The following is a 144179-nucleotide window of genomic DNA, read 5'->3' on the forward strand; positions in this document are numbered from 1 at the left end:
GGAATGCTTGCCTTTATTAGCCGTGGCATAGAATACAAGAGCAGGGGGGTTATGCTACAATTGTTTAAAACATTAGTTAGACCTCAGCTCGAGTACTGCGTGCAGTTCTGGTCACCACATTACAGGAAAGATGTGATTGCACTAGAGAGGGTACAGAGGAGATTTACAAGGATGTTGCTGGGAGTAGAGAATCTTAGCTATGAGGAAAGACTGGATAGGCTGGGTCTGTTTTCCTTGGAACAGAGGAGGCTGAGGGGAGACCTTATTGAGGTATATAAAATTATGAGGGGCCTAGATAAAGTGGATAGAAAGGACCTATTTCCCTTAGCAGAGGGGTCAAAAACCAGGGGGCACAGATTTAAAGTAATTGGTGGAAGGTTTAGAGGGGATTTTAAGGGAAATTTCTTCACCCAGAGGGTTGTGGGGGTCTGGAACTCACTGTCTGACAGGGTGTTAGAGGCAGAAATCCTAACCACATTTAAAAAGTACTTGGATGTGCACTTGGGATGCTGTTACCTGCAGGGCTACGGACCAAGAGCTGGGAAGTGGGATTAGGCTGCATAGCTCTTTGTTGGCCGGCGCTGACACAATGGGCCGAAATGGCCTCCTTCTGTGCTGTAACTTTCCATGATTCTATGAGCCATGTCATGAGTGGATAACCCTTGTTGCCCAGTGGCCAGCCTTTGACTTGCTGTGTGGTTCAAACACAGGTGGCACAGAGGACTGCCACAGAATGAAGGAATCGTGACTACTGCCAGGATAACGGGCATTGACCTGCATGATGCGCTTCCTGTGGTCACACACCAGCGGCACAGTAAGGGAATGCAAAGCCTTTCGGTTCATGAAAATGGCCGAATTTTGATAAGGTGCATGCAAGGCAATGAGTGTGCAGTCAATGGCACCCTGCACCATGGGGTGGCCTGCAATCTGTGCAAACCCTTGTGCTCACTCCTCCTGCTTGTTGCTGAAAAGAGGGAAAGAGAAAGCTGCCTCTCTGTGTATGGAGAGTGCACTGCAAACTGTGAGATGCAGCCTGGAAGGAGCCAGTTGCATAAAAGTTAAGAGTTACGGGCCTAGAAATTCAGTGGGCCTTGCGCCCACTTAGCGCCTAAAGAGGTCTTTTGCGCCGGCGGGGTGGTAGCGCTGAAATTGAGTGCAGCGGTATTGGCGGCGGTAGCCGTTAGCGCTGCGCCGGGACCGATGACGTCATCGGTGTGCGCGGTGGCCCGTAACGCCCCGAAACCGCGCCGATCCCCATATTTTTTTGCGCCCGCCTCCTCCGAAGCGGGCGCAAACAGCGAACAGAAAACGGGGCCGTCCTGCTGCCAAAATGGGGCGCTTTAAAGCTGAAGGCGCGGCCGGCCGCTTTTTCAGCGGCCGCCTGCCCGCACCTCCTTCCCCGGCCTCCTCCACCCCCCCCCCGCGGCATTGCCGGCTGGTTTCCGTGGTGCCCGGCACTTCTCCGTTGTGCCGGGCTCTTTTGCCGGCACTCGCGATCGGGGCTCCGGCCGTTGCAGGCACCTCCCCCTTAAGAGAAGGAGGCCTGCAGTACCGCAGCCTGCCGCACCGCATCGGGTGGTGCTGCGGCAACTAGCGCGCCGATATTCAGTTGCAGCGCCCCAAACGGAGGCGGGCACACCCTGGTATAGCGCCCGCTTCCGAATTGGGGCGCAGAAGACGAATATACGGCGTGCGCTAATGCCTCCCCGCCCAGCGCTAACTTTTGGGCGCGAGCGAGCTGCCCGCGCCCAAGTGAATTTCTAGGCCACGGTCTCCTTGACAGCCACAGGTAATGATATCCTTGCCCTGCTTTGAGGTTGCAGCTGTGACTACATCAGTTGACAGATTTCAGTCACAACCTCTTGAGTGAAGTGAAGATGTCTCAAGCATTGGGCCTCACTGAAGTTGTGGTAAGAGAATTGCTCCCTAAAGACCCTCTGTGGATATGGCCTCCTGCTGATAACCTTTCTCATCCTCCCCCTCCTCCCTTTTCTAGCATTGCGTGGGTTTTCTCCGGGTGCTCCGGTTTCCTCCCACAGTCCAAAGATGTGCAGGTTAGGTTGATTGGCTATGATAAATTGACCCTTAGTGTTAGGGGGATTAAAATATGTGGGGTTACGGGGATAGGGTGGGATGTGTGTTGGTGTGGGGGTTGCGGGGATCGGGTGGGATATGTGTCGGTGCAGGCTCGATGGGCCGAAATGGCCTCTATCTGCACTGTGGGGTTTCTGTGATTCTGTGATTGTGATTCTCCCAGTCATGTTCAATTCTAAGACGAAGGCCTACCAGGCCACCCATATCTGGAAGCAACTTGTTTCATTACTTCAGTACCAGCCAGATCACTCCCTGTAGACTATTGAAACATTAGGCAAGGAAAGGAAAGCTCCAAAAATGTGTACAATTGCATCAGCAGCCAGAAGAAATAATCCAGCAACTAACTTGTAAGTAGTTCACGAACCCTTTGGTGGGTGGTCCTTCATGCCATTTAAAGTTGTGTTCAGCTGTGCAAGGGTAAGACAGGGCGTAGACTGGAGCGTGGCGTTGCACACTGATTAATGCATAATCTGCCTGCTCTGCATGCTGCTGCCATTTATTAGTTGCACATGCACAATTCCCTTTACCAAGATGGCGTCCGCCACACTTCTCGCTGGAAGTGTGTGCGAGCAACTTGGACACCTATTTCGAGCATTAGGAGGCTGCATAACGCCTAAAAAGAATGAGCGCTACAGAGCCCAATTTCTGCCCAACTGTATTATAATTTGTAAAAAAATTAGACCAGCTGAATTTAGAATAATCTGCTCCCTCCACTATCAGCAGAGACTGTTGAATTCTATCAAATAACTGAATGGAGTTAAAGACTTCATTGTGACTAACATATTGATGAGTGCAAGTAACTGCCATGAATAGGTTTTCCATTTCATCTATATTCATATAATAATGGTTATAATGACTTGGACTTTACCTTTGTTGCCTGAACTGGATTATTTAGTTTATAATATTTCTGCAATGTGAATTCAGCATTTTGTCTCAATAATAAGCCAAGAGGCTAAAACTGACTGGTTTCCTTAGTGATTTGGAATGTTAATTAGTAAGCAAATGCACGTGCAATTTCATGCAATTGTAAGATGTTGGTACCTTGAGGGCCAGGCATCAATTTATTCAATTCACAGGCAGTGGCTTGGCTGCGGCAGATATTTGGGAGGTTCGTGCGCCCACATCAAAGAGGAGGTGTTTCAATCAGGGCAGTGACTTTGATTGATGGTTTATTGGAACATTAGGAACAGGAGTCGGCTATTCAGCCCCTCGATCCTGTTCCGCTATTCAAGTAGATCACGCCTGATCTGTACCTCAACTCCATTTACCTACCTTTGTTCCAGATCCCTTGATACCTTTACTCAACAAAAATCTAGTTCTGAGTCTTGAAAATTTCAATTGACCCAGCATCCGTAGCTTTTTTGGGAGCAAGGTCCAGATTTCTCCAGTGTGAAAAAGTATTTCCTGATTTTACTCCTAAAGGGCCTAGCTCTAATTTGAAGGTTATGCCCTCTCATACTGGATTCCCCCATTAGAGGAAATCGTTTCTCTGCATCTACCATATTGATTCCCTTTATCATTTTAAACACATCAATTAGATCACCCCTCAGCCTCCTAAACTCAAGGGAATACAAGCCACATTTATGCAAACTGTCCTTGTAATTTAACCCTTTAAGCCCTGGTATTCTGGTGAATCAATGCTGCACCACTTCCAAGGCCAATATCTCTTTCCTGAGGTTCGGTGCCCAAAACTGAACGCAGATGGGGTCTGACCAAGATTCTGTACAACTGAAGCATCACTTCCTCACTTCGGATATCCAACCCCATGAGAGAAAGACCAACATTCCATTATTCTTTTTGATTACATTTTGTACCTGTGAACTAGCTTTATGTTATTTCTGTACATGGACATCTAAATCCCTTTGCTCCTCTGAATTCCTCACCATTAACATATATTCTGTTTGCTTTCTCAGATCTAAAGTGGATAACCTCACACTTCTCTACATTGTTTTGCCCACTCACTTAGTCTGCCTATGTCCCTTTGTAATTTCCCCCTCACATCCACCTAACTTACTGTGCCTCTTAACTTAGCATGCTCAGTTATACAACTCATCCAAGTCATTAAGATATATGGTGAAGAGCTGGGATGTGGGACTAAGCACGACTGCTCTTTCAAGGAGCTAGCACAGGCACAATGGGCCAAATGGCCTCCTTCTATGCTGTAAGTTTCTATGAATCTATGAATCTATTCTATGAATCTATGAATCTATTCTATGAATCTAGCTGAGGCTCCTGTACAGATCCCACTTGTCACATCCCGCCAATCAGAGCATGTTCTCTTTATCCTTACTCTCTGCCTCCCACTTCCCAACCAGTTACCAACCCATGTCACATGGTTACCTCCAATTCCATGCGCTCTCGTTTTTGCTACTAATCCTTTGTGCATCACCTTATCAAATGCATTCAGGAAGTCCATATAGACAACATCCATAGACACTTCCCTCTCCACCTTGTTAGTGACCTCAAAAACCTTAACTAGATTAGTCATATATAACCTACCCTTCATAAATCCATGCTGATTCTCTTTGATCAACTCATACTTGTTCAAATGCTCAGTCTGTCCCTGATGATAGATTCCAGTAACTTCCCCAGAACTGATGAAGCTGTAGTTACCTGGTTTCTCCCCCCTCCCCTCTTAATTAATGGAGTGACATTTGTAATTTTCCAATCTAAGTGCACAATTCCTGAATCTAGAGCCCTTTGGAAAATTATGAGTAACGCATCTGTAATATCCTCACCTATTTTTTGTTGTTGTGAGCTGTGCCTTGGCAAGTAACAATAAGAACTTACGTGTTAAAAGTCTAGGCGAATTAGCTTCACTAGGAGTGGTAAAGCAATATTTAAATAGTTAGTACATTTCTTGTTTTTAGAAATGAGGAGCATAGGAAATTGACAGTTCTCACTGTGAAAACTGCATATGGTTCCTTCATGTATTTTATGAAAAAATAAACCAGTTGATAGATTGAAGCTGTGCCAGATTCAATAGAAAGTTTTTAAGTCTGCCTTCTGTAAACAGAAAAAGCAGATGGATAGTTCAGTAGCCAGTACACAGAGAATGGTTCTCTGTTACAATCTCCAGGACATGCTCTAATTTAATTAGATATTTGGCAGTGAAAGGTGCACTCCAAATTATAGGGAATGCGAGGTCTGCATATGAAAGTGAATGGTGACACTGAAAAGACCTTGTTCAAAAACCAAAAGCTTTGACATGATAAATAAAGGTATATATATAGTGTATTTATTTATTAGAATTATTGACAGATATCTTTTGCACACAGTAAGAGTATTTATTGGCATATCACGCAGGACAATAAATAGAAACGTTCATCTTTTTCAGAATAAAATTGTTTAATTAGAAACTAACTTGAATAAAAGAAAAAAAGCTAACAATAAACAGCAACAGTATAAGCTTTGGAACTGAGAAGCTATTAGATTTTTCAAACAGAATGAATTTGATTTGCTAACATCTTTGATTTATTTTATTTTATATGTGTTTTATAAACTTCTTGGCATTTGCTCGTCTACTGTGCCTTTGCTTTCTTTCCTTAGGTCGGTTTTCTTGAAGGTTATTTTCTAGGTTTCCTTCCACTTTACTTTTGTTGGATTCATTTGCTTTGTTAAAGCTTGTGATGCCTGTCTCTCTTTCTGAACTGATCAAGCTCTGCATGTCTCCAGACTCATTGCTCCTGTCTGGACTGCGTTTTGCTCGAGATGCTTTGTACACTGTGCTGTTAAGGGGTGGGTTGGTTGGTTCCTCGCAGTTATTTTCTATGCAATCACATGTATCCACATAGATGTATGGGTACTGAAAAGTACTTCCATCAGGGCACAACAAAATAGTTTTCCTTTGGTGGGTCTTCATCTCTTGACAACAAATACATGTGTGCTCCATTGAATTTGCTTCTGAAGAATACCTATTATTAGACATAGTATAAGAGAATTAAAACATGAGAAAACATGAGACAAAGCCCTCTTACATAATAAAAAAAGACCATGTGGGGGAGCAGGTACACCAAATAAAAAAATTATTACTTACTTAGAGTAAGTACCACACATTCCTTCACATGCTGCCATTTCCACTTTGTCCAACGACTTGCAGCCATCGTGCGTAATCTGGACCATCACGTTTGTACGCTTACAACTCTGCTTTTCTTGACCTGTGTTATGATTGTAAATATGATCATTTAGAAACTGAGTATAGGACTTCCAATATGAAAAGAGAACAACAGCACTTACTCTGACTAATAACATTGGTTTGGTGGCTAAAAAGGCTTATGAAAATTGGGGTTAATGAAACAGATCCAAATTTTCTATTCCGAAAGCTGGAGGTGAGTGTACCCTACTCACATTTCTGTAGATCTATATTTTCAATGTTGATATTTTTATATAAGTTAATGTTATTTTCACTGAGCAAAAAAGTGAACAAAAATATTAAACTTTTTACACCATCTATAATATCAGGAAGTGGCATCGCAATGAATGTCTTAATCTTTAGCAAGTGGCATCTCAGTACGTGTAACATTAGCAAGTGGCACACATACTCTCTGAGGTAACATAAGCAAGTGGCACACATACTCTGAGGTAACATTAGCAACTGGCACACATACTCTCTGAGGTAACATTAGCAAGTGGCACACATACTCTCTGAGGTAACATTAGCAAGTGGCACACATACTCTCTGAGGTAATATTAGCAAGTGGCACACATACTCTCTGAGGTAATATAAGCAAGTGGCACACATACTCTCTGAGGTAACATTAGCAAGTGGCACACATACTCTCTGAGGTAACATTAGCAAGTGGCACACATACTCTCTGAGGTAACATTAGCAAGTGACACACATACTCTCTGAGGTAACATTAGCAAGTGGCACACATACTCTGAGGTAACATTAGCAAGTGGCACACATACTCTCTGAGGTAACATTAGCAAGTGACACACATACTCTCTGAGGTAACATTAGCAAGTGGCACACATACTCTCTGAGGTAACATTAGCAAGTGGCACACATACTCTCTGAGGTAACATTAGCAAGTGGCACACATACTCTCTGAGGTAACATTAGCAAGTGGCACACATACTCTCTGAGGTAATATAAGCAAGTGGCACACATACTCTCTGAGGTAACATTAGCAAGTGACACACATACTCTCTGAGGTAACATTAGCAAGTGGCACACACACTCTCTGAGGTAACATTAGCAAGTGGCACACATACTCTCTGAGGTAACATTAGCAAGTGGCACACATACTCTCTGAGGTAACATTAGCAAGTGGCACACATACTCTCTGAGGTAACATTAGCAAGTGGCACACATACTCTCTGAGGTAACATTAGCAAGTGGCACACATACTCTCTGAGGTAACATTAGCAAGTGGCACACATACTCTCTGAGGTAATATAAGCAAGTGGCACACATACTCTCTGAGGTAACATTAGCAAGTGACACACACACTCGCTGAGGTAACATTAGCAAGTGGCACACATACTCTCTGAGGTAACATTAGCAAGTGGCACACATACTCTCTGAGGTAACATAAGCAAGTGGCACACATACTCTCTGAGGTAACATTAGCAAGTGGCACACATACTCTCTGAGGTAACATTAGCAAGTGGCACACATACTCTCTGAGGTAACATTAGCAAGTGGCACACATACTCTCTGAGGTAACATTAGCAAGTGGCACACATACTCTCTGAGGTAATATTAGCAAGTGGCACACACTCTCTGAGGTAACATTAGCAAGTGGCACACATACTCTCTGAGGTAACATTAGCAAGTGGCACACATACTCTCTGAGGTAACATCAGCAAGTGGCACACATACTCTCTGAGGTAATATTAGCAAGTGGCACACATACTCTCTGAGGTAACATTAGCAAGTGGCACACATACTCTCTGAGGTAACATTAGCAAGTGGCACACACACTCTCTGAGGTAACATTAGCAAGTGGCACACATACTCTCTGAGGTAACATTAGCAAGTGGCACACATACTCTCTGAGGTAACATTAGCAAGTGGCACACATACTCTCTGAGGTAACATTAGCAAGTGGCACACATACTCTCTGAGGTAACATTAGCAAGTGGCACACATACTCTCTGAGGTAATATAAGCAAGTGGCACACATACTCTCTGAGGTAACATTAGCAAGTGGCACACATACTCTCTGAGGTAACATTAGCAAGTGACACACATACTCTCTGAGGTAATATAAGCAAGTGGCACACATACTCTCTGAGGTAACATTAGCAAGTGGCACACATACTCTCTGAGGTAACATTAGCAAGTGGCACACATACTCTCTGAGGTAATATAAGCAAGTGGCACACATACTCTCTGAGGTAACATTAGCAAGTGACACACATACTCTCTGAGGTAACATTAGCAAGTGGCACACATACTCTCTGAGGTAACATTAGCAAGTGGCACCCATACTCTCTGAGGTAATATTAGCAAGTGGCACACATACTCTCTGAGGTAACATTAGCAAGTGGCACACATACTCTCTGAGGTAACATTAGCAAGTGGCACACATACTCTCTGAGGTAACATAAGCAAGTGGCACACATACTCTCTGGGGTAACATTAGCAAGTGACACACATACTCTCTGGGGTAACATTAGCAAGTGGCACACATACTCTCTGAGGTAACATTAGCAAGTGACACACATACTCTCTGAGGTAATATAAGCAAGTGGCACACATACTCTCTGAGGTAACATTGGCAAGTGGCACACATACTCTCTGAGGTAACATTAGCAAGTGACACACATACTCTCTGAGGTAATATAAGCAAGTGGCACACATACTCTCTGAGGTAACACTAGCAAGTGGCACACATACTCTGAGGTAACATTAGCAAGTGGCACACATACTCTCTGAGGTAATATTAGCAAGTGGCACACATACTCTCTGAGGTAACATAAGCAAGTGGCACACATACTCTCTGAGGTAATATTAGCAAGTGGCACACATACTCTCTGAGGTAACATAAGCAAGTGGCACACATACTCTCTGAGGTAACATTAGCAAGTGGCACACATACTCTGAGGTAACATTAGCAAGTGGCACACATACTCTCTGAGGTAATATAAGCAAGTGGCACACATACTCTCTGAGGTAACTCTAGCAAGTGGCACACATACTCTCTGAGGTAATATAAGCAAGTGGCACACATACTCTCTGAGGTAACACTAGCAAGTGGCACACATACTCTCTGAGGTAACATTAGCAAGTGGCACACATACTCTCTGAGGTAATATAAGCAAGTGGCACACATACTCTCTGAGGTAACATTAGCAAGTGGCACACATACTCTCTGAGGTAACATTAGCAAGTGGCACACATACTCTCTGAGGTAATATAAGCAAGTGGCACACATACTCTCTGAGGTAACATTAGCAAGTGGCACACATACTCTCTGAGGTAACATTAGCAAGTGACACACATACTCTCTGAGGTAACATTAGCAAGTGGCACACATACTCTCTGAGGTAACATTAGCAAGTGACACACATACTCTCTGAGGTAACATTAGCAAGTTGCACTTCAGTGAGTGTGTAATTTTATCAAGTGGCACCTCAGCCAGTGTGTATAATATTAGCAATGACACTTCAGTGTGTGTGTAAAATTAGGAAGTGGCAATTAATTTAATAACGTTGATTTTAACCCCCCACCTGGTGGGAATGGTGCGGGCGGGGTATTAAGCTGGTGTGGGGGGTTGTACGCATTCCCGACCACTGCCATCATAATTTACCTCAGGACAGGCATGGGAGGACCACCAGCCCCAAGTAGGCAGGTGGTACATCACATGGAAAAGTCATGGCCCGATTACATCATCAGCACTGCAATTTCATTTTAATTTACAAATTCAAGAGATCCAACCTCAATAGCGCTACACTGTAGGAAGTCCATGGAGTTGCCAGAAGAGGCAAAGGTAAATTAGCAAATTTTACTTTTATGTGGAATCCTTCTTGGCCAGGAGGAGCAGGACTGCTCCCCCTGGCTCTACAAGGAGTCCTTGGTCCTTCCCTACCTTGGCCTTGCCTCTCCCTCCCACGGTGGGGATCTTCACCCAAACCTCCTTCACAGCACTAATTTCATGCTGGGTCCCATTCCCTTGCATCCCCGGTATCCTTGGACTTCTGACCCCATTTGTGCTCCTGCCTGCCGGCCTTGACATCACTCCCACTGGTTTTGGGTGGGAGTCAGTGGTGTGATATATAAATGAGGCCTGTGATTTAAAATGCCCCAGGTCTCAGGATTACCTGTGGCAAAAATCGGCAACAGCAATTTTCAGGCTGTAACGAACATTTCGGGGGTGAAATTCTTCATTACACACACTGCGGGTAATTTTGACTTTGTACCATAGTGTAAAATGGGTGATTGCGAAATCAATGGAAATAAAAATCAGGAGAGGTGTAAAATGGCCTGCCGATTTGGTATCACTTGTTTTACACTATCACACAAAATCAATATTACCCCCACAGTGTGTTAAATGGGAGTCACATTTTTAACCCTTGTTTATGTACTTAAGGCTGCATAACTTTACTTTCTGCACTACTAGATTTTGGTGCTTTAAAACTAATAAATAATTGAGACTATGAACCAATACAGCTGAGAAATACATAATTCCTCAGCAGCTTGGAGGAAGGAGACAGAAAGGAAAAACTCAATTTCTGTGTTAACTTACGGTTTGATGGCACAGGGAAGTGCTTTACTGTGCTGCAGTGGGACAATCCAGTAATACACAGAAGGTATAGGAAATCATGACGTTTGAAGTCAACATGGGAACACATATATAGAAAAGCTGGAGGTATGTGACTTGAGGTTAAATGCTAGGGTGAGAAATGAGGATGGCTGAGAATAAACATGAGCAGCCATAAATGAAGGCCTGTCATGTTTCAAGATTTTTGACTACTTAGCCTAGAAGAGATTTTTGGTTTAAGGTGTAATATATTTATGATATCAAGTCAAAATGCTGGAGTCATTAGAAAAAGGGTGACTGGGACTGTTGTAAGAACTCTCCCAAAAGGAGATGGGTTAGCCATTAAAACCATCACCCATATCATTTTGAGATAATGGAGGGATTGTTAGCATATTCCAACGCACTCTAGTGAAATTTGCACACATAATGCTAGGAAGGGGTTCAGGTCACATTATCATATGACTAAACACTGGCCAATAAAGGTAAAATCCTCATCATAAGGAACATGGGGTCTCCTTATGGAAGAAACCAATAACTCAAAACCTGAGAAAATACCTAGTGCAGAACTCAAGTTTGTAGTACTGCCATATATGTCGAAAGACATTGAGTACTGTGATTAATTTTTTACCCTTAGGTTTTTTTCACTCATCAAAAAGCCAGATGCTTAAATGGAGGATTTTTTCTATTGAGTGGTTTAAAGAACTAGTAATACATTTTTACACTTTATTCATAATACTGTAATACCATAAATTTTTAACACTCACATGTCTTACAACAGCCATCTCCAGTTGTAATAATTGTGTCCTGTAGCATCAAACAAAGTTGTAAATGTAAAATTTCAAATAATGTTAAAGATCATATTATGGTGAGTTGTACATTTTGTATAAAGATAGTAATTGGAAGGATCAAGAACTAGCAACATGCTGGCACAGGATTTTTATTCATCATTCGAATTAACATTTGGCAACGGTTTGATCTTGAGTCAAGAATAATTAACTTTCCCATATTCTTTTTGAGACCTGCTTGAAATACTTTTACCCAACAAGCCTCCGCCATCCCCAGTGAGTGTGAGGATACAAGTAACAGCAGGGGAGAGCTGCAAATTCTTCCGGTGCGACTTGCACCTGGTCCAGTTTGTACCAGTTGGAATTTTTGAATGCTAACTCAGCAAAGGCTTTTTTTCTATTTTATTCTAAATTGCTATGTACTAACACTGGAAGACAATGTTAGAATAATTTTAATAGAGTTACATTTTTGGCCTAATTTTAAACAATGCAGCTCATTTATAAATTCATACAAAGTTGCAGTCCTATTAAGTATTTTCATGAAACTGGTGCATACTCACTGGTTCACAGTCCTCTGGATGAAAATCAGGACAAACAACCTTGGAACTGGTAGATATTAAGCTGTCATTAATTTGTATGCATCCATAAACTGTACAGTTGTCATAAGGTGAAGGCCACATAGTCCCAGGCTAGAACAGCATGCAAAAAGAAGATAACAGTGAGTTCAAAAAGTATCATTAATTTATTATATGCTAAATTCGGTATGTGGGGCGCGTATTTCATTGAAAACTCATTAAAATACCCGCAGTACCTGTTATACCTTTAGATAATGTTGTAATAGGTGTTTTCAATGTTGAACCTGTCACAGTGTGTGACACAAAACAGCTGTTATTTTACAGTGACTGAATGTCATCCTATTATTGCAAACTGCCGACCAGATTTCCACAAATCACTCAAAATGATTCTGCTTTTTTTTTCATTGCTATTTTTTCTCAGTAACTGAAATTTATAATGTCCAAAACAAGGATTTAACCAAAGTAAAAAAATCATATTCCACAATAACATGATAAAGTGTATACACCAAATTATCTTTTGTATTAATCCCTTCATTTAAGTTTTTAAGGCCTCACCTCCCTCAAAAACCTAAGATTAGACTTGGTATTTTTGCCCAGAGCTCTGACTCTGTGAGATGAATTTGAATTGTGCTGTCTGGGCAGATGCAGTGTACATAATTTCCCAGAATGCATTAGTACCATTCAGTCAGCTGTATCCATGAATTTTGTTTTAGTTTCTAGCAGTTGCTGCACAGTAGCTTTTATTCAACTAATCACTGAGGTAAAATTAATATTGAGTCTTTTTTAAAACCTGGGACATAGAAACAGGTGTGGCCATTCAGCCCCTCGAGCCTGTTCCACCATTCAATTAGATCATGGCTGATCTGTATCTTAACTCCATCTACCTTAAATAAATAAATAAACACAATATACCCTAAATAAACAGAGACGCTGTTTGTGGGTGTTTGTGTGTGGGACAAAGGGAAACAATGTGCTCTGATTAAACACCTGTTACAACTTTTGTTTTATGTTCTATAATGATTAGAAGGTGCATCATGCTGAGGGGAGGGGGGAGAGAAATAATGTTAGTTCATTTTTTTTAAAAAGCAATTGAATTTTGAAGGCAACTCATTTATGCTTTTTGGACAGTCAATGCTAGTCGCTATACCTATGAGGGAAAGAAACTAGGGTAAGAGAGGGATGAGAGAGGAAGTGCATTGAGGAAGATAGATAGACTGGGATCAGAGACAGAGGTTAGAGAGAGTTACAGTGTGTCTTCCTTCATTTAATGTTATTTCAATTTTCAGGAAAACAGCAGTTGAATTTTGAAACCAACTGACTATTTCTCCTGTGTTTTGTTTATTTTTTAATGGTAAGAGACTCGGAGGTGTGGAGAAGCTAAAGGATGTAAGTGTTCATGTACAGAAATCATCAAAAGCTAGTGCATAGGTGAAAAATGTAATCAATAAAGGCAAAATTAATATTGACCTTTATATCAACAAGATTGGATATCAAAAGTGCGGAAATGATGCTTCATTGTATAGAGCCTTGGTTAGACTCCATCTTGATTGCTGTGTTCAGTTTTGGATAATGACCCTCAGGAAAGCTCTATTGACCTTGGAGGGAGTACATCACAGATTCACCAGAATTATACCTGGCTTAAAGAGTTAAATTATGAGGACAGGTTTAATAAACTTGGCTTACCTCCTCTTGAGTTTAGAATGTTGAGGGGTGATCTAATTGAGGTATTTAAATGATTAAGGAATTTGATAGGGTCGATACAAAGAAATTATAATCTCGAGTGGGGCAATCCAGAACAAGAGAGGATAATGTTAAAATTAGAGTTAGGCCATTTAGGAGTGAAATTAGGAAGCACATTTTCACATGAAGGGCAGTGGAAATGTGGACCCCACTCCACCAAAAGACTGGATACTAGATCAATTGAAAGTTTCAAGACTGAGAGCAATAGATTTGTGTTAGGTAAGGGTATCAAGGGATATGGAAGAAAGGCAGATAAATAGAGTTGAAGTAGAGATCAGCTATGGCCTAATTAAATGGCTGATCAGACTCGAGGGGCCGAATGGCTACTCAAGGCTACTATGTTTACAGTGGGAAAAGTTCAAATGCTAATTGCTTACACCTGTAGGACAGAGATTTTAATTTCTAGCACCTTTGAGATAAAGGGAAAGAAAGTGAGAGAGAGAGACAAAGAGGAAGACCCAAATAGAGAGAAAGGCAGACGGACAGTTTATCTCCTCAATCTAATTTGATTTCTTTTTAAAAAGCTGATCTTTGGAAGTAAACAAAGCCTCTTTGAGGGAAACAGACAAGTAGGGAGGGTAGGCTTGTGGGGAGCAAGTGGGACTGGGGGAGAGTGGATGGAGGGTTAACAGTAGGGTGAATAAAAGCAAAGCAAGAAGGAAGAAAAAATATAGGTGTTGAGTAACTAGTTAAAAGGTAGGGTAATGATAGGATGGATGCAATGGTAGGAAGGTGAAGGGGTAGGGTATGTGATGGGAGCAAGGAGTGGGGAGAAGCACGAGAGCCTGGGGCAGGCAATAGGAAAATAGCCACTGAGGGACACCTTTTCCTCACAACTTTCATCTCAGTGCAGCCTGCAGGCTTTGGCGGCTCTTTTCCCTACCACGCCATGCCATACCACCCATCACCTTCCACCCAAATGAAAAGAAGAAAAAGAGAGTAAGAAGCAGAAGATGACACAGGGAGAAGTAAAAGAGTTAATGAGAGAGAAAGAGAAGTGAAGAAAAGAGAAAGATAGAAGCAGAACAGGAAAGAGAGAGAGAGAAAAAGCAACACAAAGGCATGGAGACAGGTAAGAAAGTGACCATATTCTCTAGTTTATCGTGTCCATTATAGGAGATCAACTAGTAATAATTACTGATTTATTGGCACAAAATAAAGTAGCAGAGAATCAATTCTTTATTTTAAAATAATAATTATACAAACCGGCAGCAGATGGACAGATTGGTCTCCCGGATGTATCACACATCTAGTCTGGACACATTTACCACAACATTCTCCAATCACCTCTTGGTACTCAAATCCCTGTTGCAAAATACATTGGTTACTCCCACAAAAAATCTAGATTTAAACTGTTTCTGCAAAATCTTTGTTACACTTCAGAGGTAAAATTATAACTTGTTTTTAATTTCTAAATGTTTAGTTTCAATACTTGATTGTACTTGGCCTCTGAGGGAACAGTAGCATAGTGGTAATGTTACTCATAATCCAGAGACATGAGTTCAAATCCCACTATGGCAGCTGGGGAATTTATATTCAGTTAAATAAATCTGGAATAAAAAGCTAGTATCAGTAATGCTGACCATGCAACTACCGGATTGCTGTAAAAACCCATCTGGTTCACTAATGTCCTTTAGCGAAGGAAATCTGCCGTTCTTACCCGGTCTGGCCTATATGTGATTCCAGACCCACAGCAATGTGGTTGACTCTTAAATGCTCCCAGCAAGCTGCTCAAGGGCAATTAGGGATGGGCAATAAATGCTGCTCTTGCCAGCGATGCCCACATCCCATGAATGAGTTAAAAAATATATATTTTAACGCTGTTTCCTCTCATAGGGCACAGATCAGTCATGGTCAAACTGCTCCCAAGCTGCTACCGCTGTCTCTCTGAACTGCTGGTAGGGATTGCCTGGCAGAGGACTGAGGACAACATGCATGCCATCTATGGTACTTGTAATTTACACAGCCAGTGCCATGTGTTGGTTTCCTTTCTGTAATCACCAACCCTCAATGCATATCCTCCATTTAATTACTCTAACATGATTGACCATTCTCAGATAATCAAACATATATATGGCCTAGAAATTCGGTGGGCTGCGCCACCAGTTAGCGCCTAAAGAGGGCACTCAGTGGCTTTAGCGCCACTGGCCGCGCCTCCCGCGATATTTAGCTGGGGCGCTAATGGCGGCATTAACCTGTTGCGCTGCGCCGCCTCCGATGACATCATCGGTGTGCGCAGCGCCCTGCTACCGCCCCGATCTTGATATTTGGCAGCGACCGCCTCTGTAGCGCCGTTCGCAAATGGCGCCCGGTTCACGGGGCCTTCCTGTGGTGGCAGTGGCGCAAATTAAGGTGGAGGTGTGGGGCGGCCATTTTTTTCGGCGGCCGCCTGCCAGCACCTCTGTCCCCGGCCTCCTGATCACCCCCCGCGGCATTGCCGGCTCTTTTGCCGGCACTCGCAATCTCTGATCGCGCTGGTGCAGGCCCCTCCCCCTTAAGAATGGGAGGAAGGCCTGCAGTACCGCAGCGCGCCATGCCGCAGCGTGTGGCGCTACGGCACGTTGCGCTGCGATATTCAGTTTCAGCGCCCTAAGAGGGACGCGGAGCGCCTCGAGCCTCGCCCCGTGTCCCTCTTGGGGCGCTCAAGCTGAATTTCCGGTGGTCGCTACTGCTCCAAACGCTGCGCTAAATCCGGCGCCCAGGCGAGCTTGGCGCCCCGTTTGCGGCTCCACCCAATTTCTCCCCCATAAATTCTTACTTGTCCACACTTCTTGTTGCATTCAACCTTTTGACATTCAATGATGTTCAGCAGAGTTGCTGCGTTTGTGTCGTTGATGCAAGTACATATTTGACAGGAGGAGAGAGGAACAATTGCTCCAGGCTATATGGGGAGAAGAAAACGAGTGAATTTGTTTTTATCATTACTTAAACTGAACTAATAAATTGAAAGAAAAGACCACTTTCAAAATAACCAACTTACACGGTACTCTGCCCCTTCATTTACACAAACACCCAATGGCTCTATGAAGGAAATATAACAAGCACCATCAAGTTAATGGCAGCAGACAAAAGTTAAACACAATATATTGCTTTAAAATAAATTGTCTAATTAATCCTAATCAGTGGCACAATTATTTTTAGTAGGACAAGTATTAATCACTGATGTGCAAACTAATACCAATGTCAAATACATTACATTTCCAGTGCACTGGGTCCAGGAGTAATTCTTGTCTGTACACTGAGTATGTGCATGACAAATACCAGCAGAATGAGTTACAAAGCAGCTCATAGAGTACATTGGGAGGAATTTTCCAGGGGGTCAGTGGGCGGGATCAGTGGTGGGTCGGATGGGAAAGTGTTTTTTTTTTGACAGCAGATCGGGACCCCGCTGTCAACCCGCCACCACGCACCTTTCCCAATGTCGGGTCTGTCAGCGCTGAGCACACCCGACAGGCAGCGGCGGGGGACCCAATTAAGCTCATGGTTGCCTTGTTAACAGATCATTAACCAGGAATGGCCTCACCATGACCAGATTTACTTCACTTGATGCTGTACACTTTGGCTGCCACATAATGCGCCAGGTTGGCACCACCCCACACTAACACTATAAAGCATCCATACAATGTCCAAGCCATTCCTTTCACGCTCACCACCATTGCGAGAGGTACCGTTATATTTCACCATTCACTGCAGCTCACTAAGCCACTTCCAAAAGTGCACACAAATCTGTCCAAGAACGGAAAGTGTTGAAAATAAAGGTTTCAATGTTTGACAGCACATTAACAGAAACTTTACCTCAACATTGGATAAAATACCCAAGTGCCTACCCTTGTATGTTGTTAGTTGATATGATTGCACTAGGATGAGGATGAGTGTGAGGGGTGGCTAGTGAGATGGGGATGTAATAATGTAGATAGAGAGGGATGGGTGGATGTGCAAGGTAAGTTGTTGTGAGTAAGGATGTGCAGGAGTAGGGTAGGAAAGGCAGAGTGATGGGGTTGTGATGAGAGGCACAACAGGATGAAGGTGAGTGTGGCTTTGTACTAACGTTTCGTGATCTAATGAGATCGTTGAAAGGTTTGCGCCACTGTAGCCTGGTCCTCCTGATGAGAGCCCTGCTTGTGACCTCCTCTGCAATGTGCAACTAGGCTGTGTTGCTCTCCTGGTAAGTCTCTTCCACCCATTGGAAGGGAAGAGGACCTCCCTGCGTGCTCTGACTCCCTCCATAAGCATATTATGGAGGGAGTCATGGGAGAACCTGGGTGCAGCCCTGCTGTGCAGTCATTGTCAGTGTTTGCAGCGCTTCAATGCTGTAGAACACTGACAGCACAAATGTCAAAATAAAGTTGTCCATGGTCCCTTTAAGGAAACCGGCTGACGACGCGTCATGAAATGACGTCACCAGATCCGCTTCCTCTAATTGGACCGGGAAACATGCTGGGCGGGCTTAACAAGCCTGATCAACACAAATTCATTTCAGACAGCGGGATGGAGCCACCAGTGGGGTCGCGATTCGACATCACTCGCCCCAGACCCGCCGAGGTGAGCAAAATCCCGGCCATTGAGTCCGTAAGAAGCGAATCTCTGTACATTGGTCCTGATTTTTACTGGGGGAGGGGCAAGCATTAGGCTTGCGCCACTTCGCCAATGTGAATCCCGGGTCATTTTAACTCCAGGGCCTCATTAAGTAAGTTAGGCTTGACTCCTGCCCAAACCAATTGGCGCCAGCGGGCAGGAATGGACGAGCAGAGGAGGCCTAACTTGCAGAGCCCGGAGGAGCATTCTTGATCCTCCTGGCCTACTAAGAAACCTTTAAAAAAAAAACTTACATTTCTGTCCCTCTTCTGGGCCTGCTCTTTCTTGGTGCCCGTAGTTGCTGGCAAGGCCAAAAAACATGTTAAAATGGCATTGGGGTCTGACTGACATCATCAGACCCGGAGACATGGGTACCAGTGCGTAGGAGCCAGACGTCGCCTATGGTGCCTGTTATGCCTGCCATCTCTATGGTGGTCCTCCTGATTTTACTCTCATATCAGAGGAACAGGGCAAGCCCAAAGGAAATCTCATTATTCACAAGGCTCAGTCTGTAAGATTGATTTTTTTTTAATAAACTTACCTGCAGCTCCTGAAGTTCTGAGGAAGGGGCACAGCAGTCTCCTGCAGATAGCTCCGGGTCCATTGTAACCTTCACACTCCAGCACCCATGGCATGCCACAAGCAGGCCTCAATGCCTCTGTCACTGTGGCAGCATTGTTTTCAGGAGACTGTGCAGAGGTTGTTTGGGAGGGCAATGGATCATTGGGCTAAGATCCGCCTTCCTGCTATCATTTTATAGGCTGTTTTTATTGCATGGGGCTTCAGCCCTAAGCCTCCATCCGCACTTTCCTCCCTTTTTTGCCCTGGGAGCACCCAAGAATGAGCAAAATCTCCAGCCAATCACGTTTATGAGTGATTCATTTGAGTACATTAAAATGATCTTTGTCTCATTTTCACCCACAATTTGAGTGCAATGGATACAAAGATCATTTCAATTTCAAGTGAAAATTTGACAGTAATGTGACAGTAAATCTGTGCCCACTTTCGGTGCTGCCCAATTTTTTGATGGGGTGGGGGTTTGTTGCACAGACCTCTCACACCTGAAACAGGTGAGAGACTGATAAATACATTTAAATTATCCCATCATGGCATCATTATGATGATAAGCCTTGGCTCAGTGGTAGACCTCTCTCCTGAGTCAGACGGTTGTATATTCAAGTACTACTCCAGAAACTTGAGTACAAGATCAAGGCTGACACTCCAGTGCAGTACTGACGGAGTGATGCTCTGTTGAAGGTGCTGTCTTTCAGATCAGACATTAGACCAAGGCCCTGTCCGCCCTCAGGTGGACGTAAAAGAACCCACAGCACTATTCCGAAGAAGAGCAGGCTCACCGGTGTCCTGGCCAATATTTCTCCCTTAACTAACATCTGGTCATTATCACATTGCTTTTTGTGGGAGCTTGCTGTGTATAATTTGGCTGCTGCATTCCCTGTATTACAACAGTGACTACACTGCAGAAGTATTTAATTAGCTGTAAAGCGCTTTGAAACATAGAAACATAGAAGACAGGAGCAGGAGTAGGCCATTCGGCCCCTCTAGCCTGCTCCGCCATTCAATGCGATCATGGCTGATCATCCAAGTTCAGTACCCGGTCCCTGCTTTCTCCCCATACCCCTTGATCACTTTAGCCTTAAGAAATATATCCAACTCCTTCTTGAATATATTTAATGAATTGGCCTCTACTGCCTTCTGTGGTAGACAATTCCACAGGTTCACCACTCTCTGGGTGAAGAAATTCCTCCTCATTTCTGTCCTAAAAGGCCTACCCCTTATCCTTAGACTGTGACCCCTGGTTCTGGACTCCCCGACCATCGGGAACATCCTCCCTGCATCTAGTCTGTCCAGTCCTGCCAGAATTTTATAAGATTCAATGAGATCCCCTCTCATTCTTCTAAACTCCAGCGAGTACAAACCCAATCGACCCAATCTCTCCTCATACGTCATTCCTGCCATCCCAGGTATCAGCCTGGTGAATCTTCGCTGAACTCCTTCCATGGCAAGAATATCCTTCCTCAGATAAGGCGACCAAAACTGCACACAATACTCAAGATGTGGTCTCACCAAGGCCCTGTACAACTGCAGCAAGACATCCTTGTTCTTGTACTCAAACCCTCTCGCTATGAAGGCCAACATACCATTTGCCTTCTTAACCGCTTGCTGCACCTGCATGCTTGCCTTCAGCGACTGGTGCACAAGGACACCCAGGTCTCGTTGCACTTCCCCTTCTCCCAATCTATTGCCATTCAGATAATAATCTGCCTTCCTGTTTTTGCCACCAAAGTGGATAACCTCACATTTATCCACGTTATATTGCATCTGCCATGCTTCTGCCCAATCACCCAACCTGTCCAAATCATCCTGTAGTTTCGCGGCATCCTCCTCACAGCACACACGCCCACCCAGCTTTGTGTCGTCTGCAAATTTGGAGATATTACATCTAGTTCCCTTGTCTAGATCATTAATATATTGTGAATAGCTGGGGTCCAAGGACCGATCCCTGCGATACCCCACTCGTCACTGCCTGCCACTCGGAAAAAGACCTGTTTATTCCAACTCTTTGCTTTCTATCTGCCAACCAGTTCTCTATCCAAGTCAATACCTTGCCCCCAATCCCATGTGCCTTAACTTTACACGCTAATCTCTTATGTGGGACCTTATCGAAAGCCTTCTGAAAGTCCAGATACACCACATCCACTGGTTCTCCCTTATCTATTTTACTAGTTACATCCTCAAAAAATTCCAGTAGATTAGTCAAGCACGATTTACCTTTTGTAAATCTATGTTGACTTTGTCCGATCCTGTCACTGTTTTCCAAGTGCTCTGCTATTACATCTTTTATAATGGACTCTAGCATTTTCCCCACTACCGATGTCAGGCTTACCTGTCTGTAATTCCCCATTTTCTCTCTACCACCTTTTTTGAATAGTGGGGTAACATTAGCTACCCTCCAGTCCATGGGTACTGTTCCAGATTCCATCGAATTTTGGAAGATGACCAGCAATGCATCTACTATTTCTACGGCCACTTCCTTAAGTACCGAGGATGTAGATTATCAGGCCCTGGGGATTTATCGGCCTTCAATCCCATCAATTTCCCTCACACCATTTCCCTACAAATACTGATTTCTTTCAGTTCCTCCCTTTCATCAGACCCTATGTTCCCCGACATTTCCGAGAGGTTATTTGTGTCCTCCTTTGTGAAGACAGAACCAAAATATGTATTTAATTGGTCTGCCATTTCTTTGTTCCCCATTATAAATTCCCCTGATTCTGATTGCAAGGGACCTACGCTTGACTTCACCAATCTTTTTCTCTTCACATATCTATAAAAGCTTTTACAGTCAGTTTTTATGTTCCCTGCAAGCTTACTCTCATATTCTATTTTCCCTTTCTTAATTAATCCCTTTGTCCTCCTTTGTTGAATCCTAAACTGCTCCCAATCTTCAGGTTTACTGCTTTTTCTGGCCAATTTATATGTCCTCTCCTTGGATCTTATGCTATCCCTAATTTCCCTCATTAGCCACGGTTGAGTCACCTTTTTTGTTTTATTTTTATGCCAAACTGGGATGAACAAATTCTGTAGTTCATCCATGCGGTCTTTGAATGTTTGCCATTGCCTATCCACCGTTAACCCTTTGAGTGACATTCCCCAATCAATCCTACCCAATTCGCGCCTCAGGTCATTGTAGTTTCCTTTATTTAAATTCAGGACCCTAGTCTCTGAGTCCACTACTTCATTCTCATCTTAATGAAGAATTCGATCATATTATGATCACTCCGACCCAAGGGGGCCTCGTACAAGAAGATTGCTAATTAATCCTTTCTCGTTACATAATACCCAGTCTAAGATGGCCTGATCTCTGGTTGGTTCCTCGACATATTGGTCCAGGAAACCATCCCGTAAACACTCTAGGAATTCCTCCTCCACAGTATTGTTACTAATTTGTTTAGCCCAATCTATATGTAGATTAAAGTCACCCATGATGACTGCTGTGCCCTTTTTGCATGCTTCTCTAATTTCCCTTTTAAGGCCGTCTCCAACCTCCGCATTACTGTTTGGAGGTCTATATACCACTCCCACTAACGTGTTCTGCCCCTTGGTATTTCTCACTTCTACCCATAGAGATTCCACATCATCAGAGCTAATATCCTTCCTTACAATTGTGTTAATCCCTTCTTTAACCAGTAATGCTACCCCACCTCCCTTTCCTTTTTGCCTATCTTTCCTGAATATTGAATACCCCTGGATGTTGAGTTCCCAGCCTTGGCCACCCTGGAGACATGTTTCCGTAATCCCAATCAAATCATATTCGTTTACCTCTATTTGCGAAGCTAATTCATCCACCTTTTTACGAATGCTCCTCACATTAAGACACAAAGCCTTCAGGCTTGTTCTTTTAATGCTCTTAGACCTATTAGAATTATTATTTACTGTGGCCATGTTTGATTTAAACCGTTGATTTCTCTGACTGCCACTTTTGTTTTTACTCCTTCCTATCTTTTGCTTTTATCCTTGTTTCCCTTTCCTCTGTCCCCCTGCTCAGGTTCCCAACCCCTTGCCATTTTAGTTTAAACCCTCCCCCAGAGCACTAGCAAACACTCCCCCTAGGACATCGGTCCCAGCCCTGCCCAGGTGCAAACCGTCCAGTTTGAACTGGTCCCACCTCCCCCAGAACCGGTTCCAATGTCCCAGGAATTTGAATCCCTCCCCCTGTACCATTCCTCTAGCCATGTATTCATCTGAAATATTCTTCTATTTCTACTCTGACTAGCACGTGGTACTGGTAGCAATCCTGAGATTATTACCTTTGAGGTCCTATTTTTTAATTTACCTCCTAACTCCCTATATTCAGCTTTTACGACCTCATCCCGTTTTTTACCTATATCGTTGGTACCTATATGCACCATGACAACTGGCTGTTCACCCTCCCCTTCCAAGATGTTCTGCAGCCGCTCTGAGACATCCTTGACCCTTGCACCAGGGAGGCAACACACCATCCTGGAGTCTCATTTGCGGCCGCAGAAACGCCTATCTATTCCCCTTACAATAGAATCCCCTATTACTATAGCTCTACCCCTCTTTTTCCTCCCGTCCTGTGCAGCAGAGGCACCCCTGGTGCCAGGAAGTTGGCTGCTGCTGCCTTCCCCTGGTAAGCCATCCCCCCCATCAGTATCCAAAGCGGTATATCTGTTTGAGAGGGGGATGGCCACAGGGGACTCCTGCACTACCTGCCTGTGCCTACTACTCTGCCTGTTGGTCACCCGTTCCCTTTCTGCCTGTGCCACCTTTACCTGTGGTGTGACCAACTGATTAAATGTGCTATTCACGACATCCTCAGCATCGCGAATGGTCCAGTATGTATCCAATCGCTGCTCCAGCACCGCAATGCGGTCTGCCAGTAGCTGCAACTGGACATAATTCCTGCACACATGGTTGTCAGGGACACAGGAAGTATCCCTGAGTTCCCACATAGTGCAGGAGGAGCATACCATGGCACCAGGCTGTCCTGCCATGACTTATCCCTTAGTTATTTGCAATTAAATTAAATCAAATCAATCCCACCAATTACACTACAGTTAAATGGTCTATTTAAGGGCCCTGGTTTACAAAAAGTCCCTGCTACACCACAGAGACTTTAGAAACTATAAACCACAGAGTTTAAGTTTATAAAAGAGAGAAATACTCACCAACCAATCAGGTACCTGCTTTCTGGTGACGTCACACTTCGATTACTTTTTACTTCTCTCCTTCCCTCCGAGTTTGGAGTTCAGAGATTAGTAAACCTACCTGGTCTCTTGGAGCCTCTTTTAGACTCCCTCTGCCGATCCGCGATTCCTGCCGACTCTCGCTCCGCACTGAGGCCTACCTGGTCTCTTGGAGTCTTTTATACAGCCGCCGCTCTGCTCCGCGATTCCCGCCGACTCTCGCTCCACACTGAGGCCTACCTGGTCTCTTGGAGCCTTTTATACAGCAGCCGATCCGCGATTCCCGCCGACTCGCGCTCCGCACTGAGGCCTACCTGGTCTCTTGGAGCCTTTTATACAGCCGCCGATCCGCGATTCCCGCTGACTCTCATGCCGCACTGAGGCCTACCTGGTCTCTTGGAGCCTTTTATACAGCCGCCGATCCGCGATTCCCGCCAACTCTCACTCCTTAGGTCGTGAAAGGTGCTACATCAATGTAAGTCCTTTCATTTTCTTTTTAAGTGAAAAATCTTGGCACCTTGGCCCCGATATTAATGGGAGGGTGGGAAGGGTGCGGTGGAGCCCAGTAGTGGGTAAGTCCGATAGCTGGTGAAGAACCAGCAAGGCCGGGGATGTGAAGGCTTTACCGAACCTAACGACCGGGCCTCATTTAAATAAATCAACACAGACTCCCACCTGACATCTAGCCAGATTGACTTCCTGGCTGGCGGGTGGGAGCACAAAATAGTGGCAGGAGACTACAGCTGGGGACCCATGGCAGCGGACCCTGGCTGTCAATGGGGAGGAAGGCTCGAATGAAGCATAAAAGGCTTGGGGCTGCAATCGGGAGAGGGCAGCATTACAGAGATTGGGGCTTCAATCGGAGCTGGGGAGGCCAAAGGCTTCTAGGTAAGTTTCCCCTCCCCTGATTGGCTGAACAGTGCTCACCTGATCCCAGCCGGCACATCGCACTAACTACGCCGCTGGGTCAGGTTAGCACAGCGCGCCGACATCAGAACCGGGCCACTGACAGGAAATCCACTGCGGGCCAGGTTTCAGATGTCGGCGCGCCGGGTAAGTGCACATCGGGGGGTTGCACGCGCGGCAAGCCCCTGACATCAAGTTCTGGGCCATTGTGAATAGCTGGGGTCCTAGCACCAATCCCTGCGGTACCCAACTAGTCACTGCCTTCCACTCGGAAAAAGACCCGTTTATTGCAACTGTTTGCCAACCAGTTTTCTATCCAAGTCAGTACCTTTCCCCCAATCCCACATGCTTTAACTTTGCACGCTAGTCTCTTAGGCAGGACCTTATCGAAAGCCTTCTGAAAGACCAAATACACCACATCCACTGGTTCTCCCTTATCTATTCTACCAGTTACATCCTCAAAAAATTCCAGTAGATTAGTCAAGCATGATTTACCTTTTGTAAATCCATGTTGACTGTGTCCGATCCTGTCACTGTTTTCCAAGTGCTCTGCTATTATATCTTTTATAATGGACTCTAGCATTTTCCCCACTACCGATGTCAGGCTTACCGGTCTATAATTCCCCGTTTTTTCTCTACCACCTTTTTTCAATAGTGGGGTTACATTAGCTACCCTCCAATCCATGGGTACTGTTCCAGAGTCTATAGAATTTTGGAAGATGACCAGCAATGCATCTACTATTTCTAGGGCCACTTCCTTAAGTACCCTAGGATGTAGATTATCAGGCCCTGGAGATTTATCAGCCTTCAATCCTGTCAATTTCCCTAACACCATTTCCCTACAAATATTGATTTAATTCAGTTCCTCCCTCTCATTAGACCTTATGTTCCCCGACATCTCTGGGAGTTTATTTTTGTCCTCCTTTGTGAAGACAGAACCAAAGTATGTATTTAATTGGTCTGCCATGTCTTTGTTCCCCATTATAAATTCCCCTGATTCTGACTGCAAGGGACCTACGCTTGACTTTACCAATCTTTTTCTCTTCACATATCTATAGAGGCTTTTACAGTCAGTTTTTATGTTCCCCGCAAGCTTACTCTCATACTCTATTTTCCCCCTCTTAATTAATCCCTTTGTCCTCCTTTGCTGAATCCTAAATTGCTCCCAATCCTCAGGTTTGCTGCTTTTTCTGAGATAATTTAAACATTTGCGGCATTGCATCCAGGTCCTCCTGACCACATTCCTTCTTGTGACCTCTACAATGTGCAACCAGGCTGTGTTGGTCTCCTGGGGAGATCTCTTCCATCCACCAGAAGGCAAGTGGACCTCCCTGCATGCTCTGACTCCCTGCATAAGCATATGGAGGGAGTCATGGGAGAACCTGGATGCAGCCCTCTGCCTCTGTGCAGTCATTATCAGTGTTTGCAGCACTCCAATGCCTGTAGTGCACTGACAGCACTATGTTAGATTAAACTTCAAATGTAATGTGGCCACGGTCCCTTTCAAGGTCCCGGCTGAAAACGCGTCATGAGTGACGTCACCAGACCCACTCCATCTAATTGGCCCGTGTAACATGCTGGGCAGGCTTAATAGGCCCCATTAAAGATAAGTTCATTTTGAACAGCGGGCTGGAGCCAGCAGCGGGGTTGCGACCCCCCATAGACACCGCCCACACCGTAACCCCGGAGGTAGGCAAAATTCCGGCCATAGAGTACAAAAGCCAGGAAGTTATGCTGAACCTATATAAAAAACTAGTTCGGTCCCAGTTGGAGTATTGTGTCCAATTCTGGGCACCACACTTTAGGAAGAACATGAAGGCTTTGGAGAGGTTACTGAAGAGATTTACAAGAATGGTTCCAGGGATGAGGGATTACAGTTACGTGGATAGACTGGGGAAGCTGGGATTGTTCTCCTTAGAGCAGAGACAGCTAAGATGAGATTTGATAGAGATGTTTAAAATCATGAAGTGTTTAGATAGAGTAAATAAAGAGAAACTGTTTCGAATGGCTGAAGGGTCGATAACAAAAGGGCACAGATTTAAGGTGCTTGGGAAAAGAACCAGAGGCGACATGAGGAAAAACTTTATTACGCAGCGAGTGGTTAGGATTTGGAGTACACTGCCTTATAGGATGGTAGATACAGATTCAATAGTAGCCTTCAAAAGGGAATTGGATAAATACTTGAAGGAGAAAAAATTGCAGGGATATGGGGAAAGAGCCGGGGAGTGGGATTAACTGGATTGCTCTTCGAAAGAGCTGGCGCAGACTCGATGGGCCGAATGGCCTCCTTCTATGCTGTACTCTTCTATGATTCTATGAGGCCGTGACTTTTGGGAGTATGTGTGTCAATTGGAGATTAATACTAATGTATTGAGTCTCATGACACCTGGTCAAAAAGTTCCCAATATCACTAAAATGGATGTCTGAGTGATTATTATTAGGTGTGTGTGGTTTTTTTACGTTTAGAGTCACAAAATAAAATTCAATTTCAAGGACGAGGTAGTAGAGAAATTGGTTAGGATAAAAATAGATAAAGAGTGGGTACTTGAAAGGTTGGCAGCACTCAGAGTAGAAAAATCATTTTACCCTAGGTTACCGAAGGAAATAAGCGTGGAAATTGCGGAGGCTTTGGCCGCAATCTTCCAATCCTCCTCAGATATGGGAGTGGTGCCCGGAGCCTGAAGGATTGCAAATTTTACATCCCTGTTCAAAAAAAGGAGGGATAAACCTGGAAATTATAGACCAGTGAGCCTAACGTCGGTGGTGGGGCATCTTTTAGAGATAATAATCTGGGACAAAATTAATTGGCCCTTGGAAAACTATGGGTTAACATATGAAAGCCAACATGGATTTGTTGAAGGCAAATCGTGTTTGATTAACTTGATTGAGCTCTTTGATGAAATAATGGAGAGATTAGCGACCAAATAGGAAGCTTGCATGTGGAGGCGGAAGACGTGGGTTTGGTTCTTAATGAATACATTGCGTCAGTCTTCACAAAAGAGAGGGACGATGCAGACATTGTAGTTAAGGAGGAGGATTGTGAAATATTAGATGAAATAAACATAGTGAGAGTGGAAGTATTAAGGGGTTTAGCATCTTTGATAGTAGATAAATCGCAGGGCCTGGATGAAATGTATCCAAGGCTGTTAAGAGAAGCAAGGGAGGAAATAGCAGAGGCTCTGACCATTATTTTTCAATCCCCTCTGGCTACAGGTGTGGTGCCGAAGGACTGGAGGACTGCTAAAGTTGTACTGTTATTCAAAAAAGGAGAAAGGGATATCGAGTAATTACAGGCCAGACAGCCTAATCTCGGTGGTGGGAAAATTGTTGGAAAAATTCTGATGGACAGAATTAATCATCATTTAGAAAGGCACGCATTAATCAAGGACAGTCAGCATGGATTTGTTAAGGGAAGGTCGTGTCTGACTAACTTGACTGAATTTTTTGAAAAGGTAGCAAGGAGGGTTGATGAGGGTAATGCATTTGATGTAGTCTACATGGATTTTAGCAAGGCTTTTGACAAGGTCCCACTTGGCAGATTGGGCAGAAAAGTAAAAGCCCATGGGATCCAAGGGAAAGTGGCAAGTTGGATACAAAATTAGCTCAGTGGCAGGAAGCAAAGGGTAATGGTCGACAGATGTTTTTGTGACTGGAAGGCTGTTTTCAGTGGGGTTCCGCAGAGCTCAGTACTGTACTAGGTCCCTTGCTTTTTGTGGTATACATCAATGATTTAGACTTCAATGTAGGGGGTATGATTAAAAAGTTTGCAGATGATACAAAAATTGGCCATGTGGTTGATAGTGAGGAAGCTGTAGACTGCAGGAAGATATCAATTGACTGGTGAGGCGGGCAAAAAAGTGGCAAATGGAATTCAACCTGGAGAAGTGTAAGATAATGCATTTGGGGAGGGCTAACAAGGCAAGGGAATACACAATTAACAATAAATGGTAGGATACTGAGAAGTGTAGAGGAATAGAGGCACCTTGGAGTACATGTCCACAGATCCCTGAAGGTAGCAGGACAGGTAGATAAGGTGGTTAAGAAGGCATATGGAATACTTTCCTTTATTTGCCAAGGCAAAGAATATAAGAGCAGGTAGGTTATGCTTGAACTGTTCAAAACACTAGTTCGGCCACAGCTAGAGTACTGTGTCCAGTTCTGGTCACCACATTACAGGAAAGATGTGATTGCACTAGAGAGGGTACAGAGGAGACTTACGAGAATGTTGCCAGGACTGGAGAATTTTAGCTACGAGGAATGATTGGATAGGCTGGGGTTGTTTTCTTTGGAACAGAGGAGGCTGAGGGAAGAATTGATTGAGGTGTATAAAATTATGATAGAGTGGATAGGAAGGACCTATTTCCCCAAGCAGAGAGATCAATAACCAGGGGGCAGAGAATTAAAGTAATTTGTAGAAGGATTAGAGGGGAGTTGAGGAGAACTTTTTTTACCTAGAGTTGGGTGGGGATCTGGAACTCACTGCCGCAAAGGGTGGTAGAGGCAGAAACCCTCGTCGCATTTAAAAAGTACTTGGATATGCACTTGAAGTGCCATAACCTACAAGGCTACGGACAAAAGCTGGTAAGTGGGATTAGGCTGGATAGCTCTTTCTCAGTGGGCACAGACATGATGGGTCGAATGGCCTTCTGTGCCATAACTTTCTATGATTCTATAGTGGATGAGGATAGTGCAGTTGATGTTGTATACATGGACTTTCAAAAGGCGTTTGATAAAGTACCACATAATAGATTTGTTAGCAAAATTGAAGCCCATGGGATTAAAGGGACAATGGCTGCATGGAAACAAAATTGGCTAAGGGACAGAAAGCAGAGAGTAGTGGTGAACAGTTGTTTTTCAGACTGGAGGGAAGTATACAGTGATGTTCCACAGGGTTGTTAATAGGACTACTGCTCTTTTTGATATATACTACAGACCTGGATTTGGGAATACAGGGCATCATTTCAAAGTTTGCAGATGACACGAAACTCAGAAATTAAGTAAACAATGAGGAGGATAGTAACAGACTTAGGAGGACACAGACAAACTTAGGAGGACATAGATAGACTGGTGGAATGGGCAGACACATGGCAGATGAAATTTAATGCAGAGAAGTGTGAAGTGATTCATTTTGGTAGGAAGAATAAGGAAAAGCAATATAAACTAAATGGTACAATTTTAAAGGGAGTGCAGGATCAGAGAGACCTGGGGGTGTACGTACACAAGTCTTTGAAGGTGACAGGACAAGTTGAGAAGGCTGTTAAAAAGCATACAGGATCCTTGGTTTTATAAATAGAGACATAGGGCTGGGTTTTACCAGCCCTGAGGAGGCGGATTTGGAGGCGGGACTGCTGGGAAAGTCAAAAAGAATGGGAGCGGGTCCCGAACCCGCTCCCAACCCGCCTCCAACCAACCTTCCTGGGAGTCAGGTCCCTGATTTGTGAAGGGACCTGACTCCTAGCGGTGGGAAAAGGATTATAGCCACTTAACTGCCTGTTAACAGTAGTTAACAGGCAGTTAAGAGGCTTTTTCCAATTTGTAGACTTCTGCTGCGGGCTTCCTGATGTTGTGGAACCCTGCCAGGGTAAGTGAGGCGTGCTGTGGGTCTGTTGGACTGTTGGTGTACAGATGACAGCTGCAGAAGAGGTGCGAAGGATGCAATAAGACACTGGTGAGTATTAGAGGTAAGGAAATGTTGGGAAAGTCATTTTTAACGTGTTTAGATTTTTCTGTAGGTTCCAAGCTTTGAAGTGTTTGTGTGGCCTCACCTCAATGGGAGAAGTGACAGATCGCTTCTGTACCCTCACCTGCAGCTGCCACCTGTTTCATCCTAAGGAGAGAGTCATTGGAGAGTCTGGGTGCAAGGGCTCACCTTTGTACAGTGATTGTCAGTATTTGACAGCACCTCAATGCTGTTAAACACTGTCACATCATCTGTCAAAAATTTATGGTTCATGTGCCTTTAATAAAACCGGCAGATGAAGCATCATCAACTGATGTCATCTGACACCGGCTTTCTCTTAATTGGCCAGCAAGCCCGCAGGGTGGGCTTAACAAGGCCAATCAGGGGAAAATAGCGTCTATGTGTCGGACGTCACTGGGGGTGGGACTAAAACCCAGAAGGCAGCAGTCCCGCCCCCAACTCGTCTTGGTGAGTAAAATCCAGCCCATAGAGTACAAATGCAAGGAAGTTATGCTAAACCTTCATAAAACACTGGATATTGTGGCAAATTTGGGCACCAGACTTTGAGAAGAATGTCAAGGCCTTGGACAGGGTGTAGAGGAGATTTACTAGAATGATACGAGGGATGAAAGACTTCAGTTATGTGGCGAGCCTGGAGAAACTGGAGTTTTTCTCCTTAAAACAGAGAAGGTTAAAGGGAGATTTGATAGAAGTGTTCAAAATCTTGAAGTGTTTTGATAGAGTAAATAAGGAGGAACTGTTCCCAGTGGCAAGAGTGTCAGTAACCAGAGAACACAGATTTAAGGTAACTGACAAAAGAACCAGAGGCGACATGAGAAAATATTTTTTTATGCAGCGAGCTGTTGTGATCTGGAATGCATTGCCTGAAAGGGTGGTGGAAGCAGGTTCAGTAATAACTTTCAAAAGGAAATTGGATAAAAACTTGAAGGAGAAAAAGTTGTAGGGCTATGGGGAAAGAGCAGGGGAGTGGGAATAATTGAATAGTTCTTTCAAAGAGCCGGTACAGGCACAATGAGCCAAATGGCCTCCTTCTGTGTTGCATCATTTTATAATTCTATGAAAACCTTAAAATAAATACCAATGGGTATATTTTTCCTTGTTTGCTGATGTTAGTGAAAAATTCCGTACAAGTTTCTCTGGTTTTTACTCCTCCTGATTTCTTTGCTAACAATGATTTACGAAAAATATACTCCCATTATATTGAGGGTCTAGAGAGCGTGCAGATTAAATTCAAATCCTAGGGGCTAGATTTTCAGTTGCTTGCGCCAGCAGTTAGCGCCTTAAGAGAAGTGATTTTCGGGCGCTATGCGTGTAGCGCCCGGGCGCAGCGCAGTTTGCGCCCCGCCCCAAATTAAGTTGCCCGTTAGCGCCGGTGCAAAGTTTAGCGGCCGCCCGGATGCGCGCGCAGAAAATGACGTCACATCCTCGTGCAACGCCCTTTGGCCGCCCCGAATCCAAACTTCAGTCGGACCGCCCCATTGTGCGGCTGGCGTCCAGAGCGTTTGTAAAATGGAACGCAACACACCCTGGGGAGCGCACATTAAAGGGCACTCCTCCTGCACTATAAAAGGCAGTCGTCGTCGTCGTTGTCCTCCTCCTCCTCCTCCTCCTCTCCCCCCCAGACTCTGCCTTTGAAAAAAACACATGCACCCTTCCCCTTTAAGAGCTCACTGGCACCAGAGTGTCTGCCGTGCGCTGCGCCCGAGCTCGGGTGTTGCGCTCTGCACCGCCGGCTTAACGCCTAAAGATAGTAGTGGAACGCCTCTTTTAGCACTCCACCAACCTCTTAGGGCGAAGCCACTGAATTTCCGGCAACGGGGCGCTACTTTGGGGCGGGCGCTAACTTCGGGCGGGCGCTAAGGTTAGCGCCCCAAAACTGTCTATACTGAAAATCTAGCCCTAGAGCTCTTAGTTGTGAGGATTAAATCCCAGAATCTTTGAAGAAATGTAGGCTTAGAGGGGAAAGGATTTTAGCTTTCATGATGAGGGAATTGGATCAGACCAATGGATATTTAATTGAGATGGATGGATGCTTGGAGGTCATGCTGATAAAATCTGGGGACAAAGAGGTTAGATAACAGGAAGTATTTATATTCACAAAGAGTCATTGCCCTCTGTAACAAATGGCTGAGACATATGGTAAGTGCAGAGTCACTACAGTCCTTGGAATGGAAGTTAAGGAGATCTTGAGAGAAGAGGGCATATCCAGCTATCGTGGATGAGCTGCTAGTTACATGAATCCGAGCTGAATCATGGACAACTCCGATCTCCTGGAGCTTGCTTGATTGGGCTTCGGCAGTCAGAGAGAAATTTCCCAAAGATTATCCTGAATTGGCTGCAGGTTTTTTTTCTGGATTTTTTACCTCTCCCAGGAGGTGGCACTGGTAAGGGGGGCTGGGATGGACAACGTGCAAGATTGCACTGTGGGCTAGAAGGAGTTGGACTGATAGGTGTGATGGTCTTTCTTCGTCCTTCTTGGCTGAATATGATTTACATGTATTAAAAACCATGTAGAGTGCTGTGTTAACTTACCACATGTACAAACTGGACAACAGTGCCCATCTGGAATCTTTGACACCATTTTAAAGCCAAGTTCGCACATAATTTCAGTTGGAGAACAAAGGTTGCTGTTGCACCCTAGAAATCACAAGATATACATGAGTCAAATCAAATCATTGTAAATGACTGTCAAGCTATTTCAGGTTTTAAGCCCCTTAATTTAATGCATAACATATAGTTGTACTTCTTGATTAATTTTATGTTCATCAAAGCGAGTGACCTGAGTGCTGAGGAAGGAATAGTTTACTATTTTTGGAAAGACAGTGTTGGCACCAGAAATTCTGAAGGCAGCTAGAGGATAAGATAGATGCAGAGTAGAACACTCTCCACATTGCCCCATCAGATACTCCAGGTTAGCTGCAAAGTATGATAGCTGCAGAGTGAAGCTCTCTTTGCAGTGCTCCATGAAGCACTCCCATATTCAGTACAGTATGAATTAAATGCTCTCTGGAGTACCCACAACTAAGGTATAATAAAGGTCAGGTGCAGATTAAAGCTCCCTTTAATCTGCCCAACAATGGGCCAAAAATCCATGGCTCTAAGTTTTGCAGGAGTACATCGGATGGGCTACAAATTAGGCTGCAACCTGGATATGCCACATTAAGATTGAATATCCAGGATAGCCTTGTGGGAGCTGAAGCCTCTGCTCATCCCAAACAATGATGTGGAGGGGGAGAGCTGGGATGGGGATTCCTTACGTTGGGAGTTGTGTCTTCAGTGGCATCCAGCATAGGTTGCGATATGCCTGGTCTGACCTCCGTGCCAAATGATGCATGTGGGGTCAAAGAAAAGGCTTCATTGAGGCCCTCTTGGTGGCCTACAGAGGGCAGCTAAGGGATTCTTTTGGGGGTGTAACCTGGCAGCCCACCCCCACCCTGACATTCTTCAGCCAGCAGGCACAGTAGCTGAGCCCCGAGTGGCACAGGTTCCCCCCATTGGTAGGCAAATTAAGGAGCTTCTCCCTGCCTCTTGTTAGTGTCGGAGGTTCCCAGTGGGCGCAACTCAGTAGCTAGTTTGGGTTTGTGCCTGCCAGAGATCTCCAGCACATGACCCCATCATGGGAGGGATACTCATTTGCATAGAGATGGCATTTTGGGAACCCGCCTGCCCCATCCTGCCGGAGACTCCGACACCTGGTCACTATTAGAGAGGGATGGAGCCCAGGCACGCTATATATATCTTAGAGCCCCTATACATTTCTTACCCCAGTTGGTCATTCCATTTTCCAGAACAGCTATTCTTATGTCCTCTCTGAGCAGGAATAGCAATTAATGGAAATCTTTACTGAATTATGGGTAGTTTTCTGTGGAATTGTATGCAATAGGAACTGGATTAAGACTGCCAGTCCTTACAGATGGCAGGGAAAAGAAAATCTCATCCCTATTTTATCTGTGCTAAGTTTACCAAAGAAATTGTGCTAACCTGCAGTAACACCACACCTCACTACTCATTTAAGCTATAATAAAATGGTATAACATAGACAATGTTAAACAAACTTTCAAAAAACACAATGGGGGAAAAATTCAGTTGGTTGCGCCTCCCATTAGCGCCTTAAGTGGGTGCTAACAGGACGCAAACCAACTAGCGCCCGGGCGCGGCACTGTTCACGCCTCCCGCAAAATTCAGCGGGAGGTTAATGGTGGTGCTAACCGGTAGCGCCCTGTGGCGCTGCACCGCTGGCGATGACGTCATTGGTGTGCGCAGCGCCCCGCTCACGCCCCAGCCACGATCTTCGGGAGCACCCCCTGACTTACCGCTGGACGCTATGTCCAACGGGGTCAGGGGGGCGTACCTGCGGCCGGGGAGGCGCAATTTAAAGGCGAGGTGCGGGCCGGCCATTTTTGTTGCTGTCCGCCTGCCAGCACCTGCCTGCGCTCCCGTCCCAGACCTCCTGAAGTGCCCCCCCCACCACCCCCCGCGGAGTGCTGGCTGCGCTCCAAGAGCCCGGCACTTCTCTTGAGTGCCGGGCTCTTTTGCCTGCACTCCCGATCCCCGGGGACCCAGCTGGGCCCCAGGTCGTGCTGCACAAGGCCCCTCCCCTTTAAGAAGGGGAGGAAGGCCTGCAATACCACGGCGCAACGTGGTGCAGCGTGTGGCGCTGCGGCACATAACGCCGCAATATTGACTCACAGCGCCCCAAGAGGGATGCGGGGTGCTTCCAGTAACGCCCCGCTTCCCTCTTGGGGCGCAACCACTCAATTTCCGGCGTGGGGACGCTAATGTTTCTGGGGTGCTACTTTTAGCGCCCCGGCGAAGTTTGGGGCGCTACTCAATTTTTAGCCCAATGTATATTATTTTAACAATTATCAAAAAATGTAACTGCAAGGCTGAAGCATTAAAATCTATATTTATGGAATGGTAGTCTGATTTGAGAATATTGGCATGCACTCACAGGAGTACTCGTACCTGCAGCATTATATTGCAGAAAATGTAAGCAGCTAGTAGTTGAATTGCATGAGGCTGATTTTAACCGGGCCAAATTGATGATACCAGGGCAGTAACAGTCTCAAAATAGTAGACTTAGTGCCCCATTAACGTCAACATTCCGGCCACTGACATTTTTAAAAGGGCCCACCCTATGCAGCTAGAGTGCTCAGCTGTTTCAGGTGGTAGACCTCCTTGCCATGCATATCAGGGTCCTGTGACTTACCTGCAGGCCAGTTCGACATCCGAGCTGCTAACAGAGCCAGCGAGCTGCAGTACGACACCCATTCGGGGCGTGCATCTCACCAGCAAGAAGTAAATGAGGCCCGAGCTCAAAATGGCTCATGACTCTTCACCAACTTGATGGGCGGGTGGCCAATGCGTTCCACCAGTCAGCCACCCAAAAGTGAAGATCAATCCCCTTGAGTTATTGGGATAGATTTTCAATTTGCCGCTTAGGTGTGAAACTGGCATTGTGGATCGGCCCCCTGTTATAGAAACTGCCTGATTGACTTGCAATGTCAGTTTTACGCCCCGGGTGCAAAGTTGAAAATCTATCCCACTGACTTATAATTTATGGGTCTGAATTGGAGAAGTTTCATCCACTTTCAGATTGGCTTTTGGAAAAAATACTCATACAAAAGGATTCAGACGGAGGAGAAAAATAGACAATGAGTTCTCACTTAGATTGTGTCTCATTATGTACATGGTCCAGGTTATCATACAATGATACGTCATGTGACAAAGTAACAATCAACTTACTGCACACAGTTTTTGTGCAACAATCATCATCTTGGATTGTTATATTAATATTGATAAATCCTTCTCCTTCACAGGGCATCGTGGGGAAGTTAGGACAATTGTGTGGCTGACAGATGACACGGTGTGTGATCTTGTCACAGATGCAGTCCTGGCAGTTGAACTTAAATTTTTCATTAAACTATTGAAAAAAAAATAAGAGAATAGTGATTGACCATTAGATCAGATACATTGTGATTTCTGTGCACTTATCAGATAAGATGACCATGCTGGAAAGGGGATATTTTACAATTTGTACAGCAGTAGACCCTATTACATCAACTGTAGAACAAGCCATATGCAATCCAAAGTTTGTGAGCAGTTTTATACTGTGAAAATAAGCAGATAAACATTTTTGAAAAGAGGAAAAGACCATTGCGCCTAATAAATCTGACCCTTTTTGACAGCTCTCAACCCAATCTATTTGCTTTCACACCATACCCCTCTATCCCTTCTATTACATTTTCAGTTTTTGATTATTATTTTCTTCACAGAAAGGATTTTAGAATGACAAAAGTTTACATGTTGTATTTTAAAACAAAGTTATCTCAAACAGCTTTTAAAAAAAAAACATTATAGGCATTGAAGATGCATAGGGAAGCCAGTTTGTGGAATCTTGCAGATCACAGTCTATTTCAAACTAATTCAATGGATCAATTGTCTCATTCCAAGCCTATTAAGCCAAGATGTCCTTTATTAATTTTGAGAAGAGCAGCAGATGCTTTCTATGAACTCACACCCGAAGGAAGGGGAAGAAGCAGCTGGTTTTATCGAGAGACCTACTACTGAATCACTGAACAGAAAGGAAGTCAGATGGACTGCCCTTTGACTTCCTATGAAAATACAGAGGAATAAAGGGCAAACAGACATGGGCAGTGGGCCAGCCAACTAAGTCTGGGGAGGATGCCTGGCATACAGATGGGAAACTTGCTAAGCTCACAGCCAGCTAGAATCAAAAGACTGAGCAGGAAAAGTGAAGTGACTCTACTACTAGAGACAGTGTGGCAAATTGTTTTTCTATTTCTTGTTCTTGAGGAGGGTTCTGTATAGTTGAATCAAGGTGAAATTTGATTACATCTGTCATGTCCGCTTGCTGTCAAAGTAGCTTAATGATTCATATCTGGTCTCATCTCACTCAGTGTTTCAGATGCCTTTGAAAAGACTGGAGGACACATGTGAAAGACACAATATCCAGCTCATTACAAGAAGGTCCTATTGTTATACTCCTGGGTTACACTATTGTATTATTCAATATTTGGCAGTACTGGCACACGCCTGAATGTAAGATGCTCAGAGAATTACAACTTATTTACAGCACAGAAACAGGACCATGCCAGTGTTTATGCTCCACACGAGCCTTCTCCACCATTCTTCATCTAACCCCATCAACATCTAGCTTCCGCTTAAATGCATCTATGCTATTTGCCTCAGCTGCTCCTTGTAGTAGCGAGTTCCACATTCTAACCACCCTCTGGGTAAATAAGTTTTTCCTGAATTCCCCATTGGATTTATTCGTGACTATCTTATATTTATGGCCCCTAATTCTGTTCTCACCTGCAAGTGGAAACATCTTCTCTACGTCTACCCTATTAAACCTTTTCATAATCTTAAAGATTACCCCTCAGTCTTCTCTTTTCTAGAGAAAAGAACCCCAGCCTGTACAACCTCTCAGTTCTGTTATCATTCTAGTAAATCTTTTTGGCACCTTCTCCAGTGCTTCTATATCCTTGTTATGATATGGAGATCAGAGCTGTGCACAGTACTCCAAGTGTGGTCTAACCAAGGTTCTATACAAGTTTAACATAACTTCTCTGCTATTCAATTCTATCCCTCTAGAAATGAACCCCAGTGCTTATTTTTGCTTTTTTTATGGCCTTATTAACCTGCGTCGCTACTTTTATTGATTTGTGTATCTGTAAACCTAAATCCATCTGTTCCTCTACCGCATTTAGACACTTATTTTCTAAGGGGTATGTGTCCTCCTTATTCTTCCTACCAAAATGTTCTACTTCACACCTATGAAGTTCATTTTCCAATTACATGCCTATTCTGCAAAATATTAATGTCTTCCTGTATTTTGTTGCCGTCCTCCTCTGTATTAACTACACCCCGCAATTTGGTGTCATCGGCACATTTTGAAATTGTACTTCCAATTCCCAAGACCAAATTGTTTATGTAAATGGTGAACAACAGTGGTCCCAGAACACCATATCCCACCATTTGCCAATCTGAGTAACTACCTTTAACCCCTACTCTCTGTTTTCTGTTTTGTAACCAGCTTACTATCCTTTCTGCTACTTGACCCCAGACTCCGACCTTAGTCATGAGGCTACTATGCGGTAAATTATCGAAGGCATTTTGGAAATCCAAATATATTGGCTGGGATCTGAGGAGGTGCGTTGGGGGCGGGACTGCTAGTTTCCTGATTCTAGTCCCGCCCCCAGCAACGTCTGACGACCTGACGCTATTTTCCTCTGATTGGCCTTGTTAATCCCGCCCTAAGGCTTGCCGGCTAATTAAGGGAAAGCCAGTGTCAGATGACGTCAGTGCATGACGCTTCAACTGCCGGTTTTGTTAAAGTCACAGGCCCCATAATTTTTTGACAGATGAATTGTCAGTGTTTGACAGCATTGAGGTATTGTCAAACACTGACAATCACTGTCCAAAGGTGAGCCCTTGCATCCAGGCTCACCAATGCTGCATCAGCAGGCTGAAAATGGGGAAAAGCCTCTTAACTGCCTGTTAACTACATATTAACAGGCAGTTAATTGGCTCTAATCCCCTTCCCGCCACTAGGAGACAGGTCCCTGCGCGAGTCGGGGACCCGCCTCCTGGGAAGATGGTTCGGAGGCGGATTGGGAGCGGGGTTGGTACCCGCTTCCCATTTTCCCAGCAGTCCCGCCTCCAAACCCGCCTCCTCAAGGCTGGGAAAATCCAGCCCTTGAAGCTATCAACTCATCAGCTGATTCAATGGCCACTGACCTCCCTCCCGTCTTAGCTTCATAGACGAGGTCTAGGCACAATGGGAAACCAGTGGGCAACCTGTCAAATCCAAAAAGCTGGGGAAGAAACATTTATAAGTGGCTGTAAACAATTCACTAATGATTTTAATTGCCTCCCCCCGCCCCGCACCTCGCCACTGCCTGTCGGGTCTGCTCAGTGCTGGCAAACCCGACATCGGGAAAGTTCAGTGTGTGCATTTTGACAGCAGGTTCCTAACAGCTGACCCGCCACCCACAGGATGCTGCAGATTTTTACACAAGTCTCCATTCGGTCTGACCTCATTAGCTCTTTCACCATTGACAGATCGCTTCTGTCATCTCTACTTCACCTGCCATTTATTCCATCAGCATGGGTGCTCTTGAAACTCTCACCTTGGTCCTCAGAATACCCCAACGATCAGCCCCGACACTAGCATCACCAGGCACACCAGCATCACCAACAACACCACCAACTTTCTCTGCAATCACCTGATGCCGCACAGGACAGAGGGCATCAGTACCTGACCATATTGCTGCTCAGGTGGCCATGGCCACATTTACTTCACTTGATGCTGTACACCCTGGCTGCCATATGATGCGCCAGGTTGGCACCACGCCACACCAATTTTATTATATTAAAGGCGCTATATAAATACAAGTTGTTGTTGTTATATTTCTCCTGGACTCTATTGATCACCGTTTTAAATGTTTCCCACTTCTGTTCTATTTCTATGTTTGTCAGTAAATTTTTCCAGTTTACTTTCCATAGTTTCATTCTCATCCCCTTAAAATCAGCTTTTTTTCAATTTATTATTTTGGCCTTTGTCTTACTTATGCCCTTCTCTTTATCTTAAACCTTATTATGTTGTGATCGTTATTGCCCAGATGTTCTCCTACACTTACTTCTTTTATCTGTTCATTTCTCATTACTAGATCCAGCAGTGCTCTCTCTCTTGTTGGGCATTTTACATACTGGGTAAGAAAGGAGTCCTGCAGACCTTGTAAAAACTCCATTTTGCTGCCTCTTCTTGCCAGCTTATTTGGGGGTAGTTAAAATCTCCCATGATTATTATTCTATGTTTTTTATTAATAAGAACATAAGAACATAAGAAGTAGGAGCAGGAGTAGGCCATACGGCCCCTCGGGCCTGCTCCGCCATTCAATAGGATCATGGTTGATCCGAATCTAGACTCACGTCCACTTCCCTGCCCTCTCCCCGTAACCCCTAATTCCCTTATCTGCTAGGAAACTGTCTATCTCCATTTTAAATTTATTTAATGTTGCAGCTTCCGCAGCTCTCTGGGGTAGCAAATTCCATAGATTTACTACCCTCTGAGTGAAGAGGTTTCTCCTCATCTCAGTTTTGAAAGGGCAGCCTCTTATTCTTAGATTATGCCCCCTAGTTCTAGTCTCACCCATCAGTGGGAACATCCTCACCGCATCCACCCGATCAAGCCCCCTCACAATCTTATATGTTTCGGTAAGATCGCCTCTCATTCTTCTGAACTCCAATGAGTAGAGTCCCAACCTACTCAACCTTTCCTCATACGTCAACCCCCTCATCTCCGGAATCAACCGAGTGAACCTTCTCTGAACCGCCTCGAGAGCAAGTATATCTTTTCTTAAATATGGAAACCAAAACTGCACGCAGTATTCCAGGTGTGGCCTCACCAATACCCTGTATAACTGCAGCAAGACTTCCCTGTTTTTATACTCCATCCCCCTCGCAATAAAAGCCAAGATTCCATTGGCCTTCCTGATCACCTGCTGCACCTGCATACTAACTTTTTGTGTTTCATGCACCAGGACCCCCAGATCCCTTTGTACTGTAGCACTTTGCAGTTTCTCTCCATTTAGATAATAACTTGCTCTTTGATTTTTTCTGCCAAAGTGCATAACCTCACACTTTCCAACATTATATTGCATCTGCCAAATCTCTGCCCACACATTTAGCCTGTCTATGTCCTTTTGCAGGTTTTTTATGTCCTCCTCACTCACTGCTCTCCCTCCCACCTTTGTATCGTCGGCAAACTTGGATATGTTGCACTCGGTCCCTTCCTCCAAATCGTTAATATAGATTGTAAAGAGTTGGGGTCCCAGCACAGACCCCTGCGGAACACCAGTAGTTACTGATTGCCAGCCCGAGAATGAACCATTTATCCCAACTCTTTGTTTTCTGTTAGATAGCCAATCTTCCACCCATGCCAGTATATTACCCCCAATCCTGTGATTTCTTATCTTGATCAGTAATCTTTTGTGTGGAACCTTGTCAAATGCCTTTTAGAAGTCCAAATACACTACATCCACTGGTTCCCCTTTATCCACCCTGTATGTTACATCCTCAAAGAATTCAAGCAAATTTGTCAAACATGACTTCCCCTTCATAAAACCATGCTGACTCTGTCCTATTAAATTATGTTTATCCAAATGCTCTGTTACTGTTTCCTTAATAATGGACTCCAACATTTTGCCAACCACAGATGTTAGGCTAACTGGTCTATAGTTTGCAGCTTTTTGTCTACTTCCCTTCTTAAATAAGGGTGTTACATTAGCAGTTTTCCAATCTGCCGGGACCTTTCCTGAATCCAGGGAGTTCTGGAAAATAATCACCAATGCATCCACAATCCCTACCGCCACTTCTCTCAAGACCCTAGGATGTAGGCCATCAGGTCCGGGGGATTTATCCGCCTTAAGTTCCATTATTTTACTGAGTACCATCTCCTTAGTGATTTTAATCGTGTTTAGCTCCTCCGCCTCCCCCCCCCCCATTGCCCCCTGTTTGTCCAGTGTCGGGATATTTTTAGTGTCCTCTACTGTAAAGACTGATACAAAATATTTGTTCAGCGTCTTTGCCATCTCCATGTTCCCCACCACTAGTTTCCCAGTCCCATCCTCTAAGGGACCAACGTTCACTTTAGCCAACCTTTTACTTTTTATATAGCTGTAGAAACTCTTGCTATTTGTTTTTATATTTTTTGCTAGTTTACTTTCATAATCTATCTTCCCTTTCTTAATTATTCTTTTAGTTATTGTTTGCTGGCTTTTAAATGCTTCCCAATCTTCTATCCTCCCACTAGATTTGGCTACTTTATATGCCCTTGTTTTCATTCGGATACTATCCTTTATTACTTTACTAAGCCACGGATGGCTGTCTTTTCTTTTATTCCCCTTTTTCCTCAGTGGAATATATTTATCTTGAAAGATGTGAAATATCTCCTTGAATGTAGACCACTGCTCTTGTACCATCTTACACTTTAATCTGTTTTCCCAGTCCACTTTAGTCAATTCTACTCTCATACCTTCATAGTCTCCTTTATTTAAGCTCAGTACGCTGGTTTGAGATCCAAATCTCTCATCCTCAAAATGAATTTGGAATTCAACCATATTATGGTCACTTATTCCAAGGGGATCCTTTACTAGGACATTTTTTATTAATTCTGTCTCATTACACAGGACCAGATCTAAGATTGCCTGCCCCCTGGTTGGTTCAGTTACATACTGCTCAAGGAACCCATCCCTAATACACTCTATGAACTCTTCCTCAAGGCTGCCATGCCCAATTTGATTAGTCCAGTCAATATGAAAGTTAAAATCCCCCATGATTATAGCTGTTCCCTTATTACAAGCCCCAACTATTTCCTGATTTATACTCTGACCAACAGAGTTGCAACTGTTAAGAGGCCTATAGACTACGCCCACAAGTGACTTTTTCCCCTTATTATTCCTTATCTCCACCCAAACTATTTCACTATCCTGATCCTTTGACCCAATATCATTTCTGACTATTGCAGTGATTCCATCCTTGATTAACATAGCAACCCCACCTCCCTTCCCTTCCTGTCTGTCCTTCCTAATTGTCAAATACCCTTGTATGTTTAGTTCCCAGTCATGATTATCTTGCAGCCATGTTTCCGTAATGGCCACCAGATCATACCCATGTGTAGTTATTTGTACCGTCAACTCGTCAATTTTGTTACGAATGCTGCGTGCATTCAGATAAAGAACTTTCAAATACGTTTTCTGACAATTTATTCCTGCTTTTACCCCTTTTACTACTTTACCTTTATCATTATACATTCTGTCCCTTCCTGACACACTCTGGTTTTTAATTCCCCCACTGCTACCTTGCTCTATTGCCTTCTCCGCTGTCATTTTTATTTTTCGCTCTCTTAAAACCTCCCCCCACTAATTAGTTTAAAGCCCTCTCTACAGCCCTAGTTATTCGATTTGCCAGGACTCTAGTCCCAGCACTGGCCAAGTGAAGTCCGTCCCAATGGAACAGCTCTCTCCTGTCCCAGTACTGATGCCAGTGTCCCAGGAAGCAAAATCCATTTCTCCCACACCAGTCTTTGAGCCACGCATTTAACTCTCTAATTTTATTTACCCTAGCCAAATTTGCACGTGGCTCAGGTAGTAATCCAGAGATTATTACCCTTGTGGTTCTGCTTTTTAATTTGGCCCCTAGCTGCTCAAACTCCCTCAGCAGAACCTCCTTCCTTGTCCTATCTAAGTTGTTGGTACCAACATGGACCACGACAACTGGATCCTCCCCCTCCCACTCCAAGTTTCTCTCCATATATATGTCACATATTTGTTTACGTATTTCTTCCTCCACTTCCTTTCCACTATTAGGTGGTCTGTAGTATACCCCTATTAGTGTGATCAATCCCTTCCTATCTTTTATTTCAATCCATATGGATTCTGTTTCTAATCTACTGCCATTATATTACCTGTAATTAGTACAGCTACTCCACCTGCCCTTCTTCCTTTCCTACCCTTTCTGATTATGTTATAACCTTAAATATTTAGTTGCCAGTCCTAACATTTATGTAGCCATAGTTCAATTATTCCTACTACATCTGGTTCCTCGCTATGGATTATTGCCTCCAGTTCCCCCGTTTTATTTTGGATGCTGTGTACATTGCTGTCCAGTCAGTTTAATTCATCTTTAATAGTTGTTCCTTTTATTTTATTTTTAACAGTCCTTTTATATTTCTGTTTTATTGCGGCAGAGCCACTAAAGGACTCAGATCGTTTGTATATAATTCCCTTTAACAACATGTTAGCTACAGCCTGAGTCTGTATCTTTATTTATACTGTTTACTTGTACAGAGCGTGATTACTTTAACAGCGCGAGTAAACACGATGACGTCATGCCGTACATCACGTGATTCCCCCACTGGCAGGAAGAACGTCATGACGTCATGACGTCAACCAAGGGACCAGCCAGCAGTCCTCGTGGAGCCTCCGAACTAAATAGACCTACACTCGATGTTCTCCTGCAGTTACTTGTTTAAACCTGTTAGTTTCCATTAAACGTCATTTTGTTTAAGCGCCTGAGTGGACTTCAGTCTTTGGATAGGAACTAGACATTCCTACATTGGTGACCCCGACTTTTGCGAACGGTTTTCGCAGAAGATAATCAACATGGAAACGAACGCCGTTACCTTAAAGCTACCGCAGTTCTGGGAGCAACAACCAGCCATGTGGTTCATCCAGGCTGAAGCCCAGTTCGCCATCAGGGACATCATTGCGGATCAGACCCGTTATTATTACGTGGTCTCCGCCCTCGACAGCGCCACAGCCTCGCGGATCGTCAGCCTACTCGGTAGTCCGCCTACTGATCGCAAGTATGACACCTTAAAGGCGCGGTTGCTGCAGGTTTTCAGGCTCACGAAGTCGGAGCACGCCTGCCGGCTGCTCGCGATGCCCGGCCTCGGGGACTCCAAGCCGTCCGAGCTCATGAGCCAGATGCTCACGCTCCTCGGGTCCGAGCCGGAATGCTTCCTCTTCAGGGAGCTATTCCCCAGCCTACTCCCAGAGCAAGTTCAGGCTGCCCTAGCCAGGTCCGAAGTCACAGACTGCGCGGAACTTGCTGCCGAAGTGGACAAGATTTTCGCGGTGACACAACAGCACTGCGCGGCCACGAGGCGCCCATCCCCCACAGACGCTGCTCCAGCTCCTCAATCAGCGGGGTTGTGCTTTTACTACACCCGTTTTGGCGCGAAAGCAAGATGCTGCCATCTTCCCTGCAGTTTTTTGCACAAAAAAAAATCTACAGCCACCCTGGTGAAGGAGGACAGGGTCTAATGAGCGCCCCGCAGCTGCGATGGCCATCGGAGATTCAGGGAAGCTTCTCTTCATCACCGACTCCCTATCTGGTCGACGTTTCCTTTGCGACACCGGGGCGCAGTGTAGCATCCTACCTGCGTCAAATGTCGATGTACTAGCTGGGGGCCATGGCCCCGCCCTCGCGGCGGTTAATGGCGCGGCCGTTCGGACCTTCAGAAGGCGGCGGGTCCAGGTGTGTTTCGGCGGCCAGCGTATCCCCTGGGAATTCATCACGGCCAAAATCACGCAGGCCATCCTTGGGGCGGATCTTTTGTGCGCCAATGGCCTCCTGGTCGATGTCAGGCACCGCCGGTTGATCAATGCGGCCACGTTCCACTCCATCCCATGCCACCGCGGTAACGCCGTGCCACGCACTGTCTTCTGTGCGTTCCCACCTCCAGACGACTTCACTCGGTTCCTCGGAGAGTTCCCCAATCTGACCAGGCCCACTTTCTCCTCCTCGGCTACAAAACATGGTGTGGAACATCACATCACCACCACCGGTCCCCCGGTTTACGCACGGGCCCGACGACTCGAACCCGGCAAGCTCGCAGCTGCGAAAGCGGAGTTCGACACGATGGAGTGGCTGGGGATTATTCGCCGGTCGAATAGTCCCTGGTCTTCGCCTCGCCACATTGTTCCGAGACCCGGCGACGGATGGCGGCCATGCGACGACTACTGATGCCTGAATGACGCCACTACTCCTGATCGGTACCCGATCCCGCATATCCAAGATTTCTCGGTCCATTTGGTGGGAAATAGCTTTTATTCAAAAGTCGACCTCGTCCGTGGTTACCACCAGGTCCCCGTGCACCCGCAAGACGTCCCGAAAACCGCAGTCATCACCCCATTCGGCCTGTTCGAATTTCTGCGGATGCCATTTGACTTGAAGAACGCTGCACAGGCTTTCCAGCGCTTGATGGACTCCGTGCTTCGGGACCTAAAATTCCTCTTCGTCTACCTCGATGACATCCTCATCGCCAGCCCTAGCAAAGAGGAGCACTTCTGCCATTTGCGCACCCTCTTCACACGCTTCAGTCAACACGGTTTGATTATCAACCCGGCCAAGTGCCAGTTCGGCCTGCAGCGGATTGATTTCTTGGGCCACCGCATTACATCAGACAGCGCAATCCCCTTACAGACGAAGGTCGAGGTGGTTACATCTTTCCCGCACCCGCAGACCATCAAGGCCCTACAGGAGTCCCTCGGGATGGTCAATTTTTATCACCGGTTCGTCCCTAAGGCGGCTCTGCTTATGCAGCCCTTGTACGAGGCCCTCAAGGCCAAGTCCGGCAAGGATCTGATCAGCTGGATGGCCGAGATGGACCGGGCATTCGTCGACACCAAAGGCGCCTTGGCCAACGCTACCATGCTGGCGCACCTGCTTCCAGGTGCCACCATTGCCCTTACCACCGACGCGTCGGACTATGCAATCGGCGCACTGCAGGAACAGTGGGTGAATGGGACATGGCAACCGCTGGCGTTTTTCAGCCGTCAATTACGGCGAAACGAAAGAAAGTACAGCACTTTCGACCGGGAGTTGCTGGCCCTTTTTCTAGCCATCCGCCATTTCCGGTTCTTACTAGAGGGACGTCCGTTCACGGCTTATGTGGACCACAAGCCACTAACGTACGCTATGGCCAAGACCGCCGAACCGTGGTCAGCTCGGCAACAACGTCACCTGACGGTTATTTCAGAATTCACCACGGACATTTAGCATGTGTCCGGCAAAGACAACCTGGTGGCAGATTGCCTCTCCCGCGCGGCTGTGCAAGCAGTCCAACTCGGAATCGACTACGCCCTCATGGCTGTGGATCAAGCCTCGGACCCAGAGGTCCAAGCATACAGGACCAGCCCCTCTAGCTTCCAAGCGGCCGACGTCAAATTCCATGCCACAGGCACCATGCTACTTTGCGACGTCTCCATGGGAGTTCCCCGCCCTATCATTCCAGTCGCCTGGCGCCGAAAACTGTTCAACGCCATACACGGGTTGTCACACCTTGGCATGAAGGCTTCGCAAAGGCTGATGTTGTCAAAATTCATCTGGAAGGGTATGCACCTGGATGTCCGCGACTGGGCCAACACCTGCGTGGTTTGCCAAAGGTCAAGGTACAGCATCATGTAAAAGCTCCATTGGCTACCTTCGCTGTTCCGGAGCGTAGATTCGACCACGTGAATGTGGACCTCGTGGGGCCGCTTCCACCTTCTCAAGGTTTTACACACATCCTCAGAATGGTAGACCGCACCACTAGATGGCCAGAGGCAGTTCCTTTGGTTTCCACCACTTTGGCAGACGTGGCCAGAGCTTTCATCTCCTCTTGGGTTGCTCGTTTCAGGGTACTGGCGGACATCTCTTCCGATCATGGACCGCAGTTTTCCTCTGAGCTCTGGAACGCTGTGGCTCAGGGGCTCGGCACCAAACTACATCGAACCACCGCCTATCATCCACAGGCAAACGGCCTGTGCGAGCGATTCCACAGGTCTCTCAAAGCCGCTCTGTGGGCCAGTCTTCAAGGCGCGGGATGGGTGGACAGACTTCCCTGGGTCCTTTTGGGTCTTCGTACGATGCCCAAAGAAGATTTACAATCGTCCTCGGCGGAACTCGTATATGGCCAGCCACTACGAGTACCAGGAGATTTCCTCCCGTCTCCAACAGAGCCATGGTCCGCATCCCAGCAACTCGTCAGCCACCAGGAAGCGGCCAGATGTTTCGCTCCAGTGCCTACGCCGCATCACGGCTTACAGAGCTCCCACGTCCCAACTGAGCTGAAAAGCGCTGAGTACGTGTTTATCCGCCACGACGCTCACCAGGACCCGCTCAAGCCTCCTTACACTGGTCCCTTCCGCGTCATAGAGCCGGGAGACAAAACCTTTTCGGTCGATATCGGAGGCAAACCCGACCACATATCGGTTGACCGGCTGAAGCCCGCACACTTAGACCTGGACCGCCCAGTCGAGATCGCTCAACCGCCAAAACGGGGCCAACCGCCCACAGTCGCCGTGCCAGATCCACCACAACCACCCGCCAGCTCGACCACCGTCCATCAGCTTCCACTTCAGGGTTACAGAAGTCGCTCGGACAGGCTTGTCAGGCCTCCTCGCCGTCTCACTTTTGCTGTTAAAGACAATTCTGGGGGGGCGCATGTGGCGGAGCCACTAAAGGACTCAGATCGTTTGTATATAATTCCCTTTAACAACATGTTAGCTACAGCCTGAGTCTGTATCTTTATTTACACTGTTTACTTGTACAGAGCGTGATTACTTTAACAGCGCGGGTAAACGTGATGACGTCACGCCGTACATCACGTGATCCCCCACTGGCGGGAAGAACGTGATGACATCATGACGTCAACCACGGGATCAGCCAGCAGTCCTCGTGGAGCCTCCGAACTGAATAGACCTACACTCGATGTTCTCCTGCAGTTACTTGATTAAACCTGTTAGTTTCCATTAAACTTTGTTTTGTTTAAGCGCCTGAGTGGACCTGTCTTTGGATAGCAACTAGACATTCCTACATTATAACTGTATTTGTTCCCTGACTGTTTATGTTACCCTTGTTCCTTACCTTGGTCTGACCTTTACTCTCATCTCCTATCTAAGGCAGACTCAAAACTTGTACCACCTTTCCTCTCCCCAAATGCATCTAATTGTTTCTTGAATCCAGTTATACTGTCCATTTCAGTAACTCTCCCTGTTAATTTACACCACAAGTTTAATATGTTTTATGTAAAATATTTGACTTCCCTTTTTACTTTTAACTTTCTAATTTTTAACTTCTCATCCTCCTAATTGAACTATTGATTTCTATTAATTGAAAACTGGACTGTGACTTCCCAAACTCATTTCACACAGGGTCCATGCACCCGGCAGAGAGAAAGGACTTTGATTCATCACTCTGAGCTTTTTTCAAACTCAGATCCTAGCGGGAAGCCATACTCAAAGGGAGAGCAAATCAGAGATGGGTCTACAATGTTGTAGCGCTGATTCTCTGACCTGCTGGGAGTACATCATTATTGAATTTACTTTAACTTGCTGAATAATCTAGTTATCCTGAACTTTCAGAATACAGCCCTTAATCTGTGCACAATAACACAATTGAAGTAAACTTATTATTTCATGCCTTTTGTAAATATTATTTACATTGCAATAGAAAGAAAGAACTTCATGACCTTAGGTCTTCCCAAAGCACTTTACAACAATGCAGCATTTATGAAGTGTAGTTAGTGTTGCAATGTAGAGAAACACAACAACCAATTTGCAAACAGCAAGATCCACAAACAGCAATGATCATATAATGCGTTTTTGTGATCTTGAATGAGGGATAAATGTTGGCTTGAACACTTTGTAAAGTGCTCTGGGATCTTTTATGTCCACCTGAGAGGGTAGACAGGGCCTCGTTTTAACGTATTTAAAAGACAGCACCTCCGACAGTGCAGCACTCCCTCAATACTGCACTGACTTAGAGGTGAGAATGCTACCACTGAGCCAAGACTGACACCTAATAGCAATGATACTGCTATGTAATATTACAGGCATATGTATATCATCCAATATATAACAATAAATCAATTTATAAATTGCCTGTTATCCCCATTCAAGTAGTAAAATAAGTATACTGTACTTGGGCAAATAATCAAACAGATATGCTTTAGTGACAGTATGGGCTCGATTTTCATTGAGCCGTGGAGTCGGGTTTGGAGGCATGTGGGGGGTTAAAATCGCAAAAACTGGCGGGCGGGACCCCTCCCGCCTGGTTCCCGACTCGGAGCAATTTTAACTCAGGCGTGTCTGATGGTCCCGACTCCGTCCCGCATCCAACAGGCGGGACTGCTCTTTAAGGCCCTTAATTACCACTAAATGGCCTCTATAATGCTATTTTAACAGGCCCTTGCAACTTTACCCCCTTTCCCACGTAAAACACGCCTGGTGGGAATCACGAATGTGAAACCTGGTGGGAGCACTATTGGATTGCTGACTATCAACTGCAGGTCAACCATTAAAGAGGAGATTTGATCAGCCATCATTTGCAGGTGGCAGGACTTAGTGGTCTCAGGTCTGGGGCAACTTTTACAAGGCTTAACCACACCTGTGGAAGGTTGGAGCCTCATACCCATCTCCAGTGTGGCCTCCTGGGAAACCCCTCTCGCCACCTTCACTCAGCGCTTCCTCAACGGAGGCATATACCAGAAGCATGGGAGCCATTTATTTCCTTCCCATCTGGGCATTAGAGGAGCTCGAGCACCAGCCGCGGCACCAGCAGAACCAGGAACAACAGCAGCACCAGCAGCAGCAGCAGGAGCGCCAGCCTGCTGCTCACCCACCTGAGGCTGCACAGGCCAGAAGGGGCCAGCGTCTGGAAGCCCGTCGGCGCAGGAGATACTCCCCAAACAGGGTCAACAGACGCAGGGTCACCTATCTCAATATGTCTGAGCAGCAGTGCCAAAGGCGGCTCCGACTTTCGCGAGAGGTAGTGACTGACATCTGCGCAATGCTACAGCAAGACCTGCTGCCCAGAGGATGAGGTGGACAAGCATTGCCAGTGGCCGTCAAAGTCACCACCGCACTCAACTTTTTTGCCTCAGGCTCATTCCAGGGATCAGCAGCAGACATCAGCGGCATCGCCCAGGTGTCCGCACACGCTTGCATCACGCAGGTAACTGATGCCCTCTTTGCCCTCATGCACAATCACATCCATTTCACCAGGGATCGAGCAAGTGTCACGGCGCGAGCGGTTGTATTAGCTCATCTGGCAGGCTTTCCAAGGGTGCAGGGCATCGTTGACTGCACACATGTGGCCCTTAGGGCAGCCCATCACAATCCAGGTATTTTTGTCAACCGCAAGGGCTTCCACTCCCTCAACGTTCAGCTGGTGTGTAACCACAAGAAGGAGATTTTGCATGTTTGTGCCAAGTATCCTGGCAGTTGCCATGACTCCTTCATACTGCGCCAGTCTAGTGTACCTCCGCTATTCAGTCCGCCAGACCAACTTAACGGATGGCTACTTGGAGACAAGGGCTATCCCCTGAGGACGTGGTTGATGACGCCATTGAGGAGGCCAGCCAACGAAGTTGAGGAGCGCTACAACACCAGCCACATTTCCACCAGATCCATTATTGAACAAACCATCGGTTTGCTGAAGATGCGCTTCAGATGCCTGGATAGATCAGGTGGAGCCCTGCAGTACTCAGCAGCCAGGGTCTCCAGAATCGTCGTGGTTTGCTGTGCACTTCACAACATGGCACAGCGTCGTGGCTTGCAGATTCCTGAGGACCAAGTGGCTCCTCACATATCCTCCTCAGATAAGGAGGAGGAGGAGGAGGAGGAGGGCGAAAACGAACATCCTGCAGAGGCCCATCAACCAGCGGCAGCATTACGCGAGAACATTGCTGCCCGGGATGCAAGGAACGCACTCATCCTGGCCAGATTTGCTTAGCCTAGTCAATCAAACACTTCTGCCTCGCAGCTTCTTACCTTAGCATCGACAAAGGCCAAGACCCTACGGATTCCTAGCTATTTGACCAGCATACTGACAATTGCAAGTAATCCTAAGCCCTTAATGTGAAAGTTTCCATTCGCAAAATGACACATGCCACAACTACAGCAGTAGCCATCAGATTTTTCATTAACATTATTAATCTGATGGCTTTTTTGTAACAATACTTCAAATTTCACCCAAGTGACTACCCTTGTGACTACTTGTGCTTTATCTTCCTCTTACGCGTGCTCCTACATAGTGGTTCCCCTGTGGCTTCAGCAGATGTGGAGACCCCTTGCTCACTTTCCTGCTGCTCCTGTCTCGACACCTTTGGCGGGCGTCCTCTGGGGTTACGAGCCTGTGAGGGCTCGTCAAGAGTCTGCTGCTCCTGCGGCTGTGCAGGGGTTGAGACGTCTATCTCACTTGGGTGTGGACTCCGGTGGCGCTCTGGCTGAGGGCTCTGCAGTGGCATGGAAGTGTGAGCGCTTGGAGAGGAACCCCCACTTCTTTGAGGTCTGCCACCAACCTCCCTCTCATGGGTCAGGTCCCCCTCCGCGCCTGCAAGTGGCTGGAGAGCAGCTTGCTGCATATCAGGGGGGGCCATGGGGACCCGTTTCTGCAATGGCAGTCCTACTCAGAAGGACTTCCATGAAGGTCTGGTTTCACTGTTCAATAGATGCCCATCGCTCCTCAAGAGATGTCATTCTATTCTGAACAATGACCATGTTTTCCATACCCTGGCGACTAAGCTCCTCCATGGCCGTAGCCCTCCTCTCCTCTACCGTAGCCATCCTCTCCTGTACGGTAGCCAACCTTACCACGGAGGTAGCAAGCGTTTCCACGGAGGTAACCATGCTTTCTGTGGTGATGCATTCATGCGCCAATGACTCCACAAAGGCTCTGCTCATGTTCGCTATGGACCCCTCCATTCGCTCCACACTCGCAGCGACCCTAAAGACAAAACCTGCCAGAGACTCCTGCATCTGTGCCTGGAGTTCCATCACCTCTGATCTTATGGATGGACCCAGAGGCAGAGAGTTGACATGCTGCTGAGCCGAGGTGGCAGAGTCCTACGCCCTCCGACTAGGACTCTCCACTGCTGTCCCTGTCTCCACAATCTGCTGATGCTCACTTGTGAGCTGTGATACACCAGGTGACAACACTACTCTATGTCCCGAAGGTCCCACCGAGGTGTGAGTGTCTGCGCTGGTACTGGGTGTGCTGAATTCTGCTGACGCTGCGCCCTCAGAGGTTGCAGCTTCCTCTGAGGAGTCTGGCTGCTAAGCCTCTTCTTCCTGGCTAGGGGGGACAGCTGCTTGCGATGGTCCTGTGGGGGAGTAAAGGAAAGAGTCAGATGTGATGCAAAGACTACATGCACATAGCTTTTTGCAGATGCTCATAAGTGCATCTGTTACAGCTTCACAATCATTATCAGCGACTCATGCAATGTCAAAGAGAGAGAGATGGGAAACTTTTCTGCCACCAGCTTGCTGTGTTGCACCGGTCTGTCCGTCCCCCATGTGCAAATCATCCTCAATGCCGATGATTTCCAGGGTGGCCTCCTCCCAGGGGGTCAGGTGGGTTATTGAGGGTGGCCTTCCTCCTGTCCTGGCTCGCTCTCTCTTGTTGTGAGCTCTCTTTTCCTGCAATGAGGGAGATAAGTGGAGGTTGAATGAGAATGAAGGAGTGAGTGTAGAGATTGCATAGCATGGATACTTAGAAGGAGACAAAGATGGAGTGAGGTTGCAAGACTAAGGGCCCTCCCTGTGTGTTGTCAGTTGTGTTCAAAGCATCAGAGTGATAGGGAGTGTGAGGGTTGCATGGTGGAATAGTTATGTGAATGTGAGCATAGAGAGAGAGGGAATGGGTAATAAGAACATAAGAACATAAGAAATAGGAGCAGGAGTAGGCCAATCGGCCCCATAAGCCTGCTCCGCCATTCAATAAGATCATGGCTGATCTGATCCTAACCGCCAATCCACTATCACAGGACCATCTCCTGAATCTAACAGAATTAGACACACGAAATAGGAGCAGGATCAGGCTACATGGCCCCTGGGCCCGCTCCACTACCCACAGGGCCATGACCGATCCGAACCTAGACTCATGTCCAAAATTCCTGCCTGCTCCCCGTAACCCTTAATTCCCTTTACTTCTAGGAAACTGTCTATTTCTGTTTTAAATTTATGTAATGATGTAGCTTCTACAGCTTTTTGGGGCAGCATATTCTATGGACCTACCACCCTCTGAGTGAAGTAGTTCCTCCTCATCTCAGTTTTGAAAGAGCAGCCCCTTATTCTAAGACTATGCCCCCTAGTTCTAGTTTCACCCATCATCGGGAACATCCTCCCCGCATCCACCCGATCCAACCCCTTCACAATCTTATATGTTTCAATGAGATCGCCTCTCATTCTTCTGAACTCCAATGAGTAGAGTCCCAATCTACTCAACCTCTCCTCATATGTCCATCCCCTCATCCCCGGGATTAACCGAGTGAACCTTCTTTGTACTGACTCGAGAGCAAGTATGTCCTTTCTTAAGTATGGACACCAAAACAGTACGCAGTATTCCAGGTGCGGTCTCACCAATACCTTGTACAACTGAAGCAATACCTCCCTATTTTTATATTCTATCCCCCTAGCAATGAAAGCCAACATTCCATTGGCCTTCTTAATCACTTGCTGCACCTGCATACTAACCTTTTGAGTTTTGTGCACCAGGACCCCCAGATCCCTTTGTACTTCAGTACTTACAGTTTCTTGCCATTAAGATAATAACTTGCTGCACGATTTTTCCTGCCAAAGTGCATAACCTCACACTTTCCAGTATTATATTCCATCTGCCAAATCTCTGCCCACTTACTTAGCCTGTCGATGTCCCCTTGCAGGTTTTTTATGTCCTCCTCACTCACTACTTTCCCTCCCATCTTAGTATCATCTGCAAACTTTGATATGTTACACTCGGTCCCCTCCTCCAAATCGTTAATATAGATTGTAAAGAGTTGGGGACCCAGCACTGACCCCTGCGGAACACCACTAGTTACTGATTGCCAGTCTGAGAATGAACCATTTATCGCAACTCTCTGCCTTCTGTTAGATAGCCAATCCTCTATCCATGCTAGAATATTACCCCCAATCCCGTGATTTTTTATCTTAAGCAATAATCTTTTGTGTGGCACCTTGTCAAATGCCTTTTGGAAGTCTAAATACACTACGTCCACTGGTTCCCCTTTATCCACCCTATATGTTACTTCCTCAAAGAACTCCAGCAAATTTGTCAAACATGACTTCCCCTTCATAAAACCATGCTGACTTTGTCCTATTAAATTATGATTATCCAAATGTCCTGTTACTGTCTCCTTAATAATGGACTCCAAAATTTTACCTACCACAGATGTTAGGCTACCCGGTCTATAGTTTCCAGCCTTCTGTCTACTGCCCTTTTAAAATAAGGGTGTTACATTAGCAGTTTTCCAGTCTGTCGGGACCTTTGCCGAGTCCAGGGAGTTTTGGAAAATTATTACCAATGCATCCACAATCCCTACCGCCACTTCCCTCAAGACCCTAGGATGTAAGCCAGCAGGTCCAGGTGATTTATCCGCCTTGAGTCCCATTATTTTACCGAGTACCACTTCCTTAGTGATTTTGATCGTCCCCCCCTTTAGCCCCCTGTTTGTCCAGTGTTGGGATATTCTTAGTGTCTTCTACTGTAAAGACTGATATAAAATATTCATTCAGTGTTTTTGCCATCTCCATATTTCCCACCATTAATATCCCGGTCTCATCCTCTAAGGGACCAACATTTACTTTAGCCACCCTTTTTCTTTTTATATAACTATAAAAACTCTTACTATCTGTTTTTATATTTTTTGCTAATTTACTTTCATAATCTATCTTCCCTTTCTTAATCAATCTTTTTGTTATTTTTTGCTGTGTTTTAAAGTTTTCCCAATCCTCTATCCTCCCACTAGATTTGGCTACCTTATATGCCCTTGTTTTTAGTCGTATACTATCCTTAATTTCTTTACTTAGCCACGGATGGCTGTCTTTTCTTTTACACCCTTTTCTTCTCAGTGGAATATATATTTTTTGGAAGTTGTAAAATAACTCCTTAAATGTACACCACTGATCATGTATCGTCTTACCCTTTAATCTATTTTCCCAATCCACTCTACTCAATTCTGCTCTCATACCTTCATAGTCTCCTTTATTCAAGCTTAGCACGCTTGTTTGAGATCCAACCTTCTAACCCTCTAATTGAATATGGAATTCAACTATGTTATGGTCACTCATTCCAAGGGGATCCTTTACTAGGACATTTTTAATTAATCCTGTCTCGTTACACAGGACTAGATCTAAGGTTGCTTGCCCCCTGGTCGGTTCAGTTACATACTGCTCAAGAAACCCATCCCTAATACACTCAATGAACTCATCCTCAAGGCAGCCCTGCCCAATTTGATTTGTCCAATTAATATGATAGTTAAAATCCCCCATAATTATAGATGTTCCCTTATTACAAGCCTCAACTATTTCCTGATTGATACTCCGTCCAACAGAGTTGCCACTGTTCGGAGGCCTATAGACTACCCCCACTAGTGTTTTTTTCCCCTTATTATTCCTTACCTCCACCCAAACTGTTTCATTATCCTGATCTTTTGACCCAATATCATTTCTCTGTATTACAGTGATTCCTTCCTTTATTAACATAGCCACCCCACCTCCCCTTCCTTCCTGCCTGTCCTTCCTGATCGTTAAATAACCTGGTATGTTTAATTCCCAGGCATTGTCACCCTGCAGCCATGTTTCTGTAATGGCCACAAGATCATACCCATATGTAGTTATTTGTGCCATTAACTCGTCTATTTTGTTACGAATGCTACGTGCATTCAGATAGAGAACTTTCAAATATGTTTTGTGACACTTAGTTCCTGCTTTTGCCCTTTTTATTACTTTACCTTTTACTCCATACCTTCTGCCCCTTCCTGACACGCTCTGGTTTTTAATTTCCCCACTGCTACCTAATTCTATGACCTTCTCTGTTGTCATTTTTATTATTTGCTCTCTAGGGTGCATGGATGTCAGTGTCAAGCGGGATGTGGAGGAAGAGATTGCTAAAGCTGAGTGCTGGTGAGGAAAGGCAATGGGGATCAGATTGAGGGTGATGGGAAATTCATACTCACTTTTCCAGTGCGTTGAAGGTCATGAAATCTTTTCCTGCACTGTATCCAGGTTCTGCAGGTGACTCCCAAGGAGTTGACCTCTTCAGCCACCTGCACCCACACAGCCTTGGTCTGAGTGGGAGGCCTCTTCCTCCCTGATGAATGGAACAGGCCTCCCTGTTGGCCCTAGCCCCATCCACCAATGCCTGCAGTGCCGCCTCGTCAAAATGAGGAGCTGCTCTTGCCCTCCCGCTTGTCATCTTTCCTGCAGGTCCCTCTGACACCAAATGGAGAAAGCTTGGAAGCCTGCAGAATAAGCAAGGCTTGCTGTGGACCTTAAATGCAGCAGCAATGATGACGTCATCAGAGGGGACTTTCAGTCATGAAAAACCCATTTGCAAAGGCTTCCCACACGTTGGAAATCAATTGGCCACTTAAGTTAAAATTGCATCAATCTCCCACATCTATTTAGATTCGTGTGGGAAACACGAAATTCGGATAACACAATGCCATCCCGCACCTGAGTTAAAATCCCCCCCTATATGTTTATTAAATGCATACCTCTTTGGGTAACCCATCAGGCCCAATGCATCCTGCAAAACAAATATATATGTATAGATAAATCACACATAAAAAAAATCCTTTGGGGCTGAAAAATTACAGAAGAGACACAAATAATGAGGGAAGATATTTAAAGAAGTGCTAAAATAAAGAAAAAATGATAATAAGCCAGAATATTTACCACATTTATCAACACATAGGTCAGTGTCAGGGCTGAAAAGGATGGTACCCTCTGAACAGAAGCATCCTTCTGATAAGTTAAGACCAGTCAAATCTGAATTGCTTTAAAAAGAATACAAATATATTAGTACTGTATATTAATCATGACTGATGGGAACAAATTATTTTAAATGCATTAAACTATTTTAGTTGCCAATATACAGTATATATTTTTTTGGAAACAGTGTGATATTCTTTTTCTGTGCTCATAACTAACCTTGAAGTGCAAGTAGGCTCGTTTTCAAAGATCTCACACGCTTTGTAAACCTTGTTTAAAGGACAATTAAAAGCTGTATTGAAAAATTAAAAAAAGTTCTTGTCAGACTACCAACAATGTTACAGATCTACATTTTAATAGAACTTGCACTTCTTAAAGATTGAAGGATTAAAAAAAATCAGAAGTTATGGTATTGAAAACAGCCAAATGAAGATTAGTGCTTAAGCCAGACCTTTCTTTCCATGCTAGGGACATGAGCTGTTGCAACTGTAGCTCATCATTTTGTATCAAGTCTGTCTAGAATACCAGTTGGGTAGATTCACATATCAGTTCTCCTGCCCATGGAACTCTCCTTGCATGCATGAGTGCATGTGCAAAAATTCAAGACATTTGCTCAACTCGGAATCACAAACAGTCAGAAGTTTACATTTCTTTGCAAATTTTATCAACTTCCAAATAAGCCGCAGGCAAAAACAGCTGCTCTGCCAATGGGAATTAAACATCCAAATAGATAGCATTGTTGTTCGCTGAACAGAATGACATGTGACTGATGAATGCCTTCCCCTTCCACAGCTGTTCCCCTATGATCAGGACCAACCCCAGAAATGGGCACTTCTGTTTAGAGAGCCAGCAGTGCTATGTGGGTTTTTTTTATTCTGGGAGTTCAACTTCTTCTGTTGTTGTCCTTTCAGATGTAAAGTTTATTAGGGTTGTAGAGGTAAACAAATGTTTCTAGAAATAGAAAGCATATGTCAATCAGATGAGCGCCCACTCAACAGACTGGTTTGGGGATTGTGCTCAATGGGTACATGGGGCTGCTCTACTTTAAAAAAAACCTTGCTCTCAGCACACCAAAGTTAAAAGATCACAGGACAGTTTCTGTTTAGATATGCATGAAGGGCACAGTTGAGAGTTTCAGCAGCAGATGGGCTGAGGCAGAGGTAGAGGCGAACGATGTTATAGAAGTGGAAATAAGCAGTCGTTGTGATGGAGCGATTATGGGGTGGGAAGCACAGCTGGGGATCAAATAGAATGCCGAGGTTGTGAACATCCTGGTTCAATCTGAGACAATGGCTGGGGAGGGGGATGGAATCGATGGCAAGAGTATGGTGTTTGTGTTGGGAGCCGAAGACAATGGCTTCAGTTTTCCCAATGTTTAACTAGAAGAAATTGTGGCATACTGCACCATACTGCTCCAATACTCCTATATAGCAGTATGTTAATATAATACTAGCATATAACAATATAAAGCTGCTCACATGATATTCAAATTTATTGCTGTAAAATTAGCTAAACTACTAAATTAATCACTCAAAATATGACTTTAATTAAAGTATTAAACACTAATTCTGCTCGACCTTCTGTGACTTTCTTCTCCCTATCTTTCAACTTATTTTTTTTTACATGAGGCACAGTAGAGGCTCTGCTGATGATTAAATTGATTGAATTCTATCAGAGTCTATTGGTAGTTGGATAAGTAAATGTATCCATAGTGCTGGATATGGTCAGGTACAACAAAGTACAAACAATTAAATCAAAAGCAAAATACTGCGGATGCTGGAAATCTGAAATAAAAATGCTGGACATACTCAGCAGGTCAGGCAGCATCTGTGGAGATAACCGTTCGTCAGAACTGACAAACAATTAAATTGTTCGCTTAGTTTGAATCTACCCATAAATATAAGATAGTCACTATTAAATCCAATAGGGAATTCTGCAGAAACGTCTTTACCCAAAGACTGGTGAGAATATTGAACTCACTACAAGGGATAGTTGAGGTGACCAGCGTAGATGCATTTAAGGGAAATCTAGATAAACACACGAGGGAGAAAGGAATAGAAGGATATGTGGATGGGGTTAGATGAAGAAGGATAGGAGGAGGCTTGTGTGGAGCATAAACACCAGCATTAACCTGTTGGGCCAAATGGCCTGTTTCTGTGTTGTAATACTATGTAATACTTACGGCATTCTCCTTTTGCGTAATTTCTCCAATCAATGCAGATACCGTGCGACATGCACACAGTTGCATAGGTTTGTAAACTCGCGCACACCACTGAGGTACTTGGCATTAGACATTCATCTTGCACACATGCCTGGTAGTAGTGGTCCGGTGAAATACGATCATGACATTCTGCAAATAATCTAGAAACATTAAAGCTCATTAAACTTTATGAGAAACTGTGATTGCAAACTTTTATTCTTGATAAAGCATGGTATAGTTGCAGAGTAAAGCTCCCTCTACACTGCCCCATTAAAAATTCCCTGGTCAGGTTCAGAATGAGTTAGATGCAAAGTTAGGGTTCTTCCATGCTATCCAAAAACTTGCTTTAAACCCAAGTAACTCCGTTGCACAAGTGTGTTATTTCCATTTTTTACACTCATGCATGAGACCCACCTCCTGCTCGCTGGACTCCATTCCCACTAAACTGCTGACCACCCATCTTTCCTTCCTGGTCCCCATGTTAGCTGACATTGTAAATGATTCTCTCTGCTCAGGCACTGTCCCTCTCCCTTTCAAAACCGCCATCATCACCCTCATCCTCAAACAATCTATTCTTCACCCCTTTGTCTTTGCAAACTGTCACCACATCTCCACTATCCCTTTCTTCTTCAAAGTCCTTAAACATTTTGTTACGTCCCAAATCCTGTCCAACATCTCTCCAGCAGCTCCCTGTTTGAATCCCTCCAATTAAGTTTCTACCTCTCCCACAGCACCAAAATGACCGTAACCAAAATCACATACAACTTTTGCTGAAACCATAACATTAGTATGTTATTGCTCCTCAACCTCTCTGCAGCCTTGACATGGTCAACCACACCATCCTCCTCCAACGCCGTGCTTCCGTTGTCCAGCTCAGTAGGACTGCCCTTGTTTGATTGCACTCATACTAATCCATTCGTAGCCATAGCAGCTCTACCAATGGTTTCTTTTCCCACCTAGCATGACAACTCAGAAGTCCACCAAGGATCTATCCTTGGACCCCTTCTTTCCTCAACTACATGCTGCGCACTGGAAACATCATCCAAAGCCACAGGTTCAGTTTCCACATGTACACTAATGACATCCAGCTGTACCTTGCCACCAAAACTCTCGATTCCTCCACTGCCTCTGTTCTGTCAGACTGCTTGTTTGACATTCAGTCTTGGATGAGCGGCAATTTCCTCCAGCTAAACATTGGAAAGACTGAAGCCATCATCTTTGGCCACCACCACAAACTCCTTAAACTTGCCACTGTCTCCTTAAAACCCACCAGTTAACCCTCCTAATATCTCCTTCTTTGGCTCAGCATTCATTTTTTCCCTCATGCCACTGTTTAGTGCCTTGGGATGTATTTTATACGTTAAAGGTGCTATACAAATGCAAGTTATTATTGTAATCATCTAAGTAAATTGGCAATGAAGTGACATTTAGTACCAATTATTGTCAGTTTTTTTCTATTAGCTAAAGAGAGTTTCATGCCACCAGTCTTGTCTATTTTCAAGCTATCAGGCAGAGGAAAAAGCTCACTGACCTAGACAGTTATGCTGACCAGGCCTCTAAATGTTCTAATTTTGTCACAGTTCATTGTGGTTTAAAATTGCCATTACATTTTTTGCAAAAAGTTCACAAAAATCTGGGTAGGTTAACATTTAAAAATAATTGTTCAGTGCTTCATTTTTGAAGAAAAGGTCTCATGGCTAGTGAAAACTGTAAAGGTGAATTATTAAGTCTCATGAGATATTCAAAACAGATTTGAACAAGCTTGTTTTGGTAAGTTATTTAGTTTGCTGACTAATCAAAAGTTTAGAGTTACTCGACCTTAGAAAACCTCAGATAATGGCCCAGAAATTCGGGTCGGGGGCTTCCCGCGGGTGCAAGCCCCCGACCTGCACTTACCTTGCGCGCCGGCCGTTGAGCTGTGGGCCCCCGTGGAATTCCGATCCGGGGCCTGCTCCAACTGCCGGCGCGCAGTGCTTGCGTATCCCAGGGGCGCAGTTAGTTCGATGTGTCCCCTGGGATCACATGGGCCATGGGGAGCCAATCGGAGCAGGGAATGCTCCATTCATAAGTCTGACAGGAAGACCTGTCAAAACTTAGAAATACTACAGGCCCCAAAACATCACTAAATCTTCAAATACATTTTTTAAAAATCACTTTTTTAAATAAACTATAAATTACATGAAATAACTATTTTAAACAATAATTTAAATTTTTGAAAAAATTAATTATATTTTCTAATGGGGCTAAAAATAAACTTACCTTTCTTTAAAGTATTTAAAAATAATAAACCTGTGGAAAAAATGTTTTAATTTTAATTAATTCACCACTTACCTTGTAAAAAGCAGGCCTTATGCCTGCTTTTTAAATGTGTAACTTCTGGAGACTTACCCTCCCGGGAAAACCTGTAAAAAAAAACTAAGTTCGATGCGCCCGCGCAGCCTCTCCCGCGCATGTGTTCGACCTCTGAACCCCTGCTTTCAGGGGAACGGAAGTGCTGGTTTCCCATGCATGCGCAGTGCATGCAGGAAACCGGCACTTCCATTGGGCTTACGGGTGAGTACCCCATGCGTACTCACCCGTGGAGACCCGAATTTCAATGTATATGCAGTAAAATGTCTTACTCGTTTGTAATGAGCTTGCAAAGAGAATTAGAGCTACAAGGTTGTTGTGTTGTTTGGGGACTGAACGTGACTTGAGGTCTTGGAGTAGTTGGTGATGTAGATTGTCCATTGCAGTTTGGCTTGTTGGAATCTTTGACTTGCCAGTAATCAGCCATTTCTGAACAGGAGGATGCAGGCTCTCCGCTGGGCAGCATACAGTCATCATTCTGAACGTTATTACATGTTCCTGAGAAGATAGATCATTAGAGTATGTCAATTTATTTATACTATTGTATAGATCCCCCTTTTGCCTATTAAAGGAGATACTGTTATGCATTGGAGAATTATGACAAATTTCATGAACTTGCTTGCTCCATAAACTTTTCTTCCATTTTACTCAAGAGAAATTCACAGTGATGTGGATCTGCTGTAACAACATATTTTTGATATTTTTGTTTATTAATTTGGATTCAATTAATGGTGGCATGAGAACATAATCATGTTTCTGCAGACAGCTATATCTAGCAATGCACTTAACGTGAGGTCAGAAGATCTCTCAATGCAGATTTTTATCTTGCAATTTGTAGCCAAACCTTATGAGCATTCTGACTGTTAAATTTTTTTCCCCTCAATCCTAGTAAAAAAAACCTGGTGAAATCAGCTACAGGAATTACATGAGTTTTGGGGGTTAAAAATAAAACGGGGGGTTGAAATCCCGCTGCAATATTTCTAACGTATTGGTTAACATATTTGCGTGAAAGTCCTCTACTGTTTTAATGAAGTACCAACTGGTTTAAAATAAATGGGCCAATTCATTGATTTCAGTAGTGAACAAAGGAATTTCAAGCAAACTTGTAAGCAATGTATGACAAACTTCAACCTCAGACTGCAATCAGAAAACTTCAGATTTAAGCAGTAAAACAATTTTGGAAGGAACAAGTATACCTATATATTTCTATATAAGATTACAACCTTTACTATACACTGTCCCAATAACTCAGAAATCATTATATTTCATACACCATTCAAGGTGCGTGTGTATTTTCATTTCTGCAATGAGAATATATTCCACATATCCAGTCATCTATAGGAAAAACATCCTTCCAATCTCAAGGCTTGCTTTGATACTCATCTTCTAGTTCTGCGCTTATAGCCTAACCTAAGTAAGCTTCTATGTCTATGTCATCGTTTTTTAAAAATGGATCATATATTCTTTCAATCTTTTTTTTCTAGTTAGAAGATATACATTGGGCTGCCTGATATCTCACTGAGCTTATTCAGCGAGTAGCTGAACCATACAGATCAGGAAAATCCTATGTTTCATCTCTGGTGTGTACTCAGTTAGCTGATCTCAGCTGTGGTGAGAGTAGGTCACGAGAGTTGGCCACAGTGGTCGTGGTTTAGAGAGGGGGATATCATCCAGGATACCCGCTCCGAAGCAACCCCTGATTAAAGTAAACATATATCCACTTTGGGCAAGGACAAGTTCAGACTCAGATGTGATAACCCCTGCAATCAAACAGCTTTGCAGTACACAGTGTTAAGGATCATGCACCAGATGGTATCCAGCCCCCTGTGGAATTGTATCCAGGGAATGTCCAAGCTGTGAGGAAGTTCACCCAGGGCCATAATATTTTTTGCAAAGAGGTCTGGCATAACAGAATGTATTTATAATGAGACCTGACTTTAGCTAGATTATGTATGCAGCATCAACCCCCTTGGTGCCACACATCATTCAACAGATTCAAGGGCAGACAATTGACTTAATTCTAAACCTCTGCCAACATCATTCTGCAGGTATCTGTGAGGTGTGTAAGAGCAGCCCAGATTGGTTTGTCTGAGTTTTCCTCCTTGCCACTGAGAAAATACAGACTTCACTTGGCACCCTCCTCTTGACAATACAGCTTCAGCTGACAGCTCACAGAATAAGGAATTGTGCCCACCTGGCTTTTTATTCCTGTTTCATTCTGTAAGTACTTTGAGATGCATTTAGAAATAAGATATAAGTGAAAAATAAAATACATATTACAATGTAGTTACTTAGATTTTCCCTCAGGAACTTAGGTATTCGTAAAAAATGATGAACCTGGACCCTAATCTAAAACTGTCTTTGCCGTACGCATACCAACATTAATATTTTATATTATAGTCAGACTTCTAAATGCTTTATTTTAAAGAGTTTGAAAAACAATCTGCATCCTTACCACACTGCCCTTGTGTATTGTTTCCAAATATCTCACTTGGAAGTTTGATTGCGAAAGCTAAACCACTGTAGACAACCAGTGCCTTTATTTTAGGAATTTCAAGCATCACATTAATGCCTGAGTTGGAGATCTTCACGCCATCTCTTGAATATGGTAGTGACACAATACTGCCATCAACAGTTACCTGAATAATAAGACAAAGCGTCATGAATTTTCTAAATACTATAGCAATGTGGCTTTAAATAGAATTCTAGGTCACAATTTTGCTGACCTCAGCAGTCCGTGGCTGGCAATGTCGGTGGCGGGTCCTGACCCTGCTGCTGGCTCCATCCCGCTGTCTGAAATTAATTTACCTTGATTGGGCTTGTTAAACCCGCCCAGCGCATTTCCAGGGCCTATTAGAGGAAGCGGGTCTGGTGACATCATTTGATGATGCATTAGCAGCCGGTTTCCTTAAAGGGACCATGGACAATTTTATTTTGACATTTATGCTGTCAGTGTTCTACAGCACTGAGGTGCTGCAAACACTGATAATCACTGCACAAATGTGCAGGGCTGCACCCAGGCTCTCCCATGACTCCCTCCATATGCTTATGGAGGGAGTCACAGCACACTTGGAGGTCCTCCTCCCTTCCCATGGGCAAAAGAGACCTCCCCAGGAGATCAGAACAGCCTGGTTGCTCATTGCAAAGGAGGGCACAAGCAGGAATGTGGTTAGGAGGACCTGGGTGCAGTGCCGCAAATGTTTCAATGATCTCAGTAGATCACAAAACGTTAGTACAAAGCCACACTCAACCTCATCCTGCTCTGCCACTCATCACATCCCCATCACTCTGCCTTCCCTACCCTACACACCCTTACACCAACTTACCTGGCACCTCCACCCATCCCTAGCTACATTATCACATCCCCATCTCATTGGCTACTCCTCACAGTCACTCTCATCCTAGTGCAATCACACCAGCTAACACCACACAAGGGTAGGCACTTGGGGGTTTTATGCAATGTTCATGTAAGTTTCTGTTACTGTAGTGTCAAACATTGAAACCTTTATTTTCAACACTTTGCATTCTTGGACAGATTTGTGTGTACCTTTGGAAGTGATTTAGTGAGTTGAAGTGAATGGTGAGACATAATGGTACCCCCTGCAATGGTCATGAGTGTGAAAGTAATGGCTTTGCCATTGTAGGAATGCTTTATGGTGTTGGTGTGGGGTGGTGCCAACCTGGTGCATCATGTGGCTGCCAGGGTGTATAGCATCAAGTGAAGTAAATGTGGCCATGGTGAGGCCACCCATGGCCTCCCAGGCAGCAATGTGCTCAGGTGCTGATGCCCTGTGTCCTGTGCAGCATCGGTTGATTGCGGAGAAGGTTGGGGTTGTTGTTGGTGCTGCTGGTGTTGGGGTTGATTGTGGTGGGATTCTAAGGACCAAGATGAGAGAGTATAAAGGGCACCCATGCTGATGGAATAGATGGCAGGTGAAGTAGAGATGACAGGAGTGATCTGTCAATGGTGAGAGAGGTAATGAGGATGGAGACTTGTGTAAAGACTTGCAGCATGGTGAATCTGTTGAGGAAATGCAGTGAGGAAGAGCTTGTGTCTGAGGGAAGATATCTCTGTAAGATGGGAGCTTTTACTTTACATTTGAAGCTGTCAACTCAACAGCTGAATCAATGGCCACTGAGCTCATGCCTCAGCTTAACAGATGTGATCCCCGAGCAGCGAGGACCCCATGGGCGGGCACGTAAAATCAAAAGTTGAACTCAAATATGTTCTTAATCCTCTCTAAACAAGGTCATAATGACCTGAATTGGATCCCCCACCACTGTGAATCAGGTCTGCTCAGCGCTGACAGACCCGACATTGGGGTAAGGTGCATGGCGGTGGGTTCACAGCGGGGTCCCGACCCGCTGGGGAGAAGAACCACTTTCCCGCCCGACCTGCCACTGATCGCGCCTGCTGACCCCCTGGAAAGGGGGAACTTGAAACAATCACCATCACTAGAGAAAAAGTACTAGGCCAACTTATGGGACTAAAGGTGAACAAGTCTCCTGGACCTGATGGCCTGCATCCTAGGATCTGAAAAGACGTGGCTGCAGAGATAGTGGATGCGTTGGTTGTAATCTACCAAATTTCCCTGGATTCTGGAGAGGTCCCAGCAGATTGGAAAAATGCAAATGTAACACCACTATTCAAGAAAGGAGGGAGATAGAAAGCATAGGCCAGTTAACCTAACATCTAAAATTGGGAAAATGCTGGAGTCCATTATTAAGGAAGTAGTAGCAGGACATTTAGAAAACCATAATACAATCAAGCAAAGTCAGCATGGTTTTATGAAAGGGAAATCATGTTTGACAAATTTGCTAGAGTTCTTTGAGGATGTAACAAGCAGTGTGGATAAAGTGGAACCAGTAGATGTAGTGTATTTGCATTTCCAGAAGACATTCGAATACATAAAAGGTTACTGCACAAGATAAGAGCTCATGGGGTTGGGGGTAATATATTAGCATGGATAGAGGATTGACTAACTAACAGAAAACAGAGTCGGGATAAATGGGTCATTTTCAGGTTGGCAAACTTTAACTAGTGGGGTGCCACAGAGATCAGTGCTGGGGCCTCAGCTGTTTACAATCTATATTAATGACTTGGATGAAGGGACCGAGTGTACTGGAGCCAAATTTGTTGATGATACAAAGATAGGTGGGAAAGCAAGTTGTGAGGAGGACACAAAGAATCTGCAAAGGAATATAGATAGGCTAAGTGAGTGGGCAAAAATTTGGCAGGTGGAGTATAATGTGGGAAAATGTGAGTTATCCACTTTGGTAGGAAAAATAAAAAAGCAAATTATTATTTAAATGGAGGGAGACTACAAAATGCTGCAGTACAGAGGGAACTGGGGGACCTTGTACATGAAACACAAAAAGTTAACATGCAGGTGCAGCAAGTAATTAGGAAGGCAAATGGAATGTTGGCCTTTATTGCAAATGGGATGGAGTATAAAAGCAGGGAAGTCTTACTACAACTGTGCAGGGCATTGGTGAGACCACACCTGGAGTACCGTGTATAGTTTTGGGCCTAGAAATTCAGTCGCGCCACTTTTGGGGCGCTAAAGTCGGGCGGTCGCTAAAGTTAGCGCCCGCCGGAAAGTGTAGGCCACTTCGCCGAAATTCAGTAGATTTGGCCAAGGAGTTTGGGCGAGCGCTGAAACTGGCGTTGCACTCCTATCTTTAGGCGCTAAGCCGGCGGTGCGGACTGATAACGCCGAGGCCGGGCGCAGCGCAGGTGCGGTCATGTTTTGATTGACAGCAGACACCCTGACGCCGGCCAGCTCTTAAAGGGGGAAGGGTCGACTTTGTCTGCTGCCACGCCCTGGATAGTGGAGCCCTGCAGCTAGGCCTCAACACTGCTGGTGGACCCAAATAGCGCCTGAAGCCATGCAGAAGGCCCGTGAACGAGCGCAGCGCTTCTCAGAGCCTGCTTTGTGGGTGCTGCTTAAGGGTTTGGAAAAGAGAAGAGAGATCTTGTGCCCGGACAGTGGCAAGAAGGCTCCCAGGAGGCAGTTCAGGAGAGCCTGGAGGGAAATCGCCCACAGGGTGTCAGCCACCAGCGATGTCCCCAGGACTGGTGACCAATGCCGCAAGAAGTACAACGACCTCACTCGGTTGGTCAAGGTGAGTAACCTTTCCAGTGTCCTCCTCATCCTTGCATGTGCACCTCACATTATGGGCAAAGGGACCTCAAAGGCCTAATGGCCATCCCTCCTCCCGCAGCTATGGCACTGGCATGATCATCAATAGCACTTTCTGCACTTTACACACTGGCCAAGCTATTCGACCATGGGAGGCAGTGCACACAACAACAGGGCACCACACTGGCCAAGCTATTCCACCATGGGAGGCAGTGCACACAACAACAGGGCACCACACTGTACTTAGAGGCCATCCTTTCTCTTGCAGGCCAAGCTGGCCCAGAATATGAAGAGCCGGAATGTCACCGGGGGAGGCCGTGCCCAGTTGCAGGAGCTCAGTGAGCTGGAGGAGCGCGTGGCTCGACTCATGCGTGGCCGGGTGGTTGGCCCCGTTGCTATTGGTGATGCGGACCCTGTGCTGGGCCCCAATGGTAAGGACATGACCGTTTGGACCTCTCTCGTTCCCCTTGCGCTTCAGATCTACATCCTTTGCCACTGTCCGACCAATGCGCATAATGCCACCACTCATGCCTCCCTCGCTGACGCCCTGTCCTCACTCTAAAGCTACTCTTGTGCCTTCCTGCTTTCAGCTGGTGAGGAGGAGGTCCATGAAGCTGAGAGTGCCAGTCCCTCGGAAGAGGAGGACGACGAGGACCAAGAGGAAGGCGGCACATTGGGGGAACCCTCATCCGCGCCAGGGGATGGCAATGGAGGGGAGACGTCTTGCCTGGAGGAGAGCCAGGGGGAAGTGTTGCAGGGGGGTGTAGCTCCTGGGCCCAGTGGCGTCCAGGCACGCGGGAAGGGTCGGGCAGCACGGCTGCCTTCTCCCCAGAGGGGGGAAGTGTTGCAGGGGAGGGCAGTTGCTGGGCCCAGTGGCGTCCAGGCACGCGGGAAGGGTCGGGCAGCTCGGCGGCCTTCTCCCCAGAGGGAGAGTCCGCCCTCCAGTCCGGAGACGGTCCTCGCCCAGGAGGTGCGCCTCCTTGATGAAATGTCCGCGGCCTCGGAGCGGCGCCACAACGAGTTCATGGGGGTTGTGGGACAGATGCCTCAGGCCATTGAGTCCCTGGCTCATAGTGTGGCCGCTTTCGGGGACTCACAGGCCAGGGGTGTCGACCAACTCGCGGCAGCACAGGCCAGGGGTGTCGACCAACTCGCGGCAGCACAGGACGCGAGTCGCGAGTTCATGAGTGGTGCCGTGCAGACACTGGCTGATCTGATGCGGGCACAGACCAGGGCAGTTCGGGCACGCACTTCTGCCACACTCGCGGTGTCACGGAAGCATCGCCAGGGCACCCGCCGCCCTGCTGCAGCACAGCGGTCTGGCCTCCACCAGATTGCTGCGCTTGCTGCAGTGCCAGCCCGGCCGAGTGCCAGTGTCTCTGGCGACCAGCGAGCGCCTGGCATCAGCCAGCTTGCCCCCATTGCTGCAGCCGCCACTGCCACTCCCCCAGCCAAGGTGCGACGAGCTGATGCAGAGACTGATGCTGCCCAGCCACAGCTGCAGCAGTCAGCAGCCGGCCCCTCCAGGGCCGGACCTCGTCTAGGCCGACCCCCAAGGGCATCTGCCGTCACGCAGTGTGCCCCTCAGGAGCCTTCCCCCAGCCTTGCCACACCCACAGGGCCCAGGTTGAGGCGGAGCAACAGGTCGGGCAGGGGCCGGAGAAGCCTGCACAAGGACTCGCCCTCTCGGCACACCAAGTAGAGTGTGTTGCCAACTGTTTTTTTTATATGGTGTTTGTGTTCTGGGGGGGTGGGGCTTATTTTGGGAAGGCCGAAGATGAAGGCAAATGTTTTTTTATATGGGGGTGGTTGTGTTCTGGAGGGGGTGGGGGCTTATTTTGGGAAGGCCGAGGGTGAAGGCAAATGTTATTGACAAGTTTTGTTATTCCTCCCCAGGTTGTGGGAGTGAGATATGTTTTTGACTGTTTTTTGGGGGTCTTGTCTGTTTCTCTGTTTCATGTGGGAAGGGCCCTGAGTTTGTTAAATAAAGCTTTTTATTTATTCAGCTTGTCCAGGTGTCATGTTTCAAGTGGTTGTTGCGTTAACCGGCTGAGGGCTTGCGGAGCGGCTGCATTCAGGTGCGTTCATTGCCACAAGCCATTCCCCGACAGGGGGCCTAGAAGTGCCGTTCAATAAGCCGCCGGCGGACGGCCCTTGGACCTTGTGGCTCCCTCCTGGGCTGGTACTCCTCCTCCTCCTCCTCCTCCTCATGGTCCTCCTGCTCGTCCTCCTGAGGTGGTGGTCCAACGTGAGGTGGCAGTGCCTGAGTCCTGCGGATAGCCAGGTTGTGCAGCATGCAGCAAACGATGACGAACTGGGAGACTCTATCCGGCGAATACTGTAGAGATCCGCCGGAACGATCCAGGCAGCGGAACCGTTGCTTGAGGACGCCAATCGTTTGCTCTATGATGTTCCTTGTGGCTTGATGGCTTTCGTTGTATGCCTCCTCCGCAGGGGTCCTGGGCGCGCGGAGCGGGGTCATGAGCCATGTACACAAAGGGTAGCCCTTGTCCCCAATAAGCCATCCCCTTGGTGGAGGCTGTGCCTCGAACATGTCAGCCACAGTAGTCTGGCGCAGGATAAATGCATCGTGGCTGCTTCCTGGAAAGCGGGCATTGACAGCTAGGATGCGCTGCCTGTGGTCACACACCAGCTGTACATTGAGGGAATGGTAGCCCTTCCGGTTGCGGTAATCCTCGGCATTGTCGATAGGTGCCCGCATAGCCACATGCGTGCAGTCAATGGCGCCCTGCACCATGGGGAAGTCGGCGATCCTGGCAAATCCGACTGCACGCTGCTCCTGCCTCTCTAGGGTCATGGGGAAGGAGATGAATTGGTGTCTCCTTGCGAAAAGGGCATCGGTGACCTGCCGGATGCAGCGATGCACGGCGAACTGGGAGATGTTCGCTATGTCCCCAGCAGCGGCTTGGAAGGAGCCGCTTGCATAAAAGTTCAGAGCCACCGTGACCTTCACTTCCACCGACAGAGAGGTCCTGCACATCAGCTGTGGACGCAGATCTCTGTGAAGCAGCTGGCAGATCTCTGCAACCACCTCCCCTCTGAAGCGCAGCCTCTTAACACAATGCGCGGCAGTCATGGTGAGATAGGACACCTGCTTCCGGTATTCCCTGAGTGGTTAAGGCCTACGTTGCCGACGCCTGATGGCCCCTCTGCGTCTAGGCATGGCTGCCCCTCTCACACAGCGTCTGCGAGCCCTTCGCACATAATGCTGGAACTGAGGGTTGGAACCCCATGCAGCCCCCATAATAAACTTGCAAACAGTGAAATCACAAGAGTCAAATTTCCAAGCTCTGGCCAGAAGCCAAAAATACCTCTCCTATGTTGTCCCAAATCAGTAAGGTCTGTTCCTTGGTCTCTGTCCAGAAATCCAAAGCACTGAAGTCATTGCAGCAAAATGGCTGGCCTTTATAGTTCAGTGTAAGTGCCCTTTAATTAGCGCTCCCCGAGGCCCGCAGGGCCTCTGCTGCGTTCCACTTCACAGTTCTTAACAGCGCCACGCCCACATTGGGCGGGCGCCACTGAATTTCCGGTTTGGGGCGCACAAACAGCGTTGCACGACGAAATGACGTCATAAGCTGCGCGCGCAGCTGAGCGGGCGCAAACACTTTGCGCCGGCGCTAAATGTCAACTGAAGTTGGGCGTAGGCGCAGATCGGCTTGCGCCCGGGCGCTAAGTGCCTAGCGCTGGAAATCTACCCCTCTTATGGCGTTAACGGCTGGCGAACGCAACTGAATTTCTAGGCCTTGGTCTCCTTATTTAAGGAAGGATATACTTGCATTGGAGGCAGTTCAGAGAAGGTTCACGAGGTTAATTCCGGAGATGAGGGGGTTGTCTTATGAAGAAAGGTTGAGCAGGTTGGGCCTATACTCATTGGAGTTTAGAAGAATGAGAGGTGATTTTATTGAAACGTTTAAGATTCTGAGGGGGCTTGACAGGGTAGATGCAGAGAGGATGTTTCCCCTCGTGGGGGAATCTAGAACTGGGGGGCTTAGTTTCAGAATAAGGGGTCACCCATTTAAAACGGAGATGAGGAGGAATTTCTTCTCTGAGGGTCGTGAATCTTTGGAATTCTCTTCCCCAGAGAGCTGTCGATGCTGAGTCATTGAATATATTTACGATGGTGATAGACAGATTTTTGAACAATAAGGGTGTCGAGGGTTATGGGGAGTGGTCAGGAAAGTGGAGTTGAGGCCAAGACCAGATGAGCCATGATCTTATTGAATGGCGGAGAAGGCTCGAGGGGCCAAATGGCCGACTCCTGCTCCTATTTCTTATGTTCTTATAAAACCATGCCCATAGAATGGTACAACACAGAAGTAGGCCATTCAGCCCATCAAACCTCTTTGGTAGAGCTATCCAATTAATCGCAGTTCCTTGCTCTTTCCCCATAGCCCTGTAAATCTTTACCCTTCAAATATTTATCCATTCCCTTTTGAAAGTTACTATTAAATCAGCTTCTACCACCCTTTCAGGCAGTGCATTCCAGATCACTAAAACTCGCTGCATTACCAATCACCTTCAATCTGTGTCCTCTGGTTACTAACCCTCTGCTACTGAAAACAGTTTCTCCTTATTTACTCTATCAAAACCATTCATAATTTTGAACAACTCAATCAAATCTCATTGTAACCTCCTCTGCTCTATGGAGAACAACCCCAGCTTCTCCAGTCTCTCCACATAACTGAAGTCCCTCATCCCTGGAACCATTCTAATGAATCTCTTCTGCACCCTCTGTAAGGCCTTGACATCCTTCCTAAAGTATGGTGCCCAGAATTTAACACAATACTCCAGCTGAGGCCTAACCAGTGTTTCATAATAGTTTAGCATAACTTCCTTGCTTTTGTAATCTATGCTTCATTTAAGAACATAAGAAATAGGAGCAGGAGTAGTCCATACGGCCTCTCGAACCTGCTTCACCATTCATTAAGTTCATGCTGATCTTCTACCTCTACTTCACTTTCCCACCCGATCCCCATATCCCTTGATTTCCTTAGAATTCAAAAATCTATCGATCTCAGCCTTGAACATACGCAACGACTGAATATCCACAGCCCTCTGGGGTAGAGAATTCCAAAGATTCACAACCCTCTGAATGAAAACATTTCTCCTTATCTCAGTCCTAAATGACCGACCCCTTATCCTGAGACTATGCCCCCTAGTTCTAGATGCTCCAGCCAGGGGAAATAACATCTCAGCATCTACCTTGTCAATCCCCTTCAGAATCTTATGTTACAATGAGATCACCTCTCATTCTTCTAAACTTCAGAGGGTATCGGCCCATTCTGCACAATCTCTTATCATAGGACAGCCCTCTCACCCCAGAAATCAATCTAGTGAACCTTTGTTGCACCGCCTCTAAGGCAAGTAGATCCTTCCTTAGGTAGGGAGACCAAAACTGTGCACAGTATTCTAGGTGTGGTCTCAGCAAAGCCCTGTACAATTGCAGTAAGACTTCCTTACTCTTGTATCCAACCCCCTTGCAATAAAGGCCAACGTGCCATTTGCCTTCCTAATTGCTTGCTGTACCTGTGTGTTAACTTTATGTGCTTTGTGTACAAGGACACCTAACTCTCGCTGAATACCAACATTTAATAGTTTCTTACCATTTAAAAATATTCTGTTTTTCTGTTCTTCTTACCAAAGTGAATAACCTTACATTTCCCCACATTATACTCCATCTGCTACCTTCAGCGCCTTGGGACATTTTACTACGTTAAAGGCGCTGTCTAAAAACAAGTTGTTGTTGTTCTTGCCCACTCACTTAACCTGTCTACATGCCGTTGCAGGCTCATTGTGTCCTCCTCACAGCTTACTTTCCCACCTAGCTTTGTATCGTCAGCAACTTTGGATACATTGGGGTCAATTTTCATTGACCTGTGGAGTCGGGATTGGAGACGTGCGGGGGGTTAAAGTCCCGAATTCGGGGGTCCTGACACCATTCCGCCCCAACCCACCTCCATGTAAGTTTCAAAGGAGGCGGGTAACCGCCCCGCACTGGGACCCGCCTACCCGAGGCGGGAAGGGATTAGTGCCAATTAACTGCCTGTTAACAGGTAGTTAACAGGCAGTTTTTAGCCTAATCCCGATTCTAAATCTTGAAGTGTGGGATTCCCGACGTCTCCAAACCACTCCAAGTTAGAGGAGTCAGGCCGTCAGGTTGAAGGACTTGGAGGGGTCGAGATGTCGGTGTTCAGGTGAGTGATGTGTACATGAGTGCAAAGGTAAGTGTGTTTGGTGTGTCTAAAGTGTGTAAAGAAGTTTAAATTACCTGTACTTACCTTTACAGCCTTCCTTCCTCTAGGTTTCGGGAGTCCATCATCTAACCGGCACAGAAAGCAGAATGGCTGCGATCTGTCAAAAGTGACAGCCTGCAGCTTTCTGTGCCGGTGAGATTTCTAACTGAGTCTGTGTAGAAGGACTCGTGTTAGAAGTAAGACTGTCAGTGTTTGACAGCTTCAAACAGCTGTGAAACACTGATATTTCATCTGTCAAAATGTCTTGACAGATGAAATTTCAGTCTGTGACATCACCTGTTACCGGGTGGCCCTTAATTGGCCTGCTGAGCCCGCTGGGTGGGCTCAACAAGGTCAATCAAGTTAAAATCGCGTGGATTGGCCGCATCTCGATGGGGGCAGGACTACAACCTCGAAAGTTGTAGTCCCGTCTCCTTCCCGACTTCTGAATGAAAATCACCCCCATTATGTTCGGTCCCTTCATCTAAGATATTAATAATATATATAGATAAATAAATGGATCTGTCTGTCTGTCTGTCTGTTTGTGTGTATGTCCGCGGTAAACTCAAACGTTATAGAGCGTACCTACACATTTGTTATATCAAAAGAAAGCTTATGATTAGGGGAGTGTCATAGGCATATTTACTTTTTGGTCAGACAAAAATTGCTTGGACAGTATACAGAAAACGTTCAAAAAATGGACAAAATCCGCTCATTAGCATTGAGTGACGTGATGGTTGACCAGTCCTACGGGGGAAGCGCGGTGCGTCACGGGGGGGCGTTTCATGGCGTGTGTGGGCGGGGCCTAATCCTGCAGCCTGCCGTGAGTGCGGGAGCGGGAAAACAGATACACAGACATAGACAGAGACAACCACGCGGCCCGAGAGCCCGATAGCGAGCATTCACACACAGAGTCAGATACATCCGCGTGGCCTGAGAGCCCGAAAGACATCAAGCGGGGGAGCGGCGGCGGCTGGCCGGAGCGGGAGCTGAGCTGGGGTCACTCGGCCCGAGCCTGAGGCGCTACGCCGCGCACGGGGGCTCCGGATCACCAAGGCCGGGCTCTGAGTCCAACCCCTTCCCCGGGGTGTCTTCCTCGCTTCTCTATCTCCTTCCCTCACTTTCTCCTTCCGTCTCTCTCTCTCTCTCTCTCAATCACAGAATCACAGAAACCCCACAGTGCAGATAGAGGCCATTTCGGCTCATCGAGCCTGCACCGACACATATCCCACCCGATCCCCGTAACCCCTACACCAACACATATCCCACCCTATCCCTGTAACCCCACGTATTTAATCCCCCTAACACTAAGGGTCAATTTATCATAGCCAATCAACCTAACCCGCACATCTCCTCTTCCCTCTCTCTCTCTCTCTCTCTCCTTCCCCCTCTCTCTCCTTCCCCCTCTCTCTCTTTCTCCTTCCCCCTCTCTCTCTCTCCTTCCCCCCTCTCTCTCTCTCCTTCCCCCCTCTCTCTCCTTCCCCCCTCTCTCTCTCTCCTTCCCCCTCTCTCTCTCGCCTTCCCTCTCTCTCTCCTTCCCCCTCTCTCTCCTTCCCCCCTCTCTCTCTCCTTCCACCTCTCTCTCCCTCCTTGCCCCCTCTCTCCTTCCCACTCTCTCTCTCTCTCTCTCCTCCTCCCCTCTCTCTCCTTTCCCCCCTCTCTCTCTCTCTCCTTCCCCCTCTCTCTCTCTCTCCTTCCCCTCTCTCTCTCTCCTTCCTCCTCTCTCTCTCTCCTTCCCCCTCTCTCTCTCTCCTTCCCCCTCTCTCTCTCTCCTTCCCCCCTCTCTCTCTCTCTCCTTCCCCCTCTCTCTCTCTCTCTCTCCTTCCCCCTCTCTCTCTCTCTCTCTCTCCTTCCCCTCTCTCTCTCTCTCTCCTTCCCCCCCTCTCTCTCTCTCTCTCCTCCCCCTCTCTCTCTCTCTCTCTCTCTCTCTTTCTCTCCTTCCCCCTCTCTCTCTCCTTCCCCCCTCCCTCTCTCTCTCTCTCCTTCCCCCTCTCTCTCTCTCTCTCTCTCTCTCCTTCCCCCTCTCTCTCTCCTTCCCCCCTCCCTCTCTCTCTCTCTCTCTCTCTCTCCTAACCACACTTGGAGTTACTGTGAACGGTTCCGGTCTCCATCTATTTCGTTCTGCCCTGCAGCTGCCCGTCAACATGCTCGACGCCAATACTACCCTCCTCCTTGGCGGCAACTTGCATTTATCTGGCACTTCTCTCGACCGGGGCAGGGATGGGCAGCAAGGACAGAGTACAGCGGGCAAGGACACTGAAGGCACAATTGGAAGAGATAGATTGTTAGTCAGGGGAGGTAGGGTGAGAGAGGGGGAGACAAGGGGAGGGAGAGAGAGAGGGGGAGGGAGAGAGAGAGGGGGAGGGAGAGAGAGGGGGAGGGAGAGAGAGGGGGAGGGAGGGAGAGGAGGGGGAGGGAGGGAGAGAGAGGAAGAGGGGAGGAAGGGAGAGAGAGGAAAGGAGGGAGAGACGGGGAGGGAGAGAGAGAGGGGGAGGGAGGGAGAGGAGGGGGGAGAGAGGGAGAGGAGAGAGGGAGAGGGGAGGGAGGGAGAGAGAGGGAGGGAGAGAGAGCGGGGAGGGAGGGGGAGAGGGGAGAGAGAGAGAGAGGGGAGAGAGAGAGGGGCAGGGAGAGAGGGGCAGGGAGAGAGAGGGGCTCAGAGACTCCTGACCAGACTCAGGCACGGCAAGCTGTTGACCAGGCGAGACATACCCAAAACTGTAAAACCTGGAGTATATGGCTACTGACGAGCCCCATTAACAAAAAACGAAGTTAAAGAACCACCTCCTGGGTGCTTAGGAAGAGTTCTTCAATCCCAACAGTTTTATAAACATGGCAGAGGGTTCTTCAGTTCCCTCGGCAATGCCGGGTACTCCAGCTAGTAGATTATAAATAGCTGAGGCCCCAGCACTGATCCTTGCAGCAGCCCACTAGTTACAGCCTGCAAACCTGAAAATGACCTGTTTATTCCTACTCTCTGTTTTCTGTCCTTGAACCAATCCTCTATCCATGCTAATATATTTTCTCCCAACCTCATGAGTTCTTGTCTTGTGTAACAACCTTTTACGTGGCACCTTATCGAATGCCTTTTGAAAATCCAAATGTACTATATCCTCTGGGTTCCCCTTTATCTACACTGCTAGTTACATAAAGCCAAGGTTCCTACAATAATTTAAATAAAGGAAACTACGATGGTCTGAGGAGCGAGTTGGGTAGGATTGATTGGGGAATGGCACACAAAGGGTTGATGGTGGATAGGCAATGGCAAACATTCAAAGACAGAATGGATGAGCTACAGAGTTTGTTCATCCCAGTTTAGCATAAAAATAAAACAAAAAAGGTGACTCAACCATGGCTAACAAGGGAAATTAGGGGTAGCATAAGATCCAAGGAGAGGACATAGAAATTGGCTGGAAAAAGCAATAATCCTGAGGATTGGGAGCAATTTAGGATTCAACAAAGGAGGACAAAGGGATTAATTAAGAAAGGGAAAATAGAATATGAGAGTAAGCTAGCACGGAATATAAAAACTGACTGTAAAAGCTTTTATAGATATGTGAAGAGAAAAAGATTGGTGCAGTCAAGCATAGGCCCTTACAGTCAGAATCAGGGGAATTTATAATGGGAAACAAGGAAATGGCAGACCAACTAAATACATACTTTGGTTCTGTCTTCACAAAGGAGGACACAAATAACCTCCCAGAGATGCCGGGGAACATAGGGTCTGATGAAAGGGAGGAACTGAAAGAAATCAGTATTTGTAGGGAAATGATGTTCGGAAAATTGATGGGACTGAAGGCCGATAAATCCCCAGGGCCTGATGGTCTACATCCCAGGGTACTTAAGGAAGTGGCCCTAGAGATAGTAGATGCATTGCTGGTCATCTTCCAGAACTCGATAGACTCTGGAACGGTACCCATGGATTGGAGGGTAGCTAATGTTACCCCACTATTCAAAAAAGGTGGTCGAGAAAAAGCGGGGAATTATAGACCGGTAAGCCTGACATCGGTAGTGGGGAAAATGCTAGAGACTATTATAAAAGATGTAATAGCAGAGCACTTGGAAAGCAGTGACAGGATCGGACAAAGTCAACATGGATTTACAAAAGGTAAATCATGCTTGACTAATCTACTGGAATTTTTTGAGGATGTAACTGGTAAAATAGATAAGGGAGAACCAGTGGATGTGGTGTATTTGGACTTTCAGAAGGCTTTCAATAAGGTCCCACATAAGAGATTAGCGTGCAAAATTAAGGCACATGGGATTGGGGGCAAGGTATTGACTTGGATAGAGAACTGGTTGGCGGACAGAAAGCAAAGAGTTGGAATAAACGGGTTGTTTTCCGAGTGGCAGGCAGTGACTAGTGGGGTACCGCAAGGATCGGTCCTAGGACCCCAGCTGTTCACAATATATATTAATGATCTGGACGAGGGAATTGGATGTAATATCTCCAAATTTGCAGACGACACAAAGCTGGGTGGGAGGGTAAGCTGTGAGGAGGATGTCGTGAAACTCCAGTACGATTTGGACAGGTTGGGTGATTGGGCAGAAACATGGCAAATGCACTATAATGTGGATAAATGTGAGGTTATCCACTTTGGTGGCAAAAACAGGAAGGCAGATTATTATTTGAATGACAATAGATTGGGAGAAGGGGAGGTGCAAAGAGACCTGGGTGTTCTTGTGCACCAGTCGCTGAAGATAAGCATGCAGGTGCAGCAGGCGGTTAAGAAGGCAAATGGTATGTTGGCCTTCGTAGCAAGAGGGTTCGAGTACAAGAACAAGGATGTCTTGCTACAGTTGTACAGGGCCTTGGTGAGAACACACCTTGAGTATTGTGTGCAGTTTTGGTCACCTTACCTGAGGAAGGACGTTCTTGCCATGGAGGGAGTGCAGTGAAGATTCACTAGGCTGATACCTGGGATGGCAGGAATGACGTATGAGGAGAGATTGTGTCGATTGGGCTTATACTCACTGGAGTTTAGAAGATTGAGAGGGGATCTCATCGAAACCTATAAAATTCTGTCAGGTCTGGACAGACTAGATGAAGGAAGGATGTTTCTGACGGCCGGGGAGTCCAGAACCAGGGGTCATAGTCTAAGGATAAGGGGTAAGCCATTTAGGACTGAAATGAAGAGGAATTTCTTCACCCAGAGAGTGGTGAACCTGTGGAATTCTCTGCCACAGAGGGCGGTGGAGGCCAGTTCATTAAATATATTCAAGAAAGAGTTGGATATATTTCTTGAGGCTAAAGGGATCAAGGGATATGGGGAGAAGGCAGGGACAGGGTACTGAATTTGGATGATCAGCCATGATCTCATTGAATGGCGGAGCATGCTCGAAGGGCCGAATGGCCTACTCCTGCTCCTATCTTCTATGTTTCTATGCTTTTTTAACAGCCTTCTCAACTTGTCCTGCCGCTATTAAAGATCTGTGTATATACACCCCCAGGTTTCTCTGTTCCTGCACCCTCTTTAAAATTTTACCATTTTTTTCATATTGCCTCTTCTCGTTCTTCCTACCGAACTGTATCACTTCACACGTCTCTGTTTAAATGTGTCTGCCCATTTCACCAATGTGTCAAGTCGTCCTGAAGTCTGTTTCTATCTGCCTCATTGTTTACTACATTTCTCTCTTCTCTTAGGCAGTCCCTCGGAACTGAGGGTGACTTGCTTCCACATTAAAAATGAGTTCGCAGGTGACTGATGAGTCCAATGCGGGACCTACAGTCTCTGTCACAGGTGGGGCAGACGGTGGTTGAAGGGGCAGGTGGGTGGGGTGCTTGGGTTGACGTGCGCTCCTTGCGCTGCCTGCGCTTGGCTTCCACTTGCTCCCGGCGAAGAGACTCGAGGTGTTCGACGCCTTCCCGGATGCTTCTCCTCCACTTTGTGCGGTCTTGGGCCAGGGATTCCCAAGTGACGGTGGGGATGTTACACTTTTTCAAGGAGGCTTTGAAGCGTTTCCTCTGCCCACCTGGGGCTTTCTTGCCGTGCCAGAGCTCCGAGTAGAGCGCTTGTTTTGGGAGTCTCGTATCGGACATGCGGATAATGTGACATTTAAGAGTTTTGTATCATCTGCAAACTTTGAAATTATGCCCTGTTTACCCAAGTCCAGGTCATTAATGGCCCAGAAATTTGGGTCTCCACGGGTGAGTGTGCATGGGCTACTCACCCGTAAGCCCAATGGAAGTCCCGGTTTCGTGCATGCACTGCGTATGCACGGGAAACCGGCACTTCCGTTCCCCTGAAAGAAGGGGTTCAGAAGTTGAATGCGTGCGCAGGAGAGGCAGCGTGTGCGCATCGAACTTACTTTTTTTTGCAGGTTTTCCTGGGAGGGTAAGTCTCCAGAAGTTAGACATGTAAAAAGCAGTCGTAAGGCCTGCTTTTTACAAGGTAAGTGGTGAATTAATTAAAATTAAAACATTTTTTCCACAGGTTTATTATTTTTAAATACTTTAAAGAAAGGTAAGTTTATTTTTAGCCCCGTTAGAAAATGTAATTAATTTTTTAAAAATTTAAATTGTTTAAAATAGTTATTTCATGTAATTTATAGTTTATTTTAAAAATGTGATTTTTAAAAAATTTGTTTGAAGATTTAGTGATGTTTTGGGGCTTATAGTATTCATAGGTTTGACAGCTCTTCCTGTCAAACTTATGAATGAAGCATTCCCTGCTCCATTTACCACTACTGCCTGCTTTCTGTCCCTTAGCTAATTTTGTATCCATGCTGCCACTGTTTTGGGCTTTAATTTAACTAACAAGTCTATTATATGGTACTTTATCAAATGCCTTTTGAAAGTCCATGTACACAACAACAACCGCACTGCCCTCATTAACCCTCTCTGTTACTTCATCAAAGAGTTGAATCATGTTAGTCAAACACAATTTGCCTTTAGCAAATCTGTGCTAACTTTCATTTATTAGCCCATACTTTTCCAAGTGCCAATTAATTTTATCCTGGATTAATGTCTCAAAAGTTTTCCCACCACCGACATTAGGCTGATTGGCCAACAATTGCCAGGTTCCCTCTCCCCTTTTTTGAACAGGTGCAACATTTGCAATCCTCCAGTCCTCTGGCACCATTCCCGTATCCAAGGAGGGTGGGAAGATTGTGGCCAAAGTCTCCGCAATTTCCACCCTTATTTCCTCAGTAACCTAGGATGCCTCTGGGCCGGGTGACCTTTCTAATTTGAGGACTGCCAACCTTTTAAGTACATCCTCTTTACCTATTTTTATCATATTTAATATCGCTACTACCTTCTCTACATCGCTACATTGGCAGCATCCACTTCTCTAGTGAAGACAGATGCAAAGTACCAATTAGTTCCTCAGCCATGCCCTGCCCTCTGCCTCCACAAGATCATCTCCTTTTTGGTCCCTAAACGGCCCCACCCTTCCTTTGACCAACCTTTTATATATTTCACAGAAATCACAGAATCACACAGAATCACAGAAACCCCACAGTGCAGATAGAGGCCATTTCGGCCCATCGAGCCTGCACCGACACATATCCCACCCGATCCCCGTAACCCCTACACCAACACATATCCCACCCTATCCCTGTAACCCCATGTATTTAATCTCCCTAACACTAAGGGTCAATTTATCATAGCCAATCAACCTAACCTGCACATCTTTGGACTGTGGGAGGAAACCGGAGCACCCGGAGAAAACCCACGCAAACACAGGGAGAATGTGCAAACTCCACACAGACAGTCGCCCGAGGCCGGATTCGAACCCGGGTCTCTGGCGCTGTGAGGCAACAGTGCTAACCACTATGCCACCGTTTATATGTTTATAAAAGACTTTTGGGTTCCCTTTTATGTTAGCCGCTCACATGACTTAACACATAGTAAAGTGCTCCCAAGGAATCAAATGCATAATAATAATAGTTACCCATTTCTGAATTCCATTTGTAGCAATATTTGTGATCTGTATGTCCAGTTTTTCAAATTTCACTATAATAGCACGTGGACAGGAAACTCTGTCTTGTGCATCACAGTGGTCGTTGTCAATGTAAATACCAAAATTGTTAAGTGATGCACTTGTTTCTTCCACGAGGATGTAGGTGCAATTTCCTTCGTAGGTATAATATTGCCCATCAAATGTAACAAAATGTGAGCCTCCCCATCCATTGCAATAGCCTGTGTGGAAATTAAATTGGATTAGTTTCAATTTAATCTCTGTAATAACATAGAAATAGGCTACGATTTTGCTGACCTTGGCGAGTCCATGGCGGGCTATGTCAGTGGCGGGTCCTGACCTCACTGTTGTCTCCATCCCGGCCTCTGAAATGAATTTACCTTGATTGGGCTTGTTAATCCCGCCCAGCGCGTTTGCCAGACATTTAGAGGCCGCGCACCCAAAAACATTAAAGAGAACATTGACCTGAATGCTCCTCTTGTCGCTACAAAAAACTTCCTGCCCGCTGCTGACCCCTTCATGCCTGCCACCGTTGTGATTGCCTGTCTCTCTACCCTCGCCCCCATCCTTTTCATTGAACCTAGCTCGACACCATGGTGGAGCCACTGGGTTTTCCGTTCCTTCCAACCTGAAAACTGCATGTGAGTGTTAATTCAGCATGATCTGCCCAAGGTGAAAATCGGGCTAGTGTGAGAATCAACAGATATGATATAAAGACATATGGCATTTTGAAATTTTTCTCTTCTAAAACTGTCTCTTATGTATAACAATTGTGATTAGCATGCTGTCCTTATAAAACATAATCAATGTCATATTAAATATTAGGTGATAGCAAGATGTTTTTGCACAAAAAATTCTGCATCAAGCAAAATAGATTGTTCTAGCATTACAACATTCAAAACATACTTCATATATTCAGTACTGTTACATTAAATATCGTATCCAAAACATTTTACCACGACACAGACAGAAAGAAGTGAAATTTCACAGTTTGGAATAACAGGAACTATAACAGTAAAAGCAGTTAATAAAAATAGACTTGATAAAAAAATCTTTGTAGTTCAGAGGTACTTACAGTCACATTCATAATGGTAGCAACAACCATTTTCATCATACACTTTGACAGGTGGACGGCCATTGACACATTCGATAGGTTCGACAGTGGGACACACCACAGGTGTTATAGAAACAATATTATTTTCTATACACATCGCCATCAAACATTCACAGAGCAGCCATGTCTCATTATACTGCAATGAACAGAAAAACATTTTCCAGATTTCTAGAACATGTGGGAATGACACTAATATAGTAATTACCAAATTATATTTAAACATTTGTTATTAGCGAGTATGTGTTGTCACCTATTGCTGGTTAATTTACCAATTGTGTTTATTATCCCTGTTTCCAGCTGGTCCTGACCCCATATAATGATGAGTTTGCATTAAGATTGCATTTATAGTGCATCCAATTTTTATTGGAGAGTTATGGCTAATTTTCAACAAACACCTTTACACCTTAAGCAGAATGAGGGGAGATGGATAGCACCTATCTTGACATTTTCTCTTCTATTGAGTTTTTACTACCGCATAGTGCTCCATCAAGTAGCTCATTTGGAACCTAGGATAACCTGACCGTGAATGTTGGACACATCTAGAGTTTGAACTTTTGTCTCCTTCGGTTGGAGGCATCCTACCCAACATTGCCACAGGCCAGGTATGTTAACTATTATGTGGCATAACTGATTGGATTTCACAAACTGTAATCATGCACATAACATAATTAACACAATATTGTGTCATTACTGTCATATTATCTTAGCTGCCAAACATGCCAAATGTGCAGAGTTTGAACTGTATGCAGTTGTGGTGTTTGATTGCTCATTGCATAATAAAACTGACTTTTTGTCTTGTTGCCAAAGATGTGAATCTATAATATAACATATACTTGCCTCTCTTGGAGGATCAAAATCCAGACATGCCACCATTTTTGTGATAGATTCAGTTGGCACTGTTGTATAGTTAGCACTACCTGTAGGTACACTTGTAGGAGCAGGTACCGTGCTTCCACAAGGCCAGATATGTTTTTCAATATTACAAGTGTCATTGCATTTTGCAAAAATGCAAAATCCATCTGTATCAGTGTAATTATATATAATTGCACCTAAAATGTAAACAAAGGAAGGTTCATAATTTAACTTTTGTTTTGAAATAAATTTGGTAGAAGAAATATTAACATCAAATTGCAATGCCTTTAGCATAGAAAGGAGGTCCCAAGGTGCTTCGCAGAGGTAAGCCAAGGAAAGAAATATTAGCATCAACATAAATACTTCTAACCTTTTTGAATTTAGTGACATGGTAAATTTCCATCACACTAGATCTAGAAGAGGGAGGGGAAAGCACAGGAGGAAGGAAGAGGGGAAGAAGAAAGGATAATAGGGGAGTGTGAAAGGAGGACAGGGGGTGGGATGGGAGGATACATAGATACATAGATACATAGAAGATAGGAGCAGGAGTAGGCCATTCGGCCCTTCGTGCCTGCTCCGCCATTTAATGAGATCATGGCTGATCCTTTAATTCAGTATCCCGTCCCCGCCTTCTCTCCGTAACCCTTAACCCCTTTTGCCCGTAGAAATATATCTAATTCCCTCTTAAATATATTTAATGAGCTGGCGTACACTGCCCTCTGTGGCAATGAGTTCCACAGGTTCACCACTCTCTGAGTGAAGAAATTCCCCCTCATCTCTGTCCTAAATGGTTTAGCCCTTATCCTTAAATTATGTCCTCTAGTTCTGTTCTCACCCGCCAAGGGAAACATTCCTTCTGCATCCAGTCTGTCTAGACCTGTCAGAATTTTATACACTTCTATGAGGTCCCCTCTCAATCTTCTAAACTCCAGTGTGTACATCCCTAAACTACATAGTCTCTCCTCATAGGTCATTCCCGCCATTCCTGGTATCAGCCTGGTGAATCGCCGCTGCACCCCCTCCATGGCAAGAACATCCTTCCTCAGATGAGGCGACCAAAACTGTACACAGTACTCGAGGTGTGGTCTCACCAGTGCCCTGTACAGCTGCAGCAAGGTATCCCTGTTCCTGTATTCTAACCCTTTTGCTATGAAGGCCAGCATACCGTTTGCCTTCTTGACCGCCTGTTGCACCTGCATGCTCGCCTTCAGTGACTGGTGTACAAGAACACCCAGGTCTCTCTGTACTTCCCCCTCTCCCAATCTATTGCCATTTAAATAATAATTTGCCCTCCCGTTCTTGCACCCAAGGTGGATAACTTCGCACTTGTCCACATTATAGTGCATCTGCCATTTATCCGCCCAATCGCCCAGTCTGTCCAAATCGCTCTGGAGCTTCCTGGTCTCTTCCTCTGAGCCCACCCCACCTCCTAGTTTAGTGTCGTCTGCAAATTTGGAAATGCTGCATCCGACTCCCTGATCCAGGTCATTAATGTAAATTGTGAACAGCTGGGGGCCCAGGACAGATCCCTGTGGTACCCCACTTGTTACTGCCTGCCATTCAGAAAATGAGCCGTTTATTCCAACTCTCTGTTTTCTATCTGACAGCCAGTTCCCTATCCACGCCAAAACTTTCCCCTTTATCCCATGAGCCTCAATTTTCCATGCTAATCTTTTATGTGGGACCTTATCGAAGGCCTTTTGGAAGTCCAGGTACACCACATCTACTGGCTCTCCCCCATCTATTCTACCAGTTACTCCCTCAAAAAATTCCAATAGATTAGTCAAGCACGATTTACCCTTTGTAAATCCATGTTGACTCTGTCCTATCCTGTCCCCATTTGCTAACTGCTCCGCTCTTTCATCCTTAATGATGGACTCCAGCATTTTGCCCACAACTGATGTAAGGCTTACAGGTCTGTAATTACCTGCTTTTTCCCTACCCCCCTTTTTGAATAGTGGGGTAACGTTAGCTACCCTCCAATCCATCGGCACTGTTCCCGAGTCTAATGAATTCTGAAAAATCATCCTTAGTGCATCCGCTATCTCTAGGGCCACCTCCTTCAGTACCCTAGGATGCATGTTATCAGGCCCTGGGGATTTGTCCACCTTCAATCCCTTTAGCTTCCTTAACACCATATCCTTAGAGATATTGATTTGCGTCAGTTCCTCCTTTGCCAATGTCCCTATTTTTCCCGATATCCCAGGGAGGTTTTTTGTGTCTTCCTTCGTAAAGACTGACCCAAAGTATGCATTTAGTTGATCTGCCATTTCCTTATTTCCCATTATATATTCCCCCGTATCTGACTGCAATGGACCAACTTTGGTTTTCACCAGTCTTTTCCTTTTGATATATTTATAAAAGCTTTTGGAGTTAGTTTTTATATTTTCCGCCAGCTTGTTTTCGTAAGCTATTTTGCCCCTCTTGATCATGCCCTTTGCCCTCCTTTGCTCTATCTTAAACTGTTCCCAATCTTCCGCTCTGGCGCTTTTTTTGGCTATTTTATACGCCCTATCTTTGGATTTTATGCTGTCTCTAATTTCCCCTGTTATCCACGGTTGAGTCACCTTTTTAGATTTCCTTTTATGCCAGATTGGTATAAACAATTTTTGCAATTTTGTCATTCTATCTTTAAATGTTTGCCATTGTTTATCTACCTCCAGTCCTCTCAGGAACGTTGTCCAATCAGACCTACTCAGTTCCCGTCTCATGGCATCATAATTCCCCTTGTTTAAATTCAGGACCTTAGTCTCTGAGTCAATTTCTTCGCTCTCCATTTCGAGTGAGAAATCGATCATGTTATGATCGCTCTGACCCAAGGGTCCCCGTACAACAAGATTACTGATTAGTCCCTTCTCATTGCACAGTACCCAGTCCAATATAGCCTGTTCCCGAGTTGGTTCCTCGACATATTGATCCAGATAACCATCCCTTAAACACTCAAGGAATTCCTCCTCCTCATTATTTTTACTGATTAGGCTAGTCCAATCTATATGTAAGTTAAAGTCACCTATGATGACAGCTGTGCTCTTATTGCACGCTTCTCTAATTTCCCTCGTGATGCCCTCCCTAACCTCTATTTTACTATTTGGAGGCCTATATACCACTCCTATTAATGTTTTTCGCCCCTCGCTATTTCTTAGCTCCACCCATATAGATTCTGTATTAACTGAGTTAATATCCTTCCTTTCAATTGCATTTATCCCCTCTTTTACTAGCAATGCTACCCCTCCTCCCTTTCTTTTTTGTCGATCCTTCCTAAATACTGAATACCCCTGTATGTTAAGCTCCCAGCCCTGCTCACCCTGCAACCATGTTTCCGTAATCCCAATTAGATCATAATTATTAACCTCTATTTCCACAGCTAATTCATCTACCTTGTTCCTGATGCTTCTCGCATTAAGGTATAAAACCCTCAGGCTTTTTTTATGCTCACATTTTTTATGAATTAGTTTGGCCCTTTGTTTTTTGTTCCTCACCCTTTTACCATTTATTTCTGTCTGCCTTTCACTTTCCTCTATTTCACTACATAGGTTTCTAGCCCCCTGCCATACTAGTTTAAATGCTCCCGAACTGCTTTATCAAAAATTACCCCGAGAACATCAGTTCCATCTCTGCACAGGTGTAGACCGTCCCTTTTGTATAGGTCACACCTACCACAAAACTGGTTCCAATGCCTCAAAAATTTAAAACCCTCCCTCTTACACCACTGCTCAAGCCACGTATTTAGCCTAACTATCCTGTTCTCTGTACTCTTACTAGCACGTGGCACTGGTAGTAATCCAGAGATTACTACCTTCGAGGTCCTACTTTTTAGCTTGGCTCCTAACTCCCTAAATTCTACTTGTAGGACCTCTTCCCTTTTTTTAGCTACGTCGTTGGTACCAACATGTATCACGACAACTGGCTGTTCCCCCTCCCCCTCCAGAATGTTCTGCACCCGCGCCGAGACATCCTTGACCCTTGCACCAGGGAGGCAACATACCATCCTGGAGTCTCGGTCGCGACCACAGAAACCCCTATCTATTCCCCTTACAATCGAATCCCCTATTACTATAGCCCTGCCACTCTTTTTCCCTCCCTTCTTTGCAACAGAGCCAGTCATGGTGCCATGAGCCTGGCTGCTGGTGCCTTCCCCCGATGCGTCACCCCCCCCGACAACAGTACCTAAGACGGTGAACCTGTTGCTAAGGGAGACAACCCCAGGGGATTTCTGCACTACCTTCCTGCCCTTGCTCTGCCTTTTGGTCACCCATGTACTGTCTACGCTGGCCTTAACCTGCGGTGTGACCAACTCACTAAATGTGCTATCCACACCCCTCTCAGAATCGTGGATGCTCCAAAGTGAGTCCATCTGCAGCTCAAGGGCCGTCATGCGGTCCCACATGGATGGAGTGAAAGTAGGGAGATGGAGGCAGTGGCAAGCAGAGGGAAAATGGATGGATGACAAAGGGAGAGAAGGGAAGGGTAAGAGCAGGACAGGAGGGGAAGGGAGAGGAGAGGAGGGTAGAAGAAGGGATGGGGAGGCAATGAAGGGGAAAAGGGGAGAAGAGGAACAGAGAAAGAGAAAGGGTGGGTTGGTGTTGGGTGGGAAACTATCCGACAACTGGGGCCAAAGAGGCTTTATGGGGGGGCGTTGCAGAGGGGAGGTCAGAGCTGCAAGTTGCCTCAGTTGGGGAGGGTTACAGGAAAGTGACTTGAGGTGGGGTGGGGGGGAGGAAAGCCACAGAGCAGGGCAATATTTGGGTGACATAACAGGTGAGTACAGCCCAAGGCACATAAATAGGGAAGTGAACAGAGGTGCCAGTACTTCACACTAGAAAGATGAGGAGAGCAAAACAAATGGAGAACACACCAGAGGCCAAAGTGTTTTATCTCTTAAGTGCTATTTGCCATGCTACCCTTTTATTAAATGTCTGTGATCAAAGATTTCACACAGACAACCCTCCTCTTGCAAAAATGGAACTATGATGAGTCAAATGGCTGTATTTAGGCTTACAGGACTAGGAATGAAGGTTCAAGTAAAGAAAATACCCTCTCTGCATCTACCTGTCAACTACAGTGCAGAAGAGACAGGAGAGGAACAGATCAACAAATGGGTAGGAAGGAGAGGTCATAATATTCTACTGGGTTAGAACACTGGGCTGGTCCACTGTACTTAATGGGTCACATAACATGACCATTACAGGTGCAATATCGTTAGAATGTTGCAGCAACTCAGTGTTTTTAATAGCATACATAGATAGATATAGGAGATTCAGAAAGGGCTTCCCATGATACCGAATAATGAAGGTTGCAACAGATCAAATGTATTCTCAGGATACAATTATTATTCTGTGGGAGTTTTCAGAAGACAATTAATATTTTAACAACACAATATTACAGCAACTTCTTATGGAAAGAATATCCATATTCATAGCAAGCAAGCTGAGGCACAAGGTCAGTTTTTGAATCGGGTTTACCAAAATTCATCAGTCTCATAGGTGCACTTGTGAGTTGCGAATGGGTGATTCTTCAAGTACATAATAGAAAATAAATCACAAAACAATGGTACATAATGCAGAACAGAAATATTACACTGTGAAGATCAGCATAGCAATATTATAAAGGGTGCTATTCTTCATGATGATCCACTCTGAAATTCTATGAAATTAAAGGAAATAGTAAATGTAAAATGAAGCTAAACACCAAAATTAACAGAGAAATGTAAATCTGAATAACAAAACTCTACCTGATAATTAATGATAATGTAGAATTTAATCATTTTAAGTGAAAGTATTATGGTCTAATTTTGAATCAGATTAGTAACTCAAACTTAATTATTGTGTGAAACCAGTTATTGAAAATTGCAGTATGTTTTAAATCTAAACACAAATTGTTGCTAATCCAATTTATTGGAATTCTGAAATCTTTCTTTATTGTCCATGAGACCACTGCTACATACCTACCAACAATCAGAAAATCATAAGAGAATTGTAACATATTGCAACAATCATGTTGTTTCAAATCCTTCTGAAAAAAAATACTTTGATATGAAATATTATCTGCAAGAAACAATGTGCAATGCATCAGGTAGGTATCAGCATAATATCTTAGGCTAATTTTCCTCTACAAGCAGGCAAATTTCCTGCCAGTTCTTTTACATGCTCCAGGTGTAGTGCCACACAGGCCCAACTCTTATATAGGCCTTGCACCTGAAATTTGGGCAGCTGGCTCAAGATCATCTGGCTGCTGATCTCCAGCAGCAGAGAAAGGCCCTGAAACCCAAAGATCATCTTGAGAGGAGGTAGCGAGGGGTGCACACTAAAGTCATTATAATGAGTAGGGAGCACAAAGTTGGTGTGCTGCCTGCATTGCTATCAACGGACATGGCTTAATTGCACATAGCAATCCTGCGTCAGTTTTCGGGGGCTATCCAATTTAGGCCCCCACATGTTTTGTATGGTGAGCAGCCACCACACATGGGTGCATCTAGGGCCTGTGCCCACATGCTGAAGAGGCTGGAAACTCCAACCAAAGAGTTTCTGATGGGGTTGGGCGCCAAATACCCTCCAGGAAGATCTTTAACCTGCCTTCAGAAGGCCCCTGTGGGCCACATGTAAGTTTCCAGATTCATAGAATCATAGAATGGTTACAGCACAGAAGGAGGCCATTTGGCCCGTCGAGCCCGTGCCGGCTCTCTGCAAGAGCACTTCAGCTAGTCCCACTTTCCCTGTAGCCCTGCAAATTTTTTTCCTTCAGGTACTTATCCAATTCCCTTTTGAAAGCCACGATTGAATCTGCCTCCACCACCCTCTCAGGCAGTGCATTCCAGATCCTAACCACTCGCTGCGTAAATAAGTTTTTCCTCATGTCGCCTTTGGTTCTTCTGCCAATCATCTTAAATCTGTGTCCTCTGGTTCTCGACCCTTCCGCCAATGGGAACAGTTTCTCTCTATCTACTCTGTCCAGACCCCTCATGATCTTGAACACCTCTATCAAATCTCCTCGCAATCTTCTCTGCTCCAAAGAGGACAACCCCAGCTTCTCCAGTCTATCCATGTAACTGAAGTCTGTCATCCCTGGAACCATTCTTGTAAATCTTTTCTGTACCCTCTCTCTAAGGCCTTCACATCCTTCCTAAAGTGCGGTGCCCAGAATTGGACACAATACTCCAGTTGAGGCTGAACCAGTGTTATATAAAGGTTCATCACAACTTCCTTGCTTTTGTCCTCTATGCCTCAATTTTTGAAGCCCAGGATCCCGTTTGCTTTTTGAACCGTTTTCTCAACCTGCTCTGCCACCTTCAACGATTTGTGCACATATACCCCCAGGTCTTTCTGTTCCTGCACACCCTTTAGAATTGTACCCTTTAGTTTATATTGCCTCTCCTCGTTCTTTCTACCAAAATGTATCATTTCGCACCTTTCCGTCACGTGTCCGCCCATTTCACCAGCCTGTCTATGTCTTCCTGAAGTCTATCACTATCCTCCTCACTGTTCACTATACTTCCGAGCTTTGTGTCATCTGCAAATTTTGAAATTGTGCCCTTAATATATATATATTACTTAATATATATCAAGAAAAGCAGTTGTCCTAGTACCGACCCCTGGGGAATAGCACTGTATACCTTCCTCCAGTCCGGAAAACAACCGTGCACCACTACTCTCTGTTTCCTGTCACTTAGCCAATTTCGTACCATGCTGCCACTGTCCCTTTTATTCTATGGGCTTCAACTTTGTGGCACTTTATCAAACGCCTTTTGGAAGTCCATATCAACATTAACATCAACTGCATTGTCCTCATCAACCCTTTCTGTCACCTCATCAAAAAACTCAATCAAGTTAGTTAAACATGATTTGCCTTTAACAAATCCGTGCTGGCTTTCCTTAATTAAGCCACATTTGTCCAAGTGACTGTTAATTTTGTCCCTGATTATTGTTTCTAAAAGTTTCCCTACTACCAAGGTTAAACTGACTGGCCTGTAATTGCTGGGTTGCTGGGTTCCTCTCTATAAGTGACTGCCTTCTTACAGTAATATATTCTTAAATATTCTTACATGCATCCCAGTGGACTTCCTCACCTTATGTGGGATTTCTATTGTTTATTTTTTCCTGTTAATTTCTCATTGTTGTGTTGATCCATTTTTAAAAAAAGTTCCTCTTCGGGGCTACATGCCATGAACTCTTCCTGGACCCTCAGGTGGGACCCACTTCAGCTATTGGTTAACTAGTATACCAGGTGTACCTCTACTGGCCCTATGCCAAACCCATGTGGAAGTTGGGGAAGTATGAACTCTCGACCTAGGTTTCCCAGACCTGCATGCCCCACAGTGCTGATGGCTTTGTTTGAGGTGAACATCTCCGTTCTCTTCTCTTTCTCACACACACACACAGCACCTTCCCTTCTGGCTCCCATCACAGCTCTTTCCCTTCAGTCTATCTCTTGCACTTCCTTTCCTTTGGTCCCTCTCTTCCTACCCGTTTCTTCTAATCTATGTTTTTTTCACCTCTTCCCCTTTGGTCTGTGTGTCTCTCACTCTTCTCCTCTCTTGACGTCAATGGAACAGAATGTTGGGTGGGAAACATAACTGGTGGCTGATTGGATTCCACCCGTTTTACACAACCACCCAAGCCAACATTTCTATACCCTTGTCCCTTTTTGTGTTTCTCCTCTGCTTCCCTGTTTCTCCTCTCTCTTTTCTTCTCTTCTGCTTCTCCCTCCTGCATCATTGTTGTACTTTTCTCTCTCTGTCCTTCCTGTTTGTCTCACTTTTTTTCTGTTTGACTCTTTTCTGTTTTTCTCTCCTGCTCTCTCTCTCTTTCCAAGTTGTCCTAACAAATTTCTGAAATCATTTATACTTTACCACTTGAAACACCACTCATGTCAAATTTGTTGTTATGCGATTCACATTAAGCTATTTGCAACACCATCCATCTTAAACTATTCACAATACTATTGACGTTTAAATTGTTTGTTACACCATTCACGTTTAACAATTTCCCCAAGCAATTTGTTAAATCAGTCTTGTTAATTAAAAATATCTGTATCAATAAATAACTATCTACACCAATGATAAAATAAATTAGTAAATCCAGCTTCTTTCTAAAGCTAGCAGAGGCAAAACTGATGGAATAATTTCTGAAACAACTGGATTCACCCATACAACACACTAATAGTCTGTGTGAACAACAAACAAAAATAGATGACCTGGGGAATACACTGTTCCATTCACAATGCAGAAACATTCTGTGGTAGAAGATGAATAGCTTGTGGTCGGAGAAATTGTGAAAGCAGTCGGTGTTGGTTGAGAAAACGTTGAAGGCATCTTGATCGTAGTTGCAGATATAGCACTTGTCGATGCAGATCCTATTACCGAAACAGTGCCTGCAGTAGTTGAAGTCCATTTGGTGGCAGTGATGGAAGACTGATTTCCGGTGATAATCTCAGGAGTAGAAGTAGGAGTAGATGATTTCAAAGTGCTAGTGTGGGCAGTAGGTAATGCCACAGGTGTGGTATTTGTAGATACTGTTGTGGTTGTGATGGTAGGTGTACTTGAAGGTGGGGTTGTGGTCACAGTTGAAGGCGTAGTTGTGGTTATGGTTGTGGGTGGTGTTGCTGTAGTTGGAGATGGATGTTGGGTTGTAGTTGTGGGGGAATGTGGAGTTGTGGCTGTTGTTGCTGGGATTCCTGTGGTTGAAGGTGGGGTTGTGGTTGGTGGGACTTCTGTGGTTGTGCTTGTGGTTGAAGGTGGAGTTGTGGTTGATGGTGGAGTTGTGGTTGAATGTGTGGTTGTGGTTGAGAGTGTGGTTGTGGTTGAAGGTGGAGTTGTGGTTGAATGTGTGGTTGTGGTTGATGGTGGAGTTGTGGTTGAAGGTGTGGTTGTGGTTGAAGGTGGGGTTGTGGTTGAATGTGTGGTTGTGGTTGAAGGTGGCATTGTGGTTGAAAGTGGGGTTGTGGTTGAATGTGTGGTTGTGGTTGAATGTGTGGTTGTGGTTGAAGGTTTGGTTGTGGTTGAAGGTGGAGTTGTGGTTGAATGTGGAGTTGTGGTTGAAGGTGTGGTTGTGGTTGAAGGTGTGGTTGTGGTTGATGGTGGTGTTGTGGTTGAAGGTGGGGTTGTGGTTGAAGGTGTGGTTGATGGTGGAGTTGTGGTTGAATGTGTGGTTGTGGTTGAAGGTGGCGTTGTGGTTGAAAGTGGGGTTGTGGTTGATGGTGGAGTTGTGGTTGAAAGTGGGGTTGTGGTTGATGGTGGAGTTGTGGTTGATGGTTTGGTTGTGGTTGAAGGTGTGGTTGTGGTTGAAGGTGTGGTTGTGGTTGAATGTGTGGTTGTGGTTGATGGTGGAGTTGTGGTTGAAGGTGGAGTTGTGGTTGAAGGTGGGGTTGTGGTTGATGGTGGAGTTGTGGTTGATGGTTTGGTTGTGGTGGAACGTGTGGTTGTGGTTGAAGGTGGCGTTATGGTTGAAAGTGGGGTTGTGGTTGAATGTGTGGTTGTGGTTGAAGGTGTTGTTGTGGTTGAAGGTGGAGTTGTGGTTGAATGTGTGGTTGTGGTTGAAGGTGGAGTTGTGGTTGAATGTGTGGTTGTGGTTGATGGTGGAGTTGTGGTTGAAGGTGGGGTTGTGGTTGAATGTGTGGTTGTGGTTGAAGGTGGCGTTGTGTTTGAAAGTGGGGTTGTGGTTGAATGTGTGGTTGTGGTTGAAGGTGGAGTTGTGGTTGAAGGTGGAATTGTGGTTGAAGGTGGAGTTGTGGTTGAATGTGGAGTTGTGGTTGAAGGTGGAATTGTGGTTGAAGGTGGAGTTGTAGTTGAATGTGGAGTTCTGGTTGAAGGTGGCATTGTGGTTGAAAGTAGGGTTGTGGTTGAATGTGTGGTTGTGGCTGATGGTGGCATTGTGGTTGAATGTGTGGTTGTGGTTGAAGGTGGAGTTGTGGTTGAAGGTGGAATTGTGGTTGAAGGTGTGGTAGTGGTTGAAGGTGGAGTTGTGGTTGAATGTGTGGTTGTGGTTGAAGGTGGGGTTGTGGTTGAATGTGTGGTTGTGGTTGAAGGTGTGGTTGTGGTTGAAGGTGTGGTTGTGGTTGAAGGTGGAGTTGTGGTTGAAGGTGTGGTTGTGGTTGAAGGTGGCGTTGTGGTTGAAAGTGGAGTTGTTGGTGTGATTTCGGTGGTTGTGGATGTGGTTGAAGTTGGGATTGTAGTTGGCAGTTGAGTTGTTGTCATACTTGGAGTGGAAGTTGGAGTTACCTCAGGGATTGTTAGTTCAGTAGTTTCCATTGCTTCACTTGTACAAATAGTAGTTGTTATGGTTGTGGAAGTGGTTGAAGGTGGAGTTGTGGTTGAATGTGGGGTTGTGGTTGAAGGTGGGGTTGTGGTTGATGGTGGAGTTGTGGTTGAAAGTGGGGTTGTGGTTGAAGGTGGAGTTGTGGTTGAATGTGTGGTTGTGGTAGAAAGTGGGGTTGTGGTTGAAGGTGGGGTTGTGGTTGAATGTGGCGTTGTGGTTGAAAGTGGGGTTGTGGTTGAATGTGTGGTTGTGGTTGAAGGTGGCGTTGTGGTTGAAAGTGTGGTTGTGGTTGAATGATTGGTTGTGGTTGAAGGTGCGGTTGTGGTTGAATGTGTGGTTGTGGTTGAAGGTGTGGTTGTGGTTGAAGGTGGAGTTGTGGTTGAAAGTGTGGTTGTGGTTGAATGTGTGGTTGTGGTTGAAAGTGGGGTTGTGGTTGAATGTTTGGTTGTGGGTGAAGGTGTGGTTGTGGTTGAAGGTGGAGTTGTGGTTGAAAGTGTGGTTGTGGTTGAATGTGTGGTTGTGGTTGAAGGTGGGGTTGTGGTTGAATGTGTGGTTGTGGTTGATGGTGGAGTTGTGGTTGAAGGTGGACTTGTGGTTGAAAGTGGGGTTGTGGTTGATGGTGGAGTTGTGGTTGAAGGTGTGGTTGTGGTTGAAGGTGGGGTTGTGGTTGAAGGTTTGGTTGTGGTTGAAGGTGTGGTTGTGGTTGAAGGTGTGGTTGTGGTTGAAGGTGTGGTTGCGGTTGAAGGTGGGGTTGTGGTTGAAGGTTTGGTTGTGGTTGAAGGTGTGGTTGTGGTTGAAGGTTTGGTTGTGGTTGAAGGTGTGGTTGTGGTTGAAGGTGTGGTTGTGGTTGAAGATGTGGTTGTGGTTGAAGGTGTGGTTGTGGTTGAAGGTGTGGTTGCGGTTGAAGGAGTGGTTGTGGTTGAAGGTGGCGTTGTGGTTGAAGGTGGGGTTGCGGTTGAAGGTGTCGTTGTGGTTGAAGGTGTGGTTGTGGTTGAAGGTGGAGTTGTGGTTGAATGTGGAGTTGTGGTTGAATGTGTGGTTGTGGTTGTGGTTGAAGGTGGAGTTGTGGTTGAATGTGGAGTTGTGGTTGAATGTGTGGTTGTGGTTGAAGGTGGGGTTGTGGTTGAAGGTTTGGTTGTGGTTGAATGTGTGGTTGCGGTTGAAGGTGTGGTTGTGGTTGAAGGTGGCGTTGTGGTTGAAAGTGGAGTTGTGGTTGAAAGTGTGGTTGTGGTTGAAGGTGTGGTTGTGGTTGAAGGTGGGGTTGTGGTTGAAGGTGTGGTTGTGGTTGAAGGTGTGGTTGTGGTTGAAGGTGTGGTTGTGGTTGAATGTTTGGTTGTGGTTGAAGGTGTGGTTGTGGTTGAAGGTGGAGTTGTGGTTGAAAGTGTGGTTGTGGTTGAATGTGTGGTTGTGGTTGAAGGTGGGGTTGTGGTTGAATGTGTGGTTGTGGTTGACGGTGGAGTTGTGGTTGAAGGTGGACTTGTGGTTGAAAGTGGGGTTGTGGTTGATGGTGGACTTGTGGTTGATGGTTTGGTTGTGGTTGAAGGTGTGGTTGTGGTTGAAGGTTTGGTTGTGGTTGAAGGTGTGGTTGTGGTTGAAGGTGTGGTTGTGGTTGAAGGTGTGGTTGTGGTTGAAGATGTGGTTGTGGTTGAAGGTGTGGTTGTGGTTGTGGTTGAAGGTGTGGTTGCGGTTGAAGGTGTGGTTGTGGTTGAAGGTGGAGTTGTGGTTGAATGTGGAGTTGTGGTTGAAGGTGGGGTTGTGGTTGATGGTGGAGTTGTGGTTGAAAGTGGGGTTGTGGTTGAAGGTGGGGTTGTGGTTGATGGTGGAGTTGTGGTTGAATGTGTGGTTGTGGTAGAAGGTGTGGTTGTGGTTGAAAGTGGGGTTGTGGTTGAAGGTGGGGTTGTGGTTGAATGTGGCGTTGTGGTTGAAGGTGGGGTTGTGGTTGAATGTGGCGTTGTGGTTGAAAGTGGGGTTGTGGTTGAATGTGTGGTTGTGGTTGAAGGTGGCGTTGTGGTTGAAAGTGTGGTTGTGGTTGAATGTGTGGTTGTGGTTGAAGGTGGGGTTGTGGTTGAATGTGGCGTTGTGGTTGAAAGTGGGGTTGTGGTTGAATGTGTGGTTGTGGTTGAAGGTGGCGTTGTGGTTGAAAGTGTGGTTGTGGTTGAATGGTTGGTTGTGGTTGAAGGTGCGGTTGTGCTTGAAGGTGTGGTTGTGGTTGAAGGTGTGATTGTGGTTGAAGGTGGAGTTGTGGTTGAAAGTGTGGTTGTGGTAGAAGGTGTGGTTGTGGTTGAAAGTGGGGTTGTGGTTGAAGGTGGGGTTGTGGTTGAATGTGGCGTTGTGGTTGAAGATGTGGTTGTGGTTGAAGGTGTGGTTGCGGTTGAAGGTGTGGTTGTGGTTGAAGGTGGAGTTGTGGTTGAATGTGGAGTTGTGGTTGAATGTGTGGTTGTGGTTGAAGGTGGAGTTGTGGTTGAATGTGGAGTTGTGGTTGAAGATGTGGTTGTGGTTGAAGGTGTGATTGTGGTTGAAGGTGTGGTTGTGGTTGAAGGTGGAGTTGTGGTTGAATGTGGAGTTGTGGTTGAATGTGTGGTTGTGGTTGAAGGTGGAGTTGTGGTTGAATGTGGAGTTGTGGTTGAATGTGTGGTTGTGGTTGAAGGTGGGGTTGTGGTTGAAGGTCTGGTTGTGGTTGAATGTGGAGTTGTGGTTGAATGTGTGGTTGTGCTTGAAGGTGTGGTTGTGGTTGAAGGTGGCGTTGTGGTTGAAAGTGGAGTTGTGGTTGAAAGTGTGGTTGTGGTTGAAGGTGTGCTTGTGGTTGAAGGTGGGGTTGTGGTTGAAGGTGTGGTTGTGGTTGAAGGTGGGGTTGTGGTTGAAGGTGTGGTTGTGGTTGAAGGTGTGGTTGTGGTTGAATGTTTGGTTGTGGATGAAGGTGTGGTTGTGGTTGAAGGTGGGGTTGTGGTTGAAGGTGCGGATGTGGTTGAAGGTGTGGTTGTGGTTGAAGGTGTGGTTGTGGTTGAAGGTGGAGTTGTGGTTGAAAGTGTGGTTGTGGTTGAAGGTGGCATTGTGGTTGAAAGTGGGGTTGTGGTTGAATGTGTGGTTGTGGTTGAAGGTGGCGTTGTGGTTGAAAGTGGGGTTGTGGTTGAATGTGGAGTTGTGGTTGAAGGTGTGGTTGTGGTTGAAGGTGGAGTTGTGGTTGAATGTGTGGTTGTGGTTGAAGGTGTGGTTGTGGTTGAAGGTGGAGTTATGGTTGAATGTGTGGTTGTGTTTGAATGTGGCGTTGTGGTTGAAAGTGGGGTTGTTGTTGAATGTGTGTTTGTGGTTGATGGTGGAGTTGTGGTTGAATGTGGGGTTGTGGTTGAAGGTATGGTTGTGGTTGAAGGTGGAGTTGTGGTTGAACGTGGCGTTGTGGTTGAAAGTGGGGTTGTGGTTGAAGGTGTGGTTGTGGTTGAAGATGGCGTTGTGGTTAAATGTGGCGTTGTGGTTGAAAGTGGGGTTGTGGTTGAAGGTGTGGTTGTGGTTGAAGATGGCGTTGTGGTTGAATGTGTGGTTGTGGTTGAAGGTGTGGTTGTGGTTGAAGGTGTGGTTGTGGTTGAATGTGTGGTTCTGGTTGAAGGTGGCATTGTGGTTGAAAGTGGGGTTGTGGTTGAATGTGTGGCTGTGGTTGAAGGTGTGGTTGTGGTTGAAGGTGTGGTTGTGGTTGAAGGTGGCGTTGTGGTTGAAAGTGGGGTTGTGGTTGAATGTGTGGTTGTGGTTGAATATGTGGTTGTGGTTGAAGCTGGGGTTGTGGTTGAATGTGTGGTTGTGGTTGAATGTGTGTTTGTGGTTGATGGTGGAGTTATGGTTGAATGTGTGGTTGTGGTTGAAAGTGGGGTTGTGGTTGAATGTGTGGTTGTGGTTGATGGTGGAGTTGTGGTTGAAGGTGTGGTTGTGGTTGAAGCTGGAGTTGTGGTTGAATGTGTGGTTGTGGTTGAAGGTGGCATTGTGGTTGAAAGTGAGGTTGTGGTTGAATGTGTGGTTGTGGTTGAATGTGTGGTTGTGGTTGAAGGTGGGGTTGTGGTTGAATGTGTGGTTGTGGTTGAAAGTGGGGTTGAGGTTGAATGTGTGGTTGTGGTTGATGGTGGAGTTGTGGTTGAATGTGTGGTTGTGGTTGAAAGTGGGGTTGTGGTTGAATGTGTGGTTGTGGTTGAATGTGTGGTTGTGGTTGAAGGTGGCATTGTGGTTGAATGTGGAGTTGTGGTTGAATGTGTGGTTGTGGTTGAATGTGTGGTTGTGGTTGAAGGTGGCATTGTGGTTGAATGTGGAGTTGTGGTTGAAGGTTTGGTTGTGGTTGAAGGTGTGGTTGTGGTTGAAGGTGTGGTTGTGGTTGAAGGAGTGGTTGTGGTTGAATGTGGCGTTGTGGTTGAAGGTGTGGTTGTGGTTGAAGGTGGAGTTGTGGTTGAATGTGTGGTTGTGGTTGAAGGTGGCATTGTGGTTGAAAGTGGGGTTGTGGTTGAATGTGTGGCTGTGGTTGAAGGTGGAGTTGTGGTTGAAGGTGTGGTTGTGGTTGAAGGTGGCGTTGTGGTTGAAAGTGGGGTTGTGGTTGAAGGTGTGGTTGTGGTTGAAGGTGGAGTTGTGGTTGAATGTGGGGTTGTGGTTGAAGTTGTGGTTGTGGTTGAAGGTGGAGTTGTGGTTGAAGGTGTGGTTGTGGTTGAAGGTGGAGTTGTGGTTGAATGTGTGGTTGTGGTTGAAGGTGGAGTTGTGGTTGAATGTGGGGTTGTGGTTGAAGGTGTGGTTGTGGTTGAAGGTGGAGTTGTGGTTGAATGTGGGGTTGTGGTTGAAGGTGTGGTTGTGGTTGAAGGTGGAGTTGTGGTTGAATGTGGGGTTGTGGTTGAATGTGTGGTTGTGGTTGAAGGTGGAGTTGTGGTTGAAAGTGGGGTTGTGGTTGAAGGTGGAGTTGTGGTTGAATGTGTGGTTGTGGTTGAAGGTGGAGTTGTGGTTGAAAGTGGGGTTGTGGTTGAAGGTGTGGTTGTGGTTGAAGGTGGAGTTGTGGTTGAATGTGGGGTTGTGGTTGAAGGTGTGGTTGTGGTTGAAGGTGTGCTTGTGGTTGAAGGTGGAGTTGTGGTTGAACGTGTGGTTGTGGTTGAAGGTTTGGTTGTGGTTGAAGGTGTGGTTGTGGTTGAAGATGGCGTTGTGGTTGAATGTGGAGTTGTGGTTAAATGTGGAGTTGTGGTTGAAGGCTTGGTTGTGGTTGATGGTTTGGTTGTGGTTGAAGGTGTGGTTGTGGTTGAAGATGGCGTTGTGGTTGAATGTGGCGTTTTGGTTGAAGGTGTGGTTGTGGTTGAAGGTGTGGTTGTGGTTGAAGGTGGGGTTGTGGTTGAATGTGTGGTTGTGGTTGAAAGTGGGGTTGAGGTTGAATGTGTGGTTGTGGTTGATGGTGGAGTTGTGGTTGAATGTGTGGTTGTGGTTGAAAGTGGGGTTGTGGTTGAATGTGTGGTTGTGGTTGAATGTGTGGTTGTGGTTGAAGGTGGCGTTGTGGTTGAATGTGGAGTTGTGGTTGAATGTGTGGTTGTGGTTGAAGGTGTGGTTGTGGTTGAAGGTGTGGTTGTGGTTGAAGGAGTGGTTGTGGTTGAATGTGGCATTGTGGTTGAAGGTGTGGTTGTGGTTGAAGGTGGAGTTGTGGTTGAATGTGTGGTTGTGGTTGAAGGTGGAGTTGTGGTTGAATGTGGGGTTGTGGTTGAAAGTGGGGTTGTGGTTGAAGGGGTGGCTGTGGTTGAAGGTGGAGTTGTGGTTGAATGTGGGGTTGTGGTTGAAGGTGTGGTTGTGGTTGAAGGTGGAGTTGTGGTTGAAGGTGTGGTTGTGGTTGAAGGTGGCGTTGTGGTTGAATGTGGCGTTGTGGTTGAAAGTGGGGTTGTGGTTGAAGGTGTGGTTGTAGTTGAAGGTGGAGTTGTGGTTGAATGTGGGGTTGTGGTTGAAGGTGTGGTTGTGGTTGAAGGTGTGCTTGTGGTTGAAGGTGGAGTTGTGGTTGAACGTGTGGTTGTGGTTGAAGGCTTGGTTGTGGTTGAAGGTGTGGTTGTGGTTGAAGATGGCGTTGTGGTTGAATGTGGAGTTGTGGTTAAATGTGGAGTTGTGGTTGAAGGCTTGGTTGTGGTTGAAGGTTTGGTTGTGGTTGAAGGTGTGGTTGTGGTTGAAGATGGCGTTGTGGTTGAATGTGGCGTTGTGGTTGAAGGTGTGGTTGTGGTTGAAGGTGTGGTTGTGGTTGAAGGTGTGGTTGTGGTTGATGGTGGAGTTTTGGTTGAATATGTGGTTGTGGTTGAAGGTGGCGTTGTGGTTGAAAGTGGAGTTGTGGTTAAATGTGGAGTTGTGGATGAAGGTGTGGTTGTGGTTGAAGGTTTGGTTGTGGTTGAAGGTGTGGTTGTGGTTGAAGGTGTGGTTGTGGTTGAAGGTGTGGTTGTGGTTGAAGGTGGCATTGTGGTTGAAGGTGTGGTTGTGGTTGATGGTGGAGTTTTGGTTGAATATGTGGTTGTGGTTGAAGGTGGCTTTGTGGTTGAAAGTGGAGTTGTGGTTAAATGTGGAGTTGTGGTTGAAGGTGGCGTTGTGGTTGAAGGTGTGGTTGTGGTTGAATGTGAGGTTGTGGTTGAAGGTGGAGATGTGGTTGAATGTGGAGTTGTGGTTGAAGATGTGGTTGTGGTTGATGGTGGAGTTTTGGTTGAATATGTGGTTGTGGTTGAAGGTGGCGTTGTGGTTGAAAGTGGAGTTGTGGTTAAATGTGGAGTTGTGGATGAAGGTGTGGTTGTGGTTGAAGGTTTGGTTGTGGTTGAAGGTGTGGTTGTGGTTGAAGCTGGAGTTGTGGTTAAATGTGGAATTGTGGTTGAAGGTGTGGTTGTGGTTGAAGGTGTGGTTGAAGGTTTGGTTGTGGTTGAAGGTGTGGTTGTGGTTGAAGATGGCGTTGTGGTTGAATGTGGAGTTGTGGTTAAATGTGGAGTTGTGGTTGAAGGCTTGGTTGTGGTTGAAGGTTTGGTTGTGGTTGAAGGTGTGGTTGTGGTTGAAGATGGCGTTGTGGTTGAATGTGGCGTTGTGGTTGAAGGTGTGGTTGTGGTTGAAGGTGTGGTTGTGGTTGAAGGAGTGGTTGTGGTTGAAAGTGGAGTTGTGGTTAAATGTGGAGTTGTGGTTGAAGGTGTGGGTGTGGTTGAAGGTGGGGTTGTGGTTGAAGGTGTGGTTGAAGGTGTGGTTGTGGTTGAAGGTGTGGTTGTGGTTGAAGCTGGAGTTGTGGTTGAATGTGTGGTTGTGGTTGAAGGTGGCATTGTGGTTGAAAGTGGGGTTGTGGTTGAATGTGTGGCTGTGGTTGAAGGTGGCATTGTGGTTGAAGGTGTGGTTGTGGTTGAAGCTGGAGTTGTGGTTGAATGTGTGGTTGTGGTTGAAGGTGGCATTGTGGTTGAAAGTGGGGTTGTGGTTGAATGTGTGGTTGTGGTTGAAGGTGGCGTTGTGGTTGAAAGTGGGGTTGTGGTTGAATGTGTGGGTGTGGTTGAAGGTGTGGTTGTGGTTGAAGTTGGAGTTGTGGTTGAATGTGTGGTTGTGGTTGAAGGTGTGGTTGTGGTTGAAGGTGGAGTTGTGGTTGAAGGTGTGGTTGTGTTTGAATGTGGCGTTGTGGTTGAAAGTGGGGTTGTGGTTGAATGTGTGTTTGTGGTTGATGGTGGAGTTGTGGTTGAATGTGGGGTTGTGGTTGAAGGTGTGGTTGTGGTTGAAGGTGGAGTTGTGGTTGAATGTGGCGTTGTGGTTGAAAGTGGGGTAGTGGTTGAAGGTGTGGTTGTGGTTGAAGATGGCGTTGTGGTTAAATGTGGCGTTGTGGTTGAAAGTGGGGTTGTGGTTGAAGGTGTGGTTGTGGTTGAAGATGGCGTTGCGGTTGAATGTGGCGTTGTGGTTGAAAGTGGGGTTGTGGTTGAAGGTGTGGGTGTGGTTGAAGGTGGGGTTGTGGTTGAATGTGTGGTTGTGGTTGAAGGTGTGGTTGTGGTTGAAGGTGTGGTTGTGGTTGAATGTGTGGTTGTGGTTGAAGGTGGCATTGTGGTTGAAAGTGGGGTTGTGGTTGAATGTGTGGCTGTGGTTGAAGGTGTGGTTGTGGTTGAAGGTGTGGTTGTGGTTGAAGGTGGCGTTGTGGTTGAAAGTGGGGTTGTGGTTGAATGTGTGGTTGTGGTTGAATGTGTGGTTGTGGTTGAAGGTGGGGTTGTGGTTGAATGTGTGGTTGTGGTTGAATGTGTGTTTGTGGTTGATGGTGGAGTTGTGGTTGAATGTTTGGTTGTGGTTGAAAGTGGGGTTGTGGTTGAATGTGTGGTTGTGGTTGAAGGTGGAGTTGTGGTTGAATGTGTGGTTGTGGTTGAAGGTAGGGTTGTGGTTGAATGTGTGGTTGTGGTTGAAAGTGGGGTTGAGGTTGAATGTGTGGTTGTGGTTGATGGTGGAGTTGTGGTTGAATGTGTGGTTGTGGTTGAAAGTGGGGTTGTGGTTGAATGTGTGGTTGTGGTTGAATGTGTGGTTGTGGTTGAAGGTGGCGTTGTGGTTGAATGTGGAGTTGTGGTTGAATGTGTGGCTGTGGTTGAATGTGAGGTTGTGGTTGAAGGTGGAGATGTGGTTGAATGTGGAGTTGTGGTTGAAGGTTTGGTTGTGGTTGAAGGTGTAGTTGTGGTTGAAGGTGTGGTTGTGGTTGAAGGAGTGGTTGTGGTTGAATGTGACGTTGTGGTTGAAGGTGTGGTTGTGGTTGAAGGTGGAGTTGTGGTTGAATGTGTGGTTGTGGTTGAAGGTGGCATTGTGGTTGAATGTGTGGTTGTGGTTGAAGGTGGAGTTGTGGTTGAAGGTGTGGTTGTGGTTGAAGGTGGCGTTGTGGTTGAAAGTGGGGTTGTGGTTGAAGGTGTGGTTGTGGTTGAAGGTGGAGTTGTGGTTGAATGTGGGGTTGTGGTTGAAGGTGTGGTTGTGGTTGAAGGTGGAGTTGTGGTTGAAGGTGTGGTTGTGGTTGAAGGTGGAGTTGTGGTTGAATGTGGCGTTGTGGTTGAAAGTGGGGTTGTGGTTGAAGGTGTGGTTGTGGTTGAAGGTGGAGTTGTGGTTGAATGTGGGGTTGTGGTTGAAGGTGTGGTTGTGGTTGAAGGTGTGCTTGTGGTTGAAGGTGGAGTTGTGGTTGAATGTGTGGTTGTGGTTGAAGGTTTGGTTGTGGTTGAAGGTGTGGTTGTGGTTGAAGATGGCGTTGTGGTTGAATGTGGAGTTGTGGTTAAATGTGGAGTTGTGGTTGAAGGCTTGGATGTGGTTGAAGGTTTGGTTGTGGTTGAAGGTGTGGTTGTGTTTGAAGATGGCGTTGTGGTTGAATGTGGCGTTGTGGTTGAAGGTGTGGTTGTGGTTGAAGGTGTGGTTGTGGTTGAAGGAGTGGTTGTGGTTGAAAGTGGAGTTGTGGTTAAATGTGGAGTTGTGGTTGAAGGTGGAGTTGTGGTTGAAGGTGTGGGTGTGGTTGAAGGTGGGGTTGTGGTTGAAGGTGTGGTTGTGGTTGAAGGTGTGGTTGTGGTTGAAGGTGTGGTTGTGGTTGAAGGTGGCATTGTGGTTGAAGGTGTGGTTGTGGTTGAAGGTGGCATTGTGGTTGAAGGTGTGGTTGTGGTTGAAGGTGGCATTGTGGTTGAAAGTGGGGTTGTGGTTGAATGTGTGGTTGTGGTTGAAGGTGGCGTTGTCGTTGAAAGTGGGGTTGTGGTTGAATGTGTGGTTGTGGTTGAAGGTGTGGTTGTGGTTGAAGGTGGCGTTGTGGTTGAAAGTGGGGTTGTGGTTGAATGTGTGTTTGTGGTTGATGGAGTTGTGGTTGAATGTGTGGTTGTGGTTGAAGGTGGCGTTGTGGTTGAAAGTGGGGTTGTGGTTGAATGTGTGTTTGTGGTTGATGGTGGAGTTGTGGTTGAATGTGGGGTTGTGGTTGAAGGTGTGGTTGTGGTTGAAGGTGGAGTTGTGGTTGAATGTGGCGTTGTGGTTGAAAGTTGGGTTGTGGTTGAAGGTGTGGTTGTGGTTGAAGATGGCGTTGTGGTTGAATGTGGCGTTGTGGTTGAAAGTGGGGTTGTGGTTGAAGGTGTGGTTGTGGTTGAAGATGGCGTTGTGGTTGAATGTGGCATTGTGGTTGAAAGTGGGGTTGTGGTTGAAGGTGTGGGTGTGGTTGAAGGTGGGGTTGTGGTTGAATGTGTGGTTGTGGTTGAAGGTGTGGTTGTGGTTGAAGGTGTGGTTGTGGTTGAAGGTGTGGTTGTGGTTGAATGTGTGGTTGTGGTTGAAGGTGGCATTGTGGTTGAAAGTGGGGTTGTGGTTGAAGGTGTGGGTGTGGTTGAAGGTGGGGTTGTGGTTGAATGTGTGGTTGTGGTTGAAGGTGTGGTTGTGGTTGAAGGTGTGGTTGTGGTTGAAGGTGTGGTTGTGGTTGAAGGAGTGGTTGTGGTTGAAAGTGGAGTTGTGGTTAAATGTGGAGTTGTGGTTGAAGGTGGGGTTGTGGTTGAAGGTGTGGTTGTGGTTGAAGGTGTGGTTGTGGTTGAAGGTGGCGTTGTGGTTGAAAGTGGGGTTGTGGTTGAATGTGTGGTTGTGGTTGAATGTGTGGTTGTGGTTGAAGGTGGGGTTGTGGTTGAATGTGTGGTTGTGGTTGAAAGTGGGGTTGTGGTTGAATGTGTGGTTGTGGTTGATGGTGGAGTTGTGGTTGAAGGTGTGGTTGTGGTTGAAGGTGGAGTTGTGGTTGAATGTGTGGTTGTGGTTGAAGGTGGCATTGTGGTTGAAAGTGGGGTTGTGGTTGAATGTGTGGTTGTGGTTGAATGTGTGGTTGTGGTTGAAGGTGGAGTTGTGGTTGAATGTGTGGTTGTGGTTGAATGTGTGGTTGTGGTTGAAAGTGGGGTTGTGGTTGAATGTGTGGTTGTGGTTGAAGGTGTGGTTGTGGTTGAAGGTGGCGTTGTGGTTGAATGTGGAGTTGTGGTTGAATGTGTGGTTGTGGTTGAATGTGTGGTTGTGGGTGAAGGTGTGGTTGTGGTTGAAGGCGGAGTTGTGGTTGAAAGTGGGGTTGTGGTTGAAAGTGGAGTTGTTGTTGGTGCGATTTCGGTGGTTGTGGATGTGGTTGAAGTTGGGATTGTCGTTGGCAGTTGAGTTGTTGTCATACTTGGATTGGAGGTTGGAGCTACCTCAGGGAATGTTAGTTCAGTAGTTTCCATTGCTTCACTTGTACAAATAGTAGTTGTTGTGGTTGTGGAAGTGGTTGAAGGTGGAGTTGTGGTTGAATGTGTGGTTGTGGTTGAATGTGAGGTTGTGGTTGAAGGTGGAGATATGGTTGAATGTGGAGTTGTGGTTGAAGGTTTGGTTGTGGTTGAAGGTGTGGTTGTGGTTGAAGGTGTGGTTGTGGTTGAAGGAGTGGTTGTGGTTGAATGTGGCATTGTGGTTGAAGGTGTGGTTGTGGTTGAAGGTGGAGTTGTGGTTGAATGTGTGGTTGTGGTTGAAGGTGGCATTGTGGTTGAATGTGTGGTTGTGGTTGAAGGTGGCATTGTGGTTGAAAGTGGGGTTGTGGTTGAATGTGTGGTTGTGGTTGAAGGTGGCGTTGTGGTTGAAAGTGGGGTTGTGGTTGAAGCTGTGGTTGTGGTTGAAGGTGGAGTTGTGGTTGAATGTGGGGTTGTGGTTGAAGGTGTGGTTGTGGTTGAAGGTGGCGTTGTGGTTGAAAGTGGGGTTGTGGTTGAAGGTGTGGTTGTGGTTGAAGGTGGAGTTGTGGTTGAATGTGGGGTTGTGGTTGAATGTGTGGTTGTGGTTGAAGGTGGAGTTGTGGTTGAAGGTGTGGTTGTGGTTGAAGGTGGAGTTGTGGTTGAATGTGGCGTTGTGGTTGAAAGTGGGGTTGTGGTTGAAGGTGTGGTTGTGGTTGAAGGTGGAGTTGTGGTTGAATGTGGGGTTGTGGTTGAAGGTGTGGTTGTGGTTGAAGGTGTGGTTGTGGTTGAAGATGGCGTTGTGGTTGAATGTGGCGTTGTGGTTGAAGGTGTGGTTGTTGTTGAAGGTGGAGTTGTGGTTGAAGGTGGAGTTGTGGTTGAAGGTGTGGATGTGGTTGAAGGTGGAGTTGTGGTTGAAGGTGGGGTTGTGGTTGAATGTGTGGTTGTGGTTGAAGGTGTGGTTGTGGTTGAAGGTGGAGTTGTGGTTGAAAGTGGGGTTGTGGTTGAAGGTGGAGTTGTGGTTGAATGTGTGGTTGTGGTTGAAGGTGGAGTTGTGGTTGAAGGTGTGGGTGTGGCTGAAGGTGGGGTTGTGGTTGAAGATGGCGTTGTGGTTGAAAGTGGGGTTGTGGTTGAAGGTGGAGTTGTGGTTGAAGGTGTGGATGTGGTTGAAGGTGGAGTTGTGGTTGAAGGTGGGGTTGTGGTTGAATGTGTGGTTGTGGTTGAAGGTGTGGGTGTGGCTGAAGGTGGGGTTGTGGTTGAAGGTGGAGTTGTGGTTGAAGGTGTGGATGTGGTTGAAGGTGGAGTTGTGGTTGAAGGTGGAGTTGTGGTTGAATGTGTGGTTGTGGTTGAAGGTGGAGTTGTGGTTGAAGGTGGAGTTGTGGTTGAATGTGTGATTGTGGTTGAAGGTGGCGTTGTGGTTGAAGGTGGAGTTGTGGTTGAATGTGTGGTTGTGGTTGAAGGTGGCGTTGTGGTTGAAGGTGGAGTTGTGGTTGAAGCTGTGGTTGTGGTTGAATGTGGAGTTGAGGTTGATGGTGGCGTTGTGGTTGAAAGTTGAGTTGTTGTTGGTGCAATTTCGGTGGTTGTGGATGTGGTTGAAGTTGGGATTGTAGCTGGCAGTTGAGTTGTTGTCATACTTGGAGTGGAGGTTGGAGTTACCTCAGGGATTGTTAGTTCAGTAGTTTCCATTGCTTCACTTGTACAAATAGTAGTTGTTGTGGTTGTGGAAGTGGTTGAAGGTGGAGTTGTGGTTGAAGGTGTGGTTGTGGTTGAAGGTGGAGTTATGGTTGAATGTGGAGTTGTGGTTGAATGTGTGCTTGTGGTTGAAGGTGGAGTTGTGGTTGAAGGTGTGCTTGTGGTTGAAGGTGGAGTTGTGGTTGAATGTGGAGTTGTGGTTGAAGGTGTGGTTGTGGTTGAAGGTGGAGTTGTGGTTGAATGTGGAGTTGTGGTTGAATGTGTGGTTGTGGTTGAAGGTGGAGTTGTGGTTGATGGTAGACTTGTGGTTGAATGTGTGGTTGTGGTTGAAGGTGGAGTTGTGGTTGAATGTGGAGTTTTGGTTGATGGTTGAGTTGTGGTTGATGGTGGAGTTGTGGTTGAATGTGTGGTTGTGGTTGAAGGTGGAGTTGTGGTTGATGGTGGACTTGTGGTTGAATGTGTGGTTGTGGTTGAATGTGGAGTTTTGGTTGATGGTTGAGTTGTGGTTGATGGTTGAGTTGTGGTTGATGGTGGAGTTGTGGTTGAAGGTGTGGTTATGGTTGAAGGTGGAGTTTTGGTTGAAGGTGTGGTTGTGGTTGAAGGTGGCGTTGTGGTTAAATGTGGAGTTGTGGTTGAAGGTGTGGTTGTGGTTGAAGGCTTGGTTGTGGTTGAAGGTGGAGTTGTGGTTGAATGTGTGGCTGTGGTTGAAGGTGGCGTTGTGGTTGATGGTGGAGTTGTGGTTGAAGGTGTGGTTGTGGTTGAAGGTGGCGTTGTGGTTGAAGGTGGAGTTGTGGTTGAATGTGGCTTTGTGGTTGAAAGTGGGGTTGTGGTTGAAGGTGTGGTTGTGGTTGAAGATGGCGTTGTGGTTGAAGGTGGGGTTGTGGTTGAATGTGGGGTTGTGGTTGAAGGTGTGGTTGTGGTTGAAGGTGGAGTTGTGGTTGAAGGTGTGGTTGTGGTTGAAGGTGTGGTTGTGGTTGAAGGTGGAGTTGTGGTTGAAGGTGCGGTTGTGGTTGAAGGTGGGGTTGTGGTTGAAGGTGGAGTTGTGGTTGAATGTGTGGCTGTGGTTGAAGGTGGCGTTGTGGTTGATGGTGGAGTTGTGGTTGAAGGTGTGGTTGTGGTTGAAGGTGGCGTTGTGGTTGAAGGTGGAGTTGTGGTTGAATGTGGCTTTGTGGTTGAAAGTGGGGTTGTGGTTGAAGGTGTGGTTGTGGTTGAAGATGGCGTTGTGGTTGAAGGTGGGGTTGTGGTTGAATGTGGGGTTGTGGTTGAAGGTGTGGTTGTGGTTGAAGGTGGAGTTGTGGTTGAAGGTGTGGTTGTGGTTGAAGGTGTGGTTGTGGTTGAAGGTGGAGTTGTGGTTGAAGGTGCGGTTGTGGTTGAAGGTGGGGTTGTGGTTGAAGGTGTGGTTGTGGTTGAAGGTGGAGTTGTGGTTGAATGTGTGGCTGTGGTTGAAGGTGGCGTTGTGGTTGATGGTGGAGTTGTGGTTGAAGGTGTGGTTGTGGTTGAAGGTGGCGTTGTGGTTGAAGGTGGAGTTGTGGTTGAATGTGGCTTTGTGGTTGAAAGTGGGGTTGTGGTTGAAGGTGTGGTTGTGGTTGAAGATGGCGTTGTGGTTGAAGGTGGGGTTGTGGTTGAATGTGGGGTTGTGGTTGAAGGTGTGGTTGTGGTTGAAGGTGGAGTTGTGGTTGAAGGTGTGGTTGTGGTTGAAGGTGTGGTTGTGGTTGAAGGTGGAGTTGTGGTTGAAGATGCGGTTGTGGTTGAAGGTGGGGTTGTGGTTGAAGGTGTGGTTGTGGTTGAAGGTGGAGTTGTGGTTGAAGGTGCGGTTGTGGTTGAAGGTGGAGTTGTGGTTGAAGGTGGAGTTGTGGTTGAAGGTGGAGTTGTGGTTGAAGGTGGAGTTGCGGTTGAAGGTGTGGTTGTGGTTGAAGGTGGCATTGTGGTTGAAGGTGGAGTTGTGGTTGAAGGTGGAGTTGCTGTTGAAGGTGTGGTTGTGGTTGAAGGTGGAGTTGTGGTTGAAGGTGTGGTTGTGTTTGAAGGTGTGCTTGTGGTTGAAGGTGTGGTTGTGGTTGAAGGTGGAGTTGTGGTTGAAGGTGGAGTTGTGGTTGAAGGTGTGGTTGTGGTTGAAGGTGGAGTTGTGGTTGAAGGTGTGGTTGTGGTTGAAGGTGTGGTTGTGGTTGAAGGTGGAGTTGTGGTTGAAGGTGGAGTTGTGGTTGAAGGTGGAGTTGCGGTTGAAGGTGTGGTTGTGGTTGAAGGTGGCGTTGTGGTTGATGGTGGAGTTATGGTTGATGGTGGAGTTGTGGTTGAATGTGTGGTTGTGGTTGAAGGTGGGGTTGTGGTTGAAGGTGGGGTTGTGGTTGAAGGTGGAGTTGTGGTTGAAGGTGTGGTTGTGGTTGAAGGTGGCGTTGTGGTTGATGGTGGAGTTATGGTTGATGGTGGAGTTGTGGTTGAATGTGTGGTTGTGGTTGAATGTGGAGTTGAGGTTGATGGTGGAGTTGTGGTTGAATGTGTGGTTGTGGTTGAAGGTGTGGTTGTGGTTGATGGTGGCATTGTGGTTGAAAGTGGAGTTGTTGTTGGTGCAATTTCGTTGGTTGTGGATGTGGTTGAAGTTGGGATTGTAGTTGGCAGTTGAGTTGTCATACTTGGAGTGGAGGTTGGAGTTACCTCAGGGATTGTTAGTTCAGTAGTTTCCATTGTTTCACTTGTACAAATAGTAGTTGTTGTGGTTGTGGAAGTGGTTGAAGGTGGAGTTGTGGTTGAATGTGTGGTTGTGGTTGATGGTGGAGTTGTGGTTGAATGTGTGTTTGTGGTTGAATGTGGAGTTGTGGTTGAATGTGGAGTTGTGGTTGAAGGTGTGGTTGTGGTTGAAGGTGTGGTTGTGGTTGAAGGTGGAGTTGTGGTTGAATGTGGAGTTGTGGTTGAATGTGTGGTTGAGGTTGAAGGTGGAGTTGTGGTTGATGGTGGAGTTGTGGTTGAAGGTGGAGTTGTGGTTGAAGGTGGAGTTGTGGTTGATGGTTGAGTTGTGGTTGATGGTGGAGTTGTGGTTGAAGGTGGAGTTGTGGTTGAAGGTTTGGTTGTGGTTGAAGGTGTGGTTGTGGTTGAAGGTGGAGTTGTGGTTGAATGTGGAGTTTTGGTTGATGGTTGAGTTGTGGTTGATGGTGGAGTTGTGGTTGAAGGTGGAGTTGTGGTTGAAGGTGGAGTTGTGGTTGATGGTTGAGTTGTGGTTGATGGTGGAGTTGTGGTTGAAGGTGGAGTTGTGGTTGAAGGTTTGGTTGTGGTTGAAGGTGTGGTTGTGGTTGAAGGTGGCGTTGTGTTTGAAGGTGGAGTTTTGGTTGATGGTTGAGTTGTGGTTGAAGGTGTGGTTGTGGTTGAAGGTGGCATTGTGGTTGAAGGTGGGATTGTGGTTGAATGTGTGGTTGTGGTTGAAGGTGGTGTTGTGGATGAAGTTGGAGATGTGGTTGAATGTGTGGTTGTTGTTTTGGTTGGAGGTGTGATGGTAGTAGTTGCAGGTGGTTGACATATGATATCACAACACAACACCTGTATTTCATAGTCGTAGCATTTTTTAAGGTAATGTTGTTCCTTGTTTTTGCATATGAGCCCAAAAGAGACGTTACACTGCACTGTTTGTTCAAGGTCTTCGATGTCTACATCTGGTGCATGTATGGCTCTACACTCAATCTTGCTTGGAACATCACAGATTGCATATCCATGCTCCTTAATGTTATCATATGTTTCAAAATCACCTTCCCCATGACCAGAGTTCGGTTTGCTTACACTTATCCAGTTGGTCCATTCGCATTGTTCCACTATCACACAAGTAGCTGTGGGTAATTAAAAGATTTAAATTAACAGATATATAGGGCTAGATTTTCAGTTGCTTGCGCCAGCAGTTAGCGCCTTAAGAGAAGTGATTTCCGGGCGCTATGCGTGTAGCGCCCGGGCGCAGCGCAGTTTGCGCCCCGCCCCAAATTAAGTTGCCCGTTAGCGCCGGCGCAAAGTTTAGCGCCCGCCCGGCTGCGCGCGCAGAAAATGACGTCACATCCTCGTGCAACGCCCTTTGGCCGCCCCGATTGCAAACTTCAGTCGGACCGCCCCATTGTGCGGCGGGCGGCCGGAGCGTTTGGAAAAAGGAACGCAACACAACCAGCGCGGGCCCCGGGGGGCGCTAATTAAAGGGAACGTCCTCTCCAGTATAAAGGCCATCCATTATTTCAGAAAACAGTCTTGTGCAACGCATTTCTGGAGACACAACAAGGAGGATAGCTAACTGGTTTCAAGCAGCAAGAGCCAGGTATTTTTGGACTCAGGCAACAGCGCTGCAAGTGGCCATTTGGAAATTAGAGTGTTTGCCAGGATTTGATGGGGGTTGCATGGGGTGCCAACGCGGAGCTGCAGCTCCATGTCCGTAGGGCTCGCAGACGCATTGTGAGAGGGGCAGCCCTGGCTAGAGGCAGAGGGGGCTACAGGCGTCGGCCACGTAGGCCTTACCCAGTCAGGCTATACCGCCAGCAGCGCTCCTACCTAAACATGAGTGCCGCGCGATGTGTTAAAAGGCTCCGATTCCGAAAGGAGGTGATTGCAGAGGTCTGCCACCTGCTTCGCCGAGATCTGCGGCCAAAGCTCAGGTGCAGGACGTCTCTGTCGGTGGAAGTGAAGGTGACAGTGGCATTGAACTTCTATGCCACCGGCTCCTTCCAATACGCTGCTGGGGACATAGCAAACATCTCCCAGTACGGCGCGCATCGCTGCATCCGCCAGGTGACAGAAGCACTGTTCAGAAGGAGAAGCCAATTCATCTCCTTCCCCATGGCCCTGGAGAGCCAGCATCAGCGCGCATTGGGATTTTCCAGACTCGGGGAATTCCCCTTGGTGCAGGGCGCCATTGACTGTACGCATGTGGCTTTGCGGGCCCCTCTGGAGCATGGCGAGCAGTATCGCAACAGGAAGGGCTACCATTCTCTGAATGTGCAGCTGGTCTGTGACCACAAGCAGCGCATCATGGCAGTCAATGCCAGCTTCCCAGGCAGCAGCCACGATGCCTTTATCCTGCGGCAGAGTACTGTGCATGACATGTTCCAGGCACAGCCTCCCCCAAGAGGATGGCTACTCGGGGACAAAGGCTATCCTTTGTGCACCTGGCTCATGACCCCGCTCCGCGCGCCCAGGACCGCTGCTGAAGAGGCCTACAACGAGAGCCATCAAACCACCCGCAACATCATCGAGCTAACTATTGGGGTCCTCAAGCAGCGGTTCCGCTGCCTTGATCGCTCCGGAGGAGCTCTCCAGTATTCGCCGGACCGGGTCTCCCAATTTGTGGTGGTTTGCTGCATGCTACACAACCTGGCTATCCGCAGGACTCAGGCACTGCCACCTGACGTTGGACCAGCACCTCAGGAGGAGGAGCAGGAGGAGCATGAGGAGGAGGAGGAGGAGGAGGAGGAGGAGCAGGAGTACGTTCCCAGGAGGGAGCGACCAGGGCCAAGGGCCGCACGACGCCACCTTATTACACGGTACTTCTAAGCCCCCTGTCAGGGAATGGCCAGGGGCCATGAGGGAAGATGAATGCAGCCGCTCCGCAAGCCCTCAGCCGGCGAAGCCAACAAACACTAAGAAGAACAACCATGGAGACTGCATGAATAAAGATAATTTTTTATTAAACAAAAATGGAAAGCCCTTCCCACATGAATCCCCAAAAACAATAAACGGGCCCCACAAAAAGCCCAACAAACGACTCACTCCCACAAACTGGGGAGGAGCCACTCCACCTTTATTGAAACCGGGCCTCAACGTCGGCCTAACGCAAAAAAAAAGCCCTCCAAAAGCACAACCATGGGCAAAATAAAGATGGCCACCGCCATATTAAAGGAAAGCTGGCCACACCCTCTACTGAGTGGCCCGCGAGGGCGAGACCTTGGCCAGCATTTTGCCTCCCCTGCCCTGCCTGCTGCTCCTTCGCAAGCTCTGCCCAGTGGCTGCTGCGAGGCTGGGGGAAGGCGCCTGAGGCTCAGATGCCCTTCCGCCAGATGCCGCTGGGGGGCGGCCTACACGGCGTTTGGGCCTCGAGGGGCCGTCTCCTGAGTGGCGCGCCTGAGCCTGGCCACCATCAGCTGCAGCCGCTTGCCCTTGATGCCCCAGAGGGGGAATGGCGGCGACGGATGGTGCAATGTGGGCCAGCTGGCGTCTGGGATGCGCTGGCTGGTGCTGTGGCGCGGTGGCACTCGGCCGGGCCCGCACTGCAGGATCCGCAGCAATCAGCCGACGGCCGGCTTGCTGGGATGGTCCAGCGCGGCGCCTGCCCTGGCGATGCCTGCCTGAGACAGCGCGTGTGGCAGCAGTGAGTGGCCCTGTGGTCCTGGTGTGCGCGCGCATCACATCCGCCAGGGTCTTGACGGCATCAGTTAGCATGCGGCCAGTCGCGGCAGTTGCTGCCCCGAACTCGCGCACACTGGTCGCCAGCGACTCGATGGCCTCAGGCATGCGCCCCACCACGCTCATGAGCTCCGTGTGGCGCCGGTCCGAGTCGTCGGCCATCTGATCGAGCTTCCGCACCTCCTCCGAAGTGAAGGTGTCCGGACTGGAGTCGCGACTCTCCCGCTGGGGAGGAGGGGGCCGAACTAGGGGACCCTTGCCGCGTTGGTGACGGCGAGTGTGCCGAGCAGCAGCACTCCCCTCTGATCCTTCCCCCCTTTGGGGGGAAGGCCGCGGGCCACGCGCACGGCTGCTGGGTGGCTGGACGCCACTGGTCCCAGAAGCTGCATTGCCCTGCGACAGTTCCTCCAGGCACTCGTCCAGTGAGGAGGTGTCGAGCATTTCCTCCTCTCCTGCGGGACGTGACTGTTCCCCCGAAGGTCCGGCTTGCTCCTCCTCCTCCTCCTGGTTGGAGGTGCTGTCACTGGCAGCCTCAGGGTCCTGGTCGTCACCAGCTGAAAGCAGGAATGCACAAGAGTAGCTTCAGAGTGAGGAGACGGCGTCAGCGAGGGAGTTAGGACTGGTGGGATTCAGCGCATTGGTGGGACAGTGGCAAAGGAGGTAGCTCGGATGGGCCAGTGCGACGCGAGAGGGCCAAAAGGCGAGGTCCTTACCATTGCCGGGCAGTGGAGGGTCGGATACACCGCACGCTGTGGGGACAATCACACGTGCTCCCATGAGCACACACACGCGCTCCTCCAGCCGAGTGAGCTTCTGCAGCTTGGCGCGGCCACCCCTGGCACGGGCCTGGCGATTAAACGCTACTTTAGCCTGCAAGAGAAAGGACGGGCTGTAAGTGCGCAGTGAAGCCCTGATGTAGTGTGCACTGCCTCCCATGGTGGAATAGCTTGGACAGAGTGAAGCCCTGATGTAGTGTGCACTGCCTCCCATGGTGGAATAGCTTGGACAGAGTGAAGCCCTGATGTAGTGTGCACTGCCTCCCATGGTGGAATAGCTTGGACAGAGTGAAGCCCTGATGTAGTGTGCACTGCCTCCCATGGTGGAATAGCTTGGACAGAGTGAAGCCCTGATGTAGTGTGCACTGCCTCCCATGGTGGAATAGCTTGGCCAAAGTGTAGAGTGCCGAATGGCCATTTGATGCTCATGACTGTCGCAATGCTGCTGGCTGAGGGCTGGCCAAAAGGACTTTCAGGTCCCTTTGCCCATCATGTCAGGTGTACATGCAAGAATGAGGAGGAGACTGGAAAGGCTACTCACCCTCACAATCCTGGTCAGATCGTTGTACTTCTTCCGGCATTGTGTGTGGGTCCTGGGGGCCTCGCCGGTGAACGTCACCCTCTGGGCGATCTGCTTCCAGGCTTTGGTGTAGTCGTGGTGGGTTGGATTCCTCCCACTGTCTGGAAACAAGATCTTGCGCCTCACCTCCAGAGCTGTGAGCATGATGTCCAGATCACCCTCTGAGAAGCGCAGGGCACGCTGACGGGCCTTCTCTGGCGTTGCCATGACTCCCTGGGGCTGAGCAGTAGTGTTGAGGCCTCTTTGCAAGGCTGCAGTGTGCAGGGCGTGGCAGCAGACCAATTCGTCCCTTCCCCCTTTAAGAGCTGGTCGGCACCACGGGGTCTGCTGTCAGTGCAAAAATGACCGCACCCGTGCTGCGCCCCGCCTGGGCGCTATCCCTCTGGACCGCCGGCTTAGCGCCTAAAGAGAGTAGTGGAACGCCTCTTTTAGCGCTCCACCAACCTCTTAGGGCGAAGCCACTGAATTCCCGGCAACGGGGCGCTACTTTGGGGCGGGCGCTAACTTCGGGCGGGCGCTAAAGCTAGCGCCCCAAAACTGCCTAAACTGAAAATCTAGCCCAATGGTTTTACACTGGAATTGAAATCTAACATTTATGTTCAGTTCTGTAAGTATTTAATGAAAAAGTTCAGTACAGATGCAAGACTTTATATAATCGCTGCCACTAAGTTGGGACTGTAGAATTTAGGGAAAATAAACCGTCCATAAGCCAATACTCTCTTTAACCAAGCCCTGCTATTAAAGGGGAACCCTGTGCCCAAAAAGTATTCATCCTGGCCTGGAAATTCAGTCGCGTTTGCGCCCACTTAGGGGCGAAAGAGTGGGTTGCGCCGGAAGTTTTTTAGTGCCCGAAATTAAGTTGGTCCCTAACAGCGGCGTTAGCCGGTAGCGCTGCGCCGGCACCGATGACGTCATCGGTGTGCGCAGCGCCCCGGTTCCAACGCGATTCCGTGCCGAAGGCCAAATTCAGTTGCGGCCGCCTCGTCCGCAGCGGCCGCAAACAACGTTTGAAAAACGGGGCCTTGCAGCTCCGAGAGGCCGGCGCATAAAGGTGGAGGGGCGGCCGGCCACTTTGCTGGCGGCCGCATGGCCGCACCTCCCTCCCCGGACTCCTGCACCACCCCCCCGCGGCATTGCTGTCTGACTCCCGCGAGCCCGGCACTTCTCCGTGGTGCCGGGCTCATTTGCCAGGGGAATCCAGCGGCGATCTCACGGCTGCAGGCAGCTCCTCCTTAAGAGAAGGAGGAGGCCTGCAGTACCCCAGCCTGCCGCACCGCATCGGGTGGTGCAGCGGCAGCTGGACGCCTGAAATAGACTTTCATCGCCCCAAGCGAGGCGGCCAAACCCTGCAATAGCGCCCGCCTCCGTCTTGGCCCGTCGCAACTGAATTTCAGGCGGGCGCTACGGGAATCCGGGCGAGCGCTAAATTTCGGGCGCTAAAGACCTGGCGGGGCCTTACTGAATTTCTAGGCCAAAGTCTCTTGTTAATTACTTTTAAATGCACTATAAATTGACAAAGTGTGTTGAAATGTGGGATTATAATATTTGCACTTGATGATATCAATGTATTAAAAATACTACCTGGTGCTTTTGGCTGTTTCCTCATGAAACAGGGGTAAAAATGACACTGTTCAAGATAGTTTGGCATTAACAAGTGTGCAGTGATAGATCCATTTTAAGTCATTTAAAATATTTCACATTGTTATTGATTTTTAAGGTTACTTACTGGTCAGTGTTTTGCTGGTTGTAGGAACAGTTGAAGTTGATGTCATAATCACTGAAGAAAAAAAAAGACACATCTCAAAATGCATAGATAAGATCAGTTTTTTTTACAAAAGGAGTATCATAAACTAATTTGAAAAAGGGGGTTTGTAAAATATTAATGTAGATTCTGATCATATACAATGGCATGAATTGTTTCAATAAAAATGTATATTGATAGCCTGCTGGGACTGTGCCCCAACTACTGGTGTGTATGGATCCTGCCCCATCCTTAATTCCCCACTTGGTAATGTCCTGATAACAACCAGGGTGCCAATATACATGCTGGCGGCAGAGGGCAATTAGAAGGTGATACAAATCCGCCTAGTCTCATACACTTCAGTTATCTGGTCCAAGAGCAACATTGACAGATACTTGAGAACATGCCATCTACCTGCCATCTTGATAGAGTATATCCACCTCTGTAATACCACCCATTTCCACTCCTGCCTCAGCTCATCTGCTGCTGAAACCCTCATCTGTTCGTTTATTATCTCCAAACTCAAGTATTCCAATGCTGTCCTGGCCGACATCTCATTTTCTACCCTCCGCAAACTTGAGCTCATCCAAGACTCTACTGCCTGTATTCTAACTTGCACCAAGCCCCATTCACCCATCACCCCTGACCTGGCCTACATTGGCTCCCAGACCGGCAATGCCTCAATTAAAACATTTTCATCCTTGTGTTCATTTCCCTCCATGGCTTCACTCCTCCCTATCTCTGTAACCTTCTGCAGCCCTACAACCCTCCAAGATCTCTGCGCTCCTCCAATTATAACCTCTTGCGCATCTCTGATTTTCATCACTCCACCAATGGCCGCCGTGCCTTCAGCTGCCTAGGCCCTAAGCTCTGGAATTTCTTCCCTAAATCTCTCTGCCTCTCTACCTCTATCTCCTTCTTTAAATCGCTCCTTAAAACCTATTTCTTTGATCAAACTTTTGGTCATCTATCCTAATATCTCTTTATGTGGCTCGGTGTCAAACTTTGTCTGATAATACTCCTGTGACGTGCCTTGGAATATTTTTACTACATTAAAGGCGCTATATAAATGCAATTAGTTGATGTTGTTGAGTCAGAAGCTCAGCTCAGGGTCAATTAAAAAACCAAAGTTGGGAACCATCTGGTTTAGATTGAGACAGTGGCCAGGGAGGAGGATGGTATCGGTAGCTAGGGAATGGAGTATATGGTGGGGGCTGAAGACAATGGCTTCAGTCGTCCCAATGTTGAATTGGAGAAAAGCACGGCTCGTTCAGGACTGTATATCGGAAAAACAGTCCAACAACACATATGCAGTGGAGGGGACGAGAAAGGTGATAGTGAGATAGAGCGGCATGTCATCAGTGTGCATGTAGAGCCTGCGTCATGTCTTCGGATGATGTCACAGAGGGGCTGCATGCAGATTAAAAATAGGAGAGGGCCAAGGATAGATCCTTGGGGAACTCCAGAGGTAACAGTATAGGTGTGGTCAGGGAAGGCATTGCAGGAGATTTTCTGGCTATAACTAGATAAATGAGTGGAACCAGGTGAGGGCAGTCCCACTGAGCTGGTCAATGGAGGAGAGGTGTTAGAGGAGGATGGTGTGCTTAACTGTGTGAAATGCTGCAGAGAGATTGAGAAGAATGAGGAAGTTTAGTGCACCATGGTCACAGTCACAGAGGATGTCATTTCTGACTTCGATTAGGGCTGTTTCAATGTTGTGGCGGGGGCAGAAACCTGATTGGAGAGATTCAAACATGGAGTTGTGGGAAAGGTGGGCATGGATTTGGGAGGTGACAACACGTTCAAGGACTTTGGATAGGAAAGGAAGGATGACAATGGAGCAGTAATTTGCAAGGACAGATGGATCAAGGATGGATTTTTTGAGGATGGTGTGATAACGGCAGATGTGAAAGGGAGGGGGACAGCACCTGAGGGAGGGAACCGTTTACAATAATATGGGGGCCAGGAAGGGAAGTTGGTCTTCAGCAGTTTAATGGAAATAGGGTCAAGAGAGCAGGAGGTGGGTCTCATGGACAAGTTGAGCTCGGGAAGGGCATGAGGTGAGATAGGAGAGAAACTAGAAAAAGATGCAAATTCAGGGTTAGGGCATGGGGGAATCTTGGGGGAAGTTTGGCTTGGTGAACAAGAGGAGGGAGGGATTTGGCAGAGGCAGCTGCATGGATGGTCCCAATCTTAGTTACAAAGAAGTCCCTGAGCTCCTCACACTTGTTATTGGAGGTGAGGGTAGAGGAGGCAAGATAGCGTGGTTTAAGGAGACAGTTGATAGTGGAAAAAGAAGCCAGTGGTTATCTTAGCATTCCAGGATTATCCGGGAGTAGTGAGCAGTTTTGGCAGAGAAGAGGCCTGAGTGCTTGGTGTGATCTAGCCAGATCTGGTGATGAATGGCTAAATCATTTGTGCACTTTATATGTTCAAACTTGCCAATTGATCGATCAATCAAACAAATCCAGGGTTTTGATCTGTAACATGGCCTGTTAGTGAATCAACCATTTATTTCAAGATGGCAGAGCATTCTAACCTTAAAGAGACATGCATCTACATTCTATTTCTATCTTCGTTGAGCAGTTCAATCAATAAAGAAAAAAAATTGATAGAAAAGTATTACCTGTACGAGCTGTGATTGAAGATGAAGAAACAGTCAGTGGTGTTGTGGTGGGGGTAGTACTTGTTTCACAAGGCACTATTATTCTAATAATTGTTCCATTGTCAGCACAATATGCTACTATACAGTCTCCCAAGCCATCTGTGATATTGTATATAACTTCATTTGGATGGTACACTGTGCCATTGTATATACAGACACAAGCTGTAAAGAAAAATCACAGGATGATGTGAGAATTGAGATACATAATTTTGTCCTAAAATATGTAAGTAATTTACTTTGTAGTAAACAAATTAAACTAATACTTGCCACTGCTGTCATTCATGCATTTAATGCCCTCAGTTGTGCACAAGCTGAAAAAAATGAATCTTCTGTTTTATAAGAGCTTAACATTGTGATGGTGAAGAGAAGAACGTGCATTTGTGACTTATATGGCATATTACCACATCCTTTGGAAGTCCCAAAGCATTTTGCAACTAATAAATTATTTTGAAGTGCAGTCGCTGTTGTTATGCACACAAATCCTGCAGCCAGTTTGCACACAACACGATTTCACAAACAGCAAATGAGATTAATACCCAGTTATTCCTTTTTCAGTTGGCTATGACATCAGGAGAACTCATAGATCAAATGATGCCGTGGGATATTTGACATTGAACTTCAGTACTACACTGAAGTGTTAGCCTAGATCATGGGTTGGAATGGGACTTGCACTCAAACTTCTGACTCAGAGATGAAAATGCTACTGACTGAGCCAAGATGAAACTTTATAATGAAATATCTGTGTCACATTGTACAATCTATTTCCTTATCTTATTGAAAACACAAATAAGAGAACAATATGTACCATTTCTCACAGTTGTTGGTGGTTTCAACAGTTGCATTAACTTCATAATGGTTCCCATTTTTATCATAGCAACCACACTCAGCAACACACTGCTTGGTATGTTCATCGAAGATGGGTGTATTCTCTGGGCATTTGGGGTAACACCCTAAGAGAGAAAATCAACACAAAAACAAGAAAAAAGTGTCTTTTTAGGCCATTGAACAAAAAAATGAAATTGGCACTGTTAAACTACAGTGAACTAAACTGTTTCAGACTAACGAAATGCAAGTTGTTATTTAAACTTGTTTATATTGGATTTGGGGCAAATCCAGTTGCACCCCAGTGCACCTGAAGTGATTTGTGTTATTCATGGCAGTTTCATTGGCCCAGAAATTCGGGTTGGGGGCTTCCCGCGGGTGCAAGCCCCCGACCTGCACTTACCTTGCGCGCCGGCCGTTGTGCTGTGGACCCACGTGGGATTCCGATCCTGGGCCTCCTCCAACTGCCGGCGTGCAGTGCTTGCGTATCCCAGGGGCACAGTTAGTTCGATGCGTCCCCGGGGATCACGTGGGCCATGGAGAGCCAATCAGAGCAGGGAATGCTTCATTCATAAGTTTGACAGGAAGACCTGTCAAACCTATAAATACTATAAGCCCCAAAACATCACTAAATCTTCAAATAAATTTTTAAAAAACATCACATTTTTAAAATAAACTATAAATTACATGAAATAACTATTTTAAACTATAATTTAAATTTTTGAAAAAATTAATTACATTTTCTAACGGGGCTAAAAATAAACTTACCTTTCTTTAAAGTATTTAAAAATAATAAACCTGTGGAAAAAATGTTTTAATTTTAATTAATTCACCACTTACCTTGTGAAAAGCAGGCCTTGCGCCTCCTTTTTAAAAGTGTAACTCCTGGAGACTTACCCACCCGGGAAAACCTGCAAAAAAAACGTAAGTTCGATGCGCATGCGCTGCCTCTCCTGCGCACGCGTTCCACCTCTGAACCCCTTCTTTCAGGGGAACGGAAGTGCCGGTTTCCCGCGCATGCACAGTGCATGCAGGAAACTGGCACTTCCATTGGGCTTACGGGTGAGTACCCCGTGCGTACTCACACACGGGGACCCGAATTTCTGGGCCATTGTCTGTGAAATGCAAGATTGCATGCATTACCTGCTAGCAACATACAGGGGCAGTCGCTGGATTTGTGCAAAGTCATTGAGATTGATTTTAATGCAACCCGCTGATGGGACATTAAAAACAAGCAGGTTACTAACCTGCTCAGAACTCGAGCTTTTCCCATTGGCTGGAATCTTTATCTTGGAGTCAGGTTGTGTGCATGTGGGTCACATAGCGGGTTAGAAACCCGAAGATGTGAACAGCGTGTTCTGCAGTGCGAGTTTTGCTTAATGGCCCCAATTAAAACAGTCATATATGTTTCCCGGCCCAATTAAATGGAGCGGGTCTGATGACATAATCGCTGACTTGTTTCCACCGTGGATATTTAAATCAACCTTGCACACATCTCATTCAAAGGTGATGCAGGAGTGTGTTAGTTGGGTTCCAGAGTTCTGAATAACATGATAAAACTGATAAAACTGTGGGTCATGGAGACCAGGCAGAGGGCCACTCCAAGATTCAATGATGCATCCCTCGAAGTTCTGGTGCAGGCAGTAAGAGCACACAAGGGGTCATCATCCCCGGTGATCGACGCAAATGACCACCCAAAGACACAAAAAGGGCCTGGCTGGAGATCGCAGAGGAGGTCAGCAGCAGGGATGTGATCAGGAGGATGTGGATCTAGTGCTGGAAAAGTTTCAATGATCTTATGAGGTCAGGAAAGGTGAGTGCAATGCCACACTCACCCTCAACCTGATGTGTCTATCACCACAACCTCATCACTCTGCCTTCCCAAGCCTACTCCTGCACATCACTCCTCACACCAACATACCTTGCAGGCCCACTCTCTCATAGTCACGTCACTCTCTCATAGTCACCCTTTACAGATGTAGCCCATCCATTCCTTGCACTCATTCCATCACTCTCACTCAAAGTTCTCTTTTTTCCCTCGTTACAGAAGAGAGCCCACAACAATAGGGAGTGGCAGAGAACCAGAGTTGGCCCTCCAGTCTTCAGTCAATTGCCTCCAGCAGAGGAGGAGGCCCTGCAGATCACTGGAGTTGGAGAGATGCTGGCGGTGGGAGACAGAGAGAGGGGTACATCTCAGCAACCCGGTGACAGAATTACATCTCATACAGCCACATGGCATACAACAGTCACTCATATGGGGATTGATGTCAGCAGCCAGTGAAATGTCATCATGAGCACAATGGTATCGTTACCCATTCTTATTGGCCCAGAAATTCGGGTCGGGGGCTTCCCGCGGGTGCAAGCCCCCGACCTGCACTTACCTTGCGCGACGGCAGTTGAGCTGTAGGGCCCCGTGGAATTCCGCTCTGGGGCCTGGCCCAGCTGCTGGCGCGCTGTGCTTGCGTGTCCCAGGGGCGTAGTTAGTGCGATGCGTCCCTTGGGATCACGTGAGCCATGGGCAGCCAATCAGAGGAGGGAAAAGCCCATTCATAAGATTGACAGGAAGACTTGTCTAAACTTATGAATACTACGGGCCTCAAAATAGCATTAAACCTTCAAATAATTTTTTTTTTAAATCACACTTTTTCAATAAACTACAAATTACATTAAATAACTATTTTAAACAATAATTCAAATTTTTGAAAAATTTTTTTTTTTTTTTTTAAACGGGGCTAAAAATAAACTTAACTTGCTTTAAAGTATTTAAAAATAATAAACCTGTGGAAAAAATGTTTTAATTTTAATTAATTGACCACTTACCTTGTAAAAAGCAGGCCTTACGCCTGCTTTTTAAATGTGTAAATCCTACAGGCTTACCCTCCTGGGAAAACCTGTAAAAAAAAACTCATTTCAAAGCGCACGCACAGCCTCTCCTGCGCACGCGTTCAACCTCTGAACCCCTTCGTTCAGAGGATCAGAAGTGCCGGTTTCCCGTGCACGCGCAGTGCATGCAGGAATCCCGCACTTCCATTCGGCCTATGGGTGAGTACCCCGTGCGTACTCACCCGTGGAGAGCCGAATTTCTGGGCCAATATAACATTTCAAATTAATCTCTTTACTCTCCCTCAGGTCCATCAAGTGTCCCCCATCCCCCCGCCCCGCTGTCCAGCCGGAGGAGGAAGACGGCTCCGCAGAGGAAGCTCCAGCCTCTGAGGGTGCACCGTCAGCAGAACCAAGCGCACCCAGCACCAGCACAGGTACGCACACCTCGGTGGGTGCTGCGCAAGAGTGTAGTGTTGTCACCTGGTGTCTCACAACACACAAGTGAGCAAGAGAAAATGGTGTTGACAGGGACAGCTGTGGAGACTCCTCGCCGGAGGGCGCAGAATGCTTCAAGTCCTGCTGAGCTGCATGCAGGCGCTGAGCCTCGGGGGTCATTGAGAAAGAAGGTGACCTTGGAGGGGTAGCAACAATTGCATGAGGCTCTGGCAGCTTTTGCAGCTGTGACGTCTGCATATGTGCAGAGAATGGAGGAGTCCATCTCCAACATGAGCACCATCGTGTCGCAGGTGATGGCGACGATGTGCTGTTTCATGGAAAGGATGGCCACCTGCATGGAGCAGCAAATGCGCCACTCACATGAGCACATGCTTGCTGTGGGCAACAGATGGCAGAGGCTCATAGACCTCCTCTCTAGGAGGGATATAAACATAGACTTGGGCGTTCATCACCCCACTGATGTGCAGCAAGGGTGCTCTCCAGCTCCTTGCTAGCACGGAAGTGCGGGCGGCCCATGAGAGGGATGATGGCGAGAGGGGACATGAAAGCGCTCCCACTTCTGCCCCATTTCCTCCCTCTCAGTCAGAGCCCCACGTGCTTCCTTGGATCCCGATGGTCGAGTCTGCCCCTGCACAGTCGCAGGAGGAGCAGTCTTTGGCAGGGCCCTCACAGGCTCCAAAACCCAGAGGACATCCGCCAAAAGTGTCACAGCACTCGCAGCAGCGAAGTGAGCAGCCTGCCTCTACCTCTGCTGAAGCCACAGGGGTTGCTCCTCGTAGAAGCACTCAGAAAAGAAAAAAGACACAATCCTAGATGCACAAGTGCATGCACATGTGTGTATGAACAAATGTTCGTGATAAGATTAAGTTATATTTATGACACAGATACATTTATTTCTTTGCACCACTTTCCTGCCTTGTCCATTTTTGCCGGCTACCTGGGAAGTGGCCTTGTCATTTGGAGTGAATGGGGAGACATTACTTAACCTTGAGCAATGGGGGTTTGGGTGAGAGGAATGGCTTGGTCATTGTAGAGCTGCTTTATGGTGTTGTTGGCGGGGGGGGGCAGGTAACATTCGCGCCACAGAAGTGCCAGGCAATGACTATCTCCAACAAGCGAGAGTCTAACCACCGCCCATTGACATTAAACAGCGTTACCATCGCTGAATCCCCCACTATCAACATCCTGGGGGTCACCATTGACCAGAGACTTAACTGGACCAGCCACATAAACACTGTGGCACCAAAAGTAGGTCAGAGGCTAGGTATTCTGCGGCGAGTGTCTCATCTCCTGACTCCCCAAAGCCTTTCCACCATCTACAAGGCATAAGTAAGGAGTGTGATGGAATACTCTCCACTTGCCTGGATGAGTGCAGCTCCAACAACACTCAAGAAGCTCGACACCATCCAGGACAAAGCAGCTCGCTTGATTGGCACCCCATCCAGCACCTTAAACATTCACACTCTCCACCACCGGCGTACCGTGGCTGCAGTGTGTACCATCTACAAGATGCACTGCAGCAACTCACCAAGGTTTCTTCGGCAGCACATCCCAAACCCGCGACCTCTACCACCTAGAAGGACAAGGGCAGCAGGCGCATGGGAACACCATCACCTGCAAGTTCCCCTCCAAGTCTCACACCATCCTGACTTAGAAGTATATCGCCGATCCTTCATCGTCGCTGAGTCAAAATCCTGGAACTCCCTCCCTAACAGCACTGTGGGAGTACCTTCACCACACGGACTGCAGCGGTTCAAGAAGGCGGCTCACCACCACCTTCTCAAGGGCAACTAGGGATAGGCAATAAATGCTGGCCTTGTCAGCGACGCCCACATCCCATAAACGAATAAAAAAAAATCAGGATTCATACATAACATTCATAGCTTCACCTCACCCTCACACACTTAGCACTTCTGCAAGCCTCACACCCACATTACACAGCTTGCACACACTGCCAGCTATTCAACCATGGCAGGCTCATCAGCCAAACAGATTGCACGACACTCACTGAAACACTTCCCTCTCTGTTGCAGATAAAGTTGGAGCACAACTTTAAGAAGTTTGCAGATGATACAAAAATTGGTCGTGTGGTTGATAATGAAGAAGAAAGCTGCAGACTGCAGGAAGATATCAATGGTCTGGACAGGTGGGCAGAACAGTGGCAAATGGAATTCAATCTGGAGAAGTGTGAGGTAATGCATTTGGTGAGGGCTAACAAGGCAAGGGAATACACATTAAATGGTCGGACACTGAGAAGTGCAGAAGATCAGAGGGACCTTGGAGTGCATGTTCACAGATCCCTGAAAGTAGCAGGACAGGTAGATAAGGTGGTTAAGAAGTCATATGGGATACTTGCCTTTATTAGCCGAGGCATAGAATATAAGAGCAGGGAGGTTATGCTTCAACTGTATAAAACACTAGTTAGGCCGCAGCTAGAGTACTGCGTGCAGTTCTGGTCACCACATTACAGGAAGAATGTGATTGCATTATAGGGGGTACAGAGGAGCTTTACGAGGATGTTGCCTGGGCTGGGGATCTTTAGCTATGAGGAAAGATTGGATAGGCTGGGGTGTTTTCTTTGGAACAGAGGAGGCTGAGGGGAGACCTAATTGAGGTATATAAAATTATGAGGGGCCTAGATAGAGTGGATAGGAAGGACCTGTTTCCCTTAGCAGAAGGGTCAATAACCAGGGGGTATAGATTTAAAGTAATTGACAGGTGGTTTAGAGTGGATTTGAGGAGAATTTTTCTCACCCAGAGGGTGGTGGGGGTCTGGAACTCACTGCCTGACAGGATGGTAGAGGCAGAGACACTCATCATGTTTAAAAAGTACTTGGATATGCACTTGAAGTGCCGTAATCTACAAGGCTGCGGACCAAGTGCTGGAAAGTGGGATTAGGGGGGATAGCTCTTTGTCGGCTGGCACGGACAAGATGGGCCGAATGGCCTCCTTCTGTGCTGTAAATTTCTATGATTCTATGAACTGAAGGTAGAAGGACCTAACCAGCGGGGAACAAACACGGCTGCATGTCCTTACTCCCATGGAGGAGATGGTGCTCGCCATCATTGGCGTGGCCATTGCTGAGCCCGTGGCTAGCAGCGGGGCTGAAACCATAGAAGATGACAGTATCCTCATACCTAATCTTCCTTCTCACATTTCACTGCCCCTTCATCCCACAATTTCTTCTGATTTACAAGCTGCAGATGGTGTAAACATGCACTTCTTGCTTTCACTGCCTGCCCTCATCACAACCATACCCTTGTGCCTTTCTCTTTTCAGATACCCAAGAAGTGCCAGGCGGTGGTGGAAGAGTAACAAGACACTGATGATGAACAGTCACTCGATTTCACACTCATAGCCACCAGCTCAGATACCGACACTGCGCGTAATTTAGAGGCTAGCATAAAGGCAGGATATGCATGTGGTGAGACACAGGGCATGAGTGCCCTACAGCCAGGGAAGGGAAATGCAGGTGCCAATTCTCCGGAGGGCGAGATCGCACACGAGTTCTGCTGCAGAGGACTCAGATGAGCTCTTCGATGGGGCAGGCTGCAGAGAAGGCTGATGGGCATGCACAATGAAATGCTTGGAGCATTGGGAAGACTGTCAGAAAGCCTGCATGTAATGTCAAGGAGCATGGAGCAGACCGGCACCAACTTGGCACAGGACTTTGGGCAGAGCTTGGAGCCCATCCTTCCCAGCTTGGAATTGATGGCACACTTGTGGACCCAACCATGATGCAGCGTCTGATGGCCGATGTCGCAGCTTCCATTGCAGCACAAACTGCAGCCACCCAACATCTGGGTGCTGCACTGGGAGCTCAGACTGCTGTCATGCAAGGTCAGCTTGCTGCCATGCAAGCTGGTATCATGGCTGCAGACACCAGTAATCAAAAGGGCTTGCAGGCTGTCACAGTAGTCCAGCACTCTCTCCTCCAACAGATTACTAGGATTGCTGAGGCGCCACCCCGGGGAAGTGTCAGTGGCTCCAAGGAGCACGAGCCTACTGTCCTCTCTCAGGATGACAGCATTCATGCTCCCACTCTTGCCATTCCGCCAGTGCCCTTGCTGTTGCCTTTCAGCCAACCAGCCCAGACTGCTGCCGCCCACAGCCGGGCCTGCTACGCCGAGAGCTGCTCAAAGTCCTCCTCCAAAGCCACCTGCAGTCTCTTCCACTGAAATTCAGCAGCCTTCCACCAGCCATGATGCAGCCACTGGGGGAGCACTTCAGAGCACTAGGACAGGCAAAGGCACACGGAAGACAGGCACTAAGGGAATACACAAGGGTGATTAGTTTACGCTTGTATGCAATATAGCATGGTTTTATTTATAAATGTGGCTTGGAATGTAAATTTTGTGTTGGCTTTTATTTTTGCATTGTGGCCAAGCGGATGCTGTGATGGTAAGTGACAGAGGGAAGATAAGGTGTGGGACTGTTGATGAATGGGGAACTGGGGTTGCGTTTACTGATATCACACTTGGATGAGTTCTTCACGGACAGTCCGGCCAGAAAGGGGCTAGGTTGCCTCCTTCCTGCATCTTCCTCCTCCTTCTCCTCCTCCTGCTCTTCAGCTGCTTGCCATATAGCTGGTGGCGAGGGCTGTGCCCTCATGATGGTGAGGTTGTGCAGCATGCAACAGACCACCATAAATCTTGACACCCACTCGGCCGAGTAATGCAGGGCTTCTCCAGATCAGAAGCAATGTTTCAGCACGCCAATTGTCTGTTCTATCACATTTTGTGTGGCAGCATGGCTTTCATTGTATACATGCTACCCACATGTGTGTGGGTTGTGCACTAGAGGCATGAGCTGTGTCGTCACAGATAGCCCTTGTCACCCAGTAGCCACCCCTTGATTTGCCGTGGTGGCTCAAATGAGATGGCACAGTGGACTACCGCAGAATGAAGGCATCATGACTGCTGCCAGGATAATGAGCATTGATCTGCATGATTTGCTGCCTATGGTTGCGCACCAGCTGGACGTTGAGGGAGTGGAATCCCTTTTGTTTCTAGTACATGTCAGAGTTGGCATGTGGTGCCCACAAAGCGATGTGCGTGCTGTCGATGGCACCCTGCACCATGAGGAAGCCTGCAATCCTAGCAAAGCCACGTGCTCACTCCACCTGCTGGTCTCTGGCAAGAGAGAATTAAATGTAGTCAGCTTCCTTTGAATAGAGAGCCTCAGTGACCTCCCTTACACAACAGTGGATGGCAAACTGCAGGATGTTGCAAGTATCTCCAGTTCCAGCCTGGAAGGATCTAGACGCATAAAAGTTCATTGCCATGGTCACTGTCACTGCCACTGGCAATGTGTCCTCGCCCTGCTCTGATGTTGGAGCTGTGGCTGCAACAGGTGGCAGATTTTAGTGAAGACATACTTATTGAAGCGCAGACATCTCCCACATTGTTTCTCGCTGAGGTTCAGGTCGGAGAATTGCTCCCTGAACACCCTGGGCTGAGAGCCCTTCTCCCCATCCTCCTCCTCCTCCCTCTTCTAGCAGCGTATGCTGCTCTGCGTGCCCTCTGTTCATTCTCCAAGTCATGCTGTATTTAAAGGGGAATTCATACAAGTGCATCCATGCCTGTCAGCAAGTGGTTTGTGCAGAAGCCTTGAAGTCAGGAAAAAGTCCTTCAGCACTTGCCACACCACTCCCTTCCAGCCACTGAGCCAATGTTGGATCCAACTTGCCACTTTCCCTTGGATCCCATGGGCTTTTACTTTTCTGATCAGTCTGCAATGTGGGAACTTGTCAAAAGCCTTGCTAAAATCCATGTAGACTACATCAAATGCGTTACTCTCATCGACCTTCTGTGTTACCTCCTCAATAATTTCAATCAAGTTAGTTAGACACAACCTTCCCTTAACAAATCCATGTTGACGGTCCTTGATTAATCGGTGCTTGTCAAAATGACGATTAATACAGTCTCAGAATTGTTTCCAATAATTTGCCAAACAACCGAGGTTAGGCTATCTGGCCTGTAATTACTCCCTTTTTAAACAATGGTACAACGTTAGCAGTTCTCCAATCCAAATGGCCTCCTTCTGTGCTGTAAATTTCTATGATTCTATGAATATATCCCTGTAATGTATGAAGATTTTTATTAAAAATCAAAAGGACATTTACCTTCCAACTGGAACGTGATATTGCAGAGACCATGCGGGTTTAGGCAAGACTTGAAGCAGGGGAATCCACAAGGGTAATAGTGCCATTCACATATTTCAGGAGCAGGGTTGTAGAAACTGCAGTACATGGCTGAAACAGCAGAAAATAGATAATCATTACTTACTACCTGATTTTAAAAGTTTACCAGATTCCTCATAATTTGACCTACGTATAAATCTATTCTTTGAATCACTGGTATCTTTTGTCTCTCCTTTAGTACCTCATTTCCATCCCTTTTAACCACCCAGGTAGCTCTTTTTATCATTGTTTTCTCTTGTCTCTCCTTCAGTGTTTTTTTTCTATCATCTTCATCCCTCAGTATCGTTTTTCTATCCCTTGTGTGCACTGGCCATCCCTCCGTATCTTTCTATTGTTTGTGTTCACTGGCCATCCCTCTGTATCTTTCTATTGTTGGTGTTCACTGGCCATCCCTCTGTATCTTTCTATTGTTGGTGTTCACTGGCCATCCATCTGTATCTTTCTATTTTTGGAGTTCACTGGCCACCCCACTGTATCTTTCTATTATTGGTGTTCACTGGCCATCCCCCTGTATCTTTCTATCCCTTGTGTTCACTGGCCATCCCTCTGTATCTTTCTGTTGTTGGTGTTCACTGGCCATCCCTCTGTATCTTTCTATTGTTGGTGTTCACTGGCCATCCCTCTGTTTCTTTCTATTGTTGGTGTTCACTGGCCATCCCACTGTATCTTTCTATTATTGGTGTTCACTGGCCATCCCACTGTATCTTTCTATTGTTGGTGTTCACTGGCCATCCCACTGTATCTTTCTATTGTTGGTGTTCACTGGCCATCCCACTGTATCTTTCTATTATTGTTCACTGGCCATCCCTCTGTATCTTTCTATCCCTTGTGTTCACTGGCCATCCCTCTGTATCTTTCTATTGTTGGTGTTCACTGGCCATCCCTCTGTTTCTTTCTATTGTTGGTGTTCACTGGCCATCCCACTGTATCTTTCTATTATTGGTGTTCACTGGCCATCCCACTGTATCTTTCTATTATTGGTGTTCACTGGCCATCCCTCTGTATCTTTCTATTGTTGGTGTTCACTGGCCATCCCACTGTATCTTTCTATTGTTGGTGTTCACTGGCCATCCCTCTATATCTTTCTATTGTTGGTGTTCGCTGGCCATCCCTCTGCATCTTTCTATTGTTGGTGTTCACTGGCCATCCCTCTGTTTCTTTCTATTATTGGTGTTCACTGGCCATCCCACTGTATCTTTCTATTGTTGGTGTTCACTGGCCATCCCACTGTATCTTTCTATTATTGGTGTTCACTGGCCATCCCACTGTATCTTTCTATTGTTGGTGTTCACTGGCCATCCCTCTGTATCTTTCTATTATTGGTGTTCACTGGCCATCCCTCTGTATCTTTCTATTATTGGTGTTCACTGGCCATCCCACTGTATCTTTCTATTATTGGTGTTCACTGGCCATCCTTCTGTATCTTTCTATTGTTCGTGTTCACTGGCCATCCCTCTGTATCTTTCTATTGTTGGTGTTCACTGGCCATCCCTCTATATCTTTCTATTGTTGGTGTTCACTGGCCATCCCTCTGTATCTTTCTATTATTGGTGTTCACTGGCCATCCCTCTATATCTTTCTATTATTGGTGTTCACTGGCCATCCCACTGTATCTTTCTATTGTTGGTGTTCACTGGCCATCCCTCTGTATCTTTCTATTATTGGTGTTCACTGGCCATCCCTCTGTATCTTTCTATTATTGGTGTTCACTGGCCATCTCACTGTATCTTTCTATTATTGGTGTTCACTGGCCATCCTTCTGTATCTTTCTATTGTTCGTGTTCACTGGCCATCCCTCTGTATCTTTCTATTGTTGGTGTTCACTGGCCATCCCTCTATATCTTTCTATTGTTGGTGTTCACCGGCCATCCCTCTGTATCTTTCTATTATTGGTGTTCACTGGCCATCCCTCTATATCTTTGTATTATTGGTGTTCACTGGCCATCCCACTGTATCTTTCTATTGTTGGTGTTCACTGGCCATCCCTCTGTATCTTTCTATTGTTGATGTTCACTGACCATCCTTCTGTATCTTTCTATTATTGGTGTTCACTGGCCATCCTTCTGTATCTTTCTATTGTTGATGTTCACTGACCATCCTTCTGTATCTTTCTATTATTGGTGTTCACTGGCCATCCCTCTGTATCTTTCTATTGTTGGTGTTCACTGGCCATCCCTCTATATCTTTCTATTGTTGGTGTTCACTGGCCATCCCTCTGTATCTTTCTATTATTGGTGTTCACTGGCCATCCCTCTATATCTTTCTATTATTGGTGTTCACTGGCCATCCCACTGTATCTTTCTATTGTTGGTGTTCACTGGCCATCCCTCTGTATCTTTCTATTATTGGTGTTCACTGGCCATCCCTCTGTATCTTTCTATTATTGGTGTTCACTGGCCATCCCACTGTATCTTTCTATTATTGGTGTTCACTGGCCATCCTTCTGTATCTTTCTATTGTTCGTGTTCACTGGCCATCCCTCTGTATCTTTCTATTGTTGGTTTTCACTGGCCATCCCTCTATATTTTTCTATTGTTGGTGTTCACTGGCCATCCCTCTGTATCTTTCTATTATTGGTGTTCACTGGCCATCCCTCTATATCTTTCTGTTATTGGTGTTCACTGGCCATCCCACTGTATCTTTCTATTGTTGGTGTTCACTGGCCATCCCTCTGTATCTTTCTATTGTTGATGTTCACTGACCATCCCTCCATATCTTTCTATTGTTGGTGTTCACTGGCCATCCCTCAATATCTTTCTATTGTTGGTGTTCACTGGCCATCCCACTGTATCTTTCTATTGTTGGTGTTCACTGGCCATCCCTCTGTATCTTTCTATTGTTGGTGTTCACTGGCCATCCCTCTATATCTTTCTATTGTTGGTGTTCACTGGCCATCCCTCTGCATCTTTCTATTATTGGTGTTCACTGGCCATCCCTCTGTATCTTTCTATTGTTGGTGTTCACTGGCCATCCCACTGTATCTTTCTATTGTTGGTGTTCACTGGCCATCCCTCTGTATCTTTCTATTGTTGGTGTTCACTGGCCATCCCTCTATATCTTTCTATTGTTGGTGTTCACTGGCCATCCCACTGTATCTTTCTATTGTTGGTGTTCACTGGCCATCCCTTTGTATCTTTCTATTATTGGTGTTCACTGGCCATCCCACTGTATCTTTCTATTATTGGTGTTCACTGGCCATCCCTCTGTATCTTTCTATTGTTGGTGTTCACTGGCCATCCCACTGTATCTTTCTATTATTGGTGTTCACTGGCCACCCCTCTGTATCTTTCTATTGTTTGTGTTCACTGGCCATCCCACTGTATCTTTCTATTGTTGGTGTTCACTGGCGTCCCTTTGTATCTTTCTATTGTTGGTGTTCACTGGCCAGCCCACTGTATCTTTCTATTATTGGTGTTCACTGGCCATCCCTCTGTATCTTTCTATTATTGGTGTTCACTGGCCATCCCTCTGTATCTTTCTATTATTGGTGTTCACTGGCCATCCCTCTGTATCTTTCTATTATTGGTGTTCACTGGCCATCCCTCTGTATCTTTCTATTATTGGTGTTCACTGGCCATCCCACTGTATCTTTCTATTATTGGTGTTCACCGGCCATCCCTCTGTCTCTTTCTATTGTTGGTGTTCACTGGCCATCCCTCTGTATCTTTCTATTATTGGTGTTCACTGGCCATCCCACTGTATCTTTCTATTGTCGGTGTTCACTGGCCATCCCTCTGTATCTTTCTATTGTTGGTGTTCACTGACCATCCCTCTATATCTTTCTATTGTTGGTGTTCACTGGCCATCCCTCTATATCTTTCTATTGTTGGTGTTCACTGGCCATCCCACTGTATCTTTCTATTGTTGGTGTTCACTGGCCATCCCTCTGTATCTTCCTATTGTTGGTGTTCACTGGCCATCCCACTGTATCTTTCTATTGTTGGTGTTCACTGGCCATCCCTCTGTATCTTTCTATTGTTGGTGTTCACTGGCCATCCCACTGTATCTTTCTATTGTTGGTGTTCACTGGCCATCCCTCTGCATCTTTCTATTATTGGTGTTCACTGTCCATCCCTCTTTATCTTTCTATTATTGGTGTTCACTGGCCATCCCACTGTATCTTTCTATTATTGGTGTTCACTGGCCATCCCTCTGTTTCTTTCTATTGTTGGTGTTCACTGGCCATCCCACTGTATCTTTCTATTATTGGTGTTCACTGGCCATCCCTCTGTATCTTCCTATTGTTTGTGTTCACTGGCCATCCCACTGTATCTTTCTATTGTTGGTGTTCACTGGCCATCCCTCTGTATCTTTCTATTGTTGGTGTTCACTGGCCATCCCACTGTATCTTTCTATTATTGGTGTTCACTGGCAATCCCACTGTATCTTTCTATTATTGCTGTTCATTGGCCATCCCTCTGTATCTTTCTATTATTGGTGTTCACTGGCCATCCCTCTGTATCTTTCTATTATTGGTGTTCACTGGCCATCCCTCTGTATCTTTCTATTATTGGTGTTCACTGGCCATCCCACTGTATCTTTCTATTATTGGTGTTCACTGGCCATCCCACTGTATCTTTCTATTGTTGGTGTTCACTGGCCATCCCTCTAAATCTTTCTATTGTTGGTGTTCACTGGTCATCCCACTGTATCTTTCTATTATTGGTGTTCACTGGCCATCCCTCTATATCTTTCTATTGTTGGTGTTCACTGGCCATCCCTCTGTATCTTTCTATTATTGGTGTTCACTGGCCATCCCTCTGTATCTTTCTATTGTTGGTGTTCACTGGCCATCCCTCTGTATCTTTCTATTATTGGTGTTCACTGGCCATCCCTCTGTATCATTTTATTATTGTTGTTCACTGGCCATCCCTCTGTATCATTTTATTATTGGTGTTCACTGGCCATCCCTCTGTATCATTTTATTATTGGTGTTCACTGGCCATCCCTCTGTATCATTTTATTATTGGTGTTCACTGGCCATCCCTCTGTATCTTTCTATTATTGGTGTTCACTGGCCATCCCTCTGTATCTTTCTATTGTTGGTCTTCACTGGCCATCCCTCTGTATGTTTCTATTATTAGTGTTCACTGGCCATCCCACTGTATCTTTCTATTGTTGGTGTTCACTGGCCATCCCTCTGTATCTTTCTATTATTAGTGTTCACTGGCCATCCCTCTGTATCTTTCTATTGCTGGTGTTCACTGGCCATCCCTCTGTATCATTTTATTATTGGTGTTCACTGGCCATCCCTCTGTATCATTTTATTATTGGTGTTCACTGGCCATCCCTTTGTATCTTTCTATTATTGGTGTTCACTGGCCATCCCACTGTATCTTTCTATTATTGGTGTTCACTGGCCATCCCTCTGTATCATTTTATTATTGGTGTTCACTGGCCATCCCTCTGTATCTTTCTATTATTAGTGTTCACTGGCCATTCCTCCATATCTTTCTATTGTTGGTGTTCACTGGCCATCCCACTGTATCTTTCTATTGTTGGTGTTCACTGGCCATCCCTCTGTATCATTTTATTATTGTTGTTCACTGGCCATCCCACTGTATCTTTCTATTATTGGTGTTCACTGGCCATCCCACTGTATCTTTCTATTGTTGGTGTTCACTGGCCATCCCTCTGTATCATTTTATTATTGGTGTTCACTGGCCATCCCTCTGTATCATTTTATTATTGTTGTTCACTGGCCATCCCTCTGTATCATTTTATTATTGGTGTTCACTGGCCATCCCTCTGTATCATTTTATTATTGGTGTTCACTGGCCACCCCTCTGTATCATTTTATTATTGGTGTTCACTGGCCATCCCACTGTATCTTTCTATTATTGGTATTCACTGGCCATCCCTCATCTTTTTACTCTTCATACAATGTCACTGTTAGGAAATGGAAATTTGTGGGCACCAAAACAGTCAGCACCAAGTATTTCCAGATTGGACCAGCAATATCTTGGGTTTGATGCTGACATTTAAGCTAGGACCATTAAGGCAGAGAGTGGAGGCTTTCAGACCACCGGCCTGTGCTGTAATCAAACAAAAGCTGTAAAAAGACTGGTATCAAGATTTGAAGACTTTGCATGTTAATGCTGCAATATACTTACGACAGATTTCAGGGGTCCTCCAGTCAATGCATACCCCGGTTTCATTGCAGGCGAAAGCATAGGCAGCTACAGCTGTGCAAAAACATTCACAGTCTCCACCACTGTCGCAAGAGCAGGAATCATGGACACAAGCATCATAGAATGGATTCGGGTCAACCTGTTGATGAAACAGATTAATAACTCTAGTAGGATTTAAAAAGAAACATAGCAAATGAAGACATTTAAAAAATAAGAAAATTGTACAACCATTCTGTGACAATTTGTAAAGATGTCACTTGTAATTATGGAGCACTGCTTCTGTGCCCAGCCACTTCGGTGTGGTTTCTCAGTACAAGGGTCATCATCAGGCACAGCATTCGGGCAATTAGCAGTCAGCTTCCAGCTATTTCCAAACTCAATTACTTCTGTAACAATAGACTGGCTTCTCGTCATGAAGTCATTGTTGGCATTTCCATCGAAATTACCACATAAGCCGCAAATATGACCCTGGAATCAGAGTAATAATCACCCATTTGTTGAAATAAGTTTACTTTGTTTTTTTTTAAAGTACATGTATATTTGCTAATACTTTAGAAATATTGGGTAGATGATGACTCAGATTTACTCATACCTGGTAAGAAGGGCTCAGCTTAATAAAAACAGCAGTCTTTTTGTCCCATATCAGAATCAACCCATTGTTAGCTTCCACTGTCAGATAAAGGCCAAGAGGACGGATAGTGAAAGGGATCTTTTTGTTCTCATTCCGCTGTATTACTTCATGTTTCCCTTCAGCTAGCTTCAGTTCAAAATTCTAGAGCAGGATATAATAGGAACTCAGTATCATAAACAAATGCAAACAGATTGAATCTGAAATGAATTAAGCGTCAGTGAGAAATTGTTGTACTCATACACAATACCTCAAAAAAAAGTTTGATTGATTTAGAACATGTTGTTCCAGTTGTTCCACAGGGGACATTTTCTGTGATTACACTGAAGGTGCCGTTGGTAAGGTTAACTCCACAGTAGTCCTGCAAATTCAGAGTGTGTGACAAATAAATAACGTAATTGCCTCAATAAATAAAATATATTATTAGTGTTATTGCACTAATAAAGCAGCTTGTTGCCTTAAAAGATCCTCATGGGCCAACACTAATGCCATAAATAGTGGCAGGTGAATTCATGTGTATAATGCCCAGTTAAGGCTTAATTCAAGGTATGATGCCCGATACGAGACTCCCAAAACAAGCGCTCTACTCGAAGCACTGGCACGGCAAGAGAGCCCCAGGCGGGCAGAGGAAATGCTTCAAGGACACCCTCAAAGCCTCCTTGAAAAAGTGCAACATCCCCACCGACACCTGGGAATCCCTGGCCCAAGACCGCACAAAGTGGAGGAGAAGCATCCGGGTAGGCGCCGAACACCTCGAGTCTCTTCACCAGAAGCAAGCGGAAGCCAAGCGCAAACAGCGCAAGGAGCGCCCATCAACCCAAGCACCCCACCCACCTGCCCCTTCAACCACCGTCTGCCCCACCTGTGACAGAGACTGTAGGTCCCACATTGGACTCATCAGTCACCTGAGAACTCATTTTTAATGTGGAAGCAAGTCATCCTCGGTTCCGAGGGACTGCCTAAGAAGAAGAAGAAGAAGATGATGCCCAGTGCCACTGCTTTCCAGATCTCAGCAACATTGGTGGGGAAAAATTTGAGCAAAGGCCAAGCATTTCCTCACAGTGGGAAGGAGAAAGAAAATCAGCTGGAGAGTTACCTCAGGATTTCCTAGGGTAGCCTGATTCATTACTGCATTACAGACACTTGGAAATAAAATTACTGGCCCCCAGCATCTTAGAACATAGTTGAGGGTTTTGTGCCATCCTAAAAAAAGATAGAAGAAGCCTTACCTGAGCAACAACATATTCACAGTTCCCTTCAAAGTTGTAGCGCTTGCCATCAAATGTGATGTAGTGACCACTCCCATATATTGTGCATGCTCCAAAGCAGGGAATATCTGTGCAGACCCAGCTGCCTTTCTGGCAAGCACTAAATAAAGCAAAATGGTTTGAGGGCAATATACAGGAAACATCAAAGTCTTTTTACCAGGTAATAAAGCACACATTGAAATATGATATCAAAAACCTGGTACATTCTTAACCTCAAGTGGCTTCCTGTCTCATAACTTTGAGCGGTTTCTTAAACTTTGGTGCCTTTTTTCCCCTCCAAGTAGTCTTGGGGCCAGAATTTGCTGGAGCGGGGTATCTCATGGCGTACCCGTTTAGTTAGACTTTTTCCCGCACACTTCAGCTCAAAATTGTTTTGCCCTGTAAGTTGCTGGAATTGCGAGCTGATAACGGTGTGGCGAGGGCACAGGGTATCTGGGACCTTGTGGACAACCTATTTAAGATTTGAGATTTAAAGATTGAGAAATAAACAGAGGAAGGACTGAGAAGGAGAGTGAATTAGTGTGGGTGAATTCAATGCCAAATCAGGTACAGAAAGAGAAATGTAAAGGAAAAGATTGGAATATGATAAAGAAAAAAAAGAGACAGAAAGGAAAAGTATGAAAAAATAGAATTTGACATTTTTTAAATCTCCAACAACAGTTCACTACCTGAAGGAATGAGATGCCACACTTTTAATTGTTCACTTTCTGGGCAATAGAGGTTGATTGGCAATCATTAACAATTATCACATTGTTAAAAGGGTACTTACACTTGTAATTACTAGACTTACATTTCTGTGACGAGTTTAATGGGCAATTAACGTGCAAATACAGCAACTTCATGAAAATCACAGGGAGGTTAAGGGCGTAGCTATCAGCTGAGCAAATCCTCCAACAGCTTGTGGTGATTCGCAATTCACGGGGAATCTCTACCTCGCCACAAGTTGCTGGCTGATTTGCACATTAATAACGGCGAGCATCGTTCGCACGCCGTTATTTTTTCAGCACATTCTGGCCCTCTTTATTTTTCAGAAGAAGTGAACTGCAGATAATATGTAAAGCATTATGATGTAATTTCAGTGAAATAAACATGGGTAAACATAGTACATAGGGTAGGAATGAAGGGATTGGAATAGGATATATACTGTTTTAAAATGTAATATTTATTGTTAACTCTATATATGCAAAGCATTCTGCACAATTTTGGTAGCTTTTGATGGCTCAGATTTCTAAAATATTCAGATACATATGGTTTAATATAATGATATATTTAACATTTAGGGATTTATGTTGCAGTTAGAAAATTACCAAGTGTTACAGTCAACTGTGATTCTGCTTCCAGGTGGGTAATGGAAATCATTGTGCATACAGGGGCACTTGTCCTCAATAACACAGCTTCCATTTTTATTGTCCAGCAGCCCCTCAGGACAAACACAGCCCGACACGCACTTCTCACTGTACTGTAGAAACCAAGAAACAGATAGATTTTAGGATTAAAATTAACAGCAGCGAAAGGATAATTCTTGCCTCAGATCATGATTGTATTTCAGCTTACAGTAGTCAGTCTCTGGGAGTTATTTTTAACTTTTGACAGTGACGTAGAGCAGGTGATATCAGATGGGCTGCCTGTTATACACCCCATGTAAAGGAAAATCGGGCGGCTTATGCTCGTTTTATGCCAGTGCTGTAAGTTAAAATTACCTCTCTTTTTCAAAACAATTTTTAGGACCTAAGTGCTTTCTTATTCTCGTAGTTTTCTCTTTGCTATGTTTCCATGGAAATACATCTTGGAGCCCATGAGGTGTGATATTTATTTAATGGTAATCAAACTGAGAAAGGCACAAGTCATGTCTTTGCTTATCAGTGCTTTAAGAACAATAGTTTAAGGAAGATGAAAAAAGTCTATCTTTTTTCTTTAATGAAATATTCTCACCTTCTTACATCCTTCAATCGCTTCTTGCTCCAGAATTGTATCTAATTCTCTCTTGAACCCAATTATACTGTCTGTTCCAATGTCCTCCCCATGGAACTTATTTCACAACTCTATTACTCTTTGTGTGAAAAAGTTCCCTTGACTTCCCTTCTTAGTCCTAACTTCCAAAATTTTAACTTGTGTCTCTTGGGACCTGAACCTGTCATCATAAAAAAAAATTGCTTATATCACTTTTGTCAATTCCTTTCATGATCTCAAAAACTTCAATTGGATGACCTTGAAGTCTCCTTTTGAAAAAAAACAAGCCAACTTTCTTAATACTGCTTCATATGTTAAATTCCTGATACCTGGGATCATCTTTATTGCTGACCTCTTCACTCTTTCAAAGCCAATAATGTCCTTTTTATGATTAGATGACCAAAATGGCAAACAGTACTATAGATGGGGTGTAACCAAATCCTTACATAACAAATTCTTTAGATTTTCACTCATTGGGGCCAATCTTTACTTGGCCAGAATTAGCATTAACAAGGTGCTAATGGCTTCCAAATGGAGTTGGTGGACTTACCGTCCCGTTCACCCTGACGCTCGTCACCACTTTTAAAGGGCCCTACCACTGGGAGGCCGAAGCACCCGCCTATTTCAGACATTAGGCCCTTTTAATATGCAAATCAGGGTCTTATGACACCCAACTTGCCTTTTTGGGAGACAACTGGGCGGAGTGTGTGCTGTGCCCCAAAATGGTAAGTTTAAAATTACTTTTATGGAGTCAGAAGAAGCAGGAGTTCTCCTCAGGTCCTCACAAAAATAATCTGGGCTGCTGCTGCCCCGGGCTTCCCCCTTCCCGAACAGGAACCACCCCAGCCCCCAAGACTTACCTTGCTGCCGGCCAGGCACTCTCCAGACTGCTCGATATTGCAGCGGCGGAATCCAGTGAGCCACATTGGGACACCCATTTGGGTTGGACAACTCGCTGCTTCCATTTAAATGAGGCTGGGCCACTATATGGCTCTGGGCCTCTTCGGTCCTGGCATGGGTAGGAGACTGGCGCGCTCCGCCAGTGAGCCACCCGAAAATTAAAATCTATTCCTACATTCCTGCCATTAAAACTAAGGGGGTTATTTTGGGGAAAGGATGTAAACAGGTGCTAAGTGGGAGCGGTCCTAATAAGACTCACCTGTTTCAAAGTCTGGTTTTAGCACGCAATTTCGGGGCTAATTGGTGATTTCCATGAATTAAACATGCCTGGAGGCGCTAAACCGGTGACCTGCACGTATAGCACTCAAACGCTGATTAGGAGCAATTTTCGTGGAGCAGTATATGTAGCCTCCACGCACACACTTCCACTGAATGTGTGGAGTGCACTGACTGACAGACAACGGCACGTATCAGGATGGCTCAGAGACCGAGGGAGAGGGCTCACAGGTTCTCAGAGGCAGCATAGGAGGCCCTGGTGGAGGAGGTACAGCGGAGGAGGGATGTCCTGTTCCCACAGGGGGGAACGAGGCCACGGCAGATGTGGGAGGAGATCGACAAGGAGGTCACAGCCAGGAGCCCTGGCCCCAGGACATGGCTCCAGTGCTGCAAACCAGTGGTCAAGGTACGATCCCATCTCACAAAGGCACTTCTCAATAACTGCACCACCACCAGCATCACAACCTCAACACACTGCATCTAATTATACACTGACATTCACACAACCCAGACTATTACATCCTTCACTGGCACTACTCACACCTCAGACACGTCTCACAGCTCTTCAACCATGTGTGGCATCATACACACTAACACACCTGCCAATATACTCATTCACAATCACCACTCTTTCTCTTCTGGGACAAGATAGCACATAACAGGTGGGCAGCAGGACCTGACCGGGGGAGGGGAAGCATGTCTCCATGAGATCACTCCCCTTGAGGAGGCAGTGCTCGTGGTAATCGGGAGGGAAGTGGCAGACGTGGTCACAGGCAAAACAGGGGACATATTGCCTAGAGGTATGTGGTCACTCCGGCTTCCTTACATATCCACAGCTATTCCTGATCCCTAATCCCCCAAACCTATCCTCACTCACAAGCTCCATATAGTCTCGTCACACACATGCTCCTATAGTGTTCACATGCGTTTCACCCTAACCCTTCCAGCTTTATCATTGTAGGCTTCCAGCAGCAAGGCCCGCCTCGTTCCCCGGAGGAACTGGAAAAGGAGGATGAGCCACCTTGCCTCCGGAGGAAGAGGAGGAGAACGAGGAAGGAGGCACTGCGTCAATCGCTACCACTGTCGTCGACATCAGCACAGAGACCAGTACCATGCATAACTTAGAGGCCAGGGGAGAACACGGATCCTCACAGTGGCACACACTGGGCACTAGTGGGCGACAGCCTTATGAGTGCTAGATACACCACAGGTGCCATCTTACTAGGGGACAAGATCGCATACTAGTTCTGCGGTAGAGGAGTCAGATGAGGACCTCGCAGGGCCAAGATTCAGAAGAAGGCTGATGGGTTTGACAAACTAAATTCTTGGTGCAATGGACAGCCTGTATGAAAGCTTACAGGTGGTGGCTAGGGTGAGGGAAGAGTCTGCCTCCAGCTTGGCCCATGGCTTAATGCAGAGCCTGGAACCCATTCCCTCCAGTGTGGAGAGGCTGGCCAATTCCATCCAGTGACCTGTGGAGCCCAACATCATGCAATGCCTGATGACTGAGGTCACAGCTTCCACTGCAGTCATTGCAGCTTCTGTGGAATGACAAACAGCTTCCAATGCAGTCATTGTAGCTTGCATGGAATGGCAAAG

The 144179-nt window shown here is 46.3% G+C and overlaps 2 protein-coding genes across 2 annotated transcripts; both read right to left on the reverse strand.

The window, feature by feature from the left end:
- Positions 1-5310: 5310 nt before the first annotated feature.
- On the reverse strand, positions 5311-105886 carry LOC147106542 (uncharacterized). Its single transcript, XM_086007495.1, has 19 exons — positions 94121-105886; positions 84917-85128; positions 84041-84215; positions 82939-83186; positions 65105-65288; positions 62922-63147; positions 60283-60461; positions 58320-58392; positions 58065-58165; positions 57884-57915; positions 36562-36739; positions 33349-33453; positions 16886-16926; positions 16664-16786; positions 15112-15210; positions 12151-12279; positions 11570-11609; positions 6131-6251; positions 5311-6008 (listed from the first exon to the last, which is right to left on the reverse strand). The coding sequence occupies exons 1-19, from the start codon at positions 105786-105788 to the stop codon at positions 5579-5581; spliced, it is 14364 nt and encodes a 4787-aa protein (XP_085863621.1). The 5' UTR covers positions 105789-105886; the 3' UTR covers positions 5311-5578.
- Positions 105887-121379: 15493 nt separating this feature from the next.
- Positions 121380-138014, reverse strand: LOC147106543 (mucin-2-like). Its single transcript, XM_086008474.1, has 5 exons — positions 137787-138014; positions 137541-137697; positions 131350-131478; positions 121929-122073; positions 121380-121434 (listed from the first exon to the last, which is right to left on the reverse strand). Exons 1-5 carry the CDS (start codon positions 137970-137972, stop codon positions 121380-121382), a joined length of 672 nt encoding a protein of 223 aa, XP_085864600.1. The 5' UTR covers positions 137973-138014.
- Between the last annotated feature and the right edge of the window lie 6165 nt (positions 138015-144179).

This window comes from Somniosus microcephalus, chromosome 15, assembly GCF_052327205.1.
Source record: "Somniosus microcephalus isolate GS21.2 chromosome 15, FLI_Smic_1.0, whole genome shotgun sequence".
Taxonomy (NCBI): Eukaryota; Metazoa; Chordata; class Chondrichthyes; order Squaliformes; family Somniosidae; genus Somniosus; species Somniosus microcephalus.

Bases quoted from the DNA above. Each gene is read 5' to 3' on its own strand.
- LOC147106543 (XM_086008474.1), bottom strand. From the start codon at position 137,972: ATGACGAGAAGCCAGTCTATTGTTACAGAAGTAATTGAGTTTGGAAAT. The intron at 131,479-137,540 runs GTAAGTATATTG...CTGCTGTTTCAG, and splicing joins GAGGACCCCTGAAATCTGTC to CCATGTACTGCAGTTTCTAC. The intron at 121,435-121,928 runs GTACATATTGTT...CATTTTTTTCAG, and splicing joins ACCAACAACTGTGAGAAATG to CTTGTGCACAACTGAGGGCA.
- LOC147106542 (XM_086007495.1), bottom strand. From the start codon at position 105,788: ATGCCACCTTCAACCACAACCACACCTTCAACCACAATGCCACCTTCA. The intron at 85,129-94,120 runs GTCATCTATTTT...TTTACATTTTAG, and splicing joins TGGAACAGTGTATTCCCCAG to GTGCAATTATATATAATTAC. The intron at 11,610-12,150 runs GTGAGTATGCAC...TTGATGCTACAG, and splicing joins ATCCAGAGGACTGTGAACCA to GACACAATTATTACAACTGG.